Source organism: Lytechinus variegatus, chromosome 18, assembly GCF_018143015.1.
Source record: "Lytechinus variegatus isolate NC3 chromosome 18, Lvar_3.0, whole genome shotgun sequence".
NCBI lineage: Eukaryota > Metazoa > Echinodermata > Echinoidea > Temnopleuroida > Toxopneustidae > Lytechinus > Lytechinus variegatus.
This window is the reverse complement of record NC_054757.1, coordinates 6,526,229-6,652,893: the sequence shown is the minus strand read 5'-3', so window position 1 is coordinate 6,652,893 and position 126,665 is coordinate 6,526,229. Positions and strand designations below refer to the sequence as shown.

General features: G+C 35.8%; 2 protein-coding genes across 2 annotated transcripts; one reads left to right on the top strand and one right to left on the bottom strand.

The window, feature by feature from the left end:
- Nucleotides 1-7,353: 7,353 nt before the first annotated feature.
- LOC121432113 (uncharacterized protein KIAA1958-like) lies at nt 7,354-9,955 on the bottom strand. Its single transcript, XM_041629970.1, has one exon. The coding sequence runs from the start codon at nt 9,666-9,668 to the stop codon at nt 8,223-8,225; it is 1,446 nt and encodes a 481-aa protein (XP_041485904.1). The 5' UTR covers nt 9,669-9,955; the 3' UTR covers nt 7,354-8,222.
- A 34,851-nt stretch (nt 9,956-44,806) lies between these two features.
- Nucleotides 44,807-108,300, top strand: LOC121432159. The gene is made up of 7 exons (XM_041630016.1): nt 44,807-44,874; nt 51,416-51,523; nt 55,910-55,944; nt 57,333-57,420; nt 85,484-85,534; nt 86,056-86,139; nt 108,232-108,300. The coding sequence occupies exons 1-7, from the start codon at nt 44,827-44,829 to the stop codon at nt 108,298-108,300; spliced, it is 483 nt and encodes a 160-aa protein (XP_041485950.1). The 5' UTR covers nt 44,807-44,826.
- The last annotated feature ends 18,365 nt before the right edge of the window (nt 108,301-126,665 follow it).

Genomic DNA, 126,665 nt, shown 5'->3' with positions numbered 1-126,665 from the left:
ATACCTTCCTTGCCTCTTGCCCTCTTTTCCAATCATGCCTTTTCACTATTTGGCAAATAATATTGGGTGCTATCTCTGTCACCATTCTTTGCAGATCGAAGCTAATCGTCAGTGTTTATCTTTCAAGAGCAGCGCCATCTGCGTTTACTGAGAGGACAATCCGTGCCCTGTTCAGCAGCACTTTACATTTGATATGATGCTGATAGCGCTCATTACAGTGCTTGTGCTTCTTTGTGGTGTTTTCATGTCGTCGTTCAGGTTTAAAGATTTTTTTCCCAAAATCACCTTCACTTCGGAATGAACCTCCCCCCCTGTTTTTTTGGGGGGGGGGGGGTTGGTTGTTAAAAAAACAGCACTCCCTCTTCTTTAAAAATCGTTCCCGTTCTCAGACCCCTGTGGGGTGAGGTTTATGACTTATACATCTATTGTATCTATCTATTGTATTGAAGTATTATCATGGTAGGGGCCGCGTAATCGGAGGGCTTCAAAACCCATAAACCTGTCAAAAAATGTAAACGATTACCATCTAATTTTTTCCCCCCTTTTTTTGGGGGGGGGGGGGGGGGTGCAGGGTCAGCCCTGCCACTTTCAAAACCCTTTTGCGGCCCCTATATAGGGCATTCAGTTTACTTTTCGGCCTTAAAAAAACATTCCTATCCATAAAATCATGTCTGAGCATAACCAATTTTCTATGCTTTATTAAATTATTTGTTTACAAAAATAGGACTATTCTGATATCCCATCGCCGGATCCCACAGTGTGACATTTGCCCAACCAAATATAAAGTCTGAAGGGGGGGGGGGTACACCTGTGAGTTGCGATCTGGCCTTATCATTCCATCTTCAATATTTCATTCTTCCCCTGTATTTCAATTTGGCAGAAGTATGGTATGTATTCTTTATTTCCTCAAATTGAGCAATTTCTTTAATTACTTCTGTATTTTGTAACGACTTACAAAACTATTCGAAGGATAGCCCTATCCACAGTGACACATTATCAATCTCTAATCTCTAATGCTTCATAACTAAAGTTTCATAAATGCTTGTAATCATTCTATTTTAATTCACTTTATAGGGAGTTAAGCCTGATTTTCATGATATTTCATCCACCTAAATTGTTGATCATTAATTCTGAAATTCAATGTGCTTGGTGGATGCATCACACGTAGATGCAGCGAGCACTTTCAGAGGGGGGGGGGGGGGTTCTTATTTTTATTTGGCAACCAGTCAATTTGACTATTTTCGCCATAGTATATATCATATTATTAACGTTTGTTTTCTTAAAATGGAAAAAAGTAAAATTCAAATATTTCTTTTTCCTTTCTTTTTTCTTTTTCTTTTCTATGCTTTTTTTTTCTTTTTTTTTTAGGATACTAGGATTTAAAGTCGAGTAGGTGTGTCTCACAAATTAAAACCAGGGCTATTGCTAACAATTTGCTATATAGGCCTACTAGTATGCAAGCAGGATGGAGATGACAGAAAAAGAAATTAGGAAAATCACAGCTCCAATCCTACACCCGTACCGGAGTATGGGGATACGTCTGTCCCGTTGATGTGAACATCAACGTCAGTGAAGTCTCGATCTTTCCCGGAGACAAGACGCCTTTAAATCCTACCTACTTTGGGAGACAAGCCCTTGTAGGATGGAATGTGACTTTGGGTGAGTTTGGGAAAAAAAATTATAATAATCTATATATCAACATGCATACTTTCATCATTTAAAGATAAGCAAACCGTAAGGCAATCATCTGAAGGCTATACATGTTTGGTTAGTCATGACCACATAAAGATGTAATTGCAAAATAAACATGTGATTAAAGGTAATCAAGAGCAGTGCAACTTGTACATGAAAAGTTTTCTTTTTTCTGTTTTCTTCTGTCTCAATACTTCCTCCACTTTTTCCCCCTCTCTCTTGTATTTTTTTTTCATGAGTTTGAATAACCCGCATAAAGCTTGGCATATGATTATTGGCAAAACAAAACAAAGAGCTCAATTTTTTAACTGCTCCTCGAATAGCTGGGTAACTGATGAACTAGATCGACATGGTGCTTTCATCGGCCGTTTTCCTCGAGTCACCTGTGACTAATCATCAGCCGAGAAGGAGACTCTCTCCAACCGTTGACCAACATAAAAAACATTGGCCCCAGTATCCGACTTACAGAATTAATTGAGGAAAGCATCCGGGCTTTCTGTGTATATTGCAGTGTTTCCCAAAGCATTATAATATATATTTCAAAATAAACTAACCGAAAAAGCATGCAATTGCATTCATAAGACATTCTTCCTTCAATACACATATACACACACACACATATATATACATGTATATATATATATACATACATATACATATATTTATTATTACTTTTTTTTAATGTAAATTTGAGAAAATCGAACATACCATAATTCATGCCATTCTTTAAGTGGGGTTATATAATGTTTATTGTTTCACGATTGTTAATTTATTACTCATAATTCAACGAACTGTATTATTGAGACTGCTCTGAGGAAAAGGTATATGTATTACTGTTTGTTATATATTCGTTTCGTTCTGAGGACGAAACGTATGAGTGATTTTTGTTTGTCGATGTCTGTGCTTTTTAACAGGGACGGAATCTCTATAGCTTCCGTCAAGTTTGTTTCAGTGAGCAGCATAGCTCTTTGAATGATATAACGTGGACATTTCACGAGAAAATGTTCAATAGTTTCCAATATTTTGCAGGAATCACAAAAACCAGTGGGATGTAATTTTAATCGGAAAAGATCAAAGTTAAGACCTATTATTCCGAAACGAAGTTTATGTAGTAAACTTTCGGCAAATCTGTTCAGGTGGCATTCGTATAAAGAAAGTAATAGTATATGATTTAGCCTTTATCAAGTGTAATAACAGAATTGACTTGCGTATTCGAACAAGCTCAACATAGGCATTATCTGAACAATTACACCGAACCCCTGGTAATCAGTCTAGCTCAAATAAACGTGCTCAAATTATTTGCGCAGGTGTAAACAAATTGCAGACGACAAGCTTGAGGACTGCGGCAACCGGGAGAAACTTCATACATTTGGATTTATACGGAGGGTAAAATACCAATCGAAAATGAGTGAAGGTAAGATGAAAATCGATACATATTTTGTGATTGATAGTGAATACATGCATGTAAACATGATTTGGGGGTAATTTGTGACTGTCAAGTCAAGTGTGAGAAGAAGTGACCGTGATGTTCATGATGTGGCGCCCGCCAGTTTCCTGATATAAATTTCGCTGGCTTCGTGCAGCGCGAGCTATTGAGCAATTCACGTTCACTGCTTGTACGATTTGTGTAATAGAAATACAAACATTTCGTTTCTAGCAAAGAATTCTCACTAACAAATCCCTGGTCGTATAGAGTAAAACCATGTAGTAGCAGGGCCATGGTATAAACATGCCTTTGTTTCGGATCACAGGCCATTCTGAGATTAATCTCTGTTTTAATACACAGATTTGAATGGATATGTAGTCGTAGGCTGATTGAAGTATAATTCTCTATGTTTAAATCACAGATGTTTAATCAGTGGAAAAATAAAGATCTCCATCTGATAATTATTGTGCAGTAAAGGATGCAAATTGCTTCTAGTCTGGTGGTTGTGATGAAGATGCTGGTAGTGGTGGTGGTGATGATGATGATGGTGGTGGTGGCGGTGGTTGACCTGGTGATGATGGTGATGATGATTGTGATGGTGGTGGTGGTTGTGATGATGATTATGATGGTGATGGGATTGATTACGATGATGATGATGGTGGTGGTTGTGATCGTGGTGATTATGATGATGATGATAATAGTGCATGGTGATGATGATGGAGATAGTGATGATGATGATGGTGGTGGTGGTGGTGATGATGTTGGTGGTGATGATGGTGAAGATGATGATAGTGGTGGTGGTGGTTATGATGATGATAATGATAATGATGATGATGTTGATGGTGATGATTATGATGATGTTGATGGTGACTATCATGATGATGATGTTGATGATGATGGTGGTGGTTGTGCTGGTGATGATCGATGACAGTGAGGATGATGATGATGGTGGTGGTTATGGTGATGATGATGGTGGTGGTTATGGTGATGGTAAAGGTGATGATGATGGTGGTGGTGGTGGTTATGGTGATGATGATGGTGATGATGATGGTGGTGGTTATGATGGTGATGATGATGGTGATGATGGTGATGATGATGTTAATGGTGCATGGTGATGAAGATGATGCTGCTGATGGTGGTGGTGATGATGGTGAAGAATGAAGATGATGATATTGATGCTGATGGTGATGATGATGATTGTCATGATGTTGTTGGTGATGATGATGATGGTAGTGGTGGTAGTGGTGGTAGTGGTGGCAGTGATGATGATGATGATAATGATAGTGTTCGTGGTAGGCCTACTTCTGATAAAGTTGATACAATTATACCTTGTCAAACATCAACAATCATTGTATCTGATGATCATTTCAGTAGGAATGATTATAAATGAAACTTGATAGAGAAGTGAATATGATATTGGTGGTGAAATGAAAATGCCAAAGATGATGCTTATTATGCTCTGATAGGTGGATTGGATAAAGGAAGAGGGGGAGGGGGAGTGAAGGAGGGAAAAGGGATGGATGAAGGAAGGATGAAGGGAGGGAGGAAAGGAGTAGAGTTAGATTGTAAAGACAGAAAGGGATGTGAAATGATGGAAGGAGACTAGAAAGGAAAGATAGTAGGGGCAAACTGGAAGAGAGGGATAGAGAGAGAGAGAGAGAGAGAGGGGGGGGGGTATTGAACTTAAGAAAGAGATGAGAGGATGCAGAGTGAGTCACTTATCATTGCCCAAAAAGTCCATTGACCACTTAAGACTTCTAAAGAGTATTAATTCATTGGCTGAATAGTTCTTTTAGAATTACAGAGGTGAACTGTATGTGATTCCAACCAAATCCATTGATCTAAGATTCAGAATATACTTCCATCATGATCTTGCCAAGTATATAATGATAATGATTAGCTATTTGCAAAACACAAGAACACATTTGAAGCAAAGTCAAACAAGCATAGGCCTATGATGATAAATAGGAGTACTATTGTCCTCATATTTTTGAAGAGGCAACATTCTCTTCGATACCATTTTACTGTGTTCAGTGAAGTCTTCCTTTGTGGAGCAGGCAGTCTTTTTCGACTTTTGTGATTTACTAAATGCCCCCAAATCTTCTGTGTGTATTAATAATGATTTCAAGCCAAGGTTTTTCTTGTTGATCTGATACCTTGTCAGAATCTTGCCAGACATTGCAGCAATGTGGGCAGATTTGAGTCCGATGTATTGAAGTATGCTCATTCATTATGAGCAGGTTCAATGGAATAAAAAAAAACACATTATGAGCAGCTTTAATGGAATCGAATGGAACACCTATTGACTCTGTCATCAGCAGAGAATTATTCAAATAATGAAATAGTAAACATATCAATATATCTCATTGTCAGTAGCTAAATTGGATTAGTTAGTTTGTCAAGAATGGAATTGATCACTGAGATGTCAAAAGGTCAAAAGTAACAATTGCTTACAAATTAGCACCCTTCTTAGATCAATAACTGATCTCATTTCATCTTTGTTGCATCTCCCAGAATCATTGACCTGTGACACAGTTATGTCTTTTTACATTGTCTAGGATCTTTTGTGTCCAATCAGATATTGAAATGATGGGAACGTGCCGTAGACAGTTGTATAACCGCTGTCACAATGGGACTGACCCTCGGTCATTCGTCACCTTCCTTTGTCGTGACTCACCGCTGGAAATGCCCGTTAAAACTATGGTCTGTTGAGCGGCAGAAGGAGTTGTGGGGCATGTTTCATGAAGTCATTTGCCATTGATATTTCATTGACACCTGTCACAAGCTACTGAAATCCTTGCATCCGATTGGCTGGGAGTACATTTGCAAGTAAAATCGATGACAAGACACTTCATGAAATTGCTCCAGGTTCCTTGATGTTATGTAAGACAAGCTGGCTTTCCAATATCAGATCCAGGTATTTGATAACAGTTGACTTAAATTTCCTTTACAACCATGTTAGGAAATGTAACCCTGATGCTTAAATATTTTGTTGAGATTTATCCAAAACCATGAGTTATGTATCGGCAATATTCATTTTATATAGTTATTCAAAAGTCAACATAATATCAATACATTCAATTGCATACCTAGTCAAGAATTATGTCAGAATCTCATGACAGGGGATGTACCCTAATATCACACATAATTTTATAAAACCAGATAATCCAATTGGACATTTGGAGAAAGCATTATTTTTTGTTTATAATTATAAATTGTTTTGTAATGATAAATCATAAACTTGTGATATCTTATTTTTGAACAGCTGCAATTTCCCCATACATATTGTGTAATACTATGTCCCTGGATTTATGATATTACATGACATGTATGTAGGAGCTACTATAAAATAGGTAAATACACAAAATATTAACTTAAAATAAATTATAGATAATTAGATATATCTTTGATTGATAAACCATATTCAATATTGCCACTAATCTCTCCATTTTATTGTCATGTCAGGGTGTACTTTCCCTTAAAATGTAAAATTATGTCATAATTTATTTGCCCTTTGCAAATCTCCACTTATTGAACCTTGATTAAGTATCACCACTTCTTGATGCATGTGTTTATATAAAATCAATAACAGCGCGCCTTTATAATTGGCTCATTTTACTTCCACTCACGTAATCCCCCACTGAGCATGCTCAGACGCTCAGTATCATCATTTGTGAACACCGACTCGTTTCCATGGTGATATGATGATAGTCCCTGAGCAACGGGGGCTGCATAATTGGGGTTTCTTCTACTAGAGTGCGTTGTCAGGGGATATGAATTGCGAGACATTTGAATGAAATTTGATTCAGTGCAGAAAGAAGGTCTTGTTCCAGATGTCTGATTTATTTATTCTTTGGTTTTTATAGGGGGAAGGGGAAGTATACATACCCCATCCAAATTGGAACATGGCAAGGACTAATTTACTTCTTGGTTTTAGAGAGTTCTTGTATGACATTTTTTTAGTGTTAAAAAGGAGTGCATGTATTAGTATGGTAGTAGTAGAAGAAGTAGTAGTAGTTGTCATTATCACTGTTGTCGTAATAGTAGTAGTCATCATAATAGTATAGTATACAAATAGCGAATAGGCATGAGTGCGATGGTGCGAGATTTCGCACGAGGTGAAAGAAAGTTGCTCTATTCAACGAGGCGTTAGCCGAGTTGAATAGAGCGTTTCTTTCTTTCACCGAATGCGAAATCTCGCACCATTGCACGAATAAGAATATTCGCTATTTGTGTTGTACAACGCCTCGGAAGTCAGCGAAAATGTGATAATATAATTTTTTTTTTCATATATCAAATTAAAATGATGGAAATTTTAATGCAGACAATAATTAACACAATTTTTTAGCCGCTGGCTAGCGTTGCGCACTTGAAGCAGCCAACATCGCGCATTTAATCAGTACGCGTTTACCGGCAATTATGACGTCACAAAAGATAAAGTTATGAGATCTAGGCTTGACCGAACAAAATTAGGCCTGCTAGCCTAGAGTAGGGGATCGAGATCTAAACTAGCTCAAGGCTTAATAGATATATAGTTCTAACGCAAGGTCTAGATCTATCGTTAGAATATAATGCTGAGCGTTATATGATAATCAACTTACCGTTGATGGAACTGTGCAAGTGTCCACAACACAACAGAAAAACAGCAGAGCAATCAATCAAACATGGATTTGGGGTCCAACATGAAATCCACAAAGGCACAGCTTCCGAACACGGATTTTGGGTCCAACATGAAATCCACACAGTTTAGCTCCACTGATTTTAGGTCCAACATGAAATCCACCTCTTTGGTTCCAAAAAACAAGTCCAACACCAACATTAAATCCAAACAGTAAACTAGTTCCAATTAAACATGGATACAAACAGTAGTTTCAAACAGTTTTTAAAAATCCAACTCCGACTTGTTGTCAACATATTTACAATTTTCAAGCTTAAAAATAAAAATGTTACTTTTCTCAGACTGAGTTCACGTACCGTACGGTACACTGTCAAATAAGTTCACGACTAGATCTACAGCAATCTAATTCTGAGTTCAGTGAATTGTGATAGGGCTAGGCCTAGGTCTAGAAATGTCTAACAAAGGGTCGAGGCTATAGGTCCTAGTCTATTTGTTGTAGAAAGTAACAGGCCCGTGAAAATGAAAATGTTGCACGGTATTCGATGACGATGTATTTTGGTGGATATTCAAATTATCCTGAAATATCAATTGTTCCTGGGAGAGAGACAGGATGGGTTCGTCAATTCCAGCAATCTCAAGACTCTCAGCATCGAGTGTTGCATTACTATTAGCAGGTCTAGATTTAGGTCTATAGATAGGAGTTCCATTTCTACTTTGTGTCTGACTGGAGACAAGACAAGATCCCGGACCAGTGTCAGTGGGACAAGTTGAAGTGTGTGGTACAGGTCTAGATCTGGATCTAACGTTAGATAGGTCTAGGCCTATGTTAGATCTGTTGCTTGGAGTTAGGCGTGGTCCTGAGACTCCTTGTTCTAATTTATCTTCTTCTTGCAATGAAGATGCGATTTGGGCACTCATTTCTCTCTTCTTCTTCTTGCTTGTTTTTACATAGTTTTTTAGAGAGGACTCTGATCTGTGTCCAGTTACTTCCATGATATCTCGGGAAGCAATGCCTGCTTGATCGAGAATGGTCACTGTAGTCGCCCGCAGGCTATGGTTGGTGTAGTGAGCTGTGCATCCAGCACTCTTTGCGATGTTTTTCATTTTGTTTCCTAAGCTGTTTAGTCCGAGAGGTGCTTTGTCATACCAGGGTCCATTTTCTGGGGTCTTGGACTTTGGCCTTTGCCAGAAGTTTGTCAATTCGGGATTCAGCAAAGTTATATATTTCATCAATGAGAATACTGGACATCTTTCAGATCCTTGCACCTCATACATTCGTCCACCAAACTTTTCATCTTCATTTTCTCGTCTTGACTTCGTTAGCGTGTCGCGATGCTCAAAATATCGAACTCCATCTTCGTCTTTTTGCAAGACATAATCATCAAATTTCATGAGATGAAGATTTTCACGACCTCTTTGTCCGAAATATGTCATGACATCAAGAAACACTTTGTTTTGTAGTCCAAGTGGTGTGTTTGTATCCACTGCATCTGATTGAGCTATTTTTGCCATGTCATTATCAGATATGGCAGTTTTGTGTTGAACATATCCTTTGCCCTCTTTTTTCAGCTTTATCATCATGGCCTTGTACATTTTCTGACTTTCTGGGAAATTTGCTGCGTCTGAAATATCCACACCTCTCACAGATTTGAAATGACGACAAACGCCAAATCTAATGGCATGCATTGTCTTTTTGGCATAAAATGTGCCATCTTCCTTTCTCAGACCGGCATAGAAGCGGCAAAGAAACTTGTCTAACTCATCCTTGGATAGTTTTTCCACGTCCTCGAGCGAGGTAGAAGCACATTTGGCAAATTCTTCCAGTCGACATTTTGCAAACTTGATACCGCGTTTTGTGTTTTTTGCATCCGCATCAGAGACAAGCTCCTCCAATTCTAGATCGGTTAACAGTGCAAATGTAGGTGCCGCCATGGTAATCCGATTGGAAAATCCAAATAAATACTCAAAAAGTTAGATTAAGATCCTAGACCTAGGCCTAGCCCTGTCCGCAACGTTAACGAGCTACACTCACTGTGAATGTGATCTAGATCGTAAAAAGCTAGTTGCTAGTAGCAATGCGCATGCTTACTCGCATACCTAATTTTTGTCATTACGTAGCACGAGTATTCGCGCATTTATTATCGTATTGTGACGTCATCTGCCTAAGCCGTGCAATGGTACATTTTGGATGGTACGTCTTGCGTGCAACGGTACGAATGTGTGACATTCAGCCTCCCATTTGATCGCGTACAACGAGCTAAGTAGGCGTTGTACAATAGTGGTAGTAGTAGTAGTGGTAGTAGTAGTAGTAGTAGTGGTAGTAGTAGTAGTAGTAGTAGTAGTGGTAGTAGAAGTAGTAGTAGTAGTAGTGGTAGTAGTAGTAGTAGTAGTAGTAACAGTAACAGTAGTAGTAGTAGTAACAGTAGTAGTGGTAGTAGTAGTTAGCTCAGTAGCAAAATAGGAATTGAAGAATTACTGATCAGTTTTAGCATCGTCGTGGTCATTCATTTCACTCAATTCTGAATTTCACTGAAGTTATGTTTTCATCAGTTTTAGTTATCTCATTCCAGTAATCCAGGACTTTATAAACACGAATGTCTGATTTCCCATTTAAAGGCACTTTACAAATAGTAAAGTTTGTTTGTGATTCTGGGAATGATAGAAATAATGACAAGTTGAATATATGTTTTATTTATTTATTTATTCATTCATTGCAACCATGACAGTTGGATTATTGACAATTCAAAGAAGTACAATTAAAATTCACAATTACATATCAAATAAATATTTAAAAACCAGTGAGAAATTTGTAACAATATAAACTGTACATTAATACCAAAAACAAACAGGAAATAATCAGTATAAGAAGGAAAACGGAATATGAAGAATAAGCAGGGAATGAAAACAAGAATATCAATTCAAAGCTGACAAAATATTCACATGAAAGAGGGTATGGGGGTAAACAACCTGAACCGCAATTCCTAATAATGGTCAAACCAGATCATTCAGAATAAATTAGGATAGTTAATAGATAATTCGGATGGGGAGGAGAAAGAATTGGGGGAAAAGTAATGAGGAATAAGAGGAAGGAAATATAAAGGAAGAAAATGAAGAAGAAAAAACATGGTGAATATGAAGAGAAGTAGGAGAAGAAGAAAGAAAAAATACAAAGAGGAGGAGGGAGTATGAAAAGGGGTAAGGGGTCAAAAAGGAGAAGGAATGAGGAAAGGAATAAAAAAAATTAAAAAAATAGATGGGAGAGAGAGAAGAGGAGGAAATGGAAACATAGAGAATGAACCTGGGAGATATTGAAGAAGGCATGTCTATTTAAGTTGTTAAATTTGATACAGTTACCACAATGGTGACAATGCTCATCTCAACAGCCAAGTCAATGGTTAAACCTTTACTGTGGAAAACAATTCCATAATTCAAATCTTAATTAGACTTAAGAATGCATCAATGTAGAATATGTGGTAGTGGTAGTAGTGGTGCGTCTTCATGTCTTGAGTGTTGAGCACGGGGTTTAGCAGTAGAGATTTGATATGTCTACTGCTCAAATTACATATCTAGCATTTCTCACCCTGGTGTATCTGGCATCTGGTCCCACAATATAAAGAATTGTAATTGATTGCAATTTCAAAGCAATGACTGGTTGGTAATAGTTATGTGAACTTGAAATGCACATTAATGCAAGCTTTTATTTGTCATCGTAATGTTGTGATCGATTGCTAACACTTTCATCTTATGGAGCCCTTGATTGAATGTTCTTTCCTACCCTTTTGAAAGTACTATGTTGGCATGATTGACAACGGGCTTTAAGCAGTCTTTCCATTCTAATAAACCACTCCCAAGGTAAAGTACAATAAAGATGTTACAATGTTAACATTATCAATTGACAGACAGAGAACTTAATCAAATCATGCCGTAGTCAGAAGTGAAAAAATGCATGAAATTAAAATGTTGTCTGTCTTTTTTTTTCTTCCTTTCAAAGAGTTTGGGAGTGGCTTTCACACATATTCATGGCTGTCTCTATTCTTTGACTCATTCTGGTACAAACCATTTGGTGTTGTCCTGCTATGCATAAATGTAAATGAAATAAATGATGATGTATTGGCGTTCAATGTCCTCTCAAAGTCACTATAGACAGCTGTTACTTGATTGCACCTCTTCTTTCGCTCTTTTTCCTCTGTGTCTCGGTCTTCTATGCACATAGTCTGCTGGCACAGACCCTGATTGAAACTATCAACAAGTGGGTCTCCCTGCAAAGCCTAACATGCTGTTTTGATTGGGCCTTCAGTTCACAAGGCATTATAGGCTGCACATTCAGACCCTTAGCACAAGTGAAGGTAGTCTTGTTAACAGACTCTGATTCGATAGTCAATTGCCATTTTTTTCCCTACACCTAAGATGGTATTAATAGTTGGCTAATATATCAATGTATTAACTGTTGGTTACATCATGGATCCAATTTTTATGCAATTTAATTTCAAATAGGAATGCAACCAATATGATATTTTAAAAGAAAATAAACAAATCAGCGATGCAGAAAGGTGAAAATTTTAACAAAATCCAAGTAATGGTACATGATGAAAGTTATAAATTTTTAAGTTATGAAAAATCTCATCTTATCACTACACCTGTATACATGTAACTTGGCCAAAAGGGGGATGCCAGTGTGATATAGGGTAAGGATTACTTTTTGCCTTTTCAATTTGCTTCAGTACATGAAATACACTAACAAAAAATAAATTTCCAAAATATGACTATTAGAGCAACGGGGACGTCAAATGAATTACAATGTTTGTATAATACATTGCTCATTGTGTACAAAGACTGTGGGTGTTTCATAATTGATTTCATGTGCTGTCTGGTTTACATTTTGTTTGTTCCTGTTGACACAAACTGGCGTTGCACTATTGTAATAATTTCAGTAACATTGAATTCCTTGAAATAATGGTTTTAGATTAAACATTGAAATTAATTAAGCATAGTGGGCATATTTATTAAGTTTGTAAATTAAGGTTATTGAACACTTAAACTGTTGCTGTAAAATTAATTGTATTTGAACACCTTTAGCAATTCACACATGATTACAAATCAATTAAATCGCCATGGATGTGGTGTTTTGATATCAGGTTTTTAAAGAGAAATTCCAGTAGTTGCAGTAAACACTGATTTCATGAGAAAGTCTGTAAAACAAGGCTTAATTGTCAGTATATCATTGAGGATCTATTAACTGAACTTTGTGAATCTTGAAATCTACGCTGAAAAATGTTCACACCGAAGATCCCCAACACAGATAAGCGCACGTGGGACAATGTATAATTATTGCTTAGAGCGTCGGGCCCGACGCTCTACCCGAATCCTGTGCTTATTTGCTGATTTCTCAGCAATTACACAATGCGTTTTATTTATACAAACAGACACATAGGTGGTCATTTCATTGGATTCTGAACGAACTGATTTTGATATCGTTACCAAAACTAGCATTTACCTTTAATGTCTGCATTGACGTAGGTAGTTTTCAAGACTTATACCTTAAAGACCCTGACCGGTGTAAAAACAATCATATATCAAAATAAAGGTAATGATTCATACAATACAAATATACCAAAAATATTACATATATCTCCTTCCAATAGTTAAAAATATTAAATAAAAATCAAAGAAACTGCTCCTCCAAATTACGCTTTGATTGAACACCCCCACGTTGCCTGGAAATGACGTCACGTTGTGTCTGGAGGGTTGTGATTCCATAGGTTTGTGTACAAAAGCATTGGGTATTTTCTTCCATTTCCATGTTATGAATCCATTTTTTTTTCGTTTTCAGATGAAAATGGCACTCAAAATTATTCACTGTTCAAATTGTTGTAAACCTACAACTATTCACTACCTTTTTTGTGATTTCTTTGTTTGGCTCTTATTGGGCCTAAATTGCTATGTCAGTTGTTATACATAATCTAAATGCAGATAGAATTGAAATCTGCGCCAAATAAGCAGGAAATAAAATATGGCAAAAACTAGTTCAAAACTGTAGATTTCATAAATTCAAGCTTGTGGGAAAAAATATATGCGATATCCCTCTGTGATAGAAGTGAAGAGAATGAAATGCGTTATCTGGAAAACAAAAAATCACCCAGTTTTTCTGTGTACAAACCTATGGAATCACGACGCTTCTTACACAACGTGACGTCACGGTCTCGAGGCAGGTGAAAAGCACAATAAAGCCTATTTTCTAAACGGGGTTCGAAGCCCGATAATTGGAATATTCTTAAGCAAAATACTCAGCTGGGAAGCGGTGAAAATGCATAAAGCATACCTTGCTGTATTAAGTAGCTCATAAGCTTTTGATTGGTATATAATTTATCAGTTTCATTTTTGGGTCCGGTCTGAATCTTTAATTGTGTGAAGCCATATAACTTTATAACGTTAAGGTCTGAAAAAGAAAGGCAAATAAAACAGTCTTTCTTTTATTCCCTGTCTCATAAAATCAAGTTGGATATGTATAACTTGTGTTATTACTCTTATTTTTAAACCCCAGAATCAGGTAATCAGACTGCTTTGAATTAAGTAATCATAAATCTTAAATGTTTTCATGATGGTATGAATGACTTACATGGGTCATACTGTGAGCTGGAATTCAAACAGATAAACATAGTTTATGTAAAAAAGTCCAATAATTGTCTTTCATGATTCCATGGAAAAAACATGGTACATTTTATTATCTTTTCTTTTTAATCCTACTTCGGTTAATAAATAGAAGCAATTTATTTAAGCCAGCAGCTAATTCATATTGAGGTTATTGTGTTATGATGATTTTGAAATTTGACTTCAAAATATTCTCATCCTTGTCATTCCTTGATTCAAATTTTAGGCTTGCGCCCAGTAAATATCATTGTATATTCGATCTGAAAAGTAAATCAGAAAAAAAAATCTTGGAACCAGCGGGATTTGAACCTCTCATCTACCGATTGCCGGTCAGCGACTCCATCATCATTCCTCTTGTTGAACACGGGCCAGTAGGTCTGTATTGCAAGACTACACTACACAAGACTGAGAGGGGGTCCGATATCCCTCTCCTGTCCTGCAGTGTGATGTGCTGGACATTGCAGCTTCTGAGAGGTTCTCAGTAGCCGATCTGTCGATCTGTCGTTGAGACACACACCTGTAGGATCCTGAGAGAGGAATATCCACTTCCAGGTGACTCTGGATTCGTTTCCCCAGAAGTACAAGGATTCTTTTCCCAGGACCTCCTGAGGATCTGCTCAGACACTTCTTTAGGCAATCGATTTCTGAAACTTAGTGCTTTTTTAGCACAAGAGTTGATTCATCAACTGGTGTTGCTTTCACTTTATCAGAGACCTGTCTTGGCAGCCAGTCTAACAAAAGATGCAGGAGGGATCTGATATATTGAAAGATTAGAAATTCATAGTGACACTAAAAGTTTCCTTTAAGGAAAGGATCGTTTTCACAGAGCTATGTGATATATGGTCTTGTCTCCTTGAGTAAAAGTAGTTGTTACATACTGCTTTAGTAAGCTCTAGGATTGGCAACAGTTTTGCTTCACCATTTAACCAGAGAGCAGAGTTTGCACCGAACTTGTCAAGAATAGGAAGCATTCAGAGGGTGAAATATTGTTGAAATAAACTTTAAGTGACTCTGAGTTCATACATGGACCTATCAGTCCATGGATCACAAGACCTAAGATTCTACTCTGGTCAGCTTGTGGCTATATTTTTTCTATTGTTTTTGTGATCATTATGAGTGATTCATTCACCAGTTTGGACAAACCATTTATATGGACTATAAAACAATTTCCTAACTAATTTTTGAGAGTCTCCCCAGTTGTCCTGTGAAAGAAACTTTGGAAGCAAGCCAAGTGGAGGAATATTGTTATATTTTGATTCATCTTTCTTTGGATCATAATTATTTTGTTTGAAAACTGGAAATAGTTAAACATTGCATGCTCCTTGGTGTTACGATAGCTCAACTTGTGGCAATACATAGTTTTCTTAAATGAAAGCACTACCAGCATTGGTTCATACATGTAGATCTGGATATGGAATGCAGTTTTCACTTTTGAATACTTTTTCACGTTGTGACTAAATTGGATATATTTGCTGCTTTTCTTGCTTCACTTCTGGATAACTGTTTTTAGATACGGTGCCATCTGAAATCTTTGTTCCAACAACGTCATCAGCTAATTGATCAGATTTTGATCTTGGATTTTTTAGGACTCAAACTGAAATATTGAAATGACATTTTGTAATGTGAACATTATGAGGCACTTTTTGGATGTTTGACTTACATGGATTGACGTAAAATTTGAAAGGAGGAAATAATTTTCTTTTGCACAAAGTCAATAATTGATAACATTCGAGAGCAAATTTGGAAGAACACTACATGACTGCATTTGCCATATGCACTGTTAATCGTTACAGTCTCTTCTCTTGAAAACAACATTCAATCTGAAGAACAAAGTTGCTCAAGTGATACAATTTTACAGTCAAAACTGTCAGAGAAATTGTTCTTTGCCAACACCGGCGGCGTCGATATGAAGCGAGTGCCAAAGAGTTGAACTTCTTCCCTCATTCCCCTACCCTTGGGATTCCTTTCACAAAGACATACTGGAATTTCATAACCCCGCACACTTGGTGAATCACACATAAGGATTTTAGTTGTTGCCAGAGTAATCATGAATGAAACACCAAGTTCTCCAACCAACCATCCAGAACTGTCATATTTTTTTTGTAACGATTCAGTCATCCCTATAATTCTCTCAGATTTACTGTTTTCTCGAAGTTGACTCAGTAGTAGACCCTACTTTTTTTTTTTTTTTTTTAATTATGTGTTTTATTGGTATTCAAAATCACATATAATCACAATATTTACAGGTAATTGGAATGATTCAAAACAGTTCAAAAGCAGTAAAATCACAAAACAAAGATGAAATAAAAATAAATGGAAAAAAAAAATAAAAAAATAAAAAGGGTGACATAAATCAAAATAAAACATTGGACGATACAGGTTACTCTAAAGGAAATACACATCGAGATAAATTTACATGTATAATCAATTGTAGCATACTACTCTGTGCATTGTACAAGTCTCAATTTAAGATACAAAAACAAATAAAATGGAAAATGGGGAACTACCTGTATCTAAAATAAAAATCATATATCAAATCGCCACTTCTTAAAGTGTACAGTGAGTTTGTTTCTTTTCTTGGCTAGGTGATGCTCAATTTCCTTTTGTTTCTTCACAAAACTTTTAAATAAATCCACATTTGGTAAGACCCTACTTATTTTTAGTCTGCCATCATCATCCAATAACCCACAAACGTCACTTTAGAAGGAGATTTGATTTGATTTGCGAAGGAACTCTGTTTTGATTTACTTCAATCTTTATGGTCCTCACACGGCTTCTTGTCTCCTTTTTGTTGCAAAAGTCCACCCGCAATCTGGATCAATACTTTTGGATTAAAACAATACTTGACTCGGCCCGCTGGAGATCCTGTGGTCCTTGGTTGGTGACAATTGGAATTGGCAGAAGTAAATCTGTGATTCATAAAATTTGTCTCTGTAGACTCTGGAGTGAAGGGGCACCGTCATAGTTTTGATTTCATATCCTTCTTTCGTCTCGTGAGTTCTATTTACATTTTGCGGTTTGGGAGATAATTGTCCGAGGTGGGAAGATCTTTGTACTTTCTTTTGGTGAGTGTTACTTCGAGTTAATTTATTTTATCAATTTGTATTGTTTTAATATATTTTCAATTGGCAAATTAGGTCATCAATGAAATCTCAGTAAAAATATATTAAGTTGCTTGGCACATGAACCTGCTAAGTGGGTTAAAACATTTCCGAGAGTGCATGTGTCTCCATCTTAATTTGATGGTGTAGAATCATATTCTACATTTAATCAGAAAAAATATAAGTGTAGGCTACCTTGATGTTAAATTGACAAGTCAAGAAGTAATCAATTTCTTTTTTACTTGTCTTTAATGTAATTCTCCCTGAGTGATAGGGAGTTGAAAAGTCAATGTTTTGCATTTTTAGACTCATATTTTTTTGTATCAGTGGCATTGTGTAATGGTCTGTATACTTTACTGTAAAAAAAATGTTGTCGATCTCTAGTATGATTATTTTTGCCATATGCACTCACTGGAACTTTAAAATATCTTAAACTAATGCAAAAACTCAAATGATTTTTAACATTTTTTTTCTTCCTATCCACCTTAAAATTTGAAAAGAATTCTTCATGGTTCAGCCACTATTTTTCTAATTTCAATCCTTTAAATCTTACACATTTTTTTTAATGTGCTGTCTGTATTACCACAGCATTGTACAGCATCATTTTAATCTATTCTTTCATATACGGTCGAGAGTTTCAATTAAGTTCCATCTCAAAATAAAGATAATAATTCCAATGGTATTGGTTCACAGGATGTCAAAATATGAAACCAAACCAATACCTTATGTCTTTCTGGTTGCCAAAACACATTGCTATCAGATGTAATAATTCACAATTTTCACATCAGATGAAATCTCATTACGGGGGCTGCTGTACTTTAATATTTCTCATCATAAAGGTGCTGCAAGTTGCTCATGGGAATTCCAAAAGCATGGATTGACAGCGCTAGTGATATATTGATTATAGGTAATTTGACATTGTCAAACAATAGCCAGTCATGGTTGAGCTCCCGTTGGTATTTGATTTATGGTTCCCCTCCATTACATTCTTATTCAGACGTCTTTCAGGTACATGAAAAACAGCTCGAACTCAACAATGTTATTTGCCTCAGGAAACCCCTAATGTAAATATTTCATGTGACTCATGTTTATGTGCAGAATGAGAATGTAAACATCATAATTCAAGGGCTTGAAAATTATCAATGAATGAATGTAAACCAGATTGTATTGTAGGGTTAAGTATAATTATGTACAGGAATACAATGAGAGCATACATCTTTTGACCACTAATTGCCAAGCTTCAAATGATCAATTTTCCAAGTAACAATCAAAATCACAAATCCATGGAAGAGCATTGAAACTGTTTCTGAAAGGAAAATATATTTATTTTCATTCTGGTAGAAAATGGATAACAAAAGTTGGATTTATATTTGTCTGATGTAATGAACATTGTTTGAAGTGGGAGTTGCCGGGAGTTTGACAATGCTGAAATAATATTTGATTTTTGTAATGAGGCCTTCTCTTTGTGTCTGTCTCTTTTCATTAGTTCTTTTTCTTTTCTTGTTTCTTTTGGTTAGTTTTGTTTGCTGAATCTCTGGAGAGTTTTATGAAAATTGAATTGTTCTGTAAGGTCACAGAAGTTTTTTTCATCAGCTGAAAATTAAATTACTCATGATTACTAAATTTAAAGTTTTTAAACTGTTTGTAATTGTATAATATTAGCTGAACAGATAATCAAATAAAAATTAGATCAATTATTTGAGTTCAGATGAAAAACTCATATAATTTTATGATGTAATGTTGCTATTGTTCTGACTGATGTTGTATGACGTACTTTCAAAGCACAAAAAACCTTTTAACTAAATTTTTGGTATGATATCTGTTTTTGAGTGAAGCATTTCCTTGGTGAATTTTAGAGAGATGTGGGTCTCTGCACGCTTACGCTCGGTCGTAGAAATTCTCAGTTGTGAGGTCTTGCAGCATGTTGATCATCTCAAATGTCTTGATGGGATATGTCTGCATAGTTCAAGATATCATCTCTCTCAAGAATAACATGAATAATTCTATTACTCCCCTCTGACCCTGAACATAGGAGTTGCAGAACGGTTTTTAAATCGTGGGTAGGGTGCTGGCCATGCTAAAAGTCACATAATCATTTGGCAATTTTTACGCTTTTTGTTACAGTTTTGGAAAAAATGGGGGAGGGGGCTGAAGTCCCCTCACCCCCCCCCGGTTCTATTTTGCAGCCTCTGGAACAGGTGATAGATACATGTATGGCAACGATACTCCGGTCCAGGTGTGTTTACTGTGATTCAACATTATGATTATAGTTATGGATACGCCCATACTAATCCTAGAGGGTCAGGTGATCGTATAGAACTACTGGGCCTTGATCAACTTGCAATAGGATCCGTTTCAGGACAGCTTTATTGCTTGATGGTGTTGTGCTTGAATCTAAAACACTACCCCTGTTCTTCAGTCTCCAAGAGATGAAGAGCATGTGGTATGATTGCTAACTCTAAATGTTTGGGATAGGTATGAATTGGGGGGGGGGGGGTAAGGGGCACATGCCCATATTATTTATTATTTATTTATTTATTTATTTATTTATTTATTCATTCATTCATTCATTCATTCATTCATTCATAGATTCATTCATTCATTCATTTGTTTATTTAAATTTTTTTTTTGGGGGGGCTAGTCAGATTTTTTGCCCCATTCTGGGTTATCTTTGATCTGCTGTGTAATGGTAACAATTAGAGTTTGATGACATAGCTGATGATTGATGATTAATGACAATGAATGATGATGATGGTGATGATTATGATAACATTTAACATAAATTAAAAGCCTTTTTGATAATCCATCAGACGCCCAGGTTCATGCTCTCTCTGTAGCCAAAGTTAAAGATGAATGCTAGTTGTGGCAATGATTTCAAAATGAGTTCGTACAAAATCCAATAAAATGACCACCAAAGTGTCTGTTTTGTTTAAATGAAAAAAATATGTGCCAAAAGATTCTGGAAGAAATTGTGTAAGTGCTAGGAAATTAGCAATAAGCACCGGATTGGGGCCAAGTGTCAGGCCGACATTCAAAGCAATACAATACACTGTCCCACATGCACTTATCTGTGTTGGTGATCTTCAGCGTGAACATTTTTCAGCGTAGATTTCAAGATTTCACAAAGTTTAGATTATGTAACTGTACCAGATCTAGATCATTGATGATATAGTGACAATTAAGCTTGGTTTTACAAACTTTCTCGTGAAATCGGTGTTTACTGCAACTACTTTCATTTATCTTTAAATAAAAAAAAATGATTTCTTGTGACATTCCCTGTTTCAATTTTTACCATCCACATACGATTCCTGTTCAACTTCCAATTTATTACTTGCTGGGGAATTGATATCTGTCTACGGCCGTGGATCGTCTTCAGGATGCTCCTTTAGAAAGTTGAGCAAAGTTTACGTGGAGGGGAAATCTTATTTGATATCAAAGTGAGTCAACTTAATAAGTAATGAAAGACAGACTCTGATTCATTCTAAATATCGGCATAAGGAGTTGTATGAAGTTCAGTTTAGACAAATGAAATTAAATGAAATAAATCAATGACACTTAATATTTTTTGGCAAAAATAAGCTGCTGAAAACTGCTTATCTAAAAAAAGAGCCAATGGAGTAAATTATAGAGTCAAAAGGGGCCTAAGCTTTTGATCTTAGCAGAATCTTAGTCGGAGGCAAAATTGACCAATAAATATAAATAATGCCTTGGTCACATTTGCTCTACGGCGGCTGTACGGCGAGTCGAAAACAGCCGTTTTATTCATTTTTATTCAAACCACCTATTTTTAGCTGGTACAAAAATGTTAAAACGGCTGTTTTTGACTCGCCGTACGGCCGCTGTAGAACAAATGTGACCATGGTATTAATAAATATTTTTTGATGTACTCATTGTTGTGCCAAAGTGATGTAATGAACAATGAATGTCTCAAACAATTCTTATTCTTCTGTATTATTGTAATAGTCTGGTGGTAGCAACAGAAAGGGATACAGTTGTAAATTCAAAGGAGGGATGTTGTAGAACTGATTGCTGCAATAAGAATGAATGAGAAAAAGAAATTAGATAAATGAATATCTTGAAAATCATTATCAAAATATTATCATTGTAGTGTGAAGAATGGATAGAGATCAGTTAATTAAAATGAGCACAATTTTCAACTTTTCATGTTTAAAGTTTCATTTTTTTATTTCTCAAGAGATCAAGATAAAATACATTAAAAAGATAGACAATGTAAATACAATGAACATCAAATTAATAGAAAGTGAGGAAGGTAATGACCAAAAAGGAAGAAACCTTGTGTGAGGCCAACCCATAAAAAAAATTGTACTTAAAGAAATATTAAAAACATCATATAATCACAAATTCAATGAGAAAAAACCCCAGACGAACACCTAACTAAACCTTAACCGAATAAGAATGGGGGAGGTGGGGGGGGGGGCCAAAAAACTAAATCTAAAACTTAGACAATAAAAAAGTTTTGTATTTCCTTTTAACTTTCAGACTGAGATTATGTTATTGTTCATAGGGTAGGAGGTTTTTCTTTACACATCTATACAGTATATTTTATTCATGGTGTGAATGACCTCAGGTAACGTGTCAGAAGCTGCTCAGTTTTAGGGAATGACAGACTTCTATTAAATAGCTTGCTTTGAGATTTGAGTTGTGCTTGTTAGAATCGTCAAAAAGTACACCGTCATTTGATGCAACAAGTGACCCAATCCTAGAATTTACAGATTGTGACTTGTTACTGAAAACGTGAACAAGTGGTGTGGAGTGATGTCTTATGTGTGCATTTTTGTGCTGATGTATTTTTTGCAGATGTATTGTGTATCTGTACATGCTGGCATACAGATGGGGGGGGGCTCCTGATCCCCCAAATTTCAGAGACCAAGAAAAAAAAAGAAATTTACATTTTTGTTTTGATATTACATGTATGTTGAAATCTGTCATAAAAGTAGATTTTCATATTAAAAAATGTAGAAATGTCTATTTTTGCTTGCTAACTTCACTAGCTTGCATCTATTATTATTTTTATGTTCTGCCCCTCGAAATTGATTGACTCATATAGTAGGCTTACACTACTGATACTGAATATGGATCTGTTGGCTAAAGATGAATGAAGACGTTTTAATTAAAAATACAATAATTGTGATCAAAATATTCAAAATATATTTTTTTTATAAATTGAACAAAGTTGATATATGATGATAATTTGACAGAACTAATTGATGTGTACGGTATCTTAAGAATATCTGAATCCTTAAAAATGACATTACAAGTTTTCCCTGACTGCAATTCATATATTTTTCGTACATGTAGTTCCTCTTTGGGTATATTTTTAATTTTTTATCTATTTAGTATTGGGGAATTTGTGGGAATGCATCATGAACATCATGATCGATAACTTTAGCCTTCAATATAAAATCTTTCATAGTTGCCTCTAGGCCTTAGAATCGTAAAATGTCTTCACAGAAAACAACAATGAGTACATTTTCAAATATTTTTTTTTGTCTTTTGAACTGGGGCTTTTTGAGGTCTAGGCCATCTTGTGTGAAAATTTTTGCTATGGAGAGAGAAATCGTACCTCGAATTGTTGTAGGCAAACAAAGAATACAAAAGGAACGTGTTATTCTGTGTGTTCTGTTCGAGGGAAGTCCTGTGATTTTACTCTTGTCGTCTTTATGATTTTCCATGCCCCAGGTGTAGGGAGTGGATAATGGTCGTTTCAAGGAGTCGTGTTGACATTTGATACCATGATTTTTCTTTCTTCAGCCCTCGTTAAAGCATTTTCTCAAATTTGCAAGTTCATCGCTCCCTCTTTAGACGTCAGCTCGTAGACGTCTGAAGTGAGCCAAGATGGATATCGGGATAATTTGAGAACATTGTTGAACTGCACTGTGTAAAATAGAGGGGGGAATGTTGTAGAAGCATTTTAGAGGCATTTGTGCTGTCAGTGTACTTGTAATGTCTTTAGAACGATACTGTCAAGTTGTGTAATGGATTTTTTATGTAACATGATGGGGTAATTTGGTGTATTTCATGAGAGTAAATGGTATTTTGCTTGAACTTTTACGCTGTAGCTTGTACTTTAAATGAAAAACAAAAAAAGAAAGAAATTATTTTGTAGAGAGACATAGGAAAGTGGTGGTAGTATTAGAGGGGAAAGACAGAAAGAATTTTGTCTTCATCAAAAAAAAACCGATTATCCTTGGAAAGATTTTTTCAAAGGCATTGTTGGATTGAAATTCTTGTTATATTTTTTTTATTGAGTAAAATCACCCTGTGTTTGCTATTTAGTATTCACCACTATCTTTACATGCATGTAATTCTCTGTGATGGTGGGGACTTTTTTGCATTTAGAACCGATATACGATCCAAAAACTTGACTGTTCTTTTCCCTTAAATTTTTTTCGCATTAAATATCCTTGACAAGATGCTGTCAAGGGCATTTTTCATTATCTTAATTTCGAAAAATACTTTGGATTTCCTATTCACCGCACACATTCTTCATTTCAATTCCTCTGTCATCCATTAAGAGATAGGATAACAATATAGCATCCCCTCTCAAACAATGCTCAGTTTACAAACAAGGAAGATAAAAGCCTCACAATTAGCTTTCAGACAAAGGTAATATTTGCACTCCCGGTCGGGGGATCTAATTAAAAAGATATTATTTGTCCATTCATTTGTCTCATCTTGACTCTGGAGAATCTTCCTCCGTCCCTTTGTTCTTCGCTGATTACTCCGGTCCCAATTGTGGTTCCATTAATGCAGACTGTTATTACACGGACATCATCATCCCATGACAACAGATCTTGTAATGAAAGCCTAGGATACGGTCTTAATGAGGCCGTTAATGGATGCCCAGGGGAATGTAATGAGAAAATGAAGGTATGACGTAGTCTACACCTCTAGAAATAAAAGTTTCTAGTGTAGACAATTTCACCAAAAAAATGGATTATGTGGTTTGACTGTGGCTGGCTATCAATCGTCAAAGAGTTTTGTTTATGATGATGTATGAGAGTTCTCTGACTTGAGTTTTAACTAGGTTTTATCTGTAATGTTTCAACCAATATATATGCATTATTCCCAGACAGTTTCAAGGATCTGACTCCCCCAAACACTCATATCTTCTGCTTTATATTGGTGTCATGTTGAGCTGCTGGTAAACTCAGCTGAGTATTTGGAGAAAATACAGACCAAGTTATTGGGGTGTTGCAAGAAACTTGCGATCAATCGCAAGTCTATTTTCGTTTTCGAAATCAAGAATATGCCATGCAATTTATTGCACATTTGAATTGATTGCTAATCTGCTCCATGAAACAGGAGTGTAAACTGATTAGTTATAGTTAAAAATGATCAATCAATTGTAAAATTGCAACCGAATATTTGCGATTGATTGCAAATATTTTCTTGCAACACCCCCTATGACTTCAATTTTGTGTTTTTGTCCACAACTTGCTATTTGGCATCCAATCATAATGAGGATTAGCATATATGTAGATGATGTAGAAAATATTGGCTTTCTCATTTCCAGGAACTTTTAAAGATTTTTGATGGTATGTGTACCTCTCTGAGGATCCCCACCCCATTTTATAATTTCTGAAGTTGATGACAGTATGATATTTTCCTCATTTTCATGTTGTGTGTTTTTAATTATATGGTAATATTAACTTTCCTGTTTTGTGTTGTTATACATTCAGAATTTTAGATGACGTACACCAGGGCTTTATGAGACCCCCCCCCTCATTCGTTTTCATTTTTTCCTCAGACTTATTGATAATAATCTATATAAAAGACACCTGAATCCTCTCAGGTTAACAGAAGAGAATAAAAATGATTTTCTGGTTAACCTCTTTACCCATGCATGTTCAAAAACATATCCATTATAAGTTCTGGCAGGGTTGCATGGGGGATTACGAAAGGAAATTATATAGTCCAGAGAGACTATATCCTGACCGTTTGGGATTTTCGGCCAACAGCCCATATCCCATTTAACATCAGAAAGGGTAGACTCCTGCATGCTTAGGCTTTGTCAATATGGATTTAAAAGGAGGGCACAGATCTAATTAGATTTGATTGATCTGGGATTTGATACCTTAAAGAGTTGCGATTGATTCAGATGAATCAGGAGTGTTTCATGAAAGTTGTCAGCTCACTGACAATGTCATTGAAATCCTTGGTTTTGATTGGCTTAAGATAAACCAATCCCTTAACTGTTTTCAGTGAATGACAACCTGTCAGTACTACATGTATGTATTATAAGCTTTATGAAATGGTGCCTAAAACTATGGAAAACCGCTCTAGTCAAAATTTGTTCATGTGATCAAATGGGAACGCTAGCAAAGCGATCTTCCAAACTGGTTTCCTGAACCGGTTTCCAGTAAACTAGTTTTAGAAACATGCTTTTTTGTTGTCTTTTGAGAGTACAAGTACATAAGTTGACAACGGATTTGGGGGAATACCTCCTCATCAATACCTATGGGAAATGTCTTTTTCTTATTCAGCTTTCATAAATGAAACGAGGAGGGGCAAGGATTGAATACAAATTAAGATATGATGTTGATGTTGAATTGTTGATGATGATGGTGGCGATGATGTTGATTAATGATGATGATGCTGCTGCTGCTGCGGATGATGATAATGATAATGAACATGATGATGGTGGCGGTGATATTGATGACTGATGATGATGATGATGATACTGATGATGATGATGATGATGATACTGATGATGGTGATGATGCTGATGATGATGATAATGAAAATGATGATGGTGGCAGTGATATTGATGACTGATGATGATGATGATACTGATGATGATGATGATACTGATGATGATGATGATGCTGATGATGATGATGCTGATGATGACGATATTGATGATGATACTGATGATGATGATGATGGTGATGATACTGATTATGATGATGATGATAATGATGATGATGTTAATAGTGTCAGTAATGTTGGCAACAAAGATAGTATGACAGAAATGTTCCACATAAGAATTGCACCTCAACAATTTAAGATTAACCCAACTATTTGCTGTAAAAATCTTCAGCATTTGGATGCAAAACTTTTAAAATAAACGGTGAGATAAAAGCATGGAAATCATCACCAGACATCTCTTCCTTAATGTTACGGAAAGAAGACATCCGTTGTGCTTTTTATCAAATTACCTCAATGTGATTTGGCAGAGGAAATCCTGATTTTGACGTCACTCTCATGCCAATAGCCAAGTAACCTGTTTATCTTCTCAGTTGCCAAGACAAAATGGATGTTTTATCTTTTCTAGTTTACTTCATGGAATAATAAAATCTCTCTCAAGCATGTATGATATCTCTTTCTGCAAGTATGTTGTAATGGAGGGACACTCTGTATTTATAAACAAGGCGCAGATTGTATTTAGATTTATTGATCACCATCAATAAAATTTGATGTTTTGTGGTGCTTGTGTCTGTGCTTGCGCCTTTAAATGTCAGATTGTTTAGTCATGATTGTTACAGGCTATTAATATAGTGATTCACTATATATACATCTAGCTTGCTTGGAGGGTAAAAAAGGGAAGATCGGACCATAGACCTACGAGCAAACTAAACAGTTGCATAGAAAATGATAAGATATGATAAAGTGAGTTAACCAGATTGGTAGTGTGATAGATATCTGGATAGGTAAAGAAATTACACCAAGATTAGGAATGATAGATGATGATGTTGATACATAGATGCAATCAATGGATATATTTACAGGAGGTTTATTACTAGATAGATATGGATTCAAAATAAATGGGTTGATAAATAGATGAATAGAAAGACTGGTAGAAGATATGTAGATAGAAATCAAGATGGGTTGATAATTGATATAAAGATACGGTAAGATTTAGATATATGGGCTGAGGTCCTATAAGAGTTACGTCAACAGAAACAGAGACAAAAAAAATCAATAGTCCGTATTCTGAAGTCAGGTTTAACTTAGACCATGGTCTAACTCTTGGGAAGCCATTAGCGTCAATTTTTTTAAAATTAAGTTATACGTTTCTTATGTTTAGTGTGCTCTTTCCTGATTCATCGATGGTGAAGACAATCATTTATTTATACTTCCTACACAATTATGAACGATTTGAGAGCCATGAGCTGAAATATTATATCTCTACTGTAAGTGATTTGGCTATCCATACTTCAACCACAAATTTAAACCTAAGTTTAAGTTAAACCTGACTTCAGAATACTGGCCCTTGTGTACATTATAGACAGATAGTTCTTAGAAGTTGATATGTGAAGGGGCTTTGTGCAGATGAATATGGATTGATGTTTAGAAGTGAGGTGGTTCAAATGAAAAGAAAGAGGGAAGGGCAGTAGACTAGAGAGATGGAGAATGAGGAAGAGGAGAAAGAGGAGAAGGCTTTGAAAAATAGGGAGGAGAATAGGAAGGGGCAGGGAGGGGGAGAGAAAGTGAGGAGCTCACAGTAAAATAGGCCACATCTAGGGACTCAAAATTGAAAATTAATGAATGAAATGTTCTGAGAGGACATTAATCTCACATATTGAGATGAAGCAGGAGCTGCTGTCTTGTAATGCATCTTCCTGTTATGGAAGTGGACATATTCTTCCTGCGATCTCCTTGTCACAACCTCCTTACTGAACAAGTGCCGCCAAGCGACGTCTTCGACCCTTTCTGAAGTAGATGGTTGATGCGACAATCACCAACACTTGCAAATAATTAGCTGGCTGACAGTAAGTTCCTTCCTGTTGGGTCGGTAGCAAGACAAGATCAGTAAAAAGTAACAGAGAGAGAGAGAGAGAGGGGGGGTAAAAGACAGATTAAGGGCTCGATAGTGAAGAGGAAGAAACTGAGGAGAGAGAGAGGAAGGGGGGGGGGGGGGGAGAAAAGCAGTGTTGAAGAGAAACAAAGAATCCTATCTTAACTCAATGATAACTAAATTAGTATCCCAAAGTGCTGTGCTCAATTCTGTTTTGAGGTAAAATATAATTGTAGTTGATATGTGTTGAATCCAAAGGTATGCTACACAAACTTGCAAACGACATCCGAAAAACTCTCTTATCATTAGGCTTGCTTTCTACTTCAAGAGGCAGTTTCTACCCTTGTGTAAGAAGCGCCATTAAGATAAATCCATGTTTATTCTTATTTTTTACATGATCAAAAATAATGTTCATTGTTGAATTTTGTAAGTTGTTATGATATTTGGTCGACCTCTGGACCTCCTGGAAAACTTCTGAGGCCCAGTGGGCTGTTGACTTACTGGTATGAAAGTGCTACAGCTGTAGAACATACTGTAATTACAGCCAAGTTCACTTGGTGTCACTTTAACAAGCTCAATTTGGCATGATATCAAAAATTATATTTAAGTTCAGTGAAGGATGAACTAGAATAACTCTTGTAATACTTACATCCTATTAGGAAAGCTAACCTATCGCCCAATGCAAACAACATCTCTTTTACAAAGAGAATAGTGACTTTTATATGCTTGCTAATCTGTGTCAGCTAAACACAGATTTACTATGAAGGCCATTGAAGTGATAGGATTAGAAAGAAGATTTCCCTCATTATCCCTTTTAAAAGGAAAAGCCCTGTCGTTATTTCCAACACTATCATTAGAAGTGTATAGGTGATTGACAGACCAAAATGTATGGTAAATATAACAGTTTTGTAAAGCACTTAAGGTGAAAAAGGTGCATTGTTCATTTGGAATCAGGCAAGATAAAGGGTAAAAAGTGGGTGAGAGTTTATATCCATGAATATCTATGAGTTTTGAACTTCTTCTCAACATCTGAGCACACTGCCACTGATGTAATGTTGCTGATGGAGAATTGTTGGACTGTAATGGCAAATCAGTTGTGTATGCTGACAACACATATTTCAACGTAGTATTTCATATTGAATTTCTTTTGATATTGATTACAAGTTTAGGTGCCATATATGTGACCGAACTAATTACTTATTTTGAGTCCAGTGTCAGAGGTACATGTATTGTAATTCCAGCAAGAGTGTACAGTATGAAAATAAGCATTATTTCTTAAGTCAAATCATGGCCAATGGTTTAAAGAGATGTTTATTTTTTGTTCACTTGCGTCGCTTACTCACAAATATTAGGAAATTATAGACTATATTCATCATAACGTTTCCCCCTCAGAACTTTACTTTTTGTTCGCTTGCTTTGCTCGCTTGTTTTTTGCTCACTTGCAAATTTCAGGATATTGTGCATCTCTACATACCCCAACCACTGCTCCTTCAAAAATTATTTTTCAATATTCTTAGCAAGCTTTAATAGTCTGATGTTGCCACAAGTACACTCAGATCCTCAAAATCATTCCAATTTACATCTTGGTCGATGATGATTATAGTTTTGTCGGTCAGCTAGACAATCAGGTGGTCAGAGTACTATTCTTATTCATCTGTTGCCCATGGACAGGATGTGTTTGATCATGACTTTTTGTTGTGTGATCTTGGGGGAGCTCTTTTTACAGGTCTCTTTAAAGGGGCAAATCTATCGTGAAAATAAATGTTTTGAATTGATCTAATGTACACTAAACGTCTTTAAATGATATTTTATATCATGGGCCAAGGTGCTAATCGACAATGAATTAATCTTTTCAAAGTTTCTATGCAATACAAGCCTTTGAACATGGAATTCTGAAACAATTTGAGCTTTCATTTCATTTCATTTATTTATTTCAAATTCATATTGAAAACATACAACATACAATTCAAGTAGGAAGAGTGCACTGTATACAAATAAGAGAGAATAAATCAATTGTGTATGGTGACAAATATTTTAACATATTTCATATTTATGTTGATATATAAGGTTTGATATGAATAATTAAAGGAAAAACAATAAATACATTTACGTTAGAAGATGGATCTGTAAAAGTGTAAGGGAGATCAGGGTTAGTTGGAACGCGGGTTAAGTTGAAACATTGTAAATTTCTTTAACGCCTTTAAATAAATTTATGCAATACTGCCCTCAATTTATTGCTATTATCAACAGCCATCCACCATATTACAGACAACACGTGTGCAACAAGCACAATTCCACAGTAAATATTTGAAATTGTGGGTAAGTAATTTGAGCAAGAGCTTGTATTTTACTATATTTATGATCGATTGCGGATAATCGAATCTGGGTCGAGTCAGGGAGCATGCGCAGTTCAACGTTGAGGGAACATATCGAGCAAGAGCATGCGCAGTTCTCCCCATGAAAGTATATCGAAAAATATATGGAGCTTGAAGAAATCTATACAGAGCTACTTGCGGGCGATGACATGACATATTGAAACTATACTTTGTCACATGATCGCAAATTGACCAATCGTTTGTCTAGAATATTCATAAGAGGGATAGCACAATCCAATGTGAATAGGGTCTGTCAGGCGGTCAGGTGATGGTCAAGATATCATACACATGTTCATGTACAAGGTCAGTGGAATACTTGGGATGTACTCAGAAGTGTCACCTTTCCAGTCTGCCTATTAAAAAATTAACAGCCTACTCAACCATCGCGTTTATGTTTTTTGTGTTACCCCGTGGGATGGTATTCGGATGGTATGTCAGTGATTGATCAAAATAGCCAGTTGTCCAAAATTATATTTTGGGCAACTTTGCTTGCAAATACAATAGTCACAGCACAGCAGGCAACTACAGTCTATGAGTGTCACTTTGAGTTTAGCGCAATCTAGCAACTAGTTAGGAACTAGCTGGTGGCTAGCTTATAAAGCTTGTAGCATTCAGATTAGTAATATTTTCTGAAGTCATGAGTTCTTAAAAGCAACATGTGTACTCAAATGATGCCCCTAAATCCTTCAAAATGTAATAAATAAAATGGATGGAATTTTATACATTGTTCTCCATAAACTTGTTTGTGAAAAGGGAGATCAGGTTTGGTGATGACCCCTTTCTACAAATACTAGTATTTTGATAATAAAATAGATAATGGAAAATAATGAATTATAAGTTGAAATAATCAGCAACACAACAAGAACGTAACCTAAGCATAAAAAATAATGGAGATAAGGAAGAATAAGTTAAACATAGAGTTCTAGTTCATTTTTCTGTCTGAGTCTAAACAGATATGACAGATGTCAAAAGCAAACCTAAATTAATGCACAATTAATATTCCTACACTGGCAAAAGGAACGGTGTCACGACATTGGCTCCTGGCTTTATTTTGTTTGAGACACAGGGGTAGGGTTAGGATAACAATAGGGTTTTATATTAGGTTGAGGGTAAGGTTGAGGATAGTCGTTGTTATTATTGTTGCCTTGTTAATTTGCTTTCCTGGTTTTCCCCAAAACAGAACAATTTCTTTGTTAAATCTATATCAGTTAGAAAAAGTAAATGAAAGATAGGGAAGAAAAGTGCTTAGGAAATCGTGCAAGACCACCTCTCCTTCCATGTATAGTACGTTATCCTGACAAGCCCGCTTGAGGTGCATTTCGAGGGCGTCTCAGGAGTACAAAAAAAAGATACGTTTTGTTGCATCCAGGGTTGATGTTGGTCGTTCCAATTTACAGTGGAGCAATTGTCGCCGGAGCAAATGTCGTGGAACAGAAGGAACAGCCATGGGGATAATGCATTGCTTATTCTTTATAATCTCTTTACAGAGATAATTATCCCCACTCTCATCTTATATTTCCTTATCTATCATGACCCAATAGGTGGTTTCAAACCGCCTCGATCACAAGAATCCCCGTTAAATTACGAGAACATTTTAAGGCTAAAAAATACCCGTTAATTATTCCTGCATTCACACCGCCCCGAAACACATCCTTCGGGATAAGTTCCCGAAGTTACGAGCATGCGCAGTGTGGTCTGATAAGCAGGCAAGGCGGGAGATTCAAAATCACTTGCCCAGCAGCCACCCACGCCGCCGCGTCCAACGACACGCTGGGATAAAAGTTCCCGTAATTTGCTTTCACATCGCCTAAATACCTGCGACCTTGGAAAAATCCCCACGAAAGTTCTCGTAATTTCGCCAAGTACCTACTATTTAGCGGGTATTTTCTTTCGGGGAAATTACGCGTAGTTTGCTTTCACATTACCAAAATACCTGGTATTTTCTGATCGGGGTAAATTTCCCGATCAGAGAATACCTGGAACTGGCGAACTTCGAGGCGGTCTGAAACCACCTATTGATAGGTCTTCGGTACACTGAACAGCTCTTAAACATCCACAACCAAAGGTGCTAATGGACTTTTGTTCTTCTCATGGTGATGTGAAATAGAGATAGCGACAATCAAGAGGGTCATTACCGGCCATGAATATTGTTATGTATGAATCATGATTGGTAGTGTGTGGGACATTCAGTGCATACATAGGCGGTTTCAAACCGCCTCGATCACAAGAATCCCCGTTAAATTACGAGAACTTTTTAAGGCTAAAAAATACCCGTTAATTATTCCTGCATTCACACCGCCCCTAAACACATCCTTCGGGATAAGTTCCCGAAGTTACGAGCATGCGCAGTGTGGTCTGATAAGCAGGCAAGGCGGGAGATTCAAAATCTCTAGCCCAGCAGCCACCCACGCCGCCGCGTCCAACGACACGCTGGGATAAAAGTTCCCGTAATTTGCTTTCACATCGCCAAAATACCTGCGACCTTGGAAAAATCCCCACGAAACTTCTCGTAATTTCGCCAAGTACCTACTATTTAGCGGGTATTTTCTTTCGGGGAGATTACGCGTAGTTTGCTTTCACATTACCAAAATACCTGGTATTTTCTGATCGGGGTAAATTTCCCGATCAGAGAATACCTGGAACTGGCGAACTTCGAGGCGGTCTGAAACCACCTCATGGTACCAGTTTGCCATATATTTCCTTTCACAAATAATTGGGATTTTTGTTGAATTATCACCAATGAACAAGAACAGAAAGAAAAAAAAATGATTTAATTGATTTTGATTTATAAATGAGGAAAGATTATTGAGTCGTTGGGAAATAAAAGTAAGATTGTTTCAATTTTATCCAATATCACAATAGGCCTATATTTAGGTAGTCTAGATTTTATGTATGTACATCAAGAATAACCAGCCAACTGATATGAAAAATTAGTGTTTGTTACAAAATTAAGATTGGAATACAAAATACATAAGGGCATCCAAAAGTATTAATTCTGGGCGGTAAAGAAGAAGAGGGAAAAAAGGACAAAGAAGAACCACTTTCGTAGTACATGTAATACACGCATGCACTAACTTGATCACTTTTCAATAAGCGAGTTTGAGATGTAGTTCTTGCTTTGTATATCCGGGGGGGGGGGGGGGGCACTCGACCAAAAATGTGGTGGGGGTGTGCCGCGGGCGAGACAAAAAACGGGGGCCTTGGAGCGGGCTTATTGTAAAAAGGAGGGTCCTCGGAACGGGCTTCGGAACGACAAATGTTTGTGAAAACGGGGGTCCTTGGAACGGATTGCCAGCGTGTGATTGCGTATGCATCCCTATGGAACGGCCATGCGTGCATGATGCAGCTAGCGCGGCCTCCGCCCGGGGAGCTCTGCGGCCGCTTTTCACCAAAATTGCAGCTCATTCAATGCGATCGGAGCGGCGTAACGAAAAATATGTGAAGCTTTGGAGCGGATTTCCCTCTTCTTTTTTCTCAATAAGAAGAAAATGCTATGCCTTGGAGCGGCTTTCTTTGTTCTTTTTTCTCAACAAGGCAAAAATGCTATGCCTTGGAACGGAAATTTGAGTGTGAAAATGGGGGTCCCCTCCGTGGCACATACCCACTATGCATTATATACTGAGTGCCCCCCCCCCCCCCCGATGTATATCTTGCTATAGCTAAGTTATATGGTAAACCTCCCAGGAGCTTTGGCAGCTGCAGGTGACAGCAAAATGGACATTTAAGAAGTAAAACATGATTTGCTTAAGATAATATGAATTTTGATAGAACAAAATCTCATATTGGAGATACATGTACAAAAACAAAATTCTGATTTGCTATTTCAAATGTTTGAAACTCTGTATGGAAAATGATTTGCTTAAGATAATATGAATTTTGATAGAACAAAATCTCATATTGGAGATACATGTACAAAAACAAAATTCTGATTTGCTATTTCAAATGTTTGAAACTCTATATGGAAAAGTTGTAAAGAAAGATAGCGCTATCCCAAAGGGAGAAAGAAAGTTTCATAATTTAGAACTTGAAAGCTTGTTCCTTTCCACCCATAAGTTAAGAACCCCTTCTGTTATCAAAATGGGATACCCTGACAAAAAATGTGCTTCCAATTTATTCCTGTTAAAATCATGCTGACTTTGATTAACAAAAATTGCATGTGGCTGTGGTGGAGGTTAGGATATTGAAAGACCTTCTGACCACATTTTGACACAAATTGGGTCAAATAGAGCACCTGAAATTAATTATGAATATAGTGCAAAGAACCTTGACTTTCAAAAGTTATTTTTCTCTCCTCTGTTTTGAGTTTGGTAATATTTTATTTGGTGTTGAAAAGAAAAGGGGGTCAATTTTATACATAATTATGCATAGATACAGTACCTGTAATATATATTCAGATGTTGGTATATTCTTTTAACTGAAAACTTTAAAAATATTGTTTTCAGACTGTGTTTGAATAATAAAACAAGTAATTTAAGGTTTCTGAGAATGTGAGGATAGATAGGCTGCTTTTAAAAATTGATTGATGAATTAAAATTCAAATTAGTATCATTACCATGATAGGTTGTTTGCAAAATGGTGGATTAACATTGCCTTTGATTTGTTTTATCAAACACTGTGAATGTGTTGTGAAAATGATTATGTAGCATTTGAATAGTAATATATTTTGCATCTATAGATATTTGCCTTTCAATGGATTACTCAGCACCATCTGGCCATGTTCTTATTCTCTGGATTTTTTTTCACTGGATTTTCACTTATTCACTGGATATTTCATGTTAGATGAGTATCATTTTCTCATAAGCCATCACTGTAGCAGCTTACTTTTATTAATGATGAGGGGTCTGTGTGTGATCACCAAGGAAGGAACTCTGAAATGTCAGACAGACCTTTTAACGATGTCCATAGAGAGATTGCCCCCGTAAGGAGGATCAATTAGGGTGTCATCGTTAATTGGCACATGAACGGTCCCGGACGCTGGGTAGTAATTACTTAACCGCTCAGGGTAATGGGGTATGAAATCATATACAACAGTGGGAGCGTTCAGCCTTTATATTAAAGGTATTGTTTAACTTTGTGAGCAGCCGATTTAAAAAATTCTCAAACCAAGATGAAACATGTGTACAAGTGCATGTATTAGAACTAATAAACCCTGAAAACAACCATTATTGAGAATGAAAAGCTAAAAATACAAGGCAAACCCTGATTTTGTAATTAGGCGTCTTATAGACACCTAAATAGTACACATAAGTGTATGGGATGAAATTAAGATGGTGTTTCCGGTCACTTTATATTTCAATTTTTGAAGCACTAAATAATCATTTTCGAACGCAATTTTTTCAGGGCTTCATTTTTGGAACATATCACAGACACAGGTGACAAGTGTGACCTTCTAGCTCAGATTTTTTAAAAGTCAAACCAATGTTAACCAATCACTTTAAGTGATTTCAAGTTCGGTGTTGACCTTTTGGTGTTGGTGTTGTGTAAGATTTTTACATCAGCTCAGCACCAAAATGAACATGAGATGGGTATAGGGACAGAGTCACTTGGTATTGATCTCTATAAGTAGTGTGATTTTACTGATATACATTATTTTCATAAACTCAGATTTATAATAAAACTGTTGTTAAAACTTTGGTAAGTAATCTAAATTGTGCTTTGAATGCAAACACCACCACTAGCACCGAACTTGAAATTGCCATTGTATATCATGCAAAACAAAGGTACCTTCACCTCAAGAAGTGCAGCAGAGCTAGTGATCGATCATAGCTTGATTTTCACGATTGATTGGACACAGTAGTCAATGCAATCAATCGGATCATAAAGATATTCTTCTACTTTGATTGCTAAGCTTTGTGTTACAAACCCCAGTTGTCATGTAGTTCTATGACATGGGTTCAAATCCAAGGTGGTGTACTTTCTTTGATGAGGCAGTAAATTACCAGGCCTCACAGAGAGAACTTCAAGCTGTTAGTCCTCTAGTTGCTTATTCTTACTAATTAATTTTTTATTAATGATGCTGGAGAACGGTCCCCATAGGTAAATAATCATATCTTATTTATAGTTGGAATTTGAAATCATGCTGATATAACGAGATAATTCAGTTTGAGGAAATAACACAATGAGGCAAAATCCTTGATCTCGTCAAGTAACATGATAGGGGCAACAAGAAAATGATGAGATTATCCTTTGTGTTATCATGACAAAGTCTTGACAACATCTAGCATCTTGTCTTCTTGTCCCGATGGAACCAACTGTACAAGCTCTGGCCAATTGACATTATTGTCTTCTTGTCTCAAGGAATTGAATTAACATATTCCAATATCTTGCAGTTTTGTATTTCCGTCTTCTTGTCTTTATGTCTCATCAAAGCAGAGTTGAAGAGGCCCAGAAGCTCATCATCCTGACACATTTCCTGTATTCTCGTACTAAATTGTTTCATTGTTTTGTCATCTCGTTGCACAGTACACAATCCCAATCCCATGCAAACACAGGTGGAATTTCTCTTTAAAGTCTCCCATCTGCTCTTTTTTACATCATCGTCTTCCCCTGTTCTCTGACTAATCTAAAATCATGTGAGACGAAACAGACTGTACAAACAAGAAACTCTGCCTGGGGAGCCAGAAAACATACATGTAAGGATCGCGTATCGCACGCTCGCCATGTTGGCAGCGTATCGATCCGCACGCATGAAATGTCAATAGTTACACGGTATAAGATGGATCAGTATTGTCCCTTTGAGCGATTCCAGGGATCAGATTAGTAATCTTTCATATTTGATATAGGGGAAAATATAGCTATACATAGTTAAATCTTTGTTCTTTTGTTGTCTTTGGTGGGAGTTCCTGCTTGTACCAGGACATCTGTTTCTGGCTTTTGTGAATCTGGTGTACATTTATATTGCAATATTGAGGTTCAGTGTGTTTAAAAAATCTGCAACCAACAGGAATTTGGAAATGTACGTCTTATATTTTCTAATAATGCATGGATTTAGAATAAAAGGAGAATCTTTAATTTGAATCCTGAAATAAGTAAATATCCAACAATTTTCATTTTTTTTAGCTTTAAAGTTATGTTTGAGGTTCAAATCTAAATCAAGTGTTTGGATGGTCACTATCTATGGTCAATTGCCAATTCGTCTATTGCCAACTCATCTACTCATCACATGGTCTGTCATTTAGTCTAATGCCATTCCATCCATCAACATTTCGTCTGTCAACAGTTTCGTCCAATAACCATTTGGTCCAATCATCACTTCATCTAATCACCAGTTCATCTATTACCATTTCTCTCATTACCAGTAGCAGTCTAATATCTATTTTATTTTTCATCCATGTCGCCCAATTAACTCTTAGTCCAATTAGCAGTGGCGGGCTGTGACCCGTAGGAGACAAAGCATTGAAGGGGCGCAGCATTGTTCACAAACAATACAGTGCCCCTCCAATGTTTTTTCACCTCCGGGTCACGGTCCGCCACTGCAATTAGACCAAATGGTATATGGACTAAATGCCTATTGGACCAACTGGTTATTAGACAAAATGGTGGGTGGAAGAATGGCAATTAGACCATGTGGATAGCGGATGAACTGATGGTAGACCAAATGACAGTAGACGAGTTAGTAATTGGACAAATTGGCATTAGACGTATCGGAAATAAATCCCATCCATTGCTGGTTAGATTAACTTTTAATCCAGGGAATTTACCACGTAGAAAGTTGGATCCTATAGTTAAAATAAACTGTTTGATATAAAAATGATTTCATCTAAACTTGATTTTAGAGTACAAAACTTGCCAAGTGTTTTTAATATAGGGCACGATCTTCCTTTCACATACCTCACACAACTTTGTGTGAGATGAACATCAGTTATCTTTAAAGTGATTGGTTCACATTGGTTTGAAAAATCTGAGCTAGAATGTCACACTTGTCACCTGTGTCTGGGATATGTTACAAAAATGAAGCCCAGAAAAAATTGCATTCGGAAATCATTATTTAGTGCTTCAAAAATTAAAATTTAAAGTAACCGGAAACACCATCTTAATTTCATCCCGTACGGTTATGTGTACTATTTAGGCGTCTATGAGACGCCTATTTACAAAATCGGGGTTTGCCTTGTAGTTTTAGCTTTTCATTTTCAATAATGGTTGTTTTCAGGGTTTATTAGTTCTAATACATGCACTTGTACACATGTTTCATCTTGGTTTGAGAATTTTTTAAATCGGCTGCTCACAAAGTTAAACAATAACTTTAAAGAGAAATGCCAGTAGTTGCAGTAAACACTGATTTCATGAGAGAGTCTGTAAAACCAGGCTTAATTGTCAGAATATCATCAAGGATCTAGATCTGGTACAGTTGCATAAACTGAACTTTGTGAAATCTTGAAATCTACGCTGAAAAATGTTTACACTGAAGATCACCGACACAGATAGGCACACGTGGGACAGTGTATTATTATTGCTGGAATAAAGACCCGACGGAAGTGACCGAATCCGCGCTTATTTTGCTTATTTCTCAGCAATTACACAATTTCTTCCAGAATCCTTTGGCACATATTTTTTATTCATACAAACAGATACTTGGGTGGTCATTATATTAGATTCTGTCAAAAGTCATTTTGAGATCGTTACCAAAACTGGAATTTATCTTTAAGTCTTATAATATTCAATTAATGAATTTGCAAACCTCGTTACACTGTTTTCATAATATTGCATTTCCCCTTTAATTTGTCTGTAATGAAAATAGTCAATATTTTCCCGTACCAATCCAGAATAAAGATCCAGTATTTTTTTTTTCTAAAAGTCAAATTTTGTCTGTGATTTCAAGCAATACCAAAATATATTATGACTATGGCATCAGTATCACATTCGTCTGGATAACGATGATGCAGAAATTCATAAAATATGAGGGGGAAACCCGGCTGATACATGTATGTAAATGAATCCTTTGAAGAAAATAATAAAATTAACATAAATTGAAGGAAACAGGGTGCCAGTATCATAATCGATTTTTAAGTTATTATTATATCGCTATACATGGAATGGGAGCCCGATGAATATATAATTCATGGTATATATATTATGTTTTTATACTTATTCACAATTATGAAACATGTGAGGGTATATATTACCATATGTCATTGAGGACCATACAGGCAAGCAATATGATGATATCATTGTTGATACTTTCACATCGAGGCTATATCTAGTTGCTTTCCATAGCATATGACTCCATTTTGTTGGTACAGAGCAATATGCACTTTAATTATGAAGCATTAGCCCTAATGTTAATTTACTTTTTTTGTAAAAAGGTTCTTAAAGGTCAAGTCTACCCCAGAATAAAGTTGATTTGAATAAATAGAGAAAAATCAAACATGAATAACGCTGATAAATACATCAAAATCGGATGTAAAATGAGAAAGTTATGACATTTTGAATTTTCGCTTATTATTCAAATAATAGTTCTATGCTCAACTCAGTGATATGCAAATGAGAGAGTCGATGATGTCACTCACTCACTATTTCTTTTTTTTTTATTATTGTTTGAATAATACAACATTTCAATTTTTAGCAAATTCGAAAATTAGGACCTCCTTGCTTGAACCAAAATATGTTAAAATAATGGAATTACATGTGTTCAGGGAGGAATGAAACTTTGTTTCACATGACAATGACAAGAAAATCAAAATATTTTATATTTCATATAATAAAGTACAAAAGAAATAGTGAGTGGATGATGTCATCGGTCCCCTCATTTGCATGCCGACCAGGATGTGCATATATCTGTTTTGAAAAATTAAGCGAAACTTTAAAATGTTATAACTTTCGTCATTTTACATCCGATTTCGATTAAATTTTCAGTGTTAATATGCTTGTTGGATTTTTCTCTTTCTATTCAAACCAGCTTTGTGTTTGGGTGGACCTGTCCTTTAAAATACACCGTTATTAATCTTTTCATGTAATTGACGTGAATAGAGGAAAGAGAGGAGAAAATAGGGAAGGTAGAGGAAGGCTCCACACTAACTTTTTATCTTGGTGGCCCTACCGGTCCACCAAAATCATCAATTTCATATTCCTGGTGGCCCGAAAAGCAAAGTTGGTGGCACTAAAACAATAGAAAACAATACAATTTATCAAAACTTTGATTCCCAACTGGGCCACCGATTGCAGGCTTTAATTGCAGGCTTTTACAGAATTTTGGTGGGTGTGGCCCGACTTTCATTTTTTGGTTGCCCCGAGGCAACCGGGCCACTGCTAATGTCGAGCCCTGGGTAGAGAAGATAAGGGGAAGGAGTGGATGAAAAGAAAAGAGAGAAGGTGAAAGAAATGATAGATGAGTGAAGAGTGGAGGAGAGAGAAAGGAGTGAGGGAGAAAATAGATGGATCCGTATTCTGAAGTCAGGTTTAACTTAAGCTCAGGTTTAAAGTTGTGGTTTAAGTATGGACAGCCAATTGTGACATAATCACTAACAGTAGAGATATCATGCTTCAGCTCATTTGGCTCTCAAATCATTCATAATAGTGTAGGAAGTATAAATAGATGATTGTCTTCACCATCGATGAATCAGGAAAGAGCACAGTAAACATAGGAAACATACAACTTAAACAAATGTTTGGTACTTTTGGCTTCCCATACTTAAACCTGAGTTTAAGTTAAACCTGCTATCAGAATACAGGCCAATGTGTTATGGATAATCATCACCATTACAGTCACATCAATAAATAACTCTGTAGAATCGCTTTAATATGTTTTTTCTCCCCAGACATTGATTTCAAAGCCCAATTTGATTCCTTAGTTGGTATACACCCAGGCTTTGAAAAAAAGGAAACATTTTGTATTGCCACAGGGAAAATTGGCGCTATTAAGTATTAGCATCCACTATTGGAGCCCAGATGATTTATGAAATGACTTATTGTATTCTCAGGCAAAAGGCGCTTTATAAATACAGCTATTATTATTATTATTATTGGAATTAACAAGCTTGTATTTGGGTGGTGATACATATTATTACATACATATGCTTTTAAATGCTATTTCATGAATTATTTACAAATTTCTGGAACCTATGATTGTGTGGGTGTTATTGTGCAGAGTTATTTTCCAAATTTAGATTATATTTTGTAGTCTCTTCTCCCCATTTTTGCCTCACATCATAACTATATTGTGATAAATCTAAGTAGATTTTGATAGTTGTCAATAGTGAACCTAGAAATAAACATAAGTTGTGGTTATGAAATTAATTTGTGGGACAAAATGTCTTATTAGAAACTATTGATTTGGGCCTATTATGAACCTAATAATTAATGCATGCTTTAAGATTTTGGAATCATTAAAATTATCAGAAATCGATGCAATGTTGCTGTGGGTGAAACAAAAAATGCATGTATTGGGCTATGCCACAATGTTTGGCCTGAAAATGTTACATATTTTCTCCCATATTTCAGATGCTGGGGCATATGAAGAGCAATCGTCTGAAGTGGAAATTTTAAATAACATGAAGAGGAGTATAAAATCTACAGCAGTTGCTTTTCTTACAGGGTATCAACTTTTAAGGGAGCACTTGCTGTGGGCCAGAAGGATGCCAGATTTCCATTACTTTAACAGATAGATAATTATAACGCCCTCTTTGTTCAGAACAGACATTATGATGTCTACTATCTACCTAAGATATGAAGTCATTTCATGTCAAAGGACAAAGGTCATCAGAACTACAATCATACACCAATTGGTATGTTTGGATTATCATGGTTGGGAAAACTGAAAATCAGCGAAAAGTTATGTGGGTATCGGGATGATTTCACGCTCGAAATGATCAAAAGAGCCCTGGAAAATGATAAAAAGAGCCCCAAATTCCACATTCACTGTAATGTTAGCTTAACCATTGCTGCATAGTAATGATAATAATAATAATTTATATATAGCGCCATCTATCTAGAAATATTCTATTCCGAGGCGCAATGTTATCATTATTACCCGGCTTCAGCTCGAGCTTCCTTTCAGCGCTCATCCATGCAAGGAATTAACCCTGCCGGGTACCCATTCAGCTCACCTGGGTTGAGTGCAGCACAATGTGGATAAATTTCTTGCTGAAGGAAATTACGTCATGACTGGCATTCAAACCCACAACCCTGTTTCAAAGTCAGAAGACTAATCCACTGGGCCACAATGCTCCACATAGTTAGGAAATGGATGTGAAAAGTAGCCTCATAAAGCTTGCTAAAATCTGTCATATCCGTCAGTGTTGTAATTTTTAAGCATGGCAAGACATAAAATCTCAACGCCGTACATACGCCACACTTGAGCCTGGTGAGGCGGTCGGAATTAATTCCTTGAAATGCTTATGAGCTGTATAGGCTTACCAGATTTAAACATTTAGCTGTTTAATCCCTATTTTGCATACTATTTTGATTTTGTTATGGAGATCTGGGGCCTGTCTTACAAAGAGATGTGATCGATCCAATCGATTGTAACTCTATGGAAATCCACCAGTGTCATAATTTTTTCTACAGGAAATTTGCACGATGTCTTTTGTAAACAAAGAGAAGGAGAGTGAATTTTCAAGAAAACAACGACTGCATGAATATACATCATAGTCTTCATAGATAGAAAATATTTTGATCAAACATGCATAACAGATGCTAACGTGGCTGGCCATCCATAGTTGTGATTGATTTGATCAATCATAACTCTTTTGTAAGACAGGACCATGGGGCCCGTCTTACAAAGAGTTGTGATTGATCCAATCGACCACAACTATGGAAAGCCAGCAACGTCAACATCTACAATACATTTTTATTCAAAATATTTTTGAGGTAAGATGTATATTCTTACGTTCATAGTTTTATTAAAAATTCAGTGTGCTTCTCTTTGTTTCAAAGGACATTGTGCCAATTTTCTGAAGAAAAAATTGTGACATTGATGGATTTCCATATTGTTGAGGTTGATCGGATCAATCGCAATTCTTTGTAAGATGGAGCCCAGATTGGCAACACTTGTCATAGTTCCTTCTTCCAGGTTATTGGTGACTTATAGCTTTTCTGATGCCCCCTAAGTGTCCAGTTTTGATAAATGACATTCTTAAAAATTAATAATGAAAAATAATCTCTGTCAAGAAATATATTCTATGGTGATTATTACCCTGAGTTGTGAAAATTTCATCTGTTACCTTTCATCATTTTTCAATGCTTATTGTATTTTTTTATATGAATTGTGATAATATGAAGAAAAACTGGACATTTTGGGAGTGAAGTAGAAAGAATGAAAGACAGCAAGATCATGCCAAAATATGGATTTCAGTACACAATCAACCATGTGCACGTACATGTATGTATCCAAACACCTCTTTATGATATATAACTTCTAAACTTGACCATATACTGGACTTGTATATTTTTGTATTCTTATTGATATCTGTATTTTGAAAAGAAGAAAAAAACCCAGAAATGGTTATTTAATCAGGCCACAAAAATGAAATGACCTATTACAAAATTTTAAGTGGTAGTAAATTCTACATTTGGAAGCTATTAAGTATTTCATAGAATTGACCTTACTGAATAAATCTTATTCAGCAAAATATGCAGTGGAAGTTCACATGTAATCATATTTAGTTTGTATGCTTATGTTGATTAAGTGCATGGAGGAAAGTCTTGCGTACAAATACTTGATAAGGTGCATTGTTTGTAGAATCAAGGACTCTTAGAAAATGTTTGCTGTATCGGTAATACCTTTGCTATCCCATTAAAGTCAATATGAGAACAATATATTATTGGCATTGTGAATTATGTGAGGAAGAAATAAAGGTGCTCATCTTCCTTCATGCTTTTTTTCATATAAGAGAGTGATAAATTGTGTTTTCAGACACACTGACATCCAAGGAGAGTGGAGAGAGATGGAAATAGCGGGGACAATGAAAGTCGCCATGGCAACACAGATAATTGTAATTTTTGGTTCATTTTCTCTTTTATTCTACCCTGACAGATGAAAGAGATGAGGCTATCAAGACTGATATCAATCAGAACCAGAGAATGAAAGACAGGATGGCAGAACCAGACATCTTTGGTGTCCAACTAGAGGTAAGATGGAGGATGAGGCAGAAGAAAGGGAGATGGAGGAGTGGAAGGATGGAGGGAGAGAGGGGGAGGGTGGGAGGGGGGCAAGCAGGAGATAGGGAGATGAGGGAGATATTGAGACTGATATCAATCAGAACCAGAGAATGAAAGACAGGATGGCAGAACCAGACATCTTTGGTGTCCAACTAGAGGTAAGTTGGAGGATGAGGTGGAAGGAAGGGAGATGGAGGAGTGGAAGGATAGAGGGAGAGAGGGGAGAGGTGGGGTGGGGGGCAAGCAGGAGAGAGGGAGATATTGAGACTGATATCAATCAGAACCAGAAGATAAAAGACAGAATGGCAGAACCAGACATCTTTGGTGTCCAACTAGAGGTAAGAGAGAGGATGAGAAGAGAGGGGAGATGGAGGAAGAGAGGGGGAGAGGTGGGGGGGGGGGGGCAAGCAGGAGAGAGGGAGATGGGGGAGATATTGAGACTGATATCAATCAGAACCAGAGAATGAAAGACAAGGATGGCAGAACCAGACATCTTTGGTGTCCAACTAGTGGTAAGAGAGGGGATAAGAGGGGGGGGGATGAAGGGGAGATGGAGGGAGAGAGGAGGAGGTGGGGGGGGGGCAAGCAGGAGAGAGGGATGGGGGGAGGTAATAGGTGGTTTCAAACTGCCTCGATCACAAGAATCCCGTTAAATTACGAGAAATTTTTTAGGCTGAAAAATACCCATTAATTATTTTTGCATTCACACCGCCCTGAAACATACCCTTCGGGATAAATTCCTGAAGTTACGAGCATGCGCAGTATGGTCTGATAAGTAGGCAAGGTGCGAGATTCAAAATCACTAGCCCAGCAGCCACCCACGGCGCCGCGCCCAACGACACGCTGGGCTAAAAGTTCCCGTAATTTGCTTTCACATCGCCAAAATACCTGCGACCTTGGAAAAATCCCAGCGAAAGTTCTCACAATTTCGCCAAGTACCTACTATTTAGCGGGTATTTTTCTTTCTAGGAAATTACGCGTAGTTTGCTTTCACATTACCAAAATACCTGGTATTTTCTGATCGGGGTAAATTTTCTGATCAGAGAATACCTGGAACTGACGAACTTCGAGGCGGTCTGAAACCACCTATTGAGAATGATATAAATCGGAACCAGAGAATGAAAGACAAGGATGGCAGAACCAGATATCTTTAGTGTCCAAAGAGGATGAGGGGTGGAAGGTCAGGGGGAAGGATGAGTGGTAAAAGGGAGGGAGAGGGGGATGAAGGAAAGGGGGGGAGGGAGGAGAGAAAGGGAGAGAGTGCTTTTTTCAGGAAGAAGAAGGATGAGGGGTGGAAGGTCAGGGGGAAGGATGAGTGGTAAAAGGGAGGGAGGGGGGGGGGGGGGGAGGAAGGGGGGGGGGGAGGGAGGAGAGAAAGGGAGGGAGTGCTTTTTTCAGAAAGAAGGATGAGGGGTGGAAGGTCAGGGGAAGGATGAGTGGTAAAAGGGAGGGAGAGGGGGTGAAGGAAGGGGGGGGGGGAAGGGAGGAGAGAAAGGGAGGGAGTGCTTTTTTCAGGAAGAAGAAGGATGAGGGGTGGAAGGTCAGGGGGAAGGATGAGTGGTAAAAGGGAGGGAGAGGGGGATGAAGGAAAGGGGGAGGGAAGGAAGGAGGAGGAAAAGGGAGGGAGTGCTTTTTCAGGAAGAATATAGAAGAGAAACTAATATAATGCAGTCACCATCTTCACAGATATCTTTTCTGAAACAGACGTTTGTCATCACAAAGAGGAAGATATAAGGATCTGTAGGAAAAAACCTTGAGAGAACAGGAAAACGACAAGAATGGTTAATGTTCTGAGGTTTGCTATTACTTTGTAATGGGCCTTTTAATATCCTTACCAAGATGTTTTAATGTACAGTATGTAGAGACTTTCAGACAACTCTTACAGTTATATCAGGATCATCAGGATCAAATAAAGGTAACTTTGCATAAGTCAAATCTGTCCGAACAGGGGAAATTCAATGTAGAGTTATAACACATTTGTGTATAATCTGGTCTTAAACATTGCTTGAACTTAGTTGAATATTCAACTTTTGAAATGATATTGATCAATGCAACTTTTGTAACGATAATTGATGCAACTTTTGAAATGATAATTGATCAATGCAACTTTTGTAACGATAATTGATGCAACTTTTCTTGTAGTTACTGCCAAAAATATTTACCCTATTCCTAACCATAATTATTTACATATAATATTGATCAGTCAGTTGATAATTTTTTAATAAAATTTTGTCCTGTTGACTGGGGGTTGCCAGATTCACCTCACACTCACAGAAATCACCCCACCCCCTTCCTCCACACAAAAACCTTTCACTCTGTAAGAAAAGAAGATAGTTCAAAATGACACTTTCAATATTATCAGACTCTTTTTTTTGTGCTACATGTGGCAAAAGCTACGTTATGTCTGTAATCCGAGACAGGTTTGTATGTATATTGTGGAGCAGAAATAGAAGCATTCTGTTATGATTATCAATAAAGTACAGATGGTATCTGTTCTGTCATCGCTTACATGGGACTTCCTCAACAATGATGAACATGACTTATCTGATTGAAGCTTGTACAATGTGTCACAAAAAAAATGTACCACAAAAACATTTTTTAGTTGTTTATTTCTCTTTAAAGATGCCTGAGACATTTTAGCTCTGTGGGGTTTATTATATGATGATTCTATTGAGTGATTTATATCTTAAAAGTTAAAGCATGAATAATAAGTAATTAAGTTTTACCATCAGGGATACTGATAGAAACTGTTTATATATATTTTGTATTGTATTAGTTTTAGGAATTAAAGACATTAGTATTAAGGGCTACATAAATCTACTACTACTACTACTACTACTACTACTACTACTACTACTACTACTACTACTACTACTACTACTACTACTACTACTACTACTACTACTACTACTACTACTGCTTCTACTACTACTACTTATAATAATAATGATAATTATAATAAAAATTATTATCATTATTATATTGAGTGATAAGTAATTTAGTTCTGCCATAGTTAAACTTTATACTGATGTATATTTGTTTATTTTATTTGGCTAGTTCTAGGAATTAAAGACATTATTATTAAGAGCTGCATAGATGTAATTATTATTATTATTATCATTATTGTCAATGTATATGTACCAAACTTTGGTTTTATCATGGGGCTGTATAGTTTTGATTGGTATATGAACTCTTTCCCAAGTTCAGAGGATATTGCTGTTAGTGAGATAAAATACTTTATAGCAACCAAACACATGTTAGATTCAACCATTTAAACCTTTCCCTGTGTGGAGGGGGAGGGGGTGGGGGAGGGCATTCAACTTTTCCTGTTATAGGTCTGGATTTTCTGGCATTCTAAAATTTCTAGGTGACAAATCCTTGTAAAATATCCCAAAAATAAACTTCTGGGTTCATTGTCAAAAAGGTTGTCATTCAACAGTAACAACTAGTTAATAACAACCATGGAATCCTTGAGTTTTGTTTTTTGGCTGTTCAGCATTTTTCCATGCTGGTTTTCATTGGATTGTAAAGTTGATATTAGCTTTTATGAACAAAAAAACAAAAATAAAAACATGGCTGTTTTATTTGAGGTTTAAATTAATCAATACTAATATAGCCATTTTGAAAGATTGCAAGCCTTTATTTCGGAGTGAAGGTCAAATTAGTTTCAAATCGTAGCCAATCCTACGACTGCTATGATGTCATTACGACTAGATATTAAATTCGCTTTTATTCTTTAAAGGATGATAGCATAGTCACATAGGTATTCATATAATGATTTAGAACATTATACAGTAAGATATTCAAAGTCTCAATATTAGCATCAAATTCGACTACATTTTATTCTGAAATCGGGTCGCACACCAAACGTAAGGTGTGCAGTCGCCTTAATAAGCACCTTCCTATTACAGTAATTGGAATGGTTTTTGTATCGATAGGACTATATATATACATGTGTGTGCCTGATGTTTCTCATGTGATATTCAGGGTTAGATTTCTATCATTTATGAATATCAGGCTGCGGTTGTGCTCAATCTATGATCAGTATAATTAGACTGTGGTTTGTGGAAAGCTCTGATAGCACCTATTCACATTGGCCCGTATTCTGAAGTTGGGTTTAAATTTGTGGTTTAAACTAAAGCCAAATGATACTAACAATACAGGTATAATTTATCAGATCATCTGCCACCCAAATCATTCAAAATTGTTGAGGAATGATAACTGAATAATTTTTCTCCCCCATAATAGCATGATAAAAGAAGACAGTGAACATAAGAAACATACACTGTTGACAAAATTTTGATATTTTAGGGCTTCCAATCATTTTAGCACAGAGTTAGACCATGACCTAAGTTAAACCGGACTTCAAAATATGGGCTACTGACTTTATAAGCTTTACAATAATTAGACTAATGTATGTTTTTAATTGCTTCCAGAGAAAGTGATGTGATTATTTTTACTTCTTTGCCACTTAATATTTTTGAAAAGTTTTGATGCAAATATTATGCCTTTACTAGAGTGTTTAAACCTCGTATCTCAATTCTTTAAAAAAAAATCTGGGCAGCTCAGAAAATGTTGTATTTTAGAAATATACCAATGATGACGACCTCATATTGTCTGACAGCAGTCTTCTCTTTATAGGCAAAACAAGGTTGTTGCATGTACTTTTGCCAAACTCTAAAAAAATATATAAATTTTTCTTCTGAGTGATCCTGAACCCAAACTTGGAAAAATTGGTTTTATACCTTTCACATTCGAAGGATCAGAACTCTGTGACTGGTGATATTGTTCACACTAGCAAGGTGTCAAATTAAAGTTGAAGAGTAATTCACAAGAAAAAACAAATATTATTGATTTAGCAGACCTTTGAGCTTTGATTATCTTTTTTTAAGAAACTCTCTTTATATTACACAGAAATCTCACAAAATGATTTAATAAACCAAATCTTTTATGTGTATCTTTTAGGTATAAAATGACACCACTCTTACGGGAGAAACAACTTGATTTTAAATCATTGTTCTTCTTCAAAGTTGATGGTGAATTGTCCTGCCATCAAGACTTCTATATTACTGAATATTCAAGAACAAAGTTTTCTTTACCCTGTGCGAACAGGGTGCAGTAGGGCCATTGACCACTAAGATGGGAGTCAGGAAGCTTTCGCACCGGTTGATTTATACAAGACAATCGACTTGACGAGAGATTGAAATTATCTGGTGTGAATTGATCAATTCCTGCTGCTATTGTAGTGTACTGTGGGATACTTGATATATTTACAAAATTGAGATGAATCAACTGTCAATACATGTGTCAGAAAACTATTGACAAGATATCCAGGAGGGGTACTGGGGGTTCTGAGTTGGCTTTAGCCCCTTGCTCTTATTTGAGTTTTTTAGCCAAGTCCACCCCAAAATATTTTTTTTTTCATTTAACTAAAAGTAAGCCAATCTAAATTATCTGATTTTTATAAATGTTTCAGTGTCGTACTTGTTTTTTTTCTCTTTTTATTCAAATAAACTTCTTGTTTGGGATGAACGTGGTAGCGTGGATCTTTATAACAATTGTCATGTACACTGGATCTGCCATCACATTTTTTTTCTCATAATTTGTAAATTCACCTGTTATCATGTATTTCAGGTCCATGGTACGCCTAATCATGCTGTATGACATGAACAGTTAGACTTTGGTCATCTTGTATCAAGCATAGAAAATTAGATATTTCAATAACTAAAGGGTTACAACCAAAAAAGTTAAAATGATATTATACACTCTAGATTTCCAAGACGAAAAACTTCCATTTGAGAACACTATACCCCAGTTCCCCCTCTCATCAATTCTCTTCTCCAGCCGTAACTGCCTCAAGAAAGCAATTCAAGTATCAAAACACCTGTTTCTTGACGTTGGTCCAAAGATAAAACAACAGCCCGGCATATACAGTCACAGCAGGGGGCCACACACGATGGGATGCATGCGCAGCGCTGAGTGCAGTCCCTGTAAGCATGCCGTCATTTTTATTCGCTTACTTTCCTTATCCGAGGTCGATTTTCTTCGTTCGAAATTGAAAATGGACCAACATTGGGTTACTGAATACAATATGCCTTTGAAAACGTGATTAAATATAATATGCCTTTGAAAACGTGATTAAATATGGAATACAATAATTTCATTCTGAAGGTCCTACTACAGGCAGAGAAGTCTTACGTAATAGTGCAGCTGGTGTTTATCTTTTCGTCCTTTGATCAACGCTCATATACTGGCCTGTGGGGGTGAAATTGAGACAGGGGGATTACCCCGGCCCTGGATTACTTGGCCAAGCGCGGTTGATAAGGGCTTGGAAATGAGTTTTAGGAGATCCAAATGGAAAATGGGGTACAACAGCGCAGTTTGCAAACCGAACTGCGGTATTGTTTCAAAGGGAAGTTTGACGTAATGCCAGAATTTGAAATAAATCCATATCAGCTGTGAATAGTGACCAGCTGAATAGTTGAATTATTTTCAATCTTAAGAATTAACTTTTAAATCTCAAAAGATTTAAATTCAAATCTTTTAGCTTCATATTTGAATCCGCAAGGTTTAAATCTATTAGTAGGCTAGGCACAATTCACTGCCGATCTGTATTTATTTCAAATCTTTGGAATTTAGAGTATAAAATTCAAATGAAGATCGATAGTTTCTTTTCATTCTTATTTCTCATATCCACAGGTGACGAGTCGTCTCTTAGATGCCGAGAAGAGAAGATTACAGGTCCTGTCTAAAGAGCTGAGATCCAAACAACCTGATGTCGTCCAAGAATATCAAGATGCACGGAAGGTTGGTTCTCCAGTAATTTGAATTAAACTTAAAGGAGAATGAAACCATTGGAACAAGATAGCTTGTATGAAAACAGAAAAATCAAAGAAACAGATCAACAAACGTTTGAGAAAAATCGGACAAATAATGAGAAAGTTATGAGCATTTGAATATTGCGATCACTAATGCTATGGAGATAGTAAATTGGCAATGCGACAAAGATGTGTGATGTCACTTGTTAACAACTCTCGTCATTACTTTAGTATATATTTCACTAGAATTGCCTCTTTTATCACATCTATCCATAAATCATGTGTTCTGTCTACATGAGGGCATGTAATAGATATTTTTTAAGAATACATCATGGATAAAGAGTTTGTATCATCATAAGAAAAAGCAAAAAGAGACATTTTGAGGTATTTTATAGTCCACCAAAGGGGAAAGTTGTTCATCAGTGACATCACACATCCTTGTCGCATTGCCAATGTGAGGATCTCCATAGCATTAGTGATTACAATGATTACAATATTCAAATGCTCATAACTTTCTCACTATTTGTCTGATTTTTCTCAAACTTTCTTTATTCTTATTCTTTGATTTTTATGTTTCTACACAAGCCTATTTGTTCCAAAGGTTTCATTCCCCTTTAAAGCAGAGTAAAACCCACAGAGCAAGTCTATGTGAATGCAGAAAATTAAACAATAAGATCAATGAAAGTGTGACCTGAATTGGACAAACAATAAAAAGTTAACTCATAATGTTCTCAGACATTGACTAATTCATTTATCTGATTTTTCTTTTGTTTGTATAACTTTCATTGGTTTCGAGCATTTCATTCTCCTTTGATGGAAATTTGGTTATTAATAAAGTGCATGTATTCACTATGCAAGTAACTAATAAGCAGTGATATTACCAAAAATGTGATATCATTCCAAATACTAAATTTCATTTTGATCCTATGATTTCTTTTTTTAATTCAAACATGGTTTAAAAGTCCATAAAGTGTGGGGACGATATTTAAGTTCATGGGATCTGTATGATGCACGTGTATGTGAAAAAAATCTTGGTGCCTGAAGAAAATATTTTTGGTTTCTTTCTGGCTTCATTCTGTTGAGTCACAGTGTCTTATCCTTGGGAACTGTGTTATCAGACCCTAGTCAAAGGAAAGGAAGGAGGCTGGAAAATAATACTCTTAAAAGTCTGCCAGGGTAACCTCTAGGTTTTTTCAGGTTTATTGAAGTACAAAATTTAAAGATCCAAGAAGTTCAAATTAATACTTTCAACCGGTGTGTTGGCTCAGTTGGTAGAGCGTTTGTCTTACAACCGGAAGGTCGGGGGTTCAAACCCCGGCTGCGTCAGACCAAAAGACGTTAAAAGATGGGAGTTGCTGCTACCCTGTCTGGCATTCAACAATTAAAGGGATAGAGCCTTGTCAATCTGGCGCTGCACAGCGGCTGCCGGGCCCACGATCAATTGGGCAAAACAAATTTTCGGGGTATTTCATTTCTGGTGTCTATTTTGAACAATAAAAAAATATGGATTTTTTAAAATAAAAATTTGGCACCACCTTTTGTCATAGGATATATTCTTCTTGATTTATTCCAGTTAAGTCCAGGACCCGTTGCATTATGGTAAGTTTGCCATGTAATGGTAACTTGCATGAGATCCTTGATTCTGATTGGCTGTTGATCATTGTTACCATGGTAGTTACCATTGGATGGCAAAGTTGCCATAATAGTAACTTTTATTCAACAGGTCCCAAATCAGGGGCACGTCTTTACAAAGACTTGCGATTGATCTGATCAATCGTAACTATGGAAAGAAAGCAAAGTCAACATATAAAATGGATGTTTGCTCAATTTTTTTTCTAGATATGAATGCATATCTATAATTTCATTGACTTCTTGACAGTTCAGTGTGTTCTCCTTTGTTTACAAAGGACATTTTGCACATTTCCTGTAGAAAAAAATATGACACTGATGGATTTCCATAAAGTTACAATTGATTGAATCAATCTTAACTCTTTGTAAGACAGGGCCCTGATGTGGATAGTGAAGAGCACTAGCCAAACACAGGATTTACATTTAAACCTTAATAGAGTTATATTTAATCATTTAAAGAATTAGATTTAAACTAAAAAAAATAGATCTTAAGATAAAAGATTTAGATCTTTAGGATTCATGTTATAATCCTATTAAGTAGTCGATGACCACAGCTGATCTTGATTCACATAATGAAGAGTGTGAAATCAGTATCAAATTCAAATATTAATTTTTTGCACCTTTAAGACTAGTGCCTTTCTATTTTGACAACTTTATGTCATGCACCCTACCAAACATTTGGTTCCCATGGTTACAGAGTGATAATATACTGTAGTGATATGACATATAAGATTGGAATACAATATTTGTCTATTTGGAGGATTTGAAATCAATTCAGTTCATCAGATCTCATGAGATATGAAAGACAAGAACATTACCTTTTTTCCAGCTGGAAGATGACCAGCACCTTCCTCTCTGTTTTGACAACTTCATGTCATCCATCCTACCAAACATTTGGTTACTGAGTAACCATTTACCCTAGGGTTTGCAGAGGTAACCTATCCTTCTTCATTGATCATGTGCTCCCAAGAACAAGCCATGTTCACATTATAAATGCAGGCTCGCTATCTTTGACTGAGATCAACTTTTATCATTGACAGGGCCATTTACTAAATAGAAATTAATCAATTGCAGGGATGCCACTTTTCAGGCAAAAGCCTGAATTCAGGCTCTGGCAATTTATTTTCAGGCCATAGTTTTAGCATTTTTGTGTACAAAATATTGTATTCTAGGTGATTTTCAGGCCCTCTGATCAATCCCAACTGTCATCCCTACAGTTGATAAACTAGAGATGTGTTTTGCTTATGTTTTAAGGCAGAAGGTTTATAAAATTCTCATGGAAAATGTTCATGTTCGTCATGACTATGACAAGTTCACGCATTGAATCATGCCACATCGTCCCATGTTAAGTGTGCGGGCCAGTGCGGAACAATGCTTGAAGTGTCGTGCCAAAATTTTAAACTTTCTAAAATAGTGGCACAAGGAATTTCTGGCGTGAACTATTCGTAAAACCCCATGGGGCCAAGTCATGCCATGGCGCAAGTGGCACGCAATTTACAACTATTCACAACTAGTTTACGACTAGTTCACGAGGAGCTCACGAATAGGTTACGCATACTTAATGCAAGTATCACAATTGCTGGCCTAGAAGGCATGTACATATGGGCAGTTTGGCCATATTATAATGAACAGCAGTTCATGAAGTTTGATTTTATGCTCCAATGAATGATAATGAAATGAATGACGTGACAATGCGTTAACTATTCATAAATACTGCGTGAACATGTTGTGCCTAATGATAAAACATTATACATAATAAATTCATTCAAACAATAAAAGCTTAAGAATTGAATTAATGACATAGTAAACAATTAGATATACGTGAAATTATACAATTTAGTAGAAAAATATTGGAAAAGCCAAAAAGCTACAAATGTTATTTCCCTAAAATGCCTTAAACCAGATCAAAATTAAATCAGATTTAAGGTGAGAAACACCCTGGAAATGGTAAACTACAATTCCTGTGTGAATGTGTGTGTTGATTTTAACATTTTATTGACAGTGATCTTAATTGGAAAGTGTTAATTAGTTATGTAATTAACTAATAGCACATTGATAATACATGGTGTAATTAAAATTGCATCATCTGCTTATTCTGTTGAGGATATAGGTAGCTGTTTGACATGACATGGATCAGGGCTCTGTAACACAAAGGTTTTGCAATGGATTGCATATATAAAGAACCATGTGCACTGATTGGTCCCCGGTCAGTGTTTTAAACCAAATGCGCCTGTAACATTGATCTTGATTGGTCAGTTCATTTAGCGATTGATCGCTAATCTTTGTGTTACCGAGCCCAGATCACCAATATGAAAATAAACATATATTGCATGCTCGTAAAATTTGAATTTTCATAAATTTTCATCATTATTCTGCAGCCATTTTATTTTCGCTTGACGTATTAAATGTAATCCATTATCAATGATTTGCCAACTCAGCAAAGAAAGGATAGATTTAGGAAGGAGATAAATAAAAAGATAAAAAAGGACTTATAATCAAGTTGAAATGACACAAATGAGTGTTATAGTTGAGAGAATAGATTTTAATATTTCAGGCATATAGCCCTTGGTCAAGAAAATTTTGTCATATAACAGACACACAACAGTTTGAATACAGTGTAACAGTGGATTAAGAGAGAGAGATAGAGAGAAAGAAATATGGAGATAAGGAGATAGAGAGAGAGATTTAATGAAAGATTTAATGATATTGAATTAACATTTGCTTCTATCTTTCTTGTTAACTACAGCAAAGAGACTTTGAAAGACGGAAAGCTTATCTTGCGTAAGTACAGAAGCTATATAATAATGATAATAATATCCTACTTATATCTAAGCACACATGTGGGGGCGTTGTGGTCTAGGGGTTAAGACTGTCGTCTTTAAATCTGAAGGACCTGGATTCGATTCCAAGCCATGGCATGTTTTCCTTTAGTGAGAAATTCACCCACATTGTGCTGCACTCAGCCCAGGTGAGGTAAATGGGTACCGGTATGAAGTAATTCCTCAAAAAGCTGTGCGCACCGGAATCGGTAGACTAGCTTAGCCGAGGTAATATAGGAGCGCCTTGAGCACCTAGCAAGGTGGATATATGCGCAATATAAATACCCTATATTATTATAAATATCCCAACAGGACAATGTCTCAAAGTGCTTTGCATATATTTTATTACTGCAGTAATTTGATTGTGGCTTCTAAAAATTCAAAATTTAACTGTAACTAGGAGTAACTAGGAGTGTAAGTCCTACGAATATGATATGAGTTCATTTATATATGAATATGTTACTAATATGATAAATGCTTGAATAGGAGAAATTAAAATTAATATAAACATTTAAGGTAATTTGAACCATCAAGCGCCTCTGTTTAAACTGCGTCTGGACACAGTTGAAGAGTGATAGCACATAGGTTTTGAATGTAAAACAGAAATCAAGATAAATGACCCCCCAAAAAATCTGGAAATTGCAGAAACACAATTTTTTATTTTACTGATGTTAAGTATCCATTTAATCAAAACTTGCTTGATACCTTATCTGACCTTCACTGGCTAATCTTTCGATTAAGGATCAATTATAAACTTGTCATATTAACATTCAAATGTATTCATGGTATTGCCCCTGCTTATCTTCAAGAACTTGTCCAAATTCATAAACCCAAGCGTAATCTCCGTTCTGGCTCACAAAATCTTCTCTTTGAAATTACTGTCAAGACCAAATCATATGGGGATCAGGCTTTCCAGAAAGTTGCACCAGCGCAATGGAATTCTCTCCCACCGACTTTACGAAATATTACCCAGCTTGAGCAATTCAGAGTACCTTACCTCTAAGTTTCAGAATATTTAACTATTAGTATTAGGTTTAATCTATGTTTGAATATTCTTTGATGTTTATAATGTATATTTAATGTTTGATTTTTAGTTTTACGATTCTAACCATATTTCTTGCCTTCCTCACGCATAAAAACCTTTAGGTGATATGTGTCTATTAAGAACTGTACTATTATTATTTTTATTGTCATTAGACTTCCTTTTCAACTAACTTCATGAAATAGACAGGATATTATAGCTTTGAAGACAAATTTTATTTACAGTTTTCTTTTCAATTATCTTTTTAGACATTGGATATTTTTAACAGAATAAAGTAGATTTTTTCCTGACTATTTTGTACTTCACAGACGCCTTCAATTACAGCATGATGTGCTTGAGAGAGAATTCCGAGATGCAGCATTGGGAATGTACAAGAGATATCACAGGGGAGCTAAGGTAGGTTCTATGGTAGAGCTTAATGGTAATTGTGATAATAAAAATGGAAATTTTGGTATTTAAGAGTGCTCAATGCTTCTCATTTCCTTTCTGAATTTTTTTTGATGGGTTTAATTCAAATGGGTATAATAGCCCCTGTAGGAATAGGTATAAAGTTAATGTACATCACAAGGAATTGGATTGTTATCTGTTTCACTTGTCATGCATATTAAGTTTTCATAAATATGCGTGTTGTTAAAGGGGAATGAAACCTTTGGAACAAATAGGCTTGTGTAGAAACAGAAAAATCAAAGAATAAGAATAAAGAAAGTTTGAGAAAAATCGGACAAATAATGAGAAAGTTATGAGCATTTGAATATTGCAATCACTAATGCTATGGAGATCCTCCCATTGGCAATGCGACAAGGATGTGTGATGTCACTGATGAACAACTTTCCCATTGGTGGACTATAAAATACCCTCAAAATGTCTCTTTTTGCTTTTTCTTATGATGATACAAACTCTTTATCCATGATGTATTCTTCAAAACTATGTATTACATGCCCTCATGTAGAAAGAACATATGATCTATGGATAGATGTGATAAAAGAGGCAATTCAAGTGAAATATATACTAAAGTAATGGGAGAGTTGTTCACAAGTGACATCACACATCTTTGTCGCATTGCCAATTTGCTATCTCCATAGCATTAGTGATCGCAATATTCAAATACTCATAACTTTCTTATTATTTGTCCGCTTTTTCTCAAACTTTTGTTGATCTGTTTCTTTGATTTTTCTGTTTTCACTCAAGCTATCTTGTTCCAATGGTTTTATTCTCCTTTAACTTGTAGCATACCACATGAGTTGCAGCTCAATGCAGAATCATGACATACAATGTTAAGATTGAAGCTTATAGTGCAAGAATAATGCTTGATGGCTGTATTTTCATGTCAAAAATACATGTATTGCAATCAGAATTGGCCCCTTCAACCATTGTATTGCATTAAATGATCTTATCTTGAATAAAAGTTATTCTGCAGTAATTCAGAGAAATATTTATATAGGAAATGTTTCTGTAGGAGCATCGGATGCCAGTTCACCTAGGATAAGAAGTAAAGTGAAAAATATAGGAAATTAAAATTGAATGTGAACGAAGGAGAGAGATGAAAAAAATATAGGGAGAGTCTGAAACCTGTATTTTAAATTTGGGTTTGCTCGAGACTGGTCGACAGTTCTAGGTCCTGTAACACAAAGGTTAGTGACTAATCTAACACTTGATTTTTACAATTGATTGTACATTGTAGTCTATGCGATCAATCGTAGACGAGTGTTCTATGATCATTGCTAAGCTCTGTGGTACAGGCCCCTGGTGTAACTATGGATAGCCAAATACAAAAAAAATCATTACATAGACCAGGATCTTTTCATCTGCTTATTTGGCACACAAATCATTCATAAAATTACTATAGGGATAAAAAGTAAATTTTGTTCACCATTAAAGTGTGAAAATAGAACATAGTAAATGCAAGGAGTTTCTGGTAAATGTAAGGAAAGGACATTGTAAACAAAATGATTACTTTTTTGGCTTCCCATAAGTTCATCCTTAAAAAAAAGTGGAGAAGTTAATCTAACAACGATAACAGTGATTGGCGGTCCCAAGCCTTGGAAGGCCTTGAGATAAAATAGAATTTAATTCTAACCGCAGATTATTAACCTTTCGAGTTGATTTTTACTTCTGCCTCTCTGTATTCCGTCGGGATGAAAAACAAAATGTTGATGTCTCTCTTAAATTGAGCAGCAAGGTAAAAGGAACCTCGGCATATCAAGCTCCAATTATTTCCTTCCTAAATGGACCAGACCATACGCTAGACCCCTGCGGCGAGAAACTGCATGTAGTCCAAAGTCGATGGGGTTATACTGCCCTCTTTGGTTTAGTAGAAGAAAGGGTGTGTGCACATTGTACATTTTTATATGGGACATTTAACCTTGATGCCTATACATATAATTGCAAAGTCATCAAGATGTCTGTAAAAATTTAAGTTTGTTGAAGATTTTTTCTTTGAAGTTGAATATTCAGGTTTTGTGGTCTGTGATTTGCAGTTATTGTTTCTGGGGAGGGAGATTGTCTAGGATAATTTACATTACCATTTTACTAATCAAACATCTCTGAATTACCCAAACTTCTTTTCTCTTACCTATGAAATGATATGAACATACTTGATAAAAACAAACTGATGAAACAAATAATGAACAAGAAAAAAAATTAAACAAATAAATCAATTATGTAAATGAATTTATTTATTGATTTATAGAAAGTTAGAATAAGATTCTTAAGGGATCTTTAAATGTATTTGGTCTTATAATCCTTCCACCCTTTGCTTTTTTCCAGAAGACTTTTTTCCCCTCTTTATCAGCAACATTTCAAATGTAGTCTAGCAAATAGGAATAGGATTCACAAACTTCTGGGATACATTTGCATGGATAAGACCGATTGCAAAGCACCCCTACCCACTCAACATTGCTGAAAAAATTTTCTTGTATAGTGCCATCTTGTGATGGCTACTGTGAACAAAACAACTTTCAGCATAAGACAGGTATTCCAATGTCATATTAAAGGGGAAGTTCACCCTGACAACAAGTTTTTTGTAAAAATAGCAGAAAAAATAATAAAAAATATTGCCGAAGGTTTGAGAAAAATTCATCAAATAATTAAAAAGTTATTAGAATTTCAATTATTCGATTTGTGACGTCATATGCGAGCAGCATTCCTACATAGCGAATGGTAATAAATCAATGAAATGTCATTTCCTCAGAAAATTGAAAATGGTTTTCACTGTAACTTTTGTATATCAATAGACAAATCATTTCACACCCGATCATGAAAAGAAAACAAAATTAAGTCATCAGGAACCATACAAAATTTGAAATTCATACATTTTATATTACATAACACATGGGGCAGCTGCTCGTTTATGACGTCACAAATCCAAAATTTTGAACTCTAATAACTTTCTTACTCTTTAACGGATTTTCCTCAAACCTTCACCAATATTTTTTACTATTTTTTCTGCTATTTTTACAACAAAGTTTTCTTCAGGGTGAACTTCCCCTTTAAGTCTGTGGTTTTGAGGGGACTACCTTAAACTTGTAAGTAAGAAAAAAGTGGTATAGTGCCATCTAGTGGTTATTGTTGTATAGTTGAAGAAGAATTTATGTCCGCAGTTTTTAATTTAGGCCACGCACCTCTAATTAGCTCTGGTCATATGAGGGAATATCTCTCAACCTGCACCTTGTTTGTTTCTGTTTCGGTAGGACAGCATTTTGCTGGTAAACGCCAAGCTGGTATATAACCAATTTACCTTGGAAACATTTTACGTCTAGGTTAATCAGTCATAGTGGCTGATGTAATACACGACAGATATCACTCTTGGGCCTTTTTATCAAAGTGGAGACAATGGCAGAGTTGGGATTCGAACTCACAACCTTGCGATTATGCGTCCAATGATCTAACCACTGGACCACACGACCCTTGTGGTCCAGTTATGATTGACATATGATAGAAATCATCTCTCGTGCAATCAATGACGCACATCTGAAAACTCCTTTTTGCACTTGAACATAGATCGGGAACATATACTGTTTCAGCTTAGTCTTATGAGGCAGTTATGGTTGGTCCTTTTTTATTTAATGGGGACTTGATTAGTTGCCCAAGAATAATTATCACTTTTGCTGCAGCCCAGTTTCAGGGTACTGTGGTCTGCAGACTCCATGCCAAGATAAGAATAGGGGGGGAGAGAAGGAAAGAAATAGTCACTCAAAGGACAGACATATAGACTATAGGTGGTTTCAGACCGCCTCGAAGTTCGTCAGTTCCAGGTATTTTCTGATCGGGAAATTTACCCCAATCAGAAAATACCAGGTAATATTGGTAATGTGAAAGCAAATTATGCGTAATCTCCCCGAAAGAAAATACCCACCAAATAGTAGGTACTTGTCAAAATTACGAGAACTTTAGTAGGGAGTTTTCCAAGGTTGCAGGTATTTTGGCAATGTGAAAGCAATTTACAGGAACTTTTAGCCCAGCGTGTATAGTTGGGCGCGGGCGCCGTGGGTGGCTGCTGAGCTCGTGATTTTGAATCTCGCGCCTTGCCTGCATATCAGACCATACTGCGCATGCTCGTAACTTCAGAAACTTATCCCGAAGGGTATGTTGTGGGGCGGTGTTAATGCAGGAATAATTAATGGGTATTTTTAGGCTTAAAAAGTTCTCGTAATTTAACGGGGATTCTTATGATCGAGGCGGTTTGAAACCACCTAATAATCAACTGGAAAGACAGCCAAGACTGGTAGACAGACAGACAGACAGACAGACAGACAGACAGACAGACAGATAGATAGATAGATAGATAGATAGATTAATAGATAGATAGATATACAGACATTTAGAAATATCATCAGGGATGTAGATGGAAAGATGAACAGGTGCACAGTTACACAGACAGCAAGACGGACAGACTTACAGAGCATAGCCAATCTTTGAGGTAGCTGTAGACCTGTTTACACCAGCATTAGAAATGAATTAAGGTACCACATGCACCATTTTGGTTTTCACTCCATGTAATTAGCCCTGTCAAATTGAATTAAAAAAAACCAACCCAAACACATTTGTCTTCGGAGAAAAGAAAGACAACTGTACAGAAAGATATCCAAACTAATTGACCGATAGACAAACATCCAGATTGATACATGAATAGAAAGACATACAAACAGACTGATGGAAAAGTACGGACATCTAACCTTCATTTTTCATCTGTGCTACCTGCAGATCTGATTGCAACTGTGCATCAGGACATGCATGAGGAACCATTGATATATTCCCTCAGTAGCGTACCGAGGATTTTCCACAGGGGGGGGGAATCGTCCGCTCAAAAATTTGTCAAGCAAAAAAAAGGTCCTCAACAGGATATAAAGGAAGAAATTTTGCACCAGAAATAAAATTGACAAGCAAAAAAAAAGGTCTTCAACTTCGTCAGGGGGGCAGGGATACGTCCCTTGCATGGGTTGTGACTCGTCAGGGGGCAGTCTGCCCCCCCCATAGGTACGCTAGTGTATTCCCTCCACAATCCACACACTTATACCCCTTTCATATTGCCCTTTTCATTTTTCACCGGCGAACTTCGCCGGTGAACTTCTCCGCCTCGCATTCCTCACTTCACCGGCGAAGAAAAAAATGTACCCTTTCGCACTGACATTTCTTCCCCGGCGAAAGTCAACGGGCGATTGCAGAACAAAACGAAAGAAAATTGTAAACATTACTTCTTACCTTTTACAAAAAGGTATCAAAAAAATAATTACAACATATTTTGGAAGTATTACAAGAAAAACAAACAATATCACCTTGTTTTTATATTTTAGCGCATTTTATACATGTAAAAAGTGCTTTTAAATAAATATTGTTAGTAAAAAAAAATATTTTCGAGGGTATATACTTGGCCATAGCATTCAGCTGAGCTTGCAACTTATCGCGCGGAATCTCGGTACAGGGGTCTTTGGGAGAGAAAAAAAATTTGACCTCTGACGTCATTAAAGAGGAGAAGTTCTCAGGTTTCCTTTCATACTGGCTGTTTCACCGGCGAACTTCGCCGGTGAAGTTCTCCTGTGTACCTTTCATACAGGACACTTTCCCCTTCGCTGGCGAACTTCGCCGGTGAAAAGCGCAATATGAAAGGGGTATTAGAGAGAGAAAACTTACCTGCATTTTAGGAACAAAAAAAAAAAAAAAAAGACTAGCAAACAAACATACAGATAGACATACTTGTGACAGACGAGAAAACATACAGTTACACAGACAGACAGACAGTTGGAAAGACGTAGACAGTCTACTTATATGCCACCTGTAGATCTCTTTACACCTGCACATCGGAAAATGAGCAACCACACCCCTTATGCATTCATCCCATGTAATTAGCCCTGTCAAATAAAAAATAACACAATCACACAAGGTCTTCAACTTCGTCAGGGGGGGGGGCAGGGATACGTCCCTTACATGGGTTGTGACTTGCATAGGTATGCTATTCCCTCCATATACTCAGAGAAAACTTACCTCTTACCTGCATTTTAGGAACAAAAAAATAAAAAAAAAGACTAGCATACCTACATACAGATAGACATACTTACTTGTGACAGACAGACGAGAAAACAAACAGACAGACAGACAGACAGTTGGAAAGACGTAGACAATCTACCTATAAGCCACCTGTAGATCTCTTTACACCTGCACATCGGAAAATGAGGAACCACACCCCTTATGCATTCATCCCATGTAATTAGCCTTGTCACAGAGAGAGAGAACCCACCTACGGCAGACAACATGATCAATCACCGAAGAAAACAAGAAATGGGCCTCACCTAATAGATGATATCACTGAGTCATCTTGGGGAGTTTTCTTGAGGAGCAGGAGGAGGCTCCAAACCTGCAGCCTGTTGATGTTACTTTTATGATAATAAAATGAAAATTGACATCATTTTTGTAGAAAGGTGTAAAAGAATGATAAGGTTCTTAGAGGATTGGTGAAATGTGATTAAGTTTAAATTTAACAAGATTTTGTTGAAATTCCACTTTGACATCAATTAGCTTGATAATGTTTTCGATGGATGAAAATTATTTTGAAGTTGGGTACTGTGGCTCAATGGATAAGTCTCTGGACTTTGAACCACAAGGTCTATGGTTTGAATCCCAGAAACGCTCTTGTCCTTGTCCTTTGGCAAATCATTTATTTACATTTGCCACTCTCCACCCTGGTGTAGTAAATTGATAAATGAAAGGAATTGTTTGAATGCCCAACAACCTGATCAGCGTTGCTGTGCAAACACCAGGGTAATAGTATGAAGCATTTAAAAAAATTGTAAAAAGTGCTATATAAATAATGATTATTAAAAGAGCGATAAGTGTATGATTGTATTTAATCTGAATGAGGTTGTAAAAAATATATATAATGGAATGGAATGTATTAACAGCTTGATGAGTTGCCACATCGATGGCATCCAAGATGAATAATGTAAAATTACATTAAAGGGCCATTGGGAGTGATGAGTTAGACAGCCCCCAATAACCCAAAAAATAGTAATGGTTTGACAAATAAGTTGTTGGTAGTCAGATATGCACAGTCAAAAAGGGGAAACAAAAATTAAGAAAATCCTAAACAATTCTTTAGCAAAAATGAAAATATAACCTTAAGAACATCTGATATGAATATGTTTAATTACTTTTGTCACCATTCACATGTTTTAGTTGCACCTGTTAAAAGTTCAGAGGAGTTGACAAAACAGAATGGCATCAGACTATTGGTGCAATAATTGACTACAGGTGAGGTCAGTGCCCAGGAGAATGTTTCATGACGCGAATTGTCATTGATTTTTCTCTAACAAAATTGCCGTGAGCCAATCAGATGCAAGGATTTTAGTAGCTTATAACATTCAGACATTGAAAAATCACTGACTAATTGTTAAATGAAATGTCCCCCCAAACCAATGCAACTGCTTAGGGAAAAGTGTGACATAGGGACATTCAGACAAAGCACCTATTTCTTTGAGTATTCTTCAAAGCCCAGGGGAGCATTTCATGAAAAGATATTGAGGGATTTTCCCTGACAACTGTTATAAGCTACTGAAATCCTTACATCTGATTCGCTCAGAACAAAGTAGTCAGCAAAATTGACTGACCAATCGTTTCATGAAACTCTCCCCTCTGTGCAAGTATTTGGAGGAAAGGGTCACTTTGTTGAGAATCAACTTCTACTCCCAATCCGACAAATCATGATCAGCAATTTTTTTGTCCGTCTAAACTTTGTCTTTCGTCTTTCTCCTCGCCATCTTATCTTTCTTCCAATCGTTTTTTTTCTGCCTAATTGTCCGCATGTGTGAGTGTTATCCTAGGTGAATCATCCCCGTGTTTTAATGCTGGCAGTGATATCTCCTTGGCTGGGCCGCAAATTGGATAATAATCGAGACCCTTCTTGCCCTTTGTCTGCCGCGATCAGGGTTTTAATAGGAGGAGGAAACCAGATGTGAACCAAGCTCTGGCCTTCTCCGAGATCGTTGCCTCGACGGATTAGAAGAAGGGTTATGAAAGTGATGATATTGATTGTGCTCTCCCTTGTTTTGATTAGTAAGATATTAAAGGTATTGTAAAGGTAATGCAAAAAGAAATGACTCAGGGGGCTTGGGTCCGTTTCGCGCCTGAAGTGCTAAAAAAAGCCCTGGAAATAAAAATAGTGCCCCCGAAAGTCAATATTCACTGCAATGTTAAAGCTTATCCGATATTGATAATAGCTGGATTTATAAAGCACTTTTTGCCAGAGGATACAAAGCGCTGCTATTATTACCCAGCTTTAGCTCGAAATACCATCACCGGCACTCAGTGCATGCAAGGAATAACTCCTGCCGGGTACCATTCACCTCACCTGGGTCGAGTGCAGCACAGTGTGGATAAATTTCTTGCTGAAGGAAAATACGCCATGGTTACGCTTCGAACCCATGACCCTCTGTTTCAAAGGAGAGACCACAACACACCCACTAAATATTGCAGATTTAGGCAGTAGGTTGTTGAAAGTAGCCCCCGAAAAAGAATGAATTGCTTGAATGTGATATTCTCATTGATAATGAGATCATGCATTGAAAGAAAAAGTCGCAAAATCATGGTATTCAGAAACTTGTGATGTACTGTACTGTACTGTAAACAGTTTATAAAAATTGCCACAATGCTAACAGTCACAGATAAGATATTTTCAACATTAACACCTCAGTTTAATTACTTATGATTAATAGCAATGGAAGTGCTGTATGTTTGTAGAAAATGAAACGTTTTTCTATCTCTATCTTTCAATACAAATTTAATACTTAATCAAAATGGTAGATCTGGGCCTTATTCCATAAAGCTTGTTATGTCAAAAGCCTGTCATTTATCAATATTAGTTTACAAGCTGATGTTACAGGCTATTTCATTCCTGCAAGTTGATTGGCCAATAGTCAATTTTCTATTGATTTCTTGGAATCATTAGTTTAATTGTTAAGTCGTTCTATGAAATAGGCACCAAATATTGGAATTGTGCATGATGGAATGCCATTTCCTGAGAACTATTAATATCAAAACACTTCAAATAATCATGTTATAATCTCTCATTCGACACGTTTCTCAGTATCCAATATCGTTTTTTTATATTGTTTTTTAATATATTCCTTTTCAAAATGGAAGAATACCTTTAAAACATCATTCGTGCACAAAGAAGGAGTTGCTTGAATGTGGCCCCAAATGGTTACATTTTAACGTCAGAACTCTAGGAGTCTTGGAGTCGCGCTTTTCCTCTCATAGCCACAGGGAGATTTTAGCAGCCAACCCCTCAAATGTTTCCAATAAAGAAATATCCAAAGGAAAATATGAAGAAAATGATGGAAAGTATGAAAATGGGGTTGATCCAGTATTTTTTGTCCTCTAGAGACCTGAAATTGCTTTCAGTTATACATCTTTTCAAAGTTCAGAACTAATTTTACACGTAAGAATTTCAATTCAATTTCAATTCAATTAAAAAATGGTCTTTATTGATAATCAAACATGTTAACAATCATACATGAAAAAACAGCAAAAGCTGGAAAGATCATGCTTACAAGTTGGTTTTGGCACATTATTAAATACATAGTAAAATGCATTAATAATGGTTATACATTTAAAAGTAAATACATTTTAAATAAGGCATAAAAGACAATGAACATGATGAACGAGTGAATGTAATATGATAATGGCAGACTTGAAGGAGGGGAGACTGACACTTATTTAAATGACAAAAATAATTTTATAATGGGGTGAGGATGACCATTTGCATTGCCTTTCTTAGTCTACACACTCATCTTTTGTTGAGTATGTCTACCAAAAAAGGCAATGGACTGTTTTTAAATCTTGTTGTTCTTATTGGAAACTGTTGATAGTTGTTTATCAAAGAAATTAATTTATCAAAGAAACTGCATTGAGAGATGGGGCACTGGGGTTTTGGCTCCATTTGGGGATACAGTTTAGGTATTGGATCCAGAAATGTAGGTGCATCTTTTTAACCTAATTCATATACATGAGTAATTTAGCAAGGGACTACATTCTCCCAGGATTTTCCTTTCATTGTAATATATTTTTATATGGCCTCTATGTTGGGTGAGATGCAAATCTGGGCTAATTGTCACTTTGTTGAAAAAGAGCTTCCATTTTGGAGTAAACATAATTATACAACGAAATCTGTAGGCAGTCTGTTGCAGCCATAGTTGTCTTAAACCAAGTATGTATAAATGGATATAATCTAAATGGAAATTTAGATAAAATAGTAACTGGATAACGTGATTACTAGACAAATAAGTAGACACACCAACTGAAGACAACACAGGACTGGACAGAGTCGAATTAGAACATTTGACAGTTAAAGTGTGAGTGTGAGTATTCAGTGTTGCAAGGGATCAAAACCCCTAACTTTTGCATCTCTTGCCAATCTCAAAGAACTCCTGTATTTGATTTACTATGATAATGCCTTGCTCAAGGATACAAGTGCTATATCAGGATTGAACCTTTGACTTTGCATTTTTGATAATTTGAAAACTTTTCCTTGTCAAAGTAATGTTTCAGTTGTACCAACTAAACTGAATCCAACTGACCGATGGCACTGTAATTGGTAATAACCTAATAGTTTTTGTCGGTTCGGAGTCATTTTTGCTGGTCTGACTGTTATGGTCGTCATGGGGGAGTGGATAGTTATACCCCTTTCATATTCCTATCCTCCAATTAGCCACCTAAGAGTAATGTGGATAATTCAATAAAAATTGCGTTCATAAACTCCGAAAATAATCCGCACTATTTTTACGAGCGCCCATCCTGAAAAAGGGGGATGATCGTCATGGCAACCGCACACACCCCCTCCGATGCAGTTGCGTTGGAAAAGGGTGACCTTGTGACCGCTCCATGGCAATTATCCGCATTACTTTCGAAATGTGTTCATAAAGTCAAAATTTGGTCCCGATGCTGCTATTATGCGGATAATTGCAGCATAAAAATAATGCGGATAACTCTGGTCCTCCTCCGATTTTACGACCAAATTATGCTGCTATTAGCCGCATAATTGGGTTTATGAAAGGGGTATAAGGTCCTCCATATATGAATGTTCTCAATGTTCCCTTCCTAATCCTGACAGGACGGAATTATAAATCACGATTAATCATTTACAAAGGCAGGAAAGCTGGATGCATCGGTGCATTAAAAAAACCTCTTAGGGGACTGGTAACATTGACTAACATACCATGATATTTGTTTTATAAGGGGCCCCCAAACTATGAATAATGAAAGGGAAGTGGTTAGATCTTTTGAGAATAATTATATTGCTTAAAAGCTTGAACTGCATGTCAAAGATTTTACTGAAAATATATACTCATGTGCTGCTACATAGTTGTAGGATTCTTTCACTGCGTACAGGTGGGGATGGGGGGGGGGATTATATGACGAAAAATGAAAAAAAAAAGGGATAAGAAAAGGAAAAAAAGGGTGATATATGTTATTATGTTCTGAATATTATGTCGAAATCAACATAAAATTACATTTTCATTTTAAAAAGGTCAGAATCTTTCCTCGTTTGCTTCAATCGCTCAGAAGGTTTAAGAAATTAGACCTCACACACCATGTTGCACCCCCTCAACTTTTTATGCCCCATAACATTAACCGATTAGAAAAGTATAGGGGAGATTAATTTATGTATTATAACTGAGAGTAAAGATAATAATGTAGAAATCCTTCAAAATCTCACTCTTCCTGTCAATAGTTTGGACATTGAGCGATGAACTGAAACTGAACTAAACTTGAACTGAGCGTTAAAAAGTCGAGAAAAAAAAATAGTTGACATGTTTGACGACTTCATATATATGTTACCAATTAGGTGAGGAAAAGGGGCTGATTCTACTAATCTAGTCGATGGCATGTGCAAATAAATCAATCAAATGAAAGGGGATTATTTCCACTGACATGAAAAAATACCAGGAATGTACAAGAGGCTGGAGAAGAGGAAGATAAAAGGCCATTCATGCCAATGAATCATTCTCGCAAATTCTCATGGGGCATTGCAATTGCAAGTAAATGTTAGGTCATAGTAATGATTCTTGTCAATTTCTTGTTTAAGAATAAAGAAAAATTAATCCGATGAGCAAAAAAATAAGCTTTGATTGTCAAAGTTTCAGGGGGTACACAATTTCAGTGCGTGCCCTTGAGTCTGATTTTGGTATGTGATTTCAGCATAATTTGCTCTCTGCATGATGCTGTTCTTTTTAAAGGGGAAGTTCACTGTGACAAAAAGTTTATTGTAAACAAGCAGAAAAAACTAAAAATAATAAATAGTATTTCCCGAAGGTTTGAGAAATAGCCATCAAGGAATTAAAAAGTTTTTTGAATTTTGATTATTTTATTTGTGAAGTCACATGCAAGCAGCATTCCTACATAGCGAAGGGTAAAAAAATCAATGAAATGTCATTTTCTTAGAAAAATGAAAATTAATTTTACTGTACCTTTTGTATATCAGAAGACAAATCATTTCATATTCTATCATAAAAAGAAACAAAAAAATGAGTCATAGGAACCATTAAAAAAAATGAAATTCATGCATGTTATATTACATAACATATGGTGTAGCTGCTCGTTTATGATGTCACAAATCAAAAACTTAAAATTCTAAGAACTTTCTTAATCTTTAATAGATTTTCCTCTAACCTTTACCAATATTTTTATGCTATATTTACAAGAAACTTTTATTCAGGGTGAACTTCTTTAATGCACTTGGAATATTCAATTTGACTTCTTTATAGTTTGGTCCAATTAATAAATGTCAAGACTTTTAAAAAAGGGGAAAGCTTGCTTTGATTCTTATAGTCTCAAATTATGGAACAGTTGCCAGCTCATCTATGGTCTAGTACATTAGTGGAATCATATCGAATAAATCTTAAAGCATATCTATTTTTGCCATAGTGTAATATTGGAGAGCTGTATTTTTAGATCTCATAGAGCAGTTTTGAATTTGTAATTGATGTATAAGCCTTGGTTTATTATTATTATTGGTGCAAAATTTTTAAATTTGTGTTTTTTATAGCCTACATCTGCTTGGGCAGTGTGACATCACTATTGCTAACAGTGATTGCAAGAGAATCACGATTGAACTTCAAGATGAATGTTTTTCTTTTGTTCAGGATGTGCGTTGTCAGTCAGGATTTAATGACAAACAGTTTTATAGTAATATTTTGAAGAAAAAAGAAAGAAAACAAAAAGAACCAGAATAAATTTCTAGAACAAAATTGTCTCTTGTTCATAGCCTTCTTGTTATTGTTCAAAAGCTGAAATCAGCAACTGTAAATGTGTGGTTACAATATTTTTATTTTACTTATCAAAGGGAAAATTGATACTTCAAGAGTATTGAAAATGAACTAATGTACTCTCTGGGGAGTCATATTATACAATAAAGTAATTGACAAGAATTAAGAAGAGAAACATATTGAAGCCATTCAAAACAATTGATTAAACAAAGAATACAGATAAATGTAATAGGCTAAAGGACCTAAACTAATAAAAAGGTAATACAGTATAAAAAAGGGATTGGCAGGAGAAAGGTTTCATTCACTATAGAAAGGAAATAAGGGGTTGAAATTATTGCACAATAGAAATGATTTGGGGGAAGGAAGTTCTTGATAGTATCATGGCATACAGAGGAACGTGAAATACAAAAATAGCAAGGCTGTGCGATAAATGAGAACGGAAAGTGTTTTTAAGCCATTATAGATCCAAGCTTGTGATTTTATGGGTGTTGATGAAAATAAAACAAGTTTTTCTCCATCACCTTGTGATGTATCACAAGACCGTTTACAGATGTTCATTTTTTCTTCAGCATTTGGCAAAGTTGATGTAGGTTTGGATTATATTTTCATTTAGGCCTTCCATACTACTCTCTGAATATTTTATTTAGTTTTTCTTATTTGAAAAACAAAAAAAAACCACATTTGTTTGTAAAAGAAGAATGGGGAACTGAATTACAAAAAAATGTTTATTGTATTTAGATAGATTCTTATAAAATTCTGATGTTTCTGGGGGAAAAATACACGGGGGTTGGGGTGATTCAGCCCCCGGAATGCTCAAAGGAGCCCTGGTAACTAAACAAGATGAGCCCTGAAAATCTCCATTCATCTCAATGTTACAGATTATCCATTATTGTAGAATTAGACAGGAAGTTGCGATAAGTAGCACCTTAAAATGAAAAAAAAATTGTTGCCTGTTACATGTATGTTTGGATTTGATGTAAGGTTTAGGCTTCACTGTGGGCCTTAGAATGCACCTGACAGTGACGATTGGGAAAGAAAAGAGAAAAGAATGAAGAAAATCAAAATAATTCTGCTCAAGGTTTCTGAGGGAATAAAGCAAACTGAAGACAACCTGAGTCAGCCTAGAATCAGACAGAGAAGTCAAACAAAAGTTTGGCCAAGTATGTCATCAAATGTGCGCCCAAATTGAAGAAAACTCAGGGAGCAGAACTATTTTGGAGTCGACAACACTGAATCACACGACGGTTGCTAGGGACTCAACATGATGAAATTTGCGGTAAAAGAAATGTAAGGAGAGAGACAAGGTTAAATTCACTAATGATGATATAAGATTTCAGATGCAGACGTCAGGAGAGCTTAAAGTGCAGTTTTAGGCCAGCTGAGATGGGGTTTTTGCTGTGCTAGCTGCTAGCTTGAGCCTAAAATTAGATTTAATAAGACTTTATGTACTTGCTTTTATCATTTTGTATCATTGACTGTACGTGCATAAAGAGAAACGTGAATAGCCAATGATATGTCATTAGGTTTATTAATATGTAATGTAACCCCATTTCCTCATTTTATAGATCAGCTTACCTCGGATTGGTTTTGCTCTCATACATTTTTCCATGAGTTATTGAGCTAAATAGAAAAGCAGTTGGTCCCAGTACAAAATACATAGGAATCAGAAAACTTGGTGCATTTTTTTTATTCTAGGATTTGAAAACTTGATTTGATTGGAAACTTTCAACAAGTGGAAAAGAGCTAGACATGGTGGTATAATATAGATGCAATTCCACAAAAATTTCCTACCCAATGGTGATTGACCGTTAAACTGTGTGTTATCATTATCTTATACCCTTTTCATAAACCTATCCTCCAATTAGCCACCTAAGAGTAATGCGGATAATTCAATAAAAATTGCATTTATATACTCCGAAAATAAGCCGCATTATTTTTACGAGCGCCCGTCCTGAAAAAGGAGGATAATCGCCATGACAACTGGACACGCCCCCTCCGATGCGGTTGTGTTGGAAAAGGGTGACCTTGTGACCGCACCATGGCAATTATCCGCATTATTTGGAAATGCGTTCATAAACTAAAAATCTTATCCCGATGCTGCTATTATGCGGATAATAGCAGCATCAGAGTAATGCGGATAACTTTTGTCCTCCTCAAATTTTACAACCAAATTATGCTGCTATTAGCCGCCTAATTCATAGTAATTGGGTTTATGAAAGGGGTATTACTTATCATGCTTATGAGTTGTGTAAATTGCAGCAAGTGGGTTTTGAAAGGTGTTTTAGATTTTGTTTGATAAAAAGATTTGTCAAAAATGGAAGATATTTCTAAAGCTAATGCCAAGCATAAAAAGGAAATTTAGGGCTTGACAATAGGTAGATTTCAGATGTACGTTGGATAATTAATGCAAGGGTCCTCTCTAGAATGGAATTTGAATTCCTAAAAAGCTGTTACCATAAAATAAATAAACATATACATGTATATAAACAAAGAAAATAAAGCAAATTATCATTTATTTGCCAGATCCTTATTTTTTCCTATAAAGAAAGACTAGTTTTAGAAATTTCTCATTTCTGATGCATTTCACTTTCCTCAGGTGCACTAAAATCTTGTACAATATCACTCTGAACTTGGACCAAAGTAGGAGAAACCTTTCATCAGGCTTGGAAATGTATCATTTCCATTCTCATCATCTTTTATCACATTAGTTCATGCAGTCAAGCATCACCATAGAGAACTTGTAAAGCAGACGATACATTTGAAATATCTGTTGACTAAACATCCTGAAATTATGGAATGCTTCCTTTGAAAGGATGCACGATGCACAACAAACAATGATTCCCGGAGCAATAAACTTGTGAAAAAAACATTAAAGATGCCATAAATTTGCCTTTTCTGTTGTTATCTTGTGGTCAGCCGAGTGAGTCACCGTGAACATGGCATCGGAAATATCCGTAGCTGCTTTTTGAAGGATTCCAATGAGTCTTTTCCGTCTGATAACATTCTAGAATTCAGTCTGTCGTTGGGATGAAAGGTATCGCATCGTACCGTTATGTCTGCGGCTCATGTTCCGTGTCTGAGTCAGGTGGCGATGAGAGAAGATAGGGGAAAGTTCGCATTTTGTGCCAACATTTTTTCTGGGTTTGACGTTGGCCATCTCTTTTGGCCACAAATGGTGTAATGCAAATATACAGAGTGTATTGTCTTGAATAATGAATCATTCTAAGAATAGAGTTCCCTCAAGAAAATATTGGAGATAAAAAGATTTAAAAAAATTTACCTGTTACATTAAGTCAAGCTAGTTGTCATTTTCATCTATGAAAATTTTAAGTTTGAGACCTGTTTATAAATTGTCATATAAAAAAATGATCATAGTGTTAATAGTAATGATGACCTGATATGGTTCATTAAATGTGAATAGAGTTCATTAATGTGCAGTTAGAAATTGAAATATTCTATGATATATGTATACAATCATGGGCGTACAGGTGTGGGGGCTTGCCCCCCCCAAAAAAAAAATCACGACCAAGGGGCAAGGGTGAAGTATGAATGATTATTTTTCTGAATATATTTGTTGAAATCTATCACAAACTTGTATTTTTGTATTAAAAATGTCAAAATTTTTGCTCGCTCGCTTGCAACATCTCATTTAACATGATACAATATATCAAGCCCCTCCAAATTTTTGGCTCATTACGTCTCTGTATATAAGTAGATACAAAATACAAACAACACATGCATACAAATATTTATGACTAGGAGATTTTCAGCCAAGCTAGCAATGAAGTATGTGGTATATGCTGTAAGAGAGGTACATGTATCACAAAGGTAATGGTAGAATAAAGTTGGGGGGGGATGTCACTCCCGCTTAAATATTCATATAAGTCTTTTTTCAGGTGCACATGACTGTTCTTTCCCTCATCTTGTTCTGATCAAGATAGTAATGTGAACCCGAACATGAACTCTCCCAGTACTAACATTCCAGCGGTAGAATGTCCGATTCAATTCCAAATCTTTTACATTTTTCAAGAGCATGTGAAGGTGAATGCCAATTCCGTTACCCCGAATCCCATTCCGTGGTTGGTAGTTTGTCAGGCCCAATTGATAGTCAAGAACGTGTGACAGATCACCATATGTGTATAGGGGTGTGACAACAGCATATTAAGAAAACATACATGTTAACCTTTTCAAGATAGATTCATGTTCAGTACTAATGATAGTTAGAGATGCATCTTAAGATAAAGCTCAAAGTTCATCACAAAGTGATACAGATTGAATCGTATAAATTATATCTGTTTTCATATACCTTTTGTGTTTGATTATTAGATGTTGAAGATAATTATTAATGGGGGTGAACTTATTGCCAGGCATTTAATTATTGATAATTGTAGCCCATCAGAAGTTAAATAAACAATCCAAATTATCTTTTTACTATTTCCATTATAAACAATAGCCAAATACACCATTTTTTAAAAACCTTTTTTTATTTGAAAAAAAAACATTAAAGAAGCCCATTAATATTAAGTTTCTATTTGAAAAATCATACTTGGGAGATCTGTTTTTTCTATAGTGAATACAATTATTCTCCACCCCAATGAAATATTTCATATGGCTTTTCAAAGGTTCAAAGTCTTGGTTTTATCATGCAATATTATAAAAGGAAAATATAGTTCTATATCATATTTATGTTTGTTTATAAAAAGAATTCTGCATGGAAATATTTGTGTTATTTTTTATCATCAGTCTTGGATATTGGTCATAAGCATATTGTAAAATAAATCTCAGCGGAGAAGGGGGTTGAGGTGAAGAGGGATTCTGGGGAGCATATCATAATACAAACAGTCAATGATTTTTCACTGACAACTGTTATAAGCTACTGAAATCAATGCATCTGATTGGCTGAGCACAGTTTAGTCAGTGAAAATCACTGACTAATTGTTTTATGAAAGGCTACCCTGGATTGCTATCTGATGAAACGGTACTTCCTGAAAACCGGTCAGGCTCGTTGGGGGGAACGTGTCGATCCTTCAGACGTCAAATTGGCAAATATAAACAAACAGTCCACCCGAGGCTCTTGTTCCCCCTTCACCTAGTTCCGAAAGAGGTTATGAAGATAGATGGATGGATATGGTATCTGATGGTATGATGAAAATGTTCACAGAAGGGAGAGAGAGAGAGGGGGGGGGGGAGTGGTACTGTGGATGCGTGTGTTTTTGTGTGAGAGAGGGTGATAGACAGTTGATTTGAGAGATACAGAGACAGAGAAATGGGGGGGGGGTGATGAATAAATTAATGAATGAATAAATTCATTCATTCATTTATGAGTAAAAATGGGAAGAGCTACAGTCTGGCTGGATTTGGGGAGGGGAACCCCAACAGAATGAAGGTTTTCAAGCAGTAATAGAAATACACAAAGACATATTTTGTGAACAGTAATGATAGTGATAATATTCATTACTTAGCGCATCACGTTTCATCTAACGCTTTCTACAGGAATCTGAAAATTGTTACCTTAGTTTTAGCCCTATAATTGTTTTACAGTGCCACAAGCATTCCAGGGAATGAATTCCTACCCATTTACCTCACCTGGGTTCAGTGCAGCAGAACACGGCTCAATCTCTTGCTGCAGAAAATCATGCCTTGGCTAGGATTCAAACTCACAATTTTCTGTTTTAAAGTCAGAAGACTAGTCCACTGGGCTACAACGCTCCACATTATATCAGTCTTTGCTTCATTTAGAACTCATATTTTTCAAGTTGTAAATAGTTTGATATTTTGCCTGCCATCTTTTAAAATCACTTGGAAAAAAAATTGTCTAGCCATGACTCGGCTTTTAGGAGCGACGCATATAAAAATGTAAATTTGTATTGAAATTGGCAACCTCAAGGCTTGATTTACGTGAGAGAAATATTGAGGGGTGTTCCTCAAACAACTTTTCTGCGATAATGAGGGGAAAGTGGTTCTAGGAGGCTGGGTGATGTGATAAGTAAATGTACTTACATTTTCACTCACATGACGGAGGGAATGGTGTTTAAAAGGATGTTTCCATGAGTTTACGATAAGTTATGATGATGATTATATTTTTGGAATTCATGATATTTTGGGGATTGATGTAATTTGAGGCCAGCATTCTAGTGTCATGGACAAGCCTTGAAAAAGGTAATTTAGAGATCTGGCAAGGGCTTGAGAAATTTATTCAAAAAGTTTGAAACTATCCTAAATGTATGAGGCACTTCAGACACTTCTATAAAGAAAGTAATTTCAGAAAAGTCATAAAAGAGGTAAAGTTAATAAATAAATCTGATTCCAAAGTAAAACAATTCTTGCTTTAAAATTATAAATCAATTCAATTTATACATTTTATATCATATTAGAAGAATAGGACTTTATTTCATTTTATTGAATAATCTAAAAAGAAAACAGAGAAAATGAAAACAGTCATTCAAGTAAGAATGAAACGTACCCTAGCTCCATATGATTTTTTGCAATTCACCGATTTCTCAATACACTATGGTTTTATGCTTACATTATGAATTCTACCTAATTACATTTTTTAGGAAAGCAAGTATTTGCAAACCACTTCTGCGGCAAATTATACCTCGAATATTAATTTCACCTGAAACTACATTTCAAATCTTTTCATCCCCTATATTCATAATTCATCAATTTGCAATTGGGTCACCTGAATAGATGGTAAATAATACCAAGGATGGGAAGTCATCAGACGTGGCGATTAGGAAAGAATTGAAGATAACAAGCTAGTTCCTCAGACTGTCTCAATCTATATTTAGCAGCAGAAAGCAATTAACTTTCAAACTTGCAAGAATATGCCCTATTCCTGTCACTTCAACGTGTGACTAAGATTTTTATCTTTTCTGCAAGTAATTAGCAATGTGTCAGTCACTTACCACTAATTGAGGAGACAAAAGATTTTTCTCTTCTGAACTTTGTTTAACTTTCTAAACATGTTGAAAATCTCTTTCAAAACATTGGCATGTAACAGAGTGCCCTCCCAGCACTAATTTCCCCACTGACAAAGAAAATGATACATGAAAATGATATTTTTCAGGGTTTAAAATCCCTGAAGACCAACTTATTTTTGTCCTGCTGAACCATAGCGCAAGATTTTGGGAAATAAAATTCCAACCACTGAAATGGGGATTAGTGACAATCCTGAGTATGGTGTCTTTGAAGGGAATATTTCATGGATTTATCTTTGCACTGTATATTTGGTGGCAGTGGTGGGATGATTTCTATCATTAAGTGCCTTACAGCAATTGTTTGCATTTAGTTACCAAAGTCACTTAAAGCCCATTCCAGAAAGAGACCTCAGAAATCGACAGGTTAAAGAACTAATCATAATTGCCGGTTCACTCAGGTGATTTGTTAAATCCTATGGATAATCTCCCTGTCTAGAAAAGTGATCCAATATTTCCATTTCCCCTGGAAATTGCAGACCGATCACTCTGGATATCCTTGTTTTCCTTTAATTCTAAACCCCTTGTCTTGCAGTAGGAAATGATCTCATCATGTGCTACTCAGAACGTTCCCCTGCACTTGCTGAGGACGACGGCCTGATAAAACCCCCTACTCCCCCTCCCTCCTTCTCTAAAGGGCCGTCTGCACCAGCCCAAGTTTTCAAATAAGCGTGCTATTTCTTGAGATTATTTGTAATGGAGACACAATTATCATGCTAGTTCGTAGGATTAATCTCGAGATTGCAATCCCAAGTCAACTTGAGATTATTTGCAAAATAGCACACTATTTAACAAATTATTACGCTAATTCGCAGGTGCAGACACACTCGGGATTATTTGTTCACGGCATCAGACCATAATGCAACGATGCCTCGCTAGAGCAGGAATCTCTCTTTTTGCGATGGTGGAGACGGGGTTTTTTAAATCTCGAGATTAATCGTGAAAAGGGCGGATTTGGCTAAAATCTTGAGATTGAGCAAACTTTGGCTGGTGCAGCACCGCCTTAAGAAGGACTCGCTTTTAAATTTGTCCTTGTGTTGATTTTCCGTAGTATTCTTCAGGGCAAAAAGGGAGACACAGAGGGGAGGGGGAGTGGAATAAAAAGTGTTATAAATAAAGACAGAGAGATGCATAAAATAAAAGAAGAAACAAAGAAAAAAATAGAAAAAAAATAAAACAAAGAAAAAAGGGGAAAGAAGAAATGAAAGGTAAAGTTTTATTAGTTTTATTACATGTATTTTGTCATTCAATGATTTGAAAAGAAGGGTAAGAGGGAGAGAGAAAGAAAGAATGAAGGAGGAAGAAAGAGAGAAGGAGATAAGCAAAACAAATATATTAGAAGTAGTCTTACCTTAATTTTATGTCATACTTTATTTTTACATTAAGGCTTGCATATTTGAAGGTGACCAATCTCGTATCAAGGTTACAAAATAACACTTCCCAAGCCTATGGTAAATGTGATTTTAACCTAGTCCCTGTAGCTTTTTTCCTTCGCTATCGGCTCTACCTCCTCTTCAGGAAGCCCTGTCTTATGTTAGCACTATCCTTTCTTCTGGCCTACACCCCTCTCTATCTCTCCTGCACTCTTGTGCTTGGGTTTGGATATCCTCTCAGAGCACGGAGTAGACAAGGGGGCTCAATTCGTCAGCTTCTGCTGTTGTCATGACGACCTGAGTAGCGAGGGTCCCCGTGAATTGGCGATGATTCGCAGTGATCGAACGAGCGAGGAGGGGACGATTCATTCCTTCAAGGGCTTCTTAATGACACATTTTGCTTTTGCTCCTCTGCTGTTTATGCTCAGAACCTGGCCTTGTTGACTTCTCTGTTGCCATCTGCTAGCTGCTCCAAGCAGAACTCAAACCTTTAGGAATAAAACAAAGTTTTCATTCAAGGCAACAGATGCAGTTCCAGTCTTCTGACGGTTTCTCAATCATTTCATATTTTTAGACTGAAATCTTGTTTTTTTGCTTCATCAGTGAATTTCCTCATTGAACTAATGGCATTAGATTGGATTTCTTACAGAACCCTTGTAATTCCCGTCTCGCCAAATGTTGTTGACCAACTGTTCAATTAATGATTTCAACACTCTGGATACTGCACATGGATTTCTTGGCAGATCCATGTTCGCTACTGGCTCTTAATCAAAAGTTTGGATAGAAACGCAATTATAGATACCACAACACTTTATCTCAGTTTCTTAGAACAAGAACAGAAGAATCCTTTCTTTTTGGATGTTTGCCTTCTTGCTTCGGAAACAAAATTACACCCTATGTCAGTTTCAGCATTGAAACAACTTCTACACGTGTTTTGACTTCTGCGGAGGATTTGTTAAAGGAATTACCTTTTTTTCTGCAAGAGGAAGTCTTCACCAGCAAACATTTTCCGACAACCTGTTGTTCAAGACACATCTCTCATCCTGCAAAGCTAAGGAAATTTATCCTGCTGATATTCTGGCAGCCATTAAATTTTACCAATATTTTGGTCGAATCATATCGTATCTCTTTCTGTTCGAACTGGTCATATCAGCAAATATCGGGATTCTAATTGTTTCTGGTGGACTTCTAAAGGATTTATAATAACATCACCACCCAATGTTCATGACCTTTCTTGTCTATGGTACTTTATATCAACTATTGGAGGAATCATTATTTGCTTCTTGTTGAAATCTTCAAATGCTTTATTTCAAAGAATATGAGCAGTTTCATATTTTCTCTGCTGTAGCGACAGCGTAATACTCAAAGCTACCCTTTCATCGATTGAGCTGTATTAAATCCAGAATACACATTACCACATATTGGTATATTTCTCCATTCTAGAAGTAAAACACTAGGAGATATGGCGTCTCATGCATTGTTTATGTTTGTTGGTCGCATGAAACCAAAGCGATCCAAATCTCAGCACGTCAAGCAGCCCCTTCAGAAGAAACCACTCCAGGTAAGTACATTGTGGGCAACATTCTGGTCATGCACGCTCTTCACCCAGGTGTAGTTATGAACACCTGGGGGTATTTCACAAAGATTTAAGTATTACTTAAGTTGCACTTAAATGCCTACGCGTACATGATATGGAACGTGCGATCTTATTGATAGACACGCATTAGTGCGCGTTCTCATGACACGATCTGACCAATGCTGTCAAGCCTTTCATACCGTACGCAACTTGGTATTTAAGTGCGACTCTAAGTCATAGTTAAATCTTTGTGAAACACCTCCCAGGTCTCTGTGACCTGAAGGCCTACTGTAGTTTTCTTGGTGGTGTTTCACAAGAGTAAAGTGTAACTTGAAGTTATGCTTAATTCCAATTGGGACTTAAGGATAACTTCAATATGTGCACATGGTACTATGCAGTAGTATATATTCTTTCCTTTATGACGTATCTGATAAAAGCAGTGATATGTTATTGACTGCATATGACTGGGAATCTAAATGATGTATTATTGATGGAGGTGCCGTTGCCGAGTGGTCCTAGGCGCCAGGCTATACATAGAAAGTCCGGGGTTCGATCCTCGACCGCGGCACCTATGCCCGTGAGCAAGGCATTTCATGAACAATGCTCTTTTATCCTGCTTTCAAATAAATAGAAATGCTATATGCATTATTGGTAACTTGGTGTGCACTTGTTTAAAAAAAATTGTAATTACACTAACAAAATACATTGTAGATATATTAATGTAGCACTTAGCATAGGATTAATTTTATAGCCAGATTCTGTTATATCACATTTTAAAAGACCAAAGGGGCAATCACGTATGATTTGATACTAGAAATAATACCTGCTTGTTAACTTAATTTTTATTTTTGTTTGTCATTGCCTTAGATTCCATTAACTACAAATTCATTAATCATTAATTTTGGATTGTTTTTTTATCAAGAAACATAGCTTCACATCCTGAATGAAACAACCCATTCTGATGCACATGGGCATTGATCCAACCTCCCTGTTACAAATGGGGCCAGGAAATAGTGAAAATGGAGGGGGAAAGGGAGAATAATATTATCATTTCAACGGCAAGTGGTAATGTGGAGCTAGGTAATATAGCAGAGTTCATGTCACATGGCATTGTTTTTATCTGCCAATGTGAAGATCATTGTTGTCATTTTTCTTGGCTGGCTTGCTGAGTTTCCAAGAATATTTATGTAAGTGCACTTGTTACCTTATGGGAAGCCATATCTGCATTTTGGTGTATGTAATCAAACATTATTTATACAGCTGAATCAGCTCGCATTTGAAATATTTTTGGCTTAATTAATCTCCCTTTTCTTTATATCATTTAAATGTAAAATTTTGGTTGACTTCTATTTGAATTGCCAATCTAAAATTTAAATGGAGTCTACCAATGAGAAAAATTATAGGTGTTATAGGTGTTTATTTGAAAATCTGTTCTAGAAATATCTTCTAGTTACTTTTTAAATGATTTTAAACTATGATGTGTTGTTTGGGAAAGCTTTATAAATACAATGACAACTTTGTTAACATTTAGAATCTTGCGTTAGAATCTGTGTAGGCTGCACGTGTTCTACATTCTTGTTCCTAGTAAAAATAAAGTAGTGACTAGTCATGAAATTCTGATTTTTCTAAATGTATGCCATTAACATTAATTAAGAACAAATTAATTTCCCATGAACCTAACCTAGTTCTTTCCTGGATGAAAGATAAGATCTAAGCAGACTCGTGAAGAACTTAAAATAGTTTGAAGGTTTCTTGAAGTAACTGTGCTTATTTGAACTGGCTCACATGACTCTAGCATTCCTCTAGCATTCCATGATTATTCAGAGTGGCTCATCAATATGTCTGCATTTTATTCAATTAAATTTGCAAAAAAATCAATTTTGCAGTGTAGACCAAAAGTCCCTTGAACTTCAGGCTTTCAAATTCTTACCAATTTTAATTTGCTTTATATTTTTTCAGTTTCAGTTTAGTTTATTTCCCTTCCATTTTCTGATAATAAACATAACAAACATATATATACATATGTATGAATGTACATAACAGAATAAGTGTCATAAGAATACTTCAGTAATTAATTAACTAATTCGTCGGAAATAGTCGGAGTATATATAATTCTTTTTGTTTCAAACACATTTTGATGATTAGACAAATTATAGATTACAGTTAGCATGTGAAAATGAAAATGAGGGACTTATTTAAAAGCAAAGCTTGTAATGGTAAGTCCCTTGGGATAAATTTATAGTAATCTTAATCGTATGTAATTAAAAGTAAAGTCGGACAATCTAGACCATATATGAAGAACGGCAAAATAGGTTTTAATAACAAGGAAAAAGGGGGGAGGGCAGTGACTACATGGATTAGGGGGAGAAGGGAATATTAAAAAAAAACTGGGAGGGGGGAGGACAAAACAAAAAAGATTAATATTTAATTTCATTCACTGTTTATTTCTTTAAAGAAGTAATGAGGTACATACTGTGACATATAACTGATTAAACCTTTACAAAAGCAAAAAATATTGATTGAAAAATAAATTTGCAAAGGTATGAAATTACATAGCACAAAGGAATTACAAGATTTAGGTTTCAATCTGTATCTATCTCCCCCCCCTCTCTATTTCTTTCTGCAATAACTTATAATCATTTTGAAAACATTTGGTAAACATAAATGGAAAAAAATGACATTAATGTGAAAATTTGTATCGACGTTTACATGTGTGTTCATCAACTTTAATCGTAATGGAGACTATTATACCATTTCCCCTGTTGTATTCACAAACATATATCTGACTACTAGGATTAAAGTATTATGCAAGTATGCCAATCCACACCAAGAAATCCGAGGCTCTGAATATGCAATGAATTTGGGAGAACTGCAATTCATCGATTTCTATATCTTTGACTTTTGACTAATGATGTGCTTCTCATGTGACCAATTTCTGTCTCCATATGAAATCCAAGTAGACAACCTCAAATATTGTAAATGATAACTATGGTAGAAAGTGATATACCACTTTTGTTTAAAGGGGAACTTATTCCCCATGGGGGGGGGGGCCTCATTGGCGGCGGAAGTAAAAAAAAAATTAGGGGGGGTCTACCTGAAATTTTGTGATGGACACATGTAAAAAAAAAAGAAAAAAGGCCATCAACCTAAATTTTAGGGGGGACAAGAGACATTTTAAGGGGGGTTCATCAGAATTTAGGGGGGGGGGGATGCAGGAACCAAAATTGACAAGCAAAAAAAAAAAAAGGTTATCAGCTAAAAAATTTTGTTGATACCCTTAATGAGTGCATGCGTGCCCACGTCCAAAACTGAATAACACCACTTTAAACGCATTTTTTTGTTGTCATGCGTGGGTACAGCAATATATTTGACTGCCCCCCCCTTCCCGGGCTTATTCCTCACTTGTTGCTCAAACTTTTACCTCAAAATTCCTGTACAGCTTGTGAAACAAAATTCCTGTACAGCTTGTGAAAAATATTTGTTTTAACAGATTTATTTTCTCCTGAAATTCAGATTCTTTTAAGAGTCCAGCTTCTCTGATGAATTATCAAAAGACATTGTATTTAAGCATATTCTAAAATATGAATTAATTATAATGACCAGAGAAGTATAGTCAGCAAGGTGCAATGTTGATTGTCTCAAGTCATGTTTCTTAATATTTTCCATTCGAAAATGACTGATCTCATCATTGACTTAAAATATTTAGTCAAGTATCAAGTATGACTAGAAAACAATTGCACGTAGTACGTACCTAGTCTGCTGGGCAAACCCTTCACTCGAAACAAGGGTCTGAATGTGCAGCCTACTCATGCCTTGTGTACTAAAGGCTCTCTCGCTGTATTGGAACAGCAAGTTTTGTATGTGCTAGTCTTCCCGTGGAGGCACACTTGTTGATCAAAGTTCCAATGAGGGTCTGTGTCTGCAGACTAGTACGTACCCACCCGATTCTAGTTTCATGTAGTCATACTGGTCTATTTGTAACAGCTTCTGTCGAGTTATGTACAGAATTGTAAAGTTGTAAAGATTCATCAATATTTCTGTAAAATCTGTGAATTATACAGTGATGTGCGAAGTATACACATTAATTCAAATTTTTATATAAGGCTGTTTACTGTATGAATCTTATTGTAGTTGTATAAATGGTTTAAACAATTGTTTTAATTAAAAAAACAAAAAAAATTGATTTTGAATATTTTATTCTCAATAAAGCATGGATGAAATGTTTAAACTGTTAAAAGTTTCTATTAATAAACTAAACGGCATTGTAAAAAAAATATAACAGTGTTTTTATTGTGTAAAAAGGCTAGTTAAAATGACCAGAGAAAAGAAGGGCACATCCGGCTTGTGCCCCCAGTTTAAGAGCCATAGTCAATATTCGTAATGGAAATATGCCATTCTTACACAAGTGTGCCCCCCCCTTTGAAAGTTACAGCATATATTTGTAATGGGAATATGTCGTTCATACACAAGTAAGGACCTTTCTTTTCTTTTTTGCTTTTGAAATTTTCCTTGGGAAAGTGTGCCCCCCTTGGAAATTCCTGGATCTGCCCCTGTCTCATGTCATATTTTGTCGTATTTCCATGGCTTAAAAGAAAAAGTATTGTACCGATCTTTATATTCTAATTTCACACTGGGATATTTGTACAGTTCAACAACATTTATCTCTAAAGAATGATTATTTCTATGAAATCTGTCGAGTTTATGTACAGTGATGTATGAAGTATATGAGTTAACAAATTCAACATTAAATTGCCCTTTTTGTTTCTTGTGTTGTTACAGTCACAGAGGAGCCTTCCCCATCTTGGCATCAAACAGACGAACAAAAACAGAGTAAGTGAATTAAAAACATTTCAGCATTTTACTCCAGAAGTGAATCAGTGTCATTTGTTTGTCAAAATTGTTTGTTAGTGTGTGTTTAAATGTTTGTTCTTTGTTTGCCTGTCCATTTGCTTGTAAAATCGTTTGTTGGTATGTTGTATCTGGTTGATTGATGGATGAATGGTTGGATTGATTGATTGGATGGTTGGTTGATTGAATGTTATTTCTATTGATTCAAAGATTTGATGTTTAATTAATGATAGGTCCAAAATTCCGAATTCCAGTAAAAAAAAATTATTCTTGGTCTGTTGTTTTTATGCAAATGTTAGTAGCCAGCAGTCCTGGTAGCCAGATGTAATGCATTATCTCTAATTGTTTCATAAATTGTATTGGTGAATTAATTGAATATGAGTGTTGATCATTTGTTGATGTGTCAGTGTTTCGGCTTGTTTTTGTTTACATAGTTTATAGAATGAATGAGTAAGTGATTGCGTATGAGTGCAGTCATCATCACTGTACGCATGGTCATTTAGGCTAATCTATCAAGGTCATGGCTAATATCTGGGGCAGGACCCAAAACAGGAGGACTTGCTGTCATCCAGGCCACCTCAAACAAGGTAAGACTGGTTCATTAAGTACAATTCTTGAAGTTCAGCCATCTTGGTGGCACGTTCAGTTTCTATGGACATGAACTGTACCTGCTTCATTCGATGAAGCATCATCTTCTGATGACAAAAGATGGAGTTTGTTGGGGATGCAAGACCAATGGAGCATTGGGTCAGTAATCATGGTATCTTTAGTATTATGATATCAAAGCAGGAACACTTTGAGAGCATGGATGAACGAGCAGTAGTTCAAGACCAAATGTTGCAACATGACAGAACAAGGGGCTTCTTGGAAAATGAGGAAGAGTTTATAAGCAGGGAGAGAAGAGAGAGATGGAGGGGGGGGGGGGTGTATCTTTGACCGTGACGTTCTTCAAGATCAAGATTTTCTTTGAGGTGTCAGTCTTTCAACCGGGTTTTTTATGATGTAGATCACTGCCAATATGACAGAACAAAGAGCTCCTCGGAAGATGAGGGAAGAAGGGAGAGGGGGTGGTGAGGGGAAAAAGAAAGAAGGAGCAAAAGAGGGGGGGGGGGGCATGATCTGATAGACTCGGGTACGTGAACGGTAATGAAGATTAATATTTTGACTCCAAAATGGCACCAAGAACGTTGACTTGACTTTGAATGTGGGTCACTCGGTGATTAGGCAGTCATTTTCAATTATGAATTGTAACAGCAGAAGCAATGAAGTTCCAACTCAAAAGCAGACAGAAAAAATTAAGATGCAACCGGGGGCAGTGCCACAGGAGGACAGGGCTCGAACACCCCCCGTGATTTTTTTTTTAATTAAAAAAGATTATGGCAATTTTTAGGTCATCTTGTTCCCCCATCAAAATTCCTGGATGCGAGATATCTAAACACGTTATACAGATATTGTTGCATGAGAGATGCAAAGAAAAAGGGATTTAATGTTATGTAGATTTGATGCAAATGGATTATTCTTGTTTTCTTAATTGTGCTTTCATTCAAAGACAATATGGATCTGTATGCCGTGATACTCGTGGGCTAGTGTCATCATTTGCTTTGGCTTTGGACAATGTTCATTTTGTAAGCTGTGTGGAAGATGCGTAGCCAGTTGGACATTATTCTTAGTATTTCCACTTCCTTTCCTGTCTCTGAAGCTTGAATTATGTTGTCAGGACAAAAGTAATCTTAAAAGAACAAATGTTGCAATGTTATTACTCATTCATCTGGAAAACATTGGCGAGTGTCCTAACAATTTCCTGGACTGATCCAAGTGTCCTGTCAGGAAAACACGCAGTCAATCTTTTGATCAGTTTCAAGGTTTTTATTTTATTGTATCATAGTTTCATCAATGTTGTTTATGGTGTCCTTGAAATGATAAATACAAATTATCATTTTGTATTTTGGTGGGACAGATGCTCTGAGATTTTAGTTGTTATCAAATCAATTCAATTCAATTTAAAATAGTTTTTATTGATTTATTACTACAAACGTGATGCTTAATTGGCAATTGCACATGAAAAACAATCTCAGCTGGGTTATTAATTTTTATGAAATATAATATAGAACACAATATATAAATAACACTTGATATGCTAAATATGTGAAAAAAAAAATAAAGTGCAAACTTTTTTGTAGAATAAAAATAAAAATGTGCAATTTAAAACTGAGTTGTAGCATGTAAAACAGATTAGATTAAACGTTGTTGTTTGAATGTTAAATATCAGTGAATGTGGTGGATAGTTTCAAACAGCTTTTTTTTATTTAAATGTTAATAAGATGAAATATGCTCTGTTCATATTTCATAATTCTAATTTATTAAGTTTAGCTTGCTCAAATGTATTTGGAAGTTCTATTATACTTTTAATACATGACTTTGAAATGAGTTCCAACATTGAAATATGATAGATGACCAACACTTTTTTTTTAAATTCCTTTCCTCTCAATTATATTTTCCTTTAAAAAGGTAATACAAAAGAAATGTTGACAGAAGCAGTGTTAGAAATTCCAACAGAAGACACTGTGTCTGTCCATATTTCTAAGCTAGTCAGTAAAATTATTTAGAAACATAGATCATAGATGCAAAAATATGATTTCAAGAATTAGAACAATAATGATTCCAGACAAGAGTCCCCTTCCTGCTTCAAAATAGGTCAATATCTGGCCCCTTTTGTGCCCTAGGTTGATTTGGTGTATTGATAGAAAAACTGGGGGAATTATAGAATCTATTGGGTTAGATATGAATCTTGGTTTGGGGGCCATATACACCATCAATAAGTCTAGAAAATAATGAGAGCGAAATTCAGAAAGTAAGAATTTTTTTTTAGGTTCCACCCCTGGTTGATAAAAATCAAAACCAAACTAATCAATTTACCTGACTGAGAGGTGAAAGTCTGGGCTCCTATATTGTATTAGCTTGATGACATTTTTCTTTTGCAAATGAAATTTATTTCATGAAAAGAATCACTGGTTATCTGATCACTGTTCAAGAGATCACCTTGAAGTAGGCCTATTACTAGATGGAATTATAATGTAACAGGTATTCTAAGAGAGTCTGATTATATTGATCATTCTATCATATTCCGCTTCTACTTCTAGGTCTTGTTAGGTAAAATTGTACAAATAATTTACTCTTACTCTAAGACTATAGCAAGGAAATAATTACAACCAATTTTCAAACATCAATTGCGTCATTTTATATTATACCCCAGGTGCCTCAATGATAAATTTGCTTTGCGATATGAGTGGGAAAAGTCTGTTCCATATAATATCACTGTCACACCGACTGAAGCAACCTCAAACCGACCAAATAGATAACATTACTTTCAATGACATACCATCGCTCAGTTTGAAGTTGTTGTTCGTGTGGCTGTTGCACAAGTATGAACCTACTCTGTGATGTAAAGGAGTTGCATTAGTAAACCACATTACTGATTACCTGATTAGAACTACATATTCTGACGTAGAGCAGTAGTTATGAAAATGAATGGAATCATGTAAGATGGAGATGTACAGAACCCCAAGTGCCCCATCCTGTCTCTGCTTGTTGACATGGAATGAACAATCTTTGTTCAATATCAAGAAGAATGGAATAACAAGGAAATGAGTTGTCCCAGATCAAAGCAATCCAATCTATAGGTATGATGATGCAATGTTTTGGCACGATTTCTGGATTTCGTTGAAGTAAGTTTACGAGTACTTTTTTGAAAACTGTAGATTCACATATGAGGTGGTTTCAAACCACCTCGGTCATAAGAATCCCCGTGAAATTACGAGAACTTTTTTAGGCTAAAAAATACCCATTAATTATTCCTGCATTCACATCGCCCCTAAACATATCCTTAACGGGATAAGTTCCTGAAGTTACGAGCATGCGCAGTATGGTCTGATAAGCAAGCAAGGTGCGAGATTCAAAATCACTAGCCCAGCAGCCACCCACGGCTCCCGCGCCCAAACTACACTCTGGGAGAAAAGTTCCCGTAATTTGCTTTCACATCGCCAAAATACCTGCGACCTTGGAAAAATCCCCGCGAAAGTTCTCGCAATTTCGCCAAGTACCTACTATTTAGCGGGTATTTTCTTTCAGGGAAATTATGCGTAGTTTGCTTTCACATAACCAAAATACCTGGTATTTTCTAATCGGGGTGAATTTCCCGATCAGAGAATACCTTTGAGGCGGTCTGAAACCACCTATTGTCGCTTGTATACTCCAAAAATCTGCTTCATTTAGTGGCTTTCACTTTCAGTTTTATTCAATGTAATCCATTTAATTGGCCCAACCATTCTTCAAATTAGTTACTGAAAATTACTAACTATATTTTAAATGTTTAAAAACATACGTTTACAAAGTTAATTGCCATATAATAATAATATAGGGTATATATATTGCACACATATCCACCTTCGTGACCTTGTTAGGTGCTCAAGGCGCTCCTATATTACCCGGCTAAGCTAGGCGTTAATAGCGCACACAGCTTTTTAAGGAATTACTTCCTACCGGTACCCATTTACCTCACCTGGGTTGAGTGCAGCACATTGTGGATTAGTTTCTTGAATGGAGCCCAGAAGGAAAAAAAGGCTTCTTGGTAAGGATTGCTTTGAATAAACAAAACAAAAAGCTTTACTGGTACTTACTGATTGGTTGAACACACAGTCTTTCAGATCAGTTATTGACAATTCTTGAGTTGTTTCATAGTTGTATTTCTTCTGAAAACATACATGTACACCTCATAATAGCAAAGAAAAAAACAAAGCAATACATGTAGAAAGCAAAACCTATTTATTAGCCACGTTTGTATCACAAGCTACAAGTAAACATCACCGCGACATTTCAATAATTTGTTTGCATGCTAGTTTGAAAGGAGGAACCTTTATAAAAACAAACAAAAACTAAAATAGGATCCAAGTTATGAGTTGAATGGAGACAGTTTTCTAAATGATTCAATCCACTTATGTTATCAAATTGAACAATTTCTTTTGTTTGCCACATCCATACTTCCCTAGTAATGTCTTGATAGGTCAAACAGTTGTGTCATTGTGCAGAGCTGTGTAAGGAGTCATGAAGGGGGCCCAGAAAACTATTTATAAATGTTAAAAAAAAAAAACAATGGTTACTCTCTCACCTTAAAACGAAGAAAAAAATACTCAAACATTTACAATGTCTGGTTTATCCCTTCCACCCCTATCCCAGGCAGACCTGTTTATAAATACCAGATACATTTCCTGTTGATCATGTTGTTGTCTTCTGAGGATTGCACATTGTCTGTGTCCATGATTGCATTAGGTGATGCGCATTCCTTTGTGATAGTAACAAGATAGAGAATGGTTATGGTATCTTTCTTGAAAATAGCCTAAATGCAATGTTTGAAAGGACACAGGTTAAGAGTTTAAGTATTTGATATTAGAATATTTAATCATAAGGAAATCCGGGCCCGGTTGCTCAAAGCAAAAGTTTTAAATGAACGCCACATGGATTATCCACAACGGTAATTTCCCATTTTGTCTACTGCCAACTCGCCCATTCACCACATAGTCTTCTTCCATTTAGTCTTATGCCATTCCATTCATCAACATTTCGTCTAACAACAATTTGGTCCAATCATCACTTCGTCTGATCACCATTTCGTCTCATAACCAGTTGGTCTAACATCAATTTCATTTTCATTCATTTTGCACAATTTAACAGTCAAATTAGACCAAATGACTAAATGGCTATTGGACCAACTGGTTATTAGACGGAATGGCATTAGACTAAATGAAAGTAGACCATGTGGTGAGTGGACGAACTGATGGTAGACCAAGTGATAGTAGACGAGTTGGCATTGGACGAAGTGGCATTGGACGAACTGGAAATAAACCTGCACAACTTTACAGATGACATCTTCTGCAACCCTTTCTGCAATGGGGCACTGTCCCATGATTTCATATTACCATATCCCATGATTACTCTGGCTCAACAAGAACACAAGTTAAACATTCTTGAATATCCAAGAAGTAAATCCCAAACTTTGGCTTCCCTCCAAATTAGCCCTACCCAGCCTGGACTCCCTTCCTTTTGTGCATAAGAAATTGAAAATGAAAGATACTCCGTGAGGAGTTAATTGTCTCTTTTGGTGAAAGGGGAAGGTTGATCATGGAATGATTAAAAGTATATCACTTTCATTTCAGAGGCACCTTCTTGGTTCAGTTCTTGATTATGAAAATGACTTTCAATGGGGTCTCTTATTTTACTAATTCTTTCACTTTAACCACTTTTTGTTTTTTTTGTCTTTTTATCTACCTTTCCTGATATATTCCTCCTGAAATCTTGTCTTCATATCTCCCTTTTTAATTTTTCTCTTAAACCCTGATTATTCAGCAGAATATATTGCTATCTTCAGCTTTATTTCATGTTTTTGTGCAGTTGTTTGTTGAATTAATACAATATGACTTTCATTTATCAATATTTATACATTTGTGGATCCTTCTGCTGCTGCCTGGTTCTTGAGAACAATATAGAAATGAACATATTGATAATCATGCAGAAGAACAACAGGTAGCTAGATAAGGGATAACGAATTTAACATTAAAACTATATATGAAATTGACAGATGGCTTTGTAAATTGGTATAAAGAAACAATAATAGATCTAAGAAACAAAGTTTTAAAGAAATGCCATTTAAAAGGAGGGTACCTCTGGGCTTCCATTGGATAGGAACTTTTGGAAATTATCCAGAGAAGACAAAAGAAGGGGTCAAAACATCTGGGTGAAGACATGACAATGCTTGATCCAACCATTGTTCAGACTAAAGTGGCCTAATTCTTTGATAATGATATCTTTCAGAGTAAGTAGAGCCTGAATACCAAATTGAACTAAAACAGCATGCCCTTTTATCTTTCTGAAGATGAAAAATCACGAAGTATAAATATGTATATCCATGACTCTTCATGTTTGTATCCCAAGGGGGGATCATGTTCATCTCTGATATCATTATTAGGCGTCGCTTTATTTATGATCAAGGGGTCTTACTGAGGACACCATGGTGTCCTGGTAGCATAAGCTTGAGTCACTTGAAGGATCAAGTGCACCAGCCGATCTTAGTCACAGGTCCAGGATAGCTGTCGAAGTCGAAGACCTCACAGGACGTCCACGTGCCGTTGGCTTTCCACTTGATATAAGATGATGCATGTGATGTATGAGTAAGATTTAATCTTCCTTTTTTATGAGAACATACCCTTCTTCTTTTGGTTCAAGGGGAAACTTTCCTTGGGCTCGAAGGCTTACTCATCTCTATCCAGGGACCCAGCTTGTTAATAATGAGTCAAGAATATTGATTATAGAATTAAAACGATGGAGTAGGAGGGTCGTAGGAGGATCGCAAGAGGTTTAAAAAAATTAACGCATCCTCTTTAAGGTTACTTATTATTTTTTCTGATCTTGGAACTGTTTGTGAAACCACACAATGCAAGGAAAGGCAGAAATTTGTGGGTTCTGCTGCATGGAAACAATTAAAATTACAAAGAGGATGTTAAGGAGTGCTCATAGAGAATGAACTCATCAAGGAATATAGGGATTTGCTTGGCCGCTGGATGAATCAGTATGTGCCTTTCAAATTGCAACACCTATTTTATTTGAGTTCATTAATCACCCATTATGAAACTCATCTGAAAGTAAATCAGGGGACCGTTTCATCAGCATTTTTGTCTGACAAGTTGTCAGATCTGACATCTTAGCTTGATTCTGTTGGCTGAGAGGAACTGTTACTGTAGTAACTGTCAGATAAAATGGGACTTGTGAAACGTCCGACAAGTCCTTTCATGCAACGCTCCCCAGAAGAATGGTGTTTAAATCAAGCCTTCAGATTACATTAAAAAATACATTTGCGTAGGATTTTTTTTCTCACAATTTATCTCCAGTAGAAATTATCTCCCTAAAAAACATTCTTATGAACTGTTGCTGTTACTTATGGCATTACTATTTTCAAGATCTCATCATGGATGATCTCATTGGCCCGTATTCTGAACTCTGGTTTAAATTAAACCCTGGTCTAAAGTTGTGGTTTAATTATGGACAGCCAATCGGGACACAAATCACTAACAGTACACATTCATTTTTTTATATGGCACCCAAATTGTTCAATTGGGCATGATAACTGAAGTATTTTTTGTCATTATAAAACCAAAAGGAAACAACATAATAAACAAAAGAAATAAACAATATAAACAGAATTTTTGAATTTTTGGCTCCCCATGATTTTAGCACAGAGTTAGACCGTGGTCTAAATTAAACCTGACTTCAGAATACGGACCAATAATGTCTTTATCGGGCTATATAGGAAATTTTTAAGAGCAATTATATTAATATTGGGGAGTGGAAAAGCATTTTAATATGTAATGATTCTTGATACTGTCCCTACTCCATAGTACACATGCTTAGTCAATCATGATACTGTTTAGAAGAATATACCTAACAATCAGTGCCGACTGCACAGAAACGTCGTTAGCCTAACAGAGCACTCTAATTGAGAAGCCAAAACATTTATTTCAATGTTAAGCAATGCATTGTAGCATCGCTGCCACATAACAGGTTGTAACAGGGCCTCTTTTAGTGCATTGTTAGCACTAACAACGTTTATGTGCCGTCAGTACAGCTCATTAAAACTAACATTCAGCAAAGTGCATTCTGGAGAAAATTGGTTAATTGAATGATATCCCTGTATAGATTGTACTTTTATTTCCACAGGATACAGCAATGACTTGAATTTTACCACATTCATGCTTGGAATAGTCCCCACTACAACTTCATTCAATCAAGTTTGATAATGTTCAGTATGCTAACCATCAAGTAGCTAATTAGAATTCACATTAAACAAATTGCAAGTTGTAGAAAAATTAGTAGCAATTTCCTGGCTTGCATTGGGGATAAGATTTTGCAAGTATTTATAGCTCCTCGGAGATCGACGAGGAATCCATGCGCGTAATCCAGCCTTGCACGCTTTGCTCCTGCAACTCTAGCATTACTATCACTTATTAAAGACTCTCCTCAGCCCGTTATATGTTCTTCAATTAACGGTCCCCGTCACCTGGCAACTTGCTGACAAGCGAGGGAGCTTTAATCCCTAGTTGACAATGATGCGTTGGCAGTGAGGAGGGATTATGTTCTTTTGAACTGGATTAGGCATGGGGATATAATGGAATTCTTTAGATACATAAACATTTTACAGGAATTTGGAGGTTGTGTGGATTAGAAATGTGTCAGATATATTGCAAATTTGTAGGATATATTCTCTAGGATGTCTTTTATCCTTCCGTGATGTTTCAAAAATATCTTTTGATAACATGTGACAAAGAATATCGAATTTTCATTTATTTGCATTTCATGTTGATTTGATTATTTTTTAAATTATTCCTTAGAAATGTGTAATACTAAAGTACATACGTGTAGCTACTAAAAATTTACTTCAGTATAGTGAGTGATGGTATTACCTACCGGCCTCATATGCGTCAGAAATAAATTCAAACTTTCAAAACTTTGCAACATCCTTCCAAAGGAACTTGAATAGGAAGATGATGAAAAAAATGGTCAAAAACATATTTTCAGAGTCTTTTTATTCTCTAAAAAAGTAAATATTGCAAAAATATCTCATCAGCGATTTTATTGTTCTTTCAATTTTTCCCACAGAAAACACATGTTCGGTAATACAATACCATTTTCAAGTGACCAAAATATTGCATGTGTGAAGAGGGGTGCGATTGGAAGATTGTATTGTAAAAAAAAGTGATTTCAGCCAAATTTTCAATCTTCAGATATATATATATCTATATGAATATTTCAATCTTAATATTTTGTAGGTATTTGTGTATTTATGGTGGAAGTTTGATGAATTTTATGAGAATATTGTGTTTCATATCATTAAATTTATGAAAAGTGTTTAGTAATACGATCCACTACCATAAAGTATCTAATCTTGATCTTATAACTGGCTGTTCATCTCAATGGGAGACTGAGCAAAACCTTAAAAAAGTGCACAATCATTTGGTCCTGATTAAACTGTCAGTTGTAGCTTCTGCCTTGGTAGCGATGATCCGAATCATAATTTTTGACACGGAATCCCTTGTGTCCTTTGCCGATTTTCGTCAACGATTTGCCAGTGTTTCCTGTGATAGCCTAACCTTTTCCCCCAACCTCATCGGCTGATCACTTGGGAGTGTTAAGAAGACAGAGATTATCATTTGGAATATCTTTGCTTCTGTTTTGCCTACAGATATAAGCTATCTTTATAGGGCATTGATTTAAGAGATAGGCCTACTCTTTTCTTTGAGTAGTTTTTCTTTTGATCGAACAACTTAATGCTATATTCATCAATGATATCCAGATTTAGGTACAGATAGATTGTATGATAGTGACTTTTGATTATCTTAGATTTGAAAGACAGATTGTTGAATTTATTTGATAAATATGTGTGTCATTTTCCATATCAATTTAAATCTGTGTTGATTGTACAATTAATTCATGATTCTTTACTTCTTGCAGTGTGCAATTTATTTAATTCATTCTTTGAATGTTAAATGTCTCATTTAGTTGAAAATTTAAATCTATTTTTTATCATAAAAACATACGCAGCTACTGTGTTAATCAATGTCATAAAATATGGGTAATAATGAAGTCATTAATTAACCTTTTTTGTATTCGGCAGCTCGTAAAAATAATATATTGCAAGAAGTATAGAATCAAGAATTAATCAAATATGATACAATCAACATACATGTAGATTGAAATTGATATGGTAATTACACACAAGGTGATTAAAAAAAGAGCCAGTGGGACGAGGAAATGTGCTGTTTTAGCACCATTAGAAATGATGCTCATTAAGAGTTCAGTGTCAGGTGTAGTGTTAATTATGTTCATGTGTAATAATGGAGAATAAGTCAAAACTACAAACATATATGAAGGAACTAATCTGGCTTTGCTATGATTTTTTTACAGTTAATATGTCCATAGTTAAGTTAGTATTTTAGATATGTAAGGTAGTTACGTTGGATGTTTAGTTCTGTAATGTTGTTAAGTTGATAAGTGAGTTTAGTTTATTAAGTTTAAGTAGTTAGGTTTTTGCGATGTAAAGCGCTTAGAGAAATTTTGTTAGGCACTATATAAATATTGAATTATTATTATTACTTTGTAACTGGGAATGAGATCATTATCTTGATCTGTTTTATTTCCTGAATGGAATAGCCCCCTCTTTGTCCACTTTGTGTCAACTGAAGAAGGAAGGAATATGTGGTGGATAATGTTTTGCCCTAGACATATTATTTAACTTGTAATAAAAAAAAGCCCCCAACCACCAATGATATTGCGATGTGAAAGACATTGTAATACCCCTTTCATAAACCCCATTAAAATGAATTAGGCGGCTAATAGCAGCATAATATGGTCATAAAATTGGAGGAGGACAAGAGTTATCCGCATTACTCTGATGCTGCTATTATCCGCATAATAGCAGCATCAGGACAAGATTTTGAGTTTATGAACGCATTTCCAAATAATGCGGATAATTGCCATGGTGCGGTCACAAGGTCACCCTTTTCCAACACAACCGCATTGGAGGGGGCGTGTCCAGTTGTCATGGCGATTATCCGCCTTTTTCAGGACGGGTGCTCGTAAAAATAATGCGGCTTATTTTCGGAGTTTATGAACGCAATTTTTATTGAATTATCCGCATTACTCTTAGGCGGCTAATTGGAGGATAGGTTTATGAAAAGGGTATAAGAGAGGCAGATAATGAGGTCACGGATAAGCTAATGAGGAATAAATGATGAAAGATTGTGGTGCAGATACAGGCAAAAGGATAAAAACAAGAAACATTTTGAGAAGAACAAGAGAGAAGGGGATAATATTACAATGAAGAGGAATGCAGTGAGGAGGAAAAGGACAGTGTTTATTGTCGTGATGGTAACAGTGATAATGGTGATGTCAATGATGATGATGATGAGGAACAGCATTGATGTGAATTTAGAGATGCATTGGCTACAATAGAATGTTCCTTCCGCAAGGGATATTTATTCACAAAGTTTCTTGAAGATATTGTTTTGTTTATTCACAACTACTTTTAGAAACAGCACAGGGGGAAATAAAGGAACAAAAAGTAAGAAAATGAAATAATAGCACTTAAACATATGAGAGAAACAGAGAGAAAGGAGGGGGGGGGGTAAATTTTGCATAACATGTTCCCCCCTCCCCCCTCTGAAAAAATAAAAACTTGCACTCAAATACCATATTGTGACAGTGAATGACTTTATACTTTTATAAATTGGACATACTACCATTCTGCATTCTCTCTATCCTTAACCCGGATTCTTTCAAAGGTCTCTGATGTATTTTCAGTGTGTAAAAACCCACTCTCTTTAATCTGTTTTGGTCAGAGTGGATTCCGAATGGCAATGAAAGCTTCCAAACAGCATTACCCGACTCACAGATCCTGCATATCAAGCATTCCTGTATGGGATGTACGTCAAATCTCTCAAATTCTGAAGGCAGAGTTTTTAGTATGGATTTACAGTGGTGGATAGTTGTGACATCATGAACACGAGAGCTTGATATTACTGTCCCTTAAGAATTCAAGTTTCAATGAATATTCTATAAAAAAAACCAAAACAAACAAACCAACATAAAACAGCATCATCTAAGGTAGATAGGAAGATACTTTAGTTTAATTTAGATATTTTAAAGGGGAGCTAACTGACCAATACCGTGTTGTTAGTTTCTTATTGACTGTATCATAAATGGTTAGTCTTGGAATATGCATTTTAGACCATGGTCTCAATCTGTGCTAAAATTATGGGAAGCCAAAAATCCAGAAATTCTGTTTATATTGTACATTTCTCATGTTTACTATGTTGTTTCCTTTTTGCTTACATAATGAAGAAAAAGGCTTCAAAATACTTAGGTTATCATTCCCAGACAACTTGGGTGTCATATGAGTTAGTAAATTGGACGTTACTCTTAGGGATTTGTGCCCCAGTTGGCTCTCCATAGTTAAACCAGGGTTTCATTTAAACCTGAGTTCAGAATACGGGCCTTTGAATTATACTATGAATAACACAGGGAATAAGTTATCCTATATAACTTCATTCTTATGCTTCAAACTTGAAATTTGAATACTTGCTTTGCTAACCAGTAGTAAATGGTGTAAACTTTTCAGATATTAGTGAATATCAGAGTGAAAACTCAAAGAATGGTGTAATATTTAATAACCGTTAGCATTAAACCATTCCTTGATATGGTACAAAATTACAAACAGAAGCTATTGTCTTTTTCATACTTTATTTGAGCTGCTTATGTCATAGCTGTTCATCCCCCCACCCGCCCCAGGCTTCCACCAATGTGAAAGAAAAGGACAGATTTTCAGCAAAGATAAGAGTAGAAGAATGGCAACGAACAATGCAGAAAATCTGATGAGAAACAGTATCACCACACACCTGGTTGCTATGGTTTATCGCGATTCCTCTTCCCACGCTGGAAACTGTTGCCAACGTTTCCTCCTCCGCAGAAACCTTCAAGAACCGCAACAAAAGCATGAGCATCGGGGTTTGATTACATGTACCTTTGGTAGTTAGATACCGATCTTAGATTCCATGTCTGTTCACACTCGTCATTCTCACGCAATTTGAATTATGGTATACTTATCTGACTTCTTATCTATTTTGTTAAAGTTCTTTTTATCAGTATTTGTACTCGATGATTCTTCTTTAAAGAAGGTTTCTGATTTAGGGTCAAGTTGGTTTTTAATAAAAGCAGATAAATGAAAGGAACTTTCAAGTAGGTTTGAGGAAATCCATCAAACAATTGTCCTGAGTGTTTAAAGTTTGATTTTTTAAACACTTTAAAATCCTCCCCCAGTATTATGTTACATTAATTTAATAACTTTTTAAGAGATTTATGATGACTTGATATTTCTTTTCAGAAGCATGTATGAAATAGTGTGTTTGATCATTATTATATTGTAGCACTGGTAAAAAGTTAACATTTTTTTAAATTTCAGTTACACAACTTGGTGGGTGTGTGGGGGTGGGTGCTGCCAAAAAGTGCCCAGAATTTGTTATTCTTTGATCTGCCCCAATTCTTATTCAATATTTCTTTAATTTTTCTGGTTTTATTAAAGCCAAATTGACAGGATGAAATTCCTCCTTTTTTATCATCTGTTTTCAAAGATCTTGTCAAAACTGAGGTGCAGGTCTTTCCTCATTGTAATTTCTTGTTTAATATAATGAGAATTCCTCTGTAAAGTTGACATGGTTTGTTCACACTCGTACAAGGCAAGATTACAATCATTAAATCAGAGATATACATGTTTGTCAAACAATCTCACTGAATTAGCTTTCCATGTGAACAGTCCCACCCAGCCCTTTTCACTACTGGGACTTGAATACGTGACTTGATTGGAGCCCTTCTCCCCAGACGCCTTATGGGGCTGTCACACTTTGACGTTTAAGCAAGGTATACCAGTGTACATATTGAAAGTAATTTTTTTTCAAAACGATTTGACTCTATATCTTGACGTAGAGAGTGCATGTTTTATATAAAAAATTGATTTGTTGAAACCTAGTGTTGTGAGATAACAAAGTGCAGTTCCTATAAAGAATTTATTTCTAAATGTAAAAACTAGGATTAAATTGTAATTTTTTTTCTTATTATTATTATTTATTAGTTTGTATTTATAACAAAATCGTTCAATTTGAATTCTTTGGGTATTTTAAGTTTATAGTGTCTTATCATTTTTTTATTTATTTATTTTTGGGGGGTGATTTTTTATTTATTCAGTCACTAAACAATTTTAGAATTTCTCGAAACCAATTTGAAATCTGTCATCATCAAGTCAATTACATCATATTTTGTATATATCTTAAATATGCTCCATATTTAACTTTTCATTGAAAGATTTTCATTGAAGTAGGTAACGCCAAGGAAATGTGGCCCTAAATTGTACTTGATTGCCTCTGACAGAAGCTTAAGAATAAATCTATCCATTAGTTTCACTCTTTTATGATTTGATGGAAGAATATCCTCGAAAGTGCCAGTGGCCATGATGAAAATGGAATAAGCCTTAATAAGAATCATAGGCTGCTTAAGCCTTTTACGTAAAACCCTGAGGCATGTATTACAAATCTGTTTTTAAGTTCTGATCTCACTTGTTCTTTTTATCTTTTTGTGTTTGTCCCAAATTGATTACTTCACAGATAGTCAGTGTTTTATATTTTTCTCCTTTTGTGGCCTGGAACTTGTCATGTCCCACTCACCATATAATCATTACAGTTTTTGACACACTTGTTTCTGAACCCTTTAAAGACTGGGATATTTTTATGCCAAGAAGGGCTAGGGGTGGGGGCTAATTAAGCCCCTTGTAAGATCTTGGCTGTTTCCCCGCACGAATATGATGGAATGAGTACTCACTTTGCCCATAGAGCTATGTAATAGCTCTGTGCTTTGCCTGTGATAGAATCGCTTATATTGAAAAATCTCTTTAGTATTTAAAAAAAACAAATAACTTCAAAAATCAATAAATATCTTCAATAAAATCCAGTTTTAAAATTGATATATGACAATAATGATAAGTGCAATTTATTACGCACCTTATCCATCTCGTTAGAGATTCTCAAGGCACATAAATAAAGAGATGAGCAAGCACAATAGCAAAGGAACACAGAAATCATTGATATAAGGAGTTATAGAGGTAATATTTTGTATATATTTCTATGTCTTTCAATCCTTTTACTTTTATTGTTTTTCATCAAAATTTGTCAGCGGTATTGGATTAAAAACACTGTTTGGTATCATGATTTTTTCCTTCAAAATATGCTCAAGAATCATTGCGAGTTTCAAATGAGAATACTGTTTGACACGACTGGGCACTCAATGTACCTCCTCATATCAATGAAATCGACAAGATTTGGCAGGCCATCCCTCTTCCATAATTCCATGTCAACCTACCGTCAAAACTTTTGTTTCAGAGATATTTATCTCCCCCCAAGAGAGGGCAGTATGACAAAATGTCTGACCATGTTTCTTGATTGGTCAGTTTTACTGCCGCCAGCGATTGATAGGTCAACCAAAGGATGTAATGATTTATTTTAAAGTGATTGGTTAAAGCCTGTGTATAGCTTTGGTAAATGGTCAATAATGTGATTGATAATCGAATTTCATCTAATATGACAGTCTTACTGAAGCGTAGAGACCGTTACATATTTTTCCAACTGCACTTCTCTGAGAAAATTTCAAATATTCAAATCTTGGATATATAGCGCCCTCTCGGCGATGCTTGTTTTATATTAAAAAAATGGGCATTCAAGCACTTTTCTTATAAATTAAGTGATTAGATATCCAAAAGTTACAGACAATGAACATATCTTGAAAGTTTCAGCCCATTCCATGATTTGGAATAGGATTTAATTCAAAGACAAAAACACACAGATATTTTAATTTGATCGGGTGACCCGATCAAGTTAAAGAAGAATTATACATCCCAGGGTTCAATATTAAAATGGTTATTTTACAACCCTGTTTTATTTCTGATCTGGGAGATATGTCTAAAAATATGGATTGAATTTACACGGTCCACCTGTGTGTAATTTCAAGGGGATCACCAAGTGTATAAATACACACTTGGAAGGAATGAAAAGTAGAATCTTGTATATATTTCCTGTTTGAGGTGCATGTGATATGAATTAGTCTATAAACTGTGATGCATATGATCCATATTCATGACCAATATGACATTTCTTTATTTAGATTGTTTGTTTCCTTAAAAAGACATAAGCAAAAGCTGAAATTTTTTTATTCAAACTCAGCATCTATGAAGTATTTTATACTTTTTGTTGTGTAGAATGAAGTGATCAAGTCCAAACCTCAAATTGTATTTCTTCTACTTCAATTCCCATTGTAGACTTTAAACTTTTTTTTGTTACACTGTGAGAAATATTTTGTTTATTCAAAACCAGTAAGATCTACTTGGCACCAGGGAGGGGAAGGGGGATTCATAATGACAGTCAACATATATTCATTGCTAATCAGCTATAGATCCGTTGTACCCTATGGCCCGTATTTTGAAGTTGGGTTTAAATTAAACCCTGGTTTAAAGTTTTGCTTTAAGTATGGAGAGCCAATTGGAGCATAAATCCCTAACAGCAAACATTCAGTTTATTAACTCATATGAAACCCAAATTGTTCATAATTGTCTGGGAATGATAACTGAAGTATTTTCTTTATTATGAAAGTAAAAGGAAACAAAATACTACACACAAGAAATATGAAATCTCAACTTAATTTTTTATTTCTTGGCTTCCCATAATTTTAGAATAGAGTTAGACAATGGTCTAAGTTAAACCTAACTTCAGAATACGGGCCTATGTCTATAGCAAATTTGTTGAAATGTAGGCTTGAATGTTTGCTGTCAGTGTCCTATAATTAATGTCCTATTAATTAACTTTTAAGATATCCTTGTTACAGTATACATCAACCAAAGTTTCCTGGGGGTGTTTCACAAAGATTGGAGTATGACTTTGAGTCGCACTTAAATGCCAATGAGTACATGATATGCAATGCGCAATCTTATTGATTAACACGCACTAGCGCGCGTCCCCTTAGCATGATCTGACCATTGCGGTCATGCCTTTTATATCGCATGCAACTAGGCATTTAAGTGGGACTCTAATGGGGCGTTGCAAGAAACTTGCTATCAATTGCTAGACTATTTTCATTCCTGAAATCAAGCATATGCCGTGCAATTAATTGTAAATTTGCGATTGATTGCTAATCTGCTCCATGAAACAAGGAGTGTAATCTGATTTGCTACAGTTAAAATTGATCAATCAATTGTAAATTTGCAACAGAAAATTTGCGATTGATTGCCTTGCAACACCCCTTAAGTCATACTTTAATCTTTGTGAAACACCCCCCTGGTCCTCTTTCTTCAACCTCCTTTGGGGCTGTTTGACTCTTTTTACAAAAAGAATAAGCATAGGACATTACACCTTTGCCAGAACCCCTGACATTCTCCTACATCTCCCGATAGAACACCCATCTCCTCAGACAAGCCCTTCTTCCCTGACATATCATCCTCACCAAAGATCCCCCAGGGTGATGGCTGGCCTCGGGATGATGCCCTGGTTCATAATATCCTCTTCCTCCTTGCAAATTTCTTAGCATCTGTCGCCAATTTACCGTCCTTGGTGGGGCGCTCCAAAACTGACAAACGTGAACTTCGTTTTTCTTCTTGACCTTGGATCAAAAGAACTCTTCATAATGGTTCGTATCAGTGATATTTCACTACAATTTGTCCTCATCCAATCAGATGAGAGGATTTCAGCGGCTTGTAACAGTTATCAGTGAAACCGACTCATTAGTTGAGAACACTGGTGAGTTCCTCCTTCTTAACGTCCTCCAAAGCTTACATGGGACCAATGTCTTAAAACTTGTCAAGAATAGCAATCTATTTTTATTTTTAGGAAAAATTTGACAATGAAATCCCGTGAATTTGGTACCCAATTCAGTCTTCATAAGTTTGTTTTTAAGTTCGCTGGGGTCCATTTCATAAAGCTGGTTGTAAGTTAAGAGCGACTTTAAGAACGGCTGGCGATCCTTTCTTATGCGCTAAACCATCGCCAATGAATATACCATTTACCACAAGAAAGGATCACCAGTCGTTCTTAAAGTCGCTCTTAACTTACAAATAGCTTTATGAAACACCCACCTAAGATTGGACCCAGGGTTTGGTTGCATAAAATATTTTATCAGTTACAAATACTTGGATTCCTTGACAAATTTGCTGTCCTCCAATCACATTGCGCCATTCCAGTGTTGCCTTTTACAGTGGTTTGTAACTTGACAGAGCTGCCAAGTAGTACGAATTTTCTGTATTAAATACTGAAAAATTAGAAAAATACTGATGGTTTCATGCAAAATACTGATTTCTCGAGTTTCATTTTTATGTGTTGTCCTATGGTGTTTCTTTGAAAATATTGATTTCCTCGCCAAAATACTGACTTTCAGCTTTAAAAATACTGAAATGTTCTTGTTCAGTTTGGCAGCTCTGACTTGATTATTGATACCACGTTAATGGACCAAAACTTCTTTTCCTCCAGGGTTTGCACTCCTTTATAGGGGAAGTTCACCCTGAAGAAAACTTTGTCGTAAAACTAGCAGAAAAAATATTGGTGAACGTTTGAGGAAAATCTGTTAAAGAGTAAGAAAGTTTGGATTTGTGACGTCATAAACGAGCAGCTGCCCCATGTGTTATGTAATATAAAATGCATGAATTTCAAATTTTGTATGGTTCCTAATGACTTAATTTTGTTTTCTATTCATGATTGGGTGTAAAATGATTTGTCTATTGATATACAAAAGGTACAGTGAAAATCATTTTAAATTTTCTGAGAAAATGACATGTCATTGATTTTTTACCATTCGCTACGTAGGAATGCTGCTCGCATATGACGTCACAAATCAAATAATTGAAATTCTAATAACTTTTTGATTATTTGATGAATTTTTCTCAAACCTTCGGCAATATTTGTTATTATTTTTCTGCTATTTTTACAATGAACTTTTTGTCAGGGTGAACTTCCCCTTTAATCAAACAAAATAAATAATTTTTGCATTTTCCAGAATAACAAGTTGTTATTTTGTAAAAGCTGTATCTAATGTAATCTGCAAAATAATGTAAAATGTAGGAACTGTTTTTTTTTTCAAATTCTAAACTTAGTCAAAATTTTGTTAATACCTTTTCAAAACAGAAAGTTTTTATTTGATTCTCTATGAAGTGATAATCAAATTAAATGTTTGTTACAAGGACATTAGAGATACAAATTTATGCAACATGCAACTTTCTCAAGAGTTAGAATTCTTATTTTTTTTCAGCGAAGGCATCATTTTCGACAGGTAGTGTGCGCTGATAACTTTCTATTATTACCACTATTAACGGAATTAAGTCATTGTATCCTGACAATGGGGTATAATTCGAACATTCTCTTTAGGTGTGGGATTTTGTTTTCTTGGGGGAGGAGAGCTCTTCCGATCTCAGCCGAGAAAAATACATGAGTAATGACTAAGTCCATGCTTTTCTGATATGATGAGGTTAATAAGGCAAATTTCATCTTTGAAAATGAGAAGTTAATTTAAAATAATAATACTTATAATTGTACTGATAGAAATAAGAATACTAATACTACTACTACTACTTCTCCTACTACTACTCTACTACTACAGCAACAACTGCAACGACGACAACTTCACCAAGCTACTACTATTAATCCTACTACCACCTCTACCACTACTACTACTACTACTACTACTACTACTACTACTACTACTACTACTACTACTACTACTACTACTACTACTACTACTACTACTACTACTACTACTACTACTACTACTACTACTACCACCACCACCACCACCACCACCACCACCACCACCACGACTACTACTACTACTACTACTACTACTACTACTAGACTACTACTACTACTACTACTACTACTACTACTACTACTACTACTACTACTACTACTACTACTACTACTACTACTACTACTACTACCACCACTACTGCTAATACCACTACTACTACTACTACTACTACTACTACTACTACTACTACTACTACTACTAGGCCTACTACTACTACTACTACTTCGGTACTTATGATAATAGGTAATAATGGTTGAGTTAATCCTGTCATTATTTTGTCATCATGACCAAGTTATGCCATTGATTTATCACCTTTTTATGACCATGGTAACTGTGTGGAAAACTGATTTTATAAAAGGGGTTTATATGAATAAAACACATTCCATCACAGAAGTACATGTTGTTAATGAGATATTAACTTCAATACTATACAGTCTAATTTCTGGTTTAGATTGACCCCTGCAGAAAAGTAAACAAAAAGTTAATTCAAAACCTGCAAAGGTAATTGAACTGAGATGCATACTTTATTGTGTACAACTTTGATTTAAAGTACAGACATATCACAGGTAGAAACAGTGAGTGATTATTGTCTTTTTGAATAAGAATATCTAGAAAGGAGAAAGGAAGTTACAAAGTAGTTGTCATCTAATATCAAGGTTCCATGTTACAATACATTTTTAGAGAATGTGGTCTTGTTTTGTTTATTTCTGTCTACCGGTATTCATTGTTGTTATTAATAGACAGAAATACAGACAAACATCCACAATAGATCAGGCAATTAGATAAACAGATAAACCCACAGTTTAATTGGATTTTCATCTGCATCATTTTCCTAATCAGCTGATGTTTGCGACGAGCCAGCCAGCCCCATCCAAGCTCCGGTCTTCAGCAGAAATTTGAACTATATTTACACTCGCTCTAGCCAGGAAGTTATTTTTTCCTGTTAACTTAATGCCGCCGACCCACGGCAAGAGGCTTGTGCCATCCCAAATATAGATTCCTGGCATAGTTGGGAGTCTTTAATGAACTTATGATGGGATTACCTATGAATTTGTTTTGAAATGGATGCCAAGAATTTGAAGATTATGCCCTTGACTTCCAAGTAAAGATTTCATTGAGAAACTGGACAGTCCCTTTGAGGACATTGATCAAGGAATTATTCACTTCAAGAAATATTTTGATCTCAATAATTAATTGCAAAATTCTTCAAATGTTAAATACTTATAAGATTTATATTTGCTTTTTTTATTATTATTCTGTTGTACAGAAGTCTCTCATCGATATACTATGTCATTATTACTTTATTTTACAAGCAGTAATTTTGTTAAAGAATATTCTTACTCAGCTTGGAATTGAACCCAAACCTTCCTGTTTACATTTAAGCTACCTGACCAACGAACAACCCAATTTAAAAATTAGTCTGCAAGTGTGAATTATTCAATTTCAAAGTGTTTACAATAAATAAGAATGCTAGGGTCCATGCTATCTGGTTTAGCTCTTTATTTTTTCAGAAGGCTGTTTGAAAGAGGTTATTCCTTTCTAATCATATGTTAACAAAATAGATGATGTGACTGTCTAAAATGATATCTGTACCAAACTGGATATCTTTGGAAATAACTTTGAGCATTCTCTACTTCAACGTAGTTTAACATCACCCATGATACATGAATAGATGCCCTTCAACGTGGGTGTGGACAGAAAGAGTGGATAAACCAATATGAAAGGAGCACATGCTTCTCAAATTATACTCGTTGACAGATCCCTTTTCCCTCTCAACATTAATTTTAATCCATTCTATTGCTAAACTTCAACATTTTGGAGGAAAAGAAGGGTTTTTGTAGGAGTTTGGGGGATGGATGTGTGGGCTGTAGCCTAGATCCTGTGTGTTTGAGAGATTTGAGTCAGGAAAAGGTGTAAACAGCATGAAAGTGGCTCATCCAGAGAGCATTATGTAGCTGCTTCGAGATGAGTGGTTTCAGACGAGGGGTATTGGAATTAACTATTCATTTCTAATTTCACCCTTTTGGAACAATGTTATTTTGCTTGCTTTGGTGTAAAATATTATAAAAAGGGTAATTTTAATTTTTCAATTGAAAAAGACAGTCAAAACTGAGTCAAGCGTTTTTGTTTCATGTCAACAAAAGTACTTTTGAAAGATTGTTAAGTGTCTTCTATTGCTCTTATTATCATTCTAGGATGTATCCCTGGTTGGTGACTGCTCTGGAGTTTTGGTCATATTCCTTGGTTTACCCGTGGACTACTGATGGGTGTTTCATAAACTGTATATAAGTTACGAATGACTTTACACACGACTGCTGACCCTTACTTGTGCTGCATGGTATATCCCTACGTAGCTGACTTAGCACCTAAGAACATGTTCAAGTTGTTTGTAAAGTCGTGTGTAACTTTACAAATAGCTTTATGAAACACCTATCTAAATCGTCAAATGCCTGTATGTTTAGGTAACAGGTTGGTTGACTTTCTGGTTTCATTAACTCATTGTCTGTTCCCTGTGCAGGGTTACCCAAACAAGTGCTATACTCTGTCCCCTTGGTGCACTTACAATTTTTTATTGCATATTCATTATTTCTTTGTCACTCAAGAGGAAAAATTACAATGAAATCTTGAATATTGCAATTAAGTAATGTTCATGGTTAGATTTTCCATGTATTCAAAGAAGTGCTGTTCCTCAAATCGTGTCATCACATATTTTGCATCACATTTTTATTAAAAGCCGTGTGAAAGCTCTTAGCAATGGAGACAAAGATAAGGCAGTGATGTGTAGAGAATGGTGTTCATGTCAGACTGCTTATGGCTGGCTGTGTAGACATGGTGTTCCTGCCATAAGTTGCCATGGTAACATAATTTGTTTTACTTATTTCAGTCTTTGTTTTTTTTGGCTTGCAGATGATGAATTGTGCATTTATAGATAGAATGTCACAATGGGTCCTGATTTTAGATTTTGTAAGATGTAATTATGTATTGATTTATTATTTCTATTTATTTGACTATTTAAAACTAGTTATTTGTTTCAATTTTTTATTTGTTATTATTATTCTATTCATTTATTAATATATATATATATATATATATAGGCCTATATATTTTTTTGGGGGAGGGGTATTCTGTCAGCTTTAAGAAAAAAGTGAGAAAAAAAACTCTGTCAAGGGGAGGAGTGGAATTTGGGCCACATTTATTGACAGATAAATTCAAGGTACATTCTTACTTTTTATTTTACTACTTTTTCAAGTTCTGATGATATATTTGCCTGATTTGTGCAATATTGAGCATTTTGAGATTAAGACAAACAATCATCCTGTAAATCCCATCTCCAATACAAATTATAAAAAACTGTTACGATCAGGATCATTTTTCAGATCAGATTTACCATGATAATTTGGACATCAGGGTCCGGTAACACAGAGGTTAGCAATTGATCGAACATTTGATTTTCACGATTGATTGTACACAGTAGTAAATGAAATCAAGCCTGAAGAGATTCTTGTACGATGATTGCTAAACTTTGTGGAAACAGGCCCCAGGTTTGGTGAAAATGGGTCTCTTGAGAAGTAGAATCAGTTGTTCTCATATTTGGGTCACAACACCAGCAGGGTGACTAGAAAGAAGACACATTTCTAAGATGCCTCGGCTAGAGGTCCTCTACAGGTTTATATTAATTGGGATGATATTATTTGAGTTTATGATTTTTACTTCTGCAGTGGCTTGGTATGTACTGAATTTGCAGGTTTTTAGCCTATACAGATGTCAAGCTTGGCAAAATCCCATTTGAAAAGGGTATTTTTATGTGAGAGTGGAACCATTAACAGATGTTTGACAATGTAATAGGTCCATGGTTTGACCAATCCAATATGAGTTACATTCTAATATTGTGAATGCTATGTGAGGCAAGCACTAAATCAAGAATGATGTAATCAACTTTAGTCAACTTGTACCGTGTTTACACATTGACTCGGCTCGGGTGTTGAATCCGCGAGCCGGGTTGAACACTGCGAAGAAGGGATCAGAGATCACGTTTATACGTACATATAAAAAGGCGAGTTCAACACGGCTCGCGGATCTCGAACGGAAGAAGAATTATGACGTCGCAAATTAAACGCGGGTAATTCACCGCCGGAATCGAATCTTGTCCGTGCGAACAACAACAATGCCAAAAGTGAAAGCGCGCGCAGTGACCTGGTCAAGAGAGTTCGACACGGCTTTCTGTTTACACACGAAAAAATTGCCGAGTCTGACTCGGCTCGCGGGTTGAAACCTACGATTTTGGCGGATCAAAAAAGCCGTGTTCGACACGGCTCGCGGATCACACTGATCGCGTTTACACAGCATAAAATTGCCGTGTTGCGTGTCGAACCCCCGAGCAGTGTCACTGTGTAAACATGGTAATAGTGACACTGACAGGGAAGCAATGCCCTGCCCAAGGGTGACATGAAATCTGAATTGGTTTGGCGCCCAAGACTTTTCATTTCCCATACACCTGCTTTCAAAGTTCCTGAACCTTTTTCCAACACAGATCCATGTTCTCTCCTACTCATAAAAAAAATGGTATTTCTGCTTCTGTGAAATCACCTACTTGTTTTGGTAAATCGCCACTTGGTCTATTTCCACTTTGTCTACTTTCCATTTGGTCCAATCCTAGCTCATCCACAACCAGTTCATCTGCCATCAAATTCAAGTGGCTTCCTTGCCTTTTAGTCCACCATTTTGTCTTATTTCCAGTTAGGCTAGACCCATTGGTCCATATTCTGAAGTCAGGTTAAACTTAGACCACAGTCTAAGTCTGTGCTAAAATTATGGGAGCCCCCCAAAAAATCTAAAATTCTTTATAATGAATATTTCTTATGTTTATTGTTTTGTTTCCTTTTGCTTTTATAATGAAGAAAAAGACTTCAGTTATCATTCCCAGACAAATGTAAACATTTTGGGTGTTGTATGAGTTCATAAATTGGATGTGTACTGTTACGACTTTTGGCCCCAATCGGCTCTCCATACTTAAACTAAAACTTTAAACCAGGGTTTAATTTAAACCTGAGTTCAGAATATGGGCCAAATTGCCTGGTCTATATAATTAGGGGAATGGTTTATGGACCAAATTTTAAGTGGAAAATAATAAGAAGATACAGTAAAAAAAAATAGACCATGTCCAGGCATAAGAAAAAAAATGATAGTTAAACCTAGCAAAGTAGTATTAAACCAAGGGATATTTAGGGGATATATGCCTTTTAACTGGCCTGTATGGATCGTTTGAGCTATTGCCAACAAATCCAGTCATCAAACGGAAGTTGGATCATCCGACGGTCAAAAAACGGATGTATTTCATTTCAGTGCAGGATCGAATGAACGTCATGGAAAATATGAATATTGAAATGATTGATTTGAAGCTTTCTTTACTGCAATTGTTTTCTGTTCGTTTATAACTACCAAGTAGTCCCACACAGTGTTTGAATTTTGAAGCATGTTGTTTGAACCTGTCACTCTGACAAGTTAAAACTTTTGAACATCTGTTTAAACTTTTTAAAAAATTGCTTCAACTTATGTAAAGCTAGTTCAAGTTCAAAAATTTGTCCTAATTTTTTTCCAATTCAATGTAAAAGCATGTATTCAACCAAGCTTTACTTTATGGTTTCAATTTGACCAAGTCCATAGGTATTTGCTTACATTTTAGAAAGAACAAATTTGACAATAAAAAGCTGAGAAAAATCTTTTGTTTGTTTGGTCCTAAGCCAAAAAAAAAGAATAGTCATGGGAATACAAAATAGTCACTGGACAATTAGGAAGATCAGAAGAGGATATACGTCATTTCAAAGGATAGTCTCAAATGTCGGAAGATAACAAAGGAGAAAATTTTATAGAAAGGAAGGAAGAAAAAGTTGGGAATACCAGAGTATTGGCTACGAAAAGAGAAACATTGAAAAGAAAAGGAAATTAATTAAATGGAAAGAGGGGGAATACCACCGGCTGATAATTTCTTTCATGGGATTAAATAATTTCTTTCATGGGATTAAATAAATAGGATATTTACAGTTATTCTATTTTAAGTTTGTTTGGTTATTATTTTTTTTTTAACAATGTTTGCTGGGTACATGTATGTTAGCAAGCAGTTATTTTAGTACCAGTAAATTTGTATTGTATTTAAGATCATGATTCTATTAAACTTTATTTGTCTCCTGTATGATGCAATCAAACCCCCCTCCCGCATATTTAATTCTATTAAATTCATTTGACTATGTCTTACCATAGGTCCATGGTCTTACTCAGTTAAGAAGGAAAGAAAATCCTGCATTTTTTTCCACCAGCCTAAATTAATTAATCTTAAATAAATGAATAAGTGTCACATACAAGTGTAAAAAAATTCTGGATTAACCATGACAATTTGTTCAATGAGACTTAAATAGAAACAATTAACTATAATAAATCCACAGATTTAAGTTATATTAATTTTATGTTTTTGTTGGTATGATTCCAATTATCTAGTCATGGGGATGTCATTTACTGGCGGGTCAGTAGCGGATATTTGATTACTTTTTAATTAGATGAAATATTCAGAGCTTTAAAAAAGATTCAGATTTGTTTATGAGGTATTTTAATGTGCTATTGGTCCAGTGATCATATAATAGATTCCAATGAAGACATACAGTGTGTGCATATACAAGGTTAGTATAAAAGGGACACCTTATTTATTTTATTTATTTATTTATTCATGTATTTGTTTATGTATTTATTTACTTACTTACTTACTTATTTATTTATTTATTTATCTATCTATCTATTTTCTTACTTACTTACTTACTTACTTATTTATTAATTCATTTTTTGATTGATTTTGTTTTATTCAAAGAAGGTAGCCCCATCAATAATCAGAGTAGTATATTATAGAGGTCCTGGGTACAATATTACAAGTATGAACTTCTTGTCCATCCAACATGTCTTAAACCACTCCTTTTTCTTTTCCTTCCTTCCTCTCTGGTGACTGCCCTTGACTTTTTGTTGCTACCTCCAGTTTCATATCTCCATTTTTTTAAAGAAAAGTTCTTAGTACTCTAATTCCCATGATCACTTGTCCACTGAGATGTTCTACCTGTTTATTAGTAAAGTGCTTGATAAGCAAACTTTTATTGTGAGTTTAAAAGTCTTATTAGCTTTCGAAACCTCCATATTAACTTGTTGATTCAAAGTTATTAGAGAGGCAACCATAGTATCTCTTAAAAGAGAAATGATATAAAAAAAGTGTTTAATTGATTTATTGCATTGATTTTATTGCATTACTTTTATTGTGAGTTTAAAAGTCCCATTAGCTTTTGAAACCTCCATATTAACTTGCTGATTCAAAATTATTATGGAGGCAAACATAATGATTTCTTAAAGGAGAAATAATATCAAAAAGTGTTTGTTGATATATTGCATTGAATATATTCCTGTTTTACCGCTTACCCCTTCTTCATCAAGCATACGCATAATGAGATAATGAATCAACAATGGAATATTATAAAGCCATCAAACTTCCTTATTTTCTAAAATATATTCACAAATTATGTGATCACTGCGACTTATTTTGTTTAAATACTTCAAACAAGGGATTAAATTGAAAGCTACCTATGCTGGAGGATTTATGTCGGGGGGGGGGGGGGCAGGGGGAGAAAGAACTCCCCACCCCCCATTTCCCACTGCTTGTTTCCTATGTGTTAATTCTGTCTGACCACAGATCTCAGAGCAGCGTAAATCAGTAAAGTAAATATAATCCCATTCTTTCCTGATTTTTCATATAATCTTCTTACTCCATTAACCACAAGTTACCCTTGCCCTCGTAGTGTTAGGTTACTTGCATTCTTCTGTTATGTATCACCCTTTTTCAATTTGTCATATTTCCATGAAAAAATAAGTTTCTGTTCCATTCACAGCTACAGAATTCTGTCAATTTCCCTATTCAAAGTCAGTATAGACAACGAAAGGATATGTGAAAGTGATGTTGCAAAAGTAAAGGTGTGGGTTGTTCCATTTATTAGGAAAATCTTTCCATTTGCATTATTGCTTTTCATTGAGTTATTTTTCGATCCTTTTTCTTCACATGAATTCCTTGTGATTTTCATGTTGTTAGTATAAGTTTAGTCTTCTGTCTTCTCTTTCTATTCTCATTTCATCTTTTTTTATTTACATTTTCCTGTCTTTTCATCTTCCTGTTTGTCTTGATACAACTCTTTCCATTGCTTCTTCTTTCTCTCTTTAGCTTCTTTCTTCTCTTCTATCCATTTCTGCTGTCTTTTTCTCTTGTTATTCCTCTCTTTATATCTCTCTCTACTTCTATTTATTTTTTTCTTGGCTTACCGTATTCCTTTTTTGTAATTTCTTTCTTTTCCCTCACTTAATCTACTTCCCCCCCTCTCTCTCTCCCCCTCTTCTCTTTTTTGGAAATTTACTTTCTCATTTTCTGTTGCTGTATCCTCTTTCACCCTGCATATTGAATTAAATCATTTTACTTTCTTCTTTTAATAGTGTTTCCTAGTTCCTACTACTCTTTCCTGTATTTGTCAAACATTTCTCCTTTTCAAGTTATTCTTTGCTTAATATTTCATTTGACTTTGTTTTCACCATTTTGACAATTTTGATACGTATTTATTATATGCTTGTCTTTCATCCATTGTCATGCTTGCAATTTAAATACATAGGCCTATAGATTTATCCTTTTCACACTGAGAATTTGTACTATCCTTTTCCTTCCCTCTCCTCCATTCCTCTTTCCCAAATATTGAATCTTTCCATCGTTCCATCACTCTATTAATGATCTCTTCACACACTCACGTCTCCTGTGTATACATCATTTCCCTCTGTCCTGAAAGTCTTTCTCAAAAATCTATTTACTATTCTCACTTCGTGCTTCTCGTCTGTTTTTCCTCTCCTTTTTTCTATATCTATATGCTCCATCCTCGCCCTCGCTACCATAAATCCACAATTCAAAGTTTCCCCATTTTCTTGAAAAAATAACATCTTTGAGAGTTTTGTTTGCCAAAAGTCTGCCGTAACCCCTGGGCCTGGGAGGAAAGCCAAGCGTTGCAAAGAGGGAGAGAGAAAGAGAGAAAATAAAGCCCACAGATGCTGGAATTCCAGCGGCAGTATTCCAGCGACCCCAGTAATAATGTCAATTTGTGATGCCGTCACATGTGCTGTTAACTTCGCCGTGGCACTTGGATCGCCACCCAGCGACTGGACCGCTGCCATCGAAGTTGTAACTTTTTAACAGTTCAGTGAAAGGCTTCTTTTTTCAGCTTAACTTCATATATGTATTGCAAAGCTTGTCTTTCCGAGGAATATCTATTCTCCGTACAGCTATAACATTTCTGTAAGTAAGATCAGTTGTAAATTCTATTGTTGGTTTACCCCGATGAGTCATTCATCACAAGTGTTTACCAACACAGTAGGGTGAAAATTCTGTACTAAAGCTTGTTAAATGGAAGTCTTAGGTCTGACACCTTCATTCTATACTTGGTCTATTATAGAACCAGGGAGTTAGAACTTACTAGTGTTCAAGAAGATTCAAGATTTCTATAGGTCTACTTATGTAAGTATATATGAATATTATAGGTATCCATGTAGCGTCATTTGTATCATTTTTCAACTTGTGATTAATAGGGACAAGAATAAGAGACTATTCATAGTGCCCTAGAGTTACTACGAATGAGTGACTGGCAGGTGATGGTTAAACTAAATGTAGGGAAGGGGGTGGAGATGGAGATGGAAGGGGGAGTGGTCGGTGTGGCCACCTCACATGGACAATCTGGTAATTAAAAGTTCTTGTTGTATTGAATTAAATTTTTACAATGCTCCATAGAATTTTTCAGGGACAATCCAAGCCGTTCCATGTGTCTTCTGTGCTAGCTAGGGGAGGGGGCGAGTGATAATGATATCAGCATCCTACTTGATGAAGTATAATGAATGAGGAGAGCCAGTGGGAAGGTGGAGGGGGTGTGGTCAGGTTAAAAAAGTTGAATACTGCATACTGAATAAGGAGGGCAATAGGGGCATTTACTTGATTAATAGTTTTCTTCTACTTTCTTTGCACAATTGTAGAGGTGGATGGGAGGGGGGGGGCTTATGAATTACCCTCCCCCCTGCTGCTGCACGACTGCATAGCCTGTGTTAAAGTCATTTTCATGCCATGCACATGAACTATTTTTGCCTTGACATCATTTGGTATGTGTTTCTTGCAATGTCATAGGGGATTTCCCAAGGTAGTGATAAAGGTCTTCCATAGAGGCTAGGTCTGTGTGTGTTTATAGCTCATGGCTAACCCATCGCCTACTGGAACCAGCGATGCCTGTACAAAGCCTATGGAAATTACAGAATTCTGTAGTCAACGGATTAACCCATAGCCTACTGGCACAGATTGGTCCCTGTACAAAACCTATGGGAATTTCAGAATTCAGTTGGTTCATTTGAGGTGAGGTATTGACTGTCACATCCATGCTGCTGGCAAAATACTATTCTCATTTTCCTATTTTGTGGATGATTTTTCAGTTCACATCTAATGATAAGTTAAATGACTCTCGAAGATGATCTGATTATTAATATTGTATCAGAGAATAAATTCATGGCAAGCTATGTGACTCTTGAGTTTATTTACCATTTTACTATCCAGCGCCACCTTCATATTTGCTTTGAATTATCAATTGTATCAAATAGCTGCATGACTCATCAGAAGAGAGAGAGAGAGAAATTCAGCTGGTAATTTCACCCCTCATTGATTTTTACCACTCGCTTTAATTCCACAAGAAAGTTTTTATGAGATGTATCAATTATGTTTCCCTATCACATACCCCTGTTACAAAGTCTGAATAAAATATCAATTCCACGTAATCATCATAGCACTTCAAGCTCTATAGTACTACCAGCCATTCTGCAAAACTGGCCACGGGTATATTATATTGAGTCAACAGATTACACGCTTCCCTCTGCCACATTCCATTCTGATATTTCATGTTCATGTGTGACCAGAGTCCAGAGGTCTTTTCCAAAGTGGATTTAGTTTTTGTTTGAAGAATGCTGGAACTGCGCTTGGAAGACCCTGACTGTTTCTTTCCTTGAAAAAAAATCATGGACCTACTGAAGAAATGAATTAAGTGATTTCAAGGTGATGATGGCCTTTGGGTGATGTGTGTCATGTGGATTCAAAACTTCTCAGATGAGGTAGCCAGAAAGAAGGAAACTGGTGTTGGAAATATTTTTTGTAGACTTCAAGACTTCTTAGACCAGGTAATCAGAAAGAAGGGGATTGACAATATAGTTGTTGGAAATATTTTTCAATACCTTGCACATCCTGAACATTGAACTGTGTTCGATACATTTTTTAAAATACAAAACCCATCATTACGTTGTCTACCAAATCTGGGCATATTGTCTAGTTAGCCTTCATCTTTCGATTTAGGAAGAAACTTAATTCATTCTCAATGTTTAAGTTATGTTTGGCCTATACTGATGGCTATGAGAGTATTTATTGTAAATATTCCAACAGTGAATAGTGTTGGAAAGTATATGATTATCTGGTTTGATGATTTAGGGTCACATATTTACCTTGGAATAAGTAGGATTTTAACGCAATAGATCTATTTACTCAATGCATTTAAAGTTTGTTGGTCTGTCAGTGATTAAGGGTCTTATTAGGTTGTGCTACTTTTGAGGGGAAATAGAGGAATTCCCTCGTTTGAACAAGCCTATTTAAAGGGGTGGTCCAGGCTGAAAATATTTATATCTTCATACACAGAGTAGAATTCACTGAGCAAAACACTGAAAATTTCATCAAAATCGGATAACAAATAATAAAGTTATTGAAGTTTAAAGTTAAGCAATATTTTGTGAAAACAGTCGTCGTGAATATTCATTAGGCGAGCTGATGATGTCACATCTCCACTTTCCGTTCTTTTATGTTATTACATAAAATCATATTTTTTTCATTATTTCATACTTGTGTGAATAATATGTCTCCCTTATAATGAAATAAGTTGCAGCAACAAATATCTAATGCACTGAATCAGTTGTCAATCCAATTTTTCTAGTTCTTGGAGGAAAAATTTGAATAAACCTAATTTCATATAATAAAATACAAAAGAACAAGTGGAGATGTGACATCATCAGCCCACCTAATGAATATTCATGACGACTGTTTTTACAAAATATTACTAAATTTTAAAATTCAATAACTTTGCTATTTGTTGTCCGATTTTGACGAAATTTTCGGCATTTTGCTCAGTGAATTCTACTCTATTAAGCTATGAATACTGTCAGCCTGGACCACCCCTTTAATTTTTTAATTGGAAAGACTAAAAGTGAGATTGTGTCTTTATATTTCTGTCACTGCTATATTTATTTGTATAATATTATTGAAAAGCAGTCATCTTTATCCATTAACTGGGTGTTGTGGCGTGCGCCTGTAATCCAAGCTGCGGGGAAGTTACAAATTGATGCAGAGGTTCGAGCCCTGGTCACGTCTTTCGGATGGTGACGTTAAAGGTCGGTCCCAGACGTAAATAATCATATCTGATTGATACACGTCTGACAAAACTCAAATACATACATACATACATGTGGCCTAATTAATTTTTATTTGTACTTAAAAGAAGCCTGGAAGTGACAATATAAGTGAAGGTAAAAGATAGTCAGACAGGGAGGAGAGAATCCAAAATGGAAAAAAGGAAGAAAAAGAAAAGGAGATAGAGGATAAAGACCTTTTCAGGCTTTATTCTACAATCTTGAATTAGTCATTTGGTATCTTAAACCACAGAGTTTCCTTGCTTGTACTTCAATTTCTCCTGGGAATCTTGTGCCAAGAGGGAGAACAGAAAGAAATAAAATGGGGGAAAAAAGAAGAAAATATGAGCAAACTTTTCGAGATGAGACATTTGTGGTTTATGAGGCAGAACATTACCGCCGAAAGAAGCCCTCATAGTGATAATGCAGATAAACAGAGAATGTGAATACATGACATTAATGGCAAGATGATGTTTCAATTGTTGAAATCATAGGCCGTGTTTATGCTTCCACTTTTCAGGCCAGAATCAGCGTTTCCAAACGTAATTAGTCCAAGAGACGGTTGCGTCCATGCTTACTTTCATTTAAACGCTGTTTCAAAACGCCGATCGTAAACTCACAAAAAGGTGCGTTTGTAAACGTTGTTTGACCAGAATCAGGCTTTCTGGGGAAGTAGGCCTATAAACAGAACCAAGATCGTAAACGTGTTTAAATGACGTCATTTAATACATGCTTCCGGTGAGATGAAAATCCGCGGGCAAATATAGTCGTATTGCTCCATGTTATATCTACGTAATAACAACAATCGGAAAAAAAAACTTTCGAAAAAAGGTCACCCAATTTGATCTCGCTTTACGATGCAAAGCCAGCTGGAGATCATGATTTGCTCTGAAAAGTTAAGCATAAACAGCACTCCCAGAACCACGTTACGATCGGCGTTTTGAATCGACGTTTGAAATCGCTGATTCTGTCCTCGCAATGGAAGCATAAACACACCCTAAAAGAGATTGATTTGTCAAAGCCCCCCCCCCAAAAAAAAAAAAAATCCCTGTGGGGAGCACCAGGGTTGCTCTATGATTCATTCTTGATCAATCATAACTTCTATTCAGAAATAGATTAATAATTCTCAAATTCATTTATGTCGCTCTCTATGATTCATTGTACGTCATTTTTGGTTGGTTTCCTGAAGGAATGACAGAGAAATGGACAATTAACATCCAGTTCATTCCACTATTAAGACGCAGTTCTCTTTTTTGTTGTTGCAAAATGCCATATAAGAATAGAAAATAAATTTGAAGTTTCCTTTTTTCCGATATCTCATTTGAGTTTGAATTTCTTTCAGATTTTATGTTTTTATATTGATTAATTTGATAAAGGTAATGAGTATAAAGAAATTAAAAGAGTAACATTTCAGAATGTAGTAGGGCTGCATCAATGTAGAGTCCACTCCAAATGTATAATGTTTATTATGGTTATTATTTCATATTTTCCTCACCTTTTGGCAAAATATCAATGCCTGATCTTTAGCCTCTCATTCATACCTTGTCAATTTAATATTTCACTCTCAATCGATGCAGCACCTCTTTATGCAATTGTTAGAAGGATTAAGAATTTCACTCTGAACTTTGTTTTGTCTGGAAAGGCAGTTTTGTTGTTCTAGCTGTCGTAAATGTTTTCATTCTTTTGGAGCTCAGCTTGCCTGATCAGAACTTTTGAAACAAGTTGGTTCAATTCTCACAGCTTTGAATACTGTTTCATGCTGATTCTTATTTTATTAAACAGCTAAAAGGCTGCTTTCATTTGTGGAGGGGGGGGGGGAGTATTGAGAATTGAAAGCAAGATTTATAGATGCCAGTAAGAATGTTTGGTTTGGAAACCCTGGTTGGAAGTATCAACTACATAGGCAGTCATTATTCCTTATATTGTTCCATTAAAGTTGCTCTAAAATGCGTAGCTGTCTGAAAATGACGTCAAAACTTACATTAATAGTTAAGTGTTCCTTTTTATAGTCGCAGATGTTTCATCCATCTGCTAAACTTTATCATTGAAATCCTGATCCTGATGGAAGTGAAATAAGGTGATTCGATTTGAGGGGTTCTATTGTTAAATTTGTGGTACTCATAAGCAACATACAAAACTGAATGTCATCATGTATATTAAGAATATTAGAGTTCCAAGATTAAAGACTTTCATATGTACTTGAAATTATCTGAAGAAGTGAATTGATTTATCATTGTATATGATCGTGTATTGCTTTACTTTTCATTGTTGAAGGGACAAGATTACAAGAACAAATGAATATCTAAATGCATTAAAAAATTCTTAGAAGTTTGAATGGTGACAGTTGCAATAATAATTTCCATGTCAAGAAGTGAATCCGAATGCGAGGGAAGGGTGGGGGGGGGAGGGGGATATATTTTTCTTTGGGCTGCACCTAGAAATAGAAGCATATGGTAGTGGTAAAGATCAAGGAAAATTGATACCATTTATGGTGACTTTTATCACTCTCTTGAAGTTTGGAATTGAATCTCAGCTGTTCAAAGTATTGGATTTATGGCACAAATAGGCAGATATTATTCAGTTCAACAAATTGATAACATTTATGATAAACAATATCTGGAATTTGTTTTTTAATAAGGATTATACAAAAGTAGTAGACCACCCAATCAGTTGTAATTTGAAAGTAAGAATCAGAAATGTCATCATTCAAAACTCTTGTTTCAATGTATTTTTTTCCTATTTTCTTTCCATTTTTATTAGATATGCTCAAGGTGCTTCAGAGTAGAGCAAAAACAAATTACATATTTTGTTTGAACAATAAGTTGATCATCTGTCCAAAAGCGCTCTTAGAAATTTTAATACACAGTAAACACTACTAAGGGGTTAAGGATGAATTGAGTCATTTTTCTTTTTCTTTCATTGATATTGTTCAAAGAGTTGGGATGTGTGTAGTAGCCTAAGATTCCTGTCAAAGTAGATGAAGTGAAATGTTGGACAGGGGGGGGGGGTCATAGGGGAGGGGTATGGGGGGTGCCTGCTGATGGGGTAGCGAGCTGAGTGAAATATGTACACTTTGATAATGATACTTTTTTTTAGATGTGGGGTTTGTCAGCTGGGAACTTTATTTAACCAGAATTTATAATGTTTAATGGGTAATAATGATTGCAATGTAAAGTACTTAGAAACAAAGTGTAGTAAGTAATATATAAATGTAATTATTAACTGATATTATATCCTCAGCCTTCCTGCAAATCATGAAAATGGTTTACATCTAGGCTTATTACAACATAATTCTGTTAAGTAAATTTTGGTTTAAAAAATACAAAACGAACCAAGATTTTCTGTAATTTATTGCCTTTCAACATGAAGCCTGAATGCATTGTGAAGTGGGCCCCAACTATCTGCACGAAACATCTAGGGATCTAATGATTAAAGTTGCTCATATCGCCTTGTGAGTGAAAAATTAATGCATTATGGATTGGGGCCCAATCATTATCATGAAATATTTGGAGATGCCATGTGATGATAGTTTAATTTAGGTTGGTATTTCTGTATTTTCCTGTTCATTTTTAGGCTTGGGAAACATGAAAACGCTGGACTTGGCCCCCAATTCGTTCTCATGAAACATTCACAGATAGATGATGGTAGTTGGTTCTGGCACTGCTGCTGATTTGATAATAAATTTGACCCGTTTTCAAGGGATCCCAAGCGACTTACATGCCAAGGAATATGAGGGGGCATTAATGTGATTTATCTTGTTGTATAGAGGCATGTTGCGTAGGAGTGATTGGTGTAGAAAGATTTCATCAGGGCATGTCCTTGTTGGAGGACGGTGGAAGTTAGATAATGCTTGGTGGTTCAGTGGTGTCAAGTGGGTTAGGGGTTCAATGCTGTTGTTTAGGCACCATTGTGCGGATCTTGGTGTGGTCAGGGCACAAAGATTTCATCAGGGGGTATCCTTGTTGGAGGACAATGGAAGTTAGATAATGCTTAGTGGTTCAGTGGTGTCAAGTGGGTTAGGGGTTCAAAGCTGTTGGATTGGCACCATTTGTGTGCTTGGTGCAGAAAGACATATTTGCACATCCTTATAGTGGATGCTTAATCAAGCGGTTCGATTTGGTTCAGTAGTGAGTGAATGGGTCGAAGGTTCAAAACTGCACCTGTGCTGCGTAAGTGTCATTGTTACGATCTAACTTGTTCTGTAAAAAATGGTTAGATTTCAGAAAAAGAACTGCTTTGTGGTTTGTTCTCTGAAATTTAAGTACTACATTTTCATCATTTATGGTGGGTTAGCAACCACCTTCCATAGATTTGGGTCACCACTGTTGGTGCAAATGTCAATTTCAGGTTCTCTGAATATCCCTCCCCCTTTCTCTCTCCCTCTCTTCCTTTCTTCCTGCTTTCTCCCTCTCTATCTCTTTATCTAATTGCCATGAGTAATTTAGTAGCTACTGTCTTAATCAGGAGAGCCTGTTTCTTTAATACATTTGTGAATTAATCATAGGTCTTTGAAGATTACAAAGATAAGGCTAGTTGCCCGCACTACGCGTAGCCGACAAATTTCCACAACACAAGACATACAGATTTAATATGGCACTTTACAGGCCATGTGTCTCTCTGTTCATTACAGACCTATAAATAGCTTTCGGGGGCAGATGTATAGTTGGAAGTGTGATTTTGATTTCAGGAGATAAGCTAATCTGGTCGAGATCAGATGATGTCACATTGCTTTGGTAACATAATCCAATAGTAATTCAATCTGACTTGAGTCGTTCTGGGAGATATTCATTCATGTCGGATGGAATCATAGCAATTGATCAACCCCCTTGTATTTCGGTGGTGAGAGTGCACTTGCAAATGTTGAGAAAATTTTCACAACTATGAAAGGGTAATTAAAGGTCAAACAGGATTTTGCTTGGAATGCAGTTGTATACATTGCTAATAGTAAACTAGAACATTATTGAATTTATATATTGATAGAGCTTTCTTATTTCTTGTAAATGATAAATGGTTCTTTAATCCAACTCTGTGATATTTAATTAATAATTGTAACCATATTAAAGTTAGTGAAACATTATTTTTTAAGGTGACACAAAGATTTAGAGAATTCCCCCTATATTGCAGGAAAAAGTACTCATCACTGATTTAAACAATGTGACTTCTAATAAAGTTTACGCTTTTCTTGCTGTTAGCTCCTTTAGGCCCTATCATTTCTTTAAGGGGAATTAGCTCCTATATATCTTTGAACTTAATACCAACCCAAATCTTTAAGCAATGCATGGAAATACATTAAATGAATATAAAAATGAAATGTTATGAGAGTTAGGACTGCAGCTGAAGTTATTGAGCGAAATTACTAGTTTATGTCAAACATGGGTAGATTTACAGCATGTGACTTCTGAAATAATGAATGGTGAAATTCGAGCATGCTCCCCGAACCTGGTACTTTGTATGCCATGCAATTTGAGACTGATTACAATATGTAAGGTTTCAACACTTATGTGTGTCATGAAAACATGCATTTAATTTCTACAAGCACTTCTATGCAAGCCACGTTATGTCTTTGAGGTCCAAAGCCCTGAACAATTTTTTTTCTTTTTAGACAGGTGTAAATGTGCCCCCCATTAACTGACAAAGTGAATTATGTAATTATGTTATGATTGAAAAAAACATAGATGCTAGTATTTGAACAGAATCTGAAATATTTCCTAATTTTTATGTTTTCTTTCTTAGATATAAACTAAACAAGACAAAGAATTTTGTTGTTGCTACACTGCAAAAATCCCAGTGCTTATTTAGCACCAGCCCACATTCATGTATCTCAATGTCTATATGACCGTATTATAAAAGTGGTTTAATTATAAACACCAGTTAAGAATCAAACTGATGTTTAACACTCTTTAACTGATGTTGTTTAACACTCTTTAACTGGTGTTTAACACTCTTAACTGATGTTGTTTAACACTCTTTAAATGGTGCTGTATAACACTCTTTAACTGGTGTTGTTTAACACTCTTTAAATAGTTTTGTGTAACACTCTTTAAAGTGTTGCTTCAACACTTCACTTGGGTGTGTGTTCAAATAATATACACCGGTGTTGAATTAACCCCAGAGATCGTGCAGTGTAGGGTCTGACCAAAGTCATGGTGTGAATGGTAATATGATGGTCTGAAGAGATTACGTTAGAGAGGAAACATGGGAGGATTGAGGAAGGGTCAGGGAGGGGGATTTTCTGTAATATGATCAGATGCAGAAATGAATGGAGGAAGCAAGCTAGGGTGCAGAGAGCTGGGAGTTCTTGGGATTCTATTTTGCAATCATCGCTCAATATGATTTCAGTATGATTGTAAATGTTTGAAATTTATATTCATATATATACAGAAAATTTCATTCATTAGCAAATTGTATTGGTTGCTTTGTTAACTCTTTATTGTGATATTAGGTTCGTTCAACCAGGGTCCATGGTTCAACATCATCATCACCAACATCATCATCATCATCATCATCACCATTATCATCATTATCAACATTGCCATCATCATCACCACCACCACCATCATCATCATCATCATCAACATTGTCATCATCACCATCATCATCATTATCAACATTGTCATCATCCTCACCATCATCATCATCATCATAAATCATCACCATCATCATCAACATCAACAAAATCATCCACAAAGTCCACATCTCCTGTTCTGTTGCAATGCCAGCAAACAGTCAATACCGGTGCCAGACGATTGCTATGATTCACCAGGAGGCGATCGATACCTATCATCAGTCATGACTTTGATCTCCACCATCCTTGTCTCTCAATACACCTCTTGACAGGAGAATGAAACCAATCGTCTAGTACATCAATGGTCTTTTCCTATGTAGGGAAATGGGATCGAGTCTTGTTGATACGAAACACCTCTTGGGGGCTAATGCTGGATTTGTATGTAGTTTTGGAACATTAATGTTTGTTGATGCAACTTTTGTTTGAAGGAGAAGGGACTATTTCATACCAGAAAATTGAATTATCTCAAACATTGCTAGGAGTTTTGTCAAAGTGTTGAGTGATCATCGAGAGTTGTCTGGCACCAGAAAGACTATCTGTTCTCCCAATACTGAGTTCTTCATGCAGTGTGGAATTGCAATTTGCCATTATTGTTGCTTGCTTGTTATTTTTCCTTTGCCTACAATACAACCCTGAAGAATTATTTTACAATTAAAGTATATATTTTTTATACATCAATACAAGATAATAACTTATAATACAGTACTAATAGAGCCTATAGTTTGTAGAATAGAGATTTAAGCTGTACCTTTGTTTGACTTTCAGGTACTTTAAAAGGAAAATTAAAATGTATGAATTATGTATTTTCAATGTTTTCATTTATGAAAAAAAAACAAGACAGCGAACTAGTTTACAAAGAGCTGTGCCCCACTATGTAGGTCTATGTAATATGCATTGTAGATTTAATAGACATATAGTTTATTCATAGAACCCACATCTGTTAATTTCTTAGAGATTATCACTGTTTTCGGATCATTGTAATAAAGGATCATTGATTAAGTTTGTTCCTTCCTTCTAGATGTATATAGGCCTCTGGATAATTTCTAACAATTTTGAAATAATCATATAAAATAAAGAGAAATGTAATTTTGCCAGATATTCTCTTGATTTCCAGCAACACTCGTGGAAATGAATCGATAATTGAGATCACAAAGATATATATGAAAACAAATTATAACAATATGAGAACATGGAAATTGCTTGATGCGATAATGTGACATTAATGTGATTGCGGGGAAACATGGATGCGGTTCATGTCCTGAAATGTTTTCATCATAAACTGATGTGATTCATTACATACTGATGTGATGTCACCTCTAAGATGAGAAGTTTGGATAACGAGGATCGTTGTAATTTGACACCGTGGAAATTACTTGGATGATTGTTTGACATTAATGTGATGGCACCAAACCTCTTGAGATGTTTGTATCCTGAATGTTAAAGGGGAAGTTCACCCTGAAGAAAACTTTGTTGTAAAAATAGCAGAAAAAATAGTAAAAAATATTGGTGAAGGTTTGAGGAAAATCCGTT

Coding starts and splice junctions, on each gene's coding strand:
- LOC121432113 (XM_041629970.1), bottom strand. CDS start 9,668: ATGGCGGCACCTACATTTGCACTGTTAACCGATCTAGAATTGGAGGAG.
- LOC121432159 (XM_041630016.1), top strand. CDS start 44,827: ATGAAAGACAGGATGGCAGAACCAGACATCTTTGGTGTCCAACTAGAG. Junction 57,421..85,483: donor GATATCACAGGGGAGCTAAG/GTAGGTTCTATG, acceptor GTGTTGTTACAG/TCACAGAGGAGCCTTCCCCA. Junction 86,140..108,231: donor TCCAGGCCACCTCAAACAAG/GTAAGACTGGTT, acceptor TTATCATTCTAG/GATGTATCCCTGGTTGGTGA.